Source organism: Petromyzon marinus, chromosome 62, assembly GCF_048934315.1.
Source record: "Petromyzon marinus isolate PM22_M1 ecotype Great Lakes invasive population chromosome 62, UKy_Petmar_22M1.pri1.0, whole genome shotgun sequence".
NCBI lineage: Eukaryota > Metazoa > Chordata > Hyperoartia > Petromyzontiformes > Petromyzontidae > Petromyzon > Petromyzon marinus.
Window position 1 is genome coordinate 9,043,213 of NC_133728.1, and position 133,823 is coordinate 9,177,035.

Genomic DNA, 133,823 nt, shown 5'->3' on the forward strand with positions numbered 1-133,823 from the left:
GAGTCTCTGGGTCTCTGTGTAAGGGTCTCTATGTGGGTCTCTGGGTCTCTGTGTAAGGGTCTCATGTGAATCTCTGGGTCTCTGTGTAAGGGTCTCTTTGTGAGTCTCTGGGTCTCTGTGTAAGGGTCTCTATGTGAGTCTCTGGGTCTCTGTGTAAGGGTCTATATGTGAGTCTCTGGGTCTCTGTGCAAGGGTCTCTGTGTGAGTCTCTGGGTCTCTGTGTATGGGTCTCTATGTGAGTCTCTGGGTTTCTGTGTAAGGGTCTCTATGTGAGTCTCTGGGTCTCTGTGTAAGGGTCTATATGTGAGTCTCTGGGTCTCTGTGTTAAGGGTCTCTATGTGAGTCTCTGGGTGTCTGTGTAAGGGTCTTTATGTGAGTCTCTGGGTCTCTGTGTAAGGGTCTCTTTGTGAGTGACTGGGTCTCTGTGTAAGGTTCTCTATGTGAGTGTCTGGGTCTCTGTGTAAGGGTCTCTATGTGAGTCTCTGGGTCTCTGTGTAAAGGTCTCTGTGTGAGTCTCTTGGTCTCTGTGTAAGGGTCTCTGTGTGAGTGTCTGGGTCTCTGTGTAAGGGTCTCTATGTGAGTCTCTGGGTCTCTGTGTAAGGGTCTCTATGGGAGTGTTTGGGTCTCTGTGTGAGGGTCTCTATGTGAGTCTCCGGGTTTCTGTGTAAGGGTTTCTACGTGAGTCTCTGGGTCTCTGTGTAAGGGTCTCTATGTGAGTCTCTTGGTCTCTGTGTGAGGGTCTCTATGTGAGTCTCTGAGTCTCTGTGTAAGGGTCTCTATGTGAGTCTCTGGGTCTCTGTGTAAGGGTCTCTATGTAAGTCTCTGGGTCTCTGTGTAATGGTCTCTATGTGAGTCTCGGGTCTCTGCGTACGGGTCTTTATGTTAGTCTCTGGGTCTCTGTGTATGGGTCTCTATGTGAGTCTCTGGGTCTCTGTGTAAGGGTCTCTATGTGAATCTCTGGGTCTCTGTGTAATGGTCTCTATGTGGGTCTCTGGATTTCTGTGTAAAGGTCTCTATGTGAGTCTCTCGGTCTCTGTGTAAGAGTCTCTATGTGAGTCTCTGAGTCTCTGTGTAAGGGTCTATATGTGAGTCTCTGGGTCTCTGTGTAATGGTCTCTATGTGAGTCTCGGGTCTCTGTGTAAGGGTCTCTATGTAAGTCTCTGGGTCTCTGTGTAAGGGTCTCTATGTGAGTCTCTGGTCTCTGTGTAATGGTCTCTATGTGAGTCTCTGGGTCTCTGTGTAAGGGTTTATATGTGAGTCTCTGGGTCTCTGTGTAAGGGTCTCTATGTGAATCTCTGGGTTTCTGTCTAAGGGTCTTTATGTGAGTCTCTCGGTGGTCTGTGTAAGGGTTTTTTATGTGAGTCTCTGGGTTTCTGTGTAAGGGTCTCTATGTGAGTCTCTGGGTCTCTGTGTAAGGGTCTATATGTGAGTCTCTGGGTCTCTGTGTAAGGGTCTCTATGTGGGTCTCTGAGTCTCTGTGTAAGGGTCTCATGTGAATCTCTGGGTCTCTGTGTAAGGGTCTCTATGTGAGTCTCTGGGTCTCTGTGTAAGGGTCTCTATGTGAGTCTCTGGGTCTCTGTGTAAGGGTCTATATGTGAGTCTCTGGGTCTCTGTGCAAGGGTCTCTGTGTGAGTCTCTGGGTCTCTGTGTATGAGTCTCTATGTGAGTCTCTGGGTTTCTGTGTAAGGGTCTCTATGTGAGTCTCTGGGTCTCTGTGTAAGGGTCTATATGTGAGTCTCTGGGTCTCTGTGTTAAGGGTCTCTATGTGAGTCTCTGGGTGTCTGTGTAAGGGTCTTTATGTGAGTCTCTGGGTCTCTGTGTAAGGGTCTCTTTGTGAGTGACTGGGTCTCTGTGTAAGGTTCTCTATGTGAGTGTCTGGGTCTCTGTGTAAGGGTCTCTATGTGAGTCTCTGGGTCTCTGTGTAAAGGTCTCTATGGGAGTGTTTGGGTCTCTGTGTGAGGGTCTCTATGTGAGTCTCCGGGTTTCTGTGTAAGGGTTTCTACGTGAGTCTCTGGGTCTCTGTGTAAGGGTCTCTATGTGAGTCTCTTGGTCTCTGTGTGAGGGTCTCTATGTGAGTCTCCGGGTTTCTGTGTAAGGGTTTCTACGTGAGTCTCTGGGTCTCTGTGTAAGGGTCTCTATGTGAGTCTCTTGGTCTCTGTGTGAGGGTCTCTATGTGAGTCTCTGAGTCTCTGTGTAAGGGTCTCTATGTGAGTCTCTGGGTCTCTGTGTAAGGGTCTCTATGTAAGTCTCTGGTTCTCTGTGTAATGGTCTCTATGTGAGTCTCGGGTCTCTGCGTACGGGTCTCTATGTTAGTCTCTGGGTCTCTGTGTATGGGTCTCTATGTGAGTCACTGGGTCTCTGTGTAAGGGTCTCTATGTGAATCTCTGGGTCTCTGTGTAATGGTCTCTATGTGGATCTCTGGATTTCTGTGTAAGGGTCTCTATGTGAGTCTCTCGGTCTCTGTGTAAGAGTCTCTATGTGAGTCTCTGAGTCTCTGTGTAAGGGTCTATATGTGAGTCTCTGGGTCTCTGTGTAAGGGTCTCTATGTTGATTATCTGGGTCTCTGTGTAAGGGTACATATGTGAGTCTCTGGCTCTCTGTGTAAGGGTCTCTATGTGGATCTCTGGGTCTCTGTCTAAGGGTCTCTATGTGAGTCTCTGAGTCTCTGTGTAAGGATCTCTATGTGAGTCTATGGGTCTCTGTGTAAGGGTCTCTATGTGAGTCTCTGGGTCTCTGTGTAAGGATCTCTATTGGAGTCTCTGGGTCTCTGTGTAAGGGCCTCTATGTAAGTCTCTGCGTCTCTGTGTAAGGGTCTCTTTGTGAGTGACTGGGTCTCTGTGTAAGGTTCTCTATGTGAGTGTCTGGGTCTCTGTGTAAGGGTCTCTATGTGAGTCTCTGGGTCTCTGTGTAAAGGTCTCTGTGTGAGTCTCTTGGTCTCTGTGTAAGGGTCTCTGTGTGAGTGTCTGGGTCTCTGTGTAAGGGTCTCTATGTGAGTCTCTGGGTCTCTGTGTAAGGTTCTCTATCGGAGTGTTTGGGTCTCTGTGTGAGGGTCTCTACGTGAGTTTCCGGGTTTCTGTGTAAGGGTTTCTACGTGAGTCTCTGGGTCTCTGTGTAAGGGTCTCTATGTGAGTCTCTGGGTCTCTGTGTGAGGGTCTCTATGTGAGTCTCTGTGTAAGGGTCTCTATGTGAGTCTCAGGGTCTCTGTGTAAGGGTCTATATGTAAGTCTCTGGATCTCTGTGTAATGGTCTCCATGTGAGTCTCGGGTCTCTGTGTAAGTGTCTCTATGTTAGTCTCTGGGTCTCTGTGTATGGGTCTCTATGTGAGTCTCTGGGTCTCTGTGTAAGGGTCTCTATGTGAATCTCTGGGTCTCTGTGTAAGGGTCTCTATGTGAGTCTCTGGGTGTCTGTGTAAGGGTCTCTATGTGAGTCTCTGGGTCTCTGTGTAAGGGTCTTTATATGAGTCTCTAGTTCTCTATGGAAGGGTCTCTATGTGAGTCTCTGGGTCTCTATGTAAGGGTCTATATGTGAGTCTCTGGGTCTCTGTGTAAGGGTCTCTATGTAAGTCTCTGGGTCTCTGTGTAAGGGTCTCTATGTGAGTCTCTGGTCTCTGTGTAATGGTCTCTATGTGAGTCTCTGGGTCTCTGTGTAAGGGTTTATATGTGAGTCTCTGGGTCTCTGTGTAAGGGTCTCTATGTGAATCTCTGGGTTTCTGTCTAAGGGTCTTTATGTGAGTCTCTCGGTGGTCTGTGTAAGGGTTTTTTTATGTGAGTCTCTGGGTTTCTGTGTAAGGGTCTCTATGTGAGTCTCTGGGTCTCTGTGTAAGGGTCTATATGTGAGTCTCTGGGTCTCTGTGTAAGGGTCTCTATGTGGGTCTCTGGGTCTCTGTGTAAGGGTCTCATGTGAATCTCTGGGTCTCTGTGTAAGGGTCTCTTTGTGAGTCTCTGGGTCTCTGTGTAAGGGTCTCTATGTGAGTCTCGGGTCTCTGTGTAAGGGTCTATATGTGAGTCTCTGGGTCTCTGTGCAAGGGTCTCTGTGTGAGTCTCTGGGTCTCTGTGTATGGGTCTCTATGTGAGTCTCTGGGTTTCTGTGTAAGGGTCTCTATGTGAGTCTCTGGGTCTCTGTGTAAGGGTCTATATGTGAGTCTCTGGGTCTCTGTGTTAAGGGTCTCTATGTGAGTCTCTGGGTGTCTGTGTAAGGGTCTTTATGTGAGTCTCTGGGTCTCTGTGTAAGGGTCTCTTTGTGAGTGACTGGGTCTCTGTGTAAGGTTCTCTATGTGAGTGTCTGGGTCTCTGTGTAAGGGTCTCTATGTGAGTCTCTGGGTCTCTGTGTAAAGGTCTCTGTGTGAGTCTCTTGGTCTCTGTGTAAGGGTCTCTGTGTGAGTGTCTGGGTCTCTGTGTAAGGGTCTCTATGTGAGTCTCTGGGTCTCTGTGTAAGGGTCTCTATGGGAGTGTTTGGGTCTCTGTGTGAGGGTCTCTATGTGAGTCTCCGGGTTTCTGTGTAAGGGTTTCTACGTGAGTCTCTGGGTCTCTGTGTAAGGGTCTCTATGTGAGTCTCTTGGTCTCTGTGTGAGGGTCTCTATGTGAGTCTCTGAGTCTCTGTGTAAGGGTCTCTATGTGAGTCTCTGGGTCTCTGTGTAAGGGTCTCTATGTAAGTCTCTGGGTCTCTGTGTAATGGTCTCTATGTGAGTCTCGGGTCTCTGCGTACGGGTCTTTATGTTAGTCTCTGGGTCTCTGTGTATGGGTCTCTATGTGAGTCTCTGGGTCTCTGTGTAAGGGTCTCTATGTGAATCTCTGGGTCTCTGTGTAATGGTCTCTATGTGGGTCTCTGGATTTCTGTGTAAAGGTCTCTATGTGAGTCTCTCGGTCTCTGTGTAAGAGTCTCTATGTGAGTCTCTGAGTCTCTGTGTAAGGGTCTATATGTGAGTCTCTGGGTCTCTGTGTAATGGTCTCTATGTGAGTCTCGGGTCTCTGTGTAAGGGTCTCTATGTAAGTCTCTGGGTCTCTGTGTAAGGGTCTCTATGTGAGTCTCTGGTCTCTGTGTAATGGTCTCTATGTGAGTCTCTGGGTCTCTGTGTAAGGGTTTATATGTGAGTCTCTGGGTCTCTGTGTAAGGGTCTCTATGTGAATCTCTGGGTTTCTGTCTAAGGGTCTTTATGTGAGTCTCTCGGTGGTCTGTGTAAGGGTTTTTTATGTGAGTCTCTGGGTTTCTGTGTAAGGGTCTCTATGTGAGTCTCTGGGTCTCTGTGTAAGGGTCTATATGTGAGTCTCTGGGTCTCTGTGTAAGGGTCTCTATGTGGGTCTCTGAGTCTCTGTGTAAGGGTCTCATGTGAATCTCTGGGTCTCTGTGTAAGGGTCTCTATGTGAGTCTCTGGGTCTCTGTGTAAGGGTCTCTATGTGAGTCTCTGGGTCTCTGTGTAAGGGTCTATATGTGAGTCTCTGGGTCTCTGTGCAAGGGTCTCTGTGTGAGTCTCTGGGTCTCTGTGTATGAGTCTCTATGTGAGTCTCTGGGTTTCTGTGTAAGGGTCTCTATGTGAGTCTCTGGGTCTCTGTGTAAGGGTCTATATGTGAGTCTCTGGGTCTCTGTGTTAAGGGTCTCTATGTGAGTCTCTGGGTGTCTGTGTAAGGGTCTTTATGTGAGTCTCTGGGTCTCTGTGTAAGGGTCTCTTTGTGAGTGACTGGGTCTCTGTGTAAGGTTCTCTATGTGAGTGTCTGGGTCTCTGTGTAAGGGTCTCTATGTGAGTCTCTGGGTCTCTGTGTAAAGGTCTCTGTGTGAGTCTCTTGGTCTCTGTGTAAGGGTCTCTGTGTGAGTGTCTGGGTCTCTGTGTAAGGGTCTCTATGTGAGTCTCTGGGTCTCTGTGTAAGGGTCTCTATGGGAGTGTTTGGGTCTCTGTGTGAGGGTCTCTATGTGAGTCTCCGGGTTTCTGTGTAAGGGTTTCTACGTGAGTCTCTGGGTCTCTGTGTAAGGGTCTCTATGTGAGTCTCTTGGTCTCTGTGTGAGGGTCTCTATGTGAGTCTCTGAGTCTCTGTGTAAGGGTCTCTATGTGAGTCTCTGGGTCTCTGTGTAAGGGTCTCTATGTAAGTCTCTGGTTCTCTGTGTAATGGTCTCTATGTGAGTCTCGGGTCTCTGCGTACGGGTCTCTATGTTAGTCTCTGGGTCTCTGTGTATGGGTCTCTATGTGAGTCACTGGGTCTCTGTGTAAGGGTCTCTATGTGAATCTCTGGGTCTATGTGTAATGGTCTCTATGTGGGTCTCTGGATTTCTGTGTAAGGGTCTCTATGTGAGTCTCTCGGTCTCTGTGTAAGAGTCTCTATGTGAGTCTCTGAGTCTCTGTGTAAGGGTCTATATGTGAGTCTCTGGGTCTCTGTGTAAGGGTCTCTATGTTGATTATCTGGGTCTCTGTGTAAGGGTACATATGTGAGTCTCTGGCTCTCTGTGTAAGGGTCTCTATGTGGATCTCTGGGTCTCTGTCTAAGGGTCTCTATGTGAGTCTCTGAGTCTCTGTGTAAGGATCTCTATGTGAGTCTATGGGTCTCTGTGTAAGGGTCTCTATGTGAGTCTCTGGGTCTCTGTGTAAGGATCTCTATTGGAGTCTCTGGGTTTCTGTGTAAGGGTCTCTATGTGAGTCTCTGGGTCTCTGTGTAAGGGTACATATGTGAGTCTCTGGGTCTCTGTGTAAGGGTCTCTATGTGGATCTCTAGGTCTCTGTCTAAGGGTCTCTATGTGAGTCTCTGAGTCTCTGTGTAAGGATCTCTATGTGAGTCTATTGGTCTCTGTGTAAGGGTCTCTATGTGAGTCTCTGGGTCTCTGTGTAACGATCTCTATTGGAGTCTCTGGGTTTCTGTGTAAGGGTCTCTATGTGAGTCTCTGGGTCTCTGTGTAAGGGTCTCTATGTGAGACCCTGGGTTTCTGTGTAAGGGTCTCTTATTAGAGTCTCAGGGTCTCTGTGTAAGGGTCTATATGTGAGTCTCTGGGTATCTGTGTAAGGGTCTCTATGTAAGTCTGTGGGTCTCTGTGTAATGGTCTCTATGTGAGTCTCTGGGTCTCTGTGTAAGGGTTTATATGTGAGTCTCTGGGTCTCTGTGTAAGGGTCTCTATGTGAATCTCTGGGTTTCTGTCTAAGGGTCTTTATGTGAGTCTCTCGGTGGTCTGTGTAAGGGTTTTTTTTGTGAGTCTCTGGGTTTCTGTGTAAGGGTCTCTATGTGAGTCTCTGGGTCTCTGTGTAAGGGTCTATATGTGAGTCTCTGGGTCTCTGTGTAAGGGTCTCTATGTGGGTCTCTGGGTCTCTGTGTAAGGGTCTCATGTGAGTCTCTGGGTCTCTGTGTTAAGGGTCTCTATGTGAGTCTCTGGGTGTCTGTGTAAGGGTCGTTATGTGAGTCTCTGGGTCTCTGTGTAAGGGTCTCTTTGTGAGTGACTGGGTCTCTGTGTAAGGTTCTCTATGTGAGTGTCTGGGTCTCTGTGTAAGGGTGTCTATGTGAGTCTCTGGGTCTCTGTGTAAAGGTCTCTGTGTGAGTCTCTTGGTCTCTGTGTAAGGGTCTCTGTGTGAGTGTCTGGGTCTCTGTGTAAGGGTCTCTATGTGAGTCTCTGGGTCTCTGTGTAAGGGTCTCTATGGGAGTGTTTGGGTCTCTGTGTGAGGGTCTCTATGTGAGTCTCCGGGTTTCTGTGTAAGGGTTTCTACGTGAGTCTCTGGGTCTCTGTGTAAGGGTCTCTATGTGAGTCTCTTGGTCTCTGTGTGAGTGTCTCTATGTGAGTCTCTGAGTCTCTGTGTAAGGGTCTCTATGTGAGTCTCTGGGTCTCTGTGTAAGGGTCTCTATGTAAGTCTCTGGGTCTCTGTGTAATGGTCTCTATGTGAGTCTCGGGTCTGTGCGTACGGGTCTCTATGTTAGTCTCTGGGTCTCTGTGTATGGGTCTCTATGTGAGTCTCTGGGTCTCTGTGTAAGGGTCTCTATGTGAATCTCTGGGTCTCTGTGTAAGGGTCTCTATGTGAGTCTCTGGGTCTCTGTGTAAGTGTCTCTATGTGAGTCTCTGGGTCTCTGTGTAAGGGTCTTTATGTGAGTCTCTAGTTCTCTATGGAAGGGTCTCTATGTGAGTCTCTGGGTCTCTGTGTAAGGGCCTCTATGTAAGTCTCTGCGTCTCTGTGTAAGGGTCTCTTTGTGAGTGACTGGGTCTCTGTGTAAAGTTCTCTATGTGAGTGTCTGGGTCTCTGTGTAAGGGTCTCTATGTGAGTCTCTGGGTCTCTGTGTAAAGGTCTCTGTGTGAGTCTCTTGGTCTCTGTGTAAGGGTCTCTGTGTGAGTGTCTGGGTCTCTGTGTAAGGGTCTCTATGTGAGTCTCTGGGTCTCTGTGTAAGGTTCTCTATCGGAGTGTTTGGGTCTCTGTGTGAGGGTCTCTACGTGAGTTTCCGGGTTTCTGTGTAAGGGTTTCTACGTGAGTCTCTGGGTCTCTGTGTAAGGGTCTCTATGTGAGTCTCTGGGTCTCTGTGTGAGGGTCTCTATGTGAGTCTCTGTGTAAGGGTCTCTATGTGAGTCTCTGGGTCTCTGTGTAAGGGTCTCTATGTAAGTCTCTGGATCTCTGTGTAATGGTCTCCATGTGAGTCTCGGGTCTCTGTGTAAGTGTCTCTATGTTAGTCTCTGGGTCTCTGTGTATGGGTCTCTATGTGAGTCTCTGGGTCTCTGTGTAAGGGTCTCTATGTGAATCTCTGGGTCTCTGTGTAAGGGTCTCTATGTGAGTCTCTGGGTGTCTGTGTAAGGGTCTCTATGTGAGTCTCTGGGTCTCTGTGTAAGGGTATTTATATGAGTCTCTAGTTCTCTATGGAAGGGTCTCTATGTGAGTCTCTGGGTCTCTATGTAAGGGTCTATATGTGAGTCTCTGGGTCTCTGTGTAAGGGTCTCTATGTAAGTCTCTGGGTCTCTGTGTAAGGGTCTCTATGTGAGTCTCTGGTCTCTGTGTAATGGTCTCTATGTGAGTCTCTGGGTCTCTGTGTAAGGGTTTATATGTGAGTCTCTGGGTCTCTGTGTAAGGGTCTCTATGTGAGTCTCTTGGTCTCTGTGTGAGGGTCTCTATGTGAGTCTCTGAGTCTCTGTGTAAGGATCTCTATGTGAGTCTATGGGTCTCTGTGTAAGGGTCTCTATGTGAGTCTCTGGGTCTCTGTGTAAGGATCTCTATTGGAGTCTCTGGGTCTCTGTGTAAGGGCCTCTATGTAAGTCTCTGCGTCTCTGTGTAAGGGTCTCTTTGTGAGTGACTGGGTCTCTGTGTAAGGTTCTCTATGTGAGTGTCTGGGTCTCTGTGTAAGGGTCTCTATGTGAGTCTCTGGGTCTCTGTGTAAAGGTCTCTGTGTGAGTCTCTTGGTCTCTGTGTAAGGGTCTCTGTGTGAGTGTCTGGGTCTCTGTGTAAGGGTCTCTATGTGAGTCTCTGGGTCTCTGTGTAAGGTTCTCTATCGGAGTGTTTGGGTCTCTGTGTGAGGGTCTCTACGTGAGTTTCCGGGTTTCTGTGTAAGGGTTTCTACGTGAGTCTCTGGGTCTCTGTGTAAGGGTCTCTATGTGAGTCTCTGGGTCTCTGTGTGAGGGTCTCTATGTGAGTCTCTGTGTAAGGGTCTCTATGTGAGTCTCTGGGTCTCTGTGTAAGGGTCTATATGTAAGTCTCTGGATCTCTGTGTAATGGTCTCCATGTGAGTCTCGGGTCTCTGTGTAAGTGTCTCTATGTTAGTCTCTGGGTCTCTGTGTATGGGTCTCTATGTGAGTCTCTGGGTCTCTGTGTAAGGGTCTCTATGTGAATCTCTGGGTCTCTGTGTAAGGGTCTCTATGTGAGTCTCTGGGTGTCTGTGTAAGGGTCTCTATGTGAGTCTCTGGGTCTCTGTGTAAGGGTCTTTATATGAGTCTCTAGTTCTCTATGGAAGGGTCTCTATGTGAGTCTCTGGGTCTCTATGTAAGGGTCTATATGTGAGTCTCTGGGTCTCTGTGTAAGGGTCTCTATGTAAGTCTCTGGGTCTCTGTGTAAGGGTCTCTATGTGAGTCTCTGGTCTCTGTGTAATGGTCTCTATGTGAGTCTCTGGGTCTCTGTGTAAGGGTTTATATGTGAGTCTCTGGGTCTCTGTGTAAGGGTCTCTATGTGAATCTCTGGGTTTCTGTCTAAGGGTCTTTATGTGAGTCTCTCGGTGGTCTGTGTAAGGGTTTTTTTATGTGAGTCTCTGGGTTTCTGTGTAAGGGTCTCTATGTGAGTCTCTGGGTCTCTGTGTAAGGGTCTATATGTGAGTCTCTGGGTCTCTGTGTAAGGGTCTCTATGTGGGTCTCTGGGTCTCTGTGTAAGGGTCTCATGTGAATCTCTGGGTCTCTGTGTAAGGGTCTCTTTGTGAGTCTCTGGGTCTCTGTGTAAGGGTCTCTATGTGAGTCTCTGGGTCTCTGTGTAAGGGTCTATATGTGAGTCTCTGGGTCTCTGTGCAAGGGTCTCTGTGTGAGTCTCTGGGTCTCTGTGTATGGGTCTCTATGTGAGTCTCTGGGTTTCTGTGTAAGGGTCTCTATGTGAGTCTCTGGGTCTCTGTGTAAGGGTCTATATGTGAGTCTCTGGGTCTCTGTGTTAAGGGTCTCTATGTGAGTCTCTGGGTGTCTGTGTAAGGGTCTTTATGTGAGTCTCTGGGTCTCTGTGTAAGGGTCTCTTTGTGAGTGACTGGGTCTCTGTGTAAGGTTCTCTATGTGAGTGTCTGGGTCTCTGTGTAAGGGTCTCTATGTGAGTCTCTGGGTCTCTGTGTAAAGGTCTCTGTGTGAGTCTCTTGGTCTCTGTGTAAGGGTCTCTGTGTGAGTGTCTGGGTCTCTGTGTAAGGGTCTCTATGTGAGTCTCTGGGTCTCTGTGTAAGGGTCTCTATGGGAGTGTTTGGGTCTCTGTGTGAGGGTCTCTATGTGAGTCTCCGGGTTTCTGTGTAAGGGTTTCTACGTGAGTCTCTGGGTCTCTGTGTAAGGGTCTCTATGTGAGTCTCTTGGTCTCTGTGTGAGGGTCTCTATGTGAGTCTCTGAGTCTCTGTGTAAGGGTCTCTATGTGAGTCTCTGGGTCTCTGTGTAAGGGTCTCTATGTAAGTCTCTGGGTCTCTGTGTAATGGTCTCTATGTGAGTCTCGGGTCTCTGCGTACGGGTCTTTATGTTAGTCTCTGGGTCTCTGTGTATGGGTCTCTATGTGAGTCTCTGGGTCTCTGTGTAAGGGTCTCTATGTGAATCTCTGGGTCTCTGTGTAATGGTCTCTATGTGGGTCTCTGGATTTCTGTGTAAAGGTCTCTATGTGAGTCTCTCGGTCTCTGTGTAAGAGTCTCTATGTGAGTCTCTGAGTCTCTGTGTAAGGGTCTATATGTGAGTCTCTGGGTCTCTGTGTAATGGTCTCTATGTGAGTCTCGGGTCTCTGTGTAAGGGTCTCTATGTAAGTCTCTGGGTCTCTGTGTAAGGGTCTCTATGTGAGTCTCTGGTCTCTGTGTAATGGTCTCTATGTGAGTCTCTGGGTCTCTGTGTAAGGGTTTATATGTGAGTCTCTGGGTCTCTGTGTAAGGGTCTCTATGTGAATCTCTGGGTTTCTGTCTAAGGGTCTTTATGTGAGTCTCTCGGTGGTCTGTGTAAGGGTTTTTTATGTGAGTCTCTGGGTTTCTGTGTAAGGGTCTCTATGTGAGTCTCTGGGTCTCTGTGTAAGGGTCTATATGTGAGTCTCTGGGTCTCTGTGTAAGGGTCTCTATGTGGGTCTCTGAGTCTCTGTGTAAGGGTCTCATGTGAATCTCTGGGTCTCTGTGTAAGGGTCTCTATGTGAGTCTCTGGGTCTCTGTGTAAGGGTCTCTATGTGAGTCTCTGGGTCTCTGTGTAAGGGTCTATATGTGAGTCTCTGGGTCTCTGTGCAAGGGTCTCTGTGTGAGTCTCTGGGTCTCTGTGTATGAGTCTCTATGTGAGTCTCTGGGTTTCTGTGTAAGGGTCTCTATGTGAGTCTCTGGGTCTCTGTGTAAGGGTCTATATGTGAGTCTCTGGGTCTCTGTGTTAAGGGTCTCTATGTGAGTCTCTGGGTGTCTGTGTAAGGGTCTTTATGTGAGTCTCTGGGTCTCTGTGTAAGGGTCTCTTTGTGAGTGACTGGGTCTCTGTGTAAGGTTCTCTATGTGAGTGTCTGGGTCTCTGTGTAAGGGTCTCTATGTGAGTCTCTGGGTCTCTGTGTAAAGGTCTCTGTGTGAGTCTCTTGGTCTCTGTGTAAGGGTCTCTGTGTGAGTGTCTGGGTCTCTGTGTAAGGGTCTCTATGTGAGTCTCTGGGTCTCTGTGTAAGGGTCTCTATGGGAGTGTTTGGGTCTCTGTGTGAGGGTCTCTATGTGAGTCTCCGGGTTTCTGTGTAAGGGTTTCTACGTGAGTCTCTGGGTCTCTGTGTAAGGGTCTCTATGTGAGTCTCTTGGTCTCTGTGTGAGGGTCTCTATGTGAGTCTCTGAGTCTCTGTGTAAGGGTCTCTATGTGAGTCTCTGGGTCTCTGTGTAAGGGTCTCTATGTAAGTCTCTGGTTCTCTGTGTAATGGTCTCTATGTGAGTCTCGGGTCTCTGCGTACGGGTCTCTATGTTAGTCTCTGGGTCTCTGTGTATGGGTCTCTATGTGAGTCACTGGGTCTCTGTGTAAGGGTCTCTATGTGAATCTCTGGGTCTATGTGTAATGGTCTCTATGTGGGTCTCTGGATTTCTGTGTAAGGGTCTCTATGTGAGTCTCTCGGTCTCTGTGTAAGAGTCTCTATGTGAGTCTCTGAGTCTCTGTGTAAGGGTCTATATGTGAGTCTCTGGGTCTCTGTGTAAGGGTCTCTATGTTGATTATCTGGGTCTCTGTGTAAGGGTACATATGTGAGTCTCTGGCTCTCTGTGTAAGGGTCTCTATGTGGATCTCTGGGTCTCTGTCTAAGGGTCTCTATGTGAGTCTCTGAGTCTCTGTGTAAGGATCTCTATGTGAGTCTATGGGTCTCTGTGTAAGGGTCTCTATGTGAGTCTCTGGGTCTCTGTGTAAGGATCTCTATTGGAGTCTCTGGGTTTCTGTGTAAGGGTCTCTATGTGAGTCTCTGGGTCTCTGTGTAAGGGTACATATGTGAGTCTCTGGGTCTCTGTGTAAGGGTCTCTATGTGGATCTCTAGGTCTCTGTCTAAGGGTCTCTATGTGAGTCTCTGAGTCTCTGTGTAAGGATCTCTATGTGAGTCTATGGGTCTCTGTGTAAGGGTCTCTATGTGAGTCTCTGGGTCTCTGTGTAACGATCTCTATTGGAGTCTCTGGGTTTCTGTGTAAGGGTCTCTATGTGAGTCTCTGGGTCTCTGTGTAAGGGTCTCTATGTGAGACCCTGGGTTTCTGTGTAAGGGTCTCTTATTAGAGTCTCAGGGTCTCTGTGTAAGGGTCTATATGTGAGTCTCTGGGTATCTGTGTAAGGGTCTCTATGTAAGTCTGTGGGTCTCTGTGTAATGGTCTCTATGTGAGTCTCTGGGTCTCTGTGTAAGGGTTTATATGTGAGTCTCTGGGTCTCTGTGTAAGGGTCTCTATGTGAATCTCTGGGTTTCTGTCTAAGGGTCTTTATGTGAGTCTCTCGGTGGTCTGTGTAAGGGTTTTTTTTGTGAGTCTCTGGGTTTCTGTGTAAGGGTCTCTATGTGAGTCTCTGGGTCTCTGTGTAAGGGTCTATATGTGAGTCTCTGGGTCTCTGTGTAAGGGTCTCTATGTGGGTCTCTGGGTCTCTGTGTAAGGGTCTCATGTGAGTCTCTGGGTCTCTGTGTTAAGGGTCTCTATGTGAGTCTCTGGGTGTCTGTGTAAGGGTCGTTATGTGAGTCTCTGGGTCTCTGTGTAAGGGTCTCTTTGTGAGTGACTGGGTCTCTGTGTAAGGTTCTCTATGTGAGTGTCTGGGTCTCTGTGTAAGGGTGTCTATGTGAGTCTCTGGGTCTCTGTGTAAAGGTCTCTGTGTGAGTCTCTTGGTCTCTGTGTAAGGGTCTCTGTGTGAGTGTCTGGGTCTCTGTGTAAGGGTCTCTATGTGAGTCTCTGGGTCTCTGTGTAAGGGTCTCTATGGGAGTGTTTGGGTCTCTGTGTGAGGGTCTCTATGTGAGTCTCCGGGTTTCTGTGTAAGGGTTTCTACGTGAGTCTCTGGGTCTCTGTGTAAGGGTCTCTATGTGAGTCTCTTGGTCTCTGTGTGAGAGTCTCTATGTGAGTCTCTGAGTCTCTGTGTAAGGGTCTCTATGTGAGTCTCTGGGTCTCTGTGTAAGGGTCTCTATGTAAGTCTCTGGGTCTCTGTGTAATGGTCTCTATGTGAGTCTCGGGTCTGTGCGTACGGGTCTCTATGTTAGTCTCTGGGTCTCTGTGTATGGGTCTCTATGTGAGTCTCTGGGTCTCTGTGTAAGGGTCTCTATGTGAATCTCTGGGTCTCTGTGTAAGGGTCTCTATGTGAGTCTCTGGGTCTCTGTGTAAGTGTCTCTATGTGAGTCTCTGGGTCTCTGTGTAAGGGTCTTTATGTGAGTCTCTAGTTCTCTATGGAAGGGTCTCTATGTGAGTCTCTGGGTCTCTGTGTAAGGGCCTCTATGTAAGTCTCTGCGTCTCTGTGTAAGGGTCTCTTTGTGAGTGACTGGGTCTCTGTGTAAGGTTCTCTATGTGAGTGTCTGGGTCTCTGTGTAAGGGTCTCTATGTGAGTCTCTGGGTCTCTGTGTAAAGGTCTCTGTGTGAGTCTCTTGGTCTCTGTGTAAGGGTCTCTGTGTGAGTGTCTGGGTCTCTGTGTAAGGGTCTCTATGTGAGTCTCTGGGTCTCTGTGTAAGGTTCTCTATCGGAGTGTTTGGGTCTCTGTGTGAGGGTCTCTACGTGAGTTTCCGGGTTTCTGTGTAAGGGTTTCTACGTGAGTCTCTGGGTCTCTGTGTAAGGGTCTCTATGTGAGTCTCTGGGTCTCTGTGTGAGGGTCTCTATGTGAGTCTCTGTGTAAGGGTCTCTATGTGAGTCTCTGGGTCTCTGTGTAAGGGTCTCTATGTAAGTCTCTGGATCTCTGTGTAATGGTCTCCATGTGAGTCTCGGGTCTCTGTGTAAGTGTCTCTATGTTAGTCTCTGGGTCTCTGTGTATGGGTCTCTATGTGAGTCTCTGGGTCTCTGTGTAAGGGTCTCTATGTGAATCTCTGGGTCTCTGTGTAAGGGTCTCTATGTGAGTCTCTGGGTGTCTGTGTAAGGGTCTCTATGTGAGTCTCTGGGTCTCTGTGTAAGGGTATTTATATGAGTCTCTAGTTCTCTATGGAAGGGTCTCTATGTGAGTCTCTGGGTCTCTATGTAAGGGTCTATATGTGAGTCTCTGGGTCTCTGTGTAAGGGTCTCTATGTAAGTCTCTGGGTCTCTGTGTAAGGGTCTCTATGTGAGTCTCTGGTCTCTGTGTAATGGTCTCTATGTGAGTCTCTGGGTCTCTGTGTAAGGGTTTATATGTGAGTCTCTGGGTCTCTGTGTAAGGGTCTCTATGTGAGTCTCTTGGTCTCTGTGTGAGGGTCTCTATGTGAGTCTCTGAGTCTCTGTGTAAGGATCTCTATGTGAGTCTATGGGTCTCTGTGTAAGGGTCTCTATGTGAGTCTCTGGGTCTCTGTGTAAGGATCTCTATTGGAGTCTCTGGGTCTCTGTGTAAGGGCCTCTATGTAAGTCTCTGCGTCTCTGTGTAAGGGTCTCTTTGTGAGTGACTGGGTCTCTGTGTAAGGTTCTCTATGTGAGTGTCTGGGTCTCTGTGTAAGGGTCTCTATGTGAGTCTCTGGGTCTCTGTGTAAAGGTCTCTGTGTGAGTCTCTTGGTCTCTGTGTAAGGGTCTCTGTGTGAGTGTCTGGGTCTCTGTGTAAGGGTCTCTATGTGAGTCTCTGGGTCTCTGTGTAAGGTTCTCTATCGGAGTGTTTGGGTCTCTGTGTGAGGGTCTCTACGTGAGTTTCCGGGTTTCTGTGTAAGGGTTTCTACGTGAGTCTCTGGGTCTCTGTGTAAGGGTCTCTATGTGAGTCTCTGGGTCTCTGTGTGAGGGTCTCTATGTGAGTCTCTGTGTAAGGGTCTCTATGTGAGTCTCTGGGTCTCTGTGTAAGGGTCTATATGTAAGTCTCTGGATCTCTGTGTAATGGTCTCCATGTGAGTCTCGGGTCTCTGTGTAAGTGTCTCTATGTTAGTCTCTGGGTCTCTGTGTATGGGTCTCTATGTGAGTCTCTGGGTCTCTGTGTAAGGGTCTCTATGTGAATCTCTGGGTCTCTGTGTAAGGGTCTCTATGTGAGTCTCTGGGTGTCTGTGTAAGGGTCTCTATGTGAGTCTCTGGGTCTCTGTGTAAGGGTCTTTATATGAGTCTCTAGTTCTCTATGGAAGGGTCTCTATGTGAGTCTCTGGGTCTCTATGTAAGGGTCTATATGTGAGTCTCTGGGTCTCTGTGTAAGGGTCTCTATGTAAGTCTCTGGGTCTCTGTGTAAGGGTCTCTATGTGAGTCTCTGGTCTCTGTGTAATGGTCTCTATGTGAGTCTCTGGGTCTCTGTGTAAGGGTTTATATGTGAGTCTCTGGGTCTCTGTGTAAGGGTCTCTATGTGAATCTCTGGGTTTCTGTCTAAGGGTCTTTATGTGAGTCTCTCGGTGGTCTGTGTAAGGGTTTTTTTATGTGAGTCTCTGGGTTTCTGTGTAAGGGTCTCTATGTGAGTCTCTGGGTCTCTGTGTAAGGGTCTATATGTGAGTCTCTGGGTCTCTGTGTAAGGGTCTCTATGTGGGTCTCTGGGTCTCTGTGTAAGGGTCTCATGTGAATCTCTGGGTCTCTGTGTAAGGGTCTCTTTGTGAGTCTCTGGGTCTCTGTGTAAGGGTCTCTATGTGAGTCTCTGGGTCTCTGTGTAAGGGTCTATATGTGAGTCTCTGGGTCTCTGTGCAAGGGTCTCTGTGTGAGTCTCTGGGTCTCTGTGTATGGGTCTCTATGTGAGTCTCTGGGTTTCTGTGTAAGGGTCTCTATGTGAGTCTCTGGGTCTCTGTGTAAGGGTCTATATGTGAGTCTCTGGGTCTCTGTGTTAAGGGTCTCTATGTGAGTCTCTGGGTGTCTGTGTAAGGGTCTTTATGTGAGTCTCTGGGTCTCTGTGTAAGGGTCTCTTTGTGAGTGACTGGGTCTCTGTGTAAGGTTCTCTATGTGAGTGTCTGGGTCTCTGTGTAAGGGTCTCTATGTGAGTCTCTGGGTCTCTGTGTAAAGGTCTCTGTGTGAGTCTCTTGGTCTCTGTGTAAGGGTCTCTGTGTGAGTGTCTGGGTCTCTGTGTAAGGGTCTCTATGTGAGTCTCTGGGTCTCTGTGTAAGGGTCTCTATGGGAGTGTTTGGGTCTCTGTGTGAGGGTCTCTATGTGAGTCTCCGGGTTTCTGTGTAAGGGTTTCTACGTGAGTCTCTGGGTCTCTGTGTAAGGGTCTCTATGTGAGTCTCTTGGTCTCTGTGTGAGGGTCTCTATGTGAGTCTCTGAGTCTCTGTGTAAGGGTCTCTATGTGAGTCTCTGGGTCTCTGTGTAAGGGTCTCTATGTAAGTCTCTGGGTCTCTGTGTAATGGTCTCTATGTGAGTCTCGGGTCTCTGCGTACGGGTCTTTATGTTAGTCTCTGGGTCTCTGTGTATGGGTCTCTATGTGAGTCTCTGGGTCTCTGTGTAAGGGTCTCTATGTGAATCTCTGGGTCTCTGTGTAATGGTCTCTATGTGGGTCTCTGGATTTCTGTGTAAAGGTCTCTATGTGAGTCTCTCGGTCTCTGTGTAAGAGTCTCTATGTGAGTCTCTGAGTCTCTGTGTAAGGGTCTATATGTGAGTCTCTGGGTCTCTGTGTAATGGTCTCTATGTGAGTCTCGGGTCTCTGTGTAAGGGTCTCTATGTAAGTCTCTGGGTCTCTGTGTAAGGGTCTCTATGTGAGTCTCTGGTCTCTGTGTAATGGTCTCTATGTGAGTCTCTGGGTCTCTGTGTAAGGGTTTATATGTGAGTCTCTGGGTCTCTGTGTAAGGGTCTCTATGTGAATCTCTGGGTTTCTGTCTAAGGGTCTTTATGTGAGTCTCTCGGTGGTCTGTGTAAGGGTTTTTTATGTGAGTCTCTGGGTTTCTGTGTAAGGGTCTCTATGTGAGTCTCTGGGTCTCTGTGTAAGGGTCTATATGTGAGTCTCTGGGTCTCTGTGTAAGGGTCTCTATGTGGGTCTCTGAGTCTCTGTGTAAGGGTCTCATGTGAATCTCTGGGTCTCTGTGTAAGGGTCTCTATGTGAGTCTCTGGGTCTCTGTGTAAGGGTCTCTATGTGAGTCTCTGGGTCTCTGTGTAAGGGTCTATATGTGAGTCTCTGGGTCTCTGTGCAAGGGTCTCTGTGTGAGTCTCTGGGTCTCTGTGTATGAGTCTCTATGTGAGTCTCTGGGTTTCTGTGTAAGGGTCTCTATGTGAGTCTCTGGGTCTCTGTGTAAGGGTCTATATGTGAGTCTCTGGGTCTCTGTGTTAAGGGTCTCTATGTGAGTCTCTGGGTGTCTGTGTAAGGGTCTTTATGTGAGTCTCTGGGTCTCTGTGTAAGGGTCTCTTTGTGAGTGACTGGGTCTCTGTGTAAGGTTCTCTATGTGAGTGTCTGGGTCTCTGTGTAAGGGTCTCTATGTGAGTCTCTGGGTCTCTGTGTAAAGGTCTCTGTGTGAGTCTCTTGGTCTCTGTGTAAGGGTCTCTGTGTGAGTGTCTGGGTCTCTGTGTAAGGGTCTCTATGTGAGTCTCTGGGTCTCTGTGTAAGGGTCTCTATGGGAGTGTTTGGGTCTCTGTGTGAGGGTCTCTATGTGAGTCTCCGGGTTTCTGTGTAAGGGTTTCTACGTGAGTCTCTGGGTCTCTGTGTAAGGGTCTCTATGTGAGTCTCTTGGTCTCTGTGTGAGGGTCTCTATGTGAGTCTCTGAGTCTCTGTGTAAGGGTCTCTATGTGAGTCTCTGGGTCTCTGTGTAAGGGTCTCTATGTAAGTCTCTGGTTCTCTGTGTAATGGTCTCTATGTGAGTCTCGGGTCTCTGCGTACGGGTCTCTATGTTAGTCTCTGGGTCTCTGTGTATGGGTCTCTATGTGAGTCACTGGGTCTCTGTGTAAGGGTCTCTATGTGAATCTCTGGGTCTATGTGTAATGGTCTCTATGTGGGTCTCTGGATTTCTGTGTAAGGGTCTCTATGTGAGTCTCTCGGTCTCTGTGTAAGAGTCTCTATGTGAGTCTCTGAGTCTCTGTGTAAGGGTCTATATGTGAGTCTCTGGGTCTCTGTGTAAGGGTCTCTATGTTGATTATCTGGGTCTCTGTGTAAGGGTACATATGTGAGTCTCTGGCTCTCTGTGTAAGGGTCTCTATGTGGATCTCTGGGTCTCTGTCTAAGGGTCTCTATGTGAGTCTCTGAGTCTCTGTGTAAGGATCTCTATGTGAGTCTATGGGTCTCTGTGTAAGGGTCTCTATGTGAGTCTCTGGGTCTCTGTGTAAGGATCTCTATTGGAGTCTCTGGGTTTCTGTGTAAGGGTCTCTATGTGAGTCTCTGGGTCTCTGTGTAAGGGTACATATGTGAGTCTCTGGGTCTCTGTGTAAGGGTCTCTATGTGGATCTCTAGGTCTCTGTCTAAGGGTCTCTATGTGAGTCTCTGAGTCTCTGTGTAAGGATCTCTATGTGAGTCTATGGGTCTCTGTGTAAGGGTCTCTATGTGAGTCTCTGGGTCTCTGTGTAACGATCTCTATTGGAGTCTCTGGGTTTCTGTGTAAGGGTCTCTATGTGAGTCTCTGGGTCTCTGTGTAAGGGTCTCTATGTGAGACCCTGGGTTTCTGTGTAAGGGTCTCTTATTAGAGTCTCAGGGTCTCTGTGTAAGGGTCTATATGTGAGTCTCTGGGTATCTGTGTAAGGGTCTCTATGTAAGTCTGTGGGTCTCTGTGTAATGGTCTCTATGTGAGTCTCTGGGTCTCTGTGTAAGGGTTTATATGTGAGTCTCTGGGTCTCTGTGTAAGGGTCTCTATGTGAATCTCTGGGTTTCTGTCTAAGGGTCTTTATGTGAGTCTCTCGGTGGTCTGTGTAAGGGTTTTTTTTGTGAGTCTCTGGGTTTCTGTGTAAGGGTCTCTATGTGAGTCTCTGGGTCTCTGTGTAAGGGTCTATATGTGAGTCTCTGGGTCTCTGTGTAAGGGTCTCTATGTGGGTCTCTGGGTCTCTGTGTAAGGGTCTCATGTGAGTCTCTGGGTCTCTGTGTTAAGGGTCTCTATGTGAGTCTCTGGGTGTCTGTGTAAGGGTCGTTATGTGAGTCTCTGGGTCTCTGTGTAAGGGTCTCTTTGTGAGTGACTGGGTCTCTGTGTAAGGTTCTCTATGTGAGTGTCTGGGTCTCTGTGTAAGGGTGTCTATGTGAGTCTCTGGGTCTCTGTGTAAAGGTCTCTGTGTGAGTCTCTTGGTCTCTGTGTAAGGGTCTCTGTGTGAGTGTCTGGGTCTCTGTGTAAGGGTCTCTATGTGAGTCTCTGGGTCTCTGTGTAAGGGTCTCTATGGGAGTGTTTGGGTCTCTGTGTGAGGGTCTCTATGTGAGTCTCCGGGTTTCTGTGTAAGGGTTTCTACGTGAGTCTCTGGGTCTCTGTGTAAGGGTCTCTATGTGAGTCTCTTGGTCTCTGTGTGAGTGTCTCTATGTGAGTCTCTGAGTCTCTGTGTAAGGGTCTCTATGTGAGTCTCTGGGTCTCTGTGTAAGGGTCTCTATGTAAGTCTCTGGGTCTCTGTGTAATGGTCTCTATGTGAGTCTCGGGTCTGTGCGTACGGGTCTCTATGTTAGTCTCTGGGTCTCTGTGTATGGGTCTCTATGTGAGTCTCTGGGTCTCTGTGTAAGGGTCTCTATGTGAATCTCTGGGTCTCTGTGTAAGGGTCTCTATGTGAGTCTCTGGGTCTCTGTGTAAGTGTCTCTATGTGAGTCTCTGGGTCTCTGTGTAAGGGTCTTTATGTGAGTCTCTAGTTCTCTATGGAAGGGTCTCTATGTGAGTCTCTGGGTCTCTGTGTAAGGGCCTCTATGTAAGTCTCTGCGTCTCTGTGTAAGGGTCTCTTTGTGAGTGACTGGGTCTCTGTGTAAGGTTCTCTATGTGAGTGTCTGGGTCTCTGTGTAAGGGTCTCTATGTGAGTCTCTGGGTCTCTGTGTAAAGGTCTCTGTGTGAGTCTCTTGGTCTCTGTGTAAGGGTCTCTGTGTGAGTGTCTGGGTCTCTGTGTAAGGGTCTCTATGTGAGTCTCTGGGTCTCTGTGTAAGGTTCTCTATCGGAGTGTTTGGGTCTCTGTGTGAGGGTCTCTACGTGAGTTTCCGGGTTTCTGTGTAAGGGTTTCTACGTGAGTCTCTGGGTCTCTGTGTAAGGGTCTCTATGTGAGTCTCTGGGTCTCTGTGTGAGGGTCTCTATGTGAGTCTCTGTGTAAGGGTCTCTACGTGAGTCTCTGGGTCTCTGTGTAAGGGTCTCTATGTAAGTCTCTGGGTCTCTGTGTAAGTGTCTCTATGTTAGTCTCTGGGTCTCTGTGTATGGGTCTCTATGTGAGTCTCTGGGTCTCTGTGTAAGGGTCTCTATGTGAATCTCTGGGTCTCTGTGTAAGGGTCTCTATGTGAGTCTCTGGGTGTCTGTGTAAGGGTCTCTATGTGAGTCTCTGGGTCTCTGTGTAAGGGTATTTATATGAGTCTCTAGTTCTCTATGGAAGGGTCTCTATGTGAGTCTCTGGGTCTCTATGTAAGGGTCTATATGTGAGTCTCTGGGTCTCTGTGTAAGGGTCTCTATGTAAGTCTCTGGGTCTCTGTGTAAGGGTCTCTATGTGAGTCTCTGGTCTCTGTGTAATGGTCTCTATGTGAGTCTCTGGGTCTCTGTGTAAGGGTTTATATGTGAGTCTCTGGGTCTCTGTGTAAGGGTCTCTATGTGAGTCTCTTGGTCTCTGTGTGAGGGTCTCTATGTGAGTCTCTGAGTCTCTGTGTAAGGGTCTCTATGTGAGTCTCTGGGTCTCTGTGTAAGGGTCTCTATGTAAGTCTCTGGTTCTCTGTGTAATGGTCTCTATGTGAGTCTCGGGTCTCTGCGTACGGGTCTCTACGTTAGTCTCTGGGTCTCTGTGTATGGGTCTCTATGTGAGTCTCTGGGTCTCTGTGTAAGGGTCTCTATGTGAATCTCTGGGTCTCTGTGTAATGGTCTCTATGTGGGTCTCTGGATTTCTGTGTAAGGGTCTCTATGTGAGTCTCTCGGTCTCTGTGTAAGAGTCTCTATGTGAGTCTCTGAGTCTCTGTGTAAGGGTCTATATGTGAGTCTCTGGGTCTCTGTGTAAGGGTCTCTATGTTGATTATCTGGGTGTCTGTGTAAGGGTCTTTATGTGAGTCTCTAGTTGTCTGTGTAAGGGTCTTTAATGTGAGTCTCTGGGTTTCTGTGTAGGGTCTCTATGTGAGTCTCTGGGTCTCTGTGTAAGGGTACATATGTGAGTCTCTGGCTCTCTGTGTAAGGGTCTCTATGTGGATCTCTGGGTCTCTGTCTAAGGGTCTCTATGTGAGTCTCTGAGTCTCTGTGTAAGGATCTCTATGTGAGTCTATGGGTCTCTGTGTAAGGGTCTCTATGTGAGTCTCTGGGTCTCTGTGTAATGATCTCTATTGGAGTCTCTGGGTTTCTGTGTAAGGGTCTCTATGTGAGTCTCTGGGTCTCTGTGTAAGGGTACATATGTGAGTCTCTGGGTCTCTGTGTAAGGGTCTCTATGTGGATCTCTAGGTCTCTGTCTAAGGGTCTCTATGTGAGTCTCTGAGTCTCTGTGTAAGGATCTCTATGTGAGTCTATGGGTCTCTGTGTAAGGGTCTCTATGTGAGTCTCTGGGTCTCTGTGTAAGGATCTCTATTGGAGTCTCTGGGTTTCTGTGTAAGGGTCTCTATGTGAGTCTCTGGGTCTCTGTGTAAGGGTCTCTATGTGAGACCCTGGGTTTCTGTGTAAGGGTCTCTTATTAGAGTCTCAGGGTCTCTGTGTAAGGGTCTATATGTGAGTCTCTGGGTATCTGTGTAAGGGTCTCTATGTAAGTCTGTGGGTCTCTGTGTAATGGTCTCTATGTGAGTCTCTGGGTCTCTGTGTAAGGGTTTATATGTGAGTCTCTGGGTCTCTGTGTAAGGGTCTCTATGTGAATCTCTGGGTTTCTGTCTAAGGGTCTTTATGTGAGTCTTTCGGTGGTCTGTGTAAGGGTTTTTTTTGTGAGTCTCTGGGTTTCTGTGTAAGGGTCTCTATGTGAGTCTCTGGGTCTCTGTGTAAGGGTCTATATGTGAGTCTCTGGGTCTCTGTGTAAGGGTCTCTATGTGGGTCTCTGGGTCTCTGTGTAAGGGTCTCATGTGAGTCTCTGGGTCTCTGTGTTAAGGGTCTCTATGTGAGTCTCTGGGTGTCTGTGTAAGGGTCGTTATGTGAGTCTCTGGATCTCTGTGTAAGGGTCTCTTTGTGAGTGACTGGGTCTCTGTGTAAGGTTCTCTATGTGAGTGTCTGGGTCTCTGTGTAAGGGTGTCTATGTGAGTCTCTGGGTCTCTGTGTAAAGGTCTCTGTGTGAGTCTCTTGGTCTCTGTGTAAGGGTCTCTGTGTGAGTGTCTGGGTCTCTGTGTAAGGGTCTCTATGTGAGTCTCTGGGTCTCTGTGTAAGGGTCTCTATGGGAGTGTTTGGGTCTCTGTGTGAGGGTCTCTACGTGAGTTTCCGGGTTTCTGTGTAAGGGTTTCTACGTGAGTCTCTGGGTCTCTGTGTAAGGGTCTCTATGTGAGTCTCTGGGTCTCTGTGTGAGGGTCTCTATGTGAGTCTCTGTGTAAGGGTCTCTATGTGAGTCTCTGGGTCTCTGTGTAAGGGTCTCTATGTAAGTCTCTGGATCTCTGTGTAATGGTCTCCATGTGAGTCTCGGGTCTCTGTGTAAGTGTCTCTATGTTAGTCTCTGGGTCTCTGTGTATGGGTCTCTATGTGAGTCTCTGGGTCTCTGTGTAAGGGTCTCTATGTGAATCTCTGGGTCTCTGTGTAAGGGTCTCTATGTGAGTCTCTGGGTGTCTGTGTAAGGGTCTCTATGTGAGTCTCTGGGTGTCTGTGTAAGGGTCTTTATATGAGTCTCTAGTTCTCTATGGAAGGGTCTCTATGTGAGTCTCTGGGTCTCTATGTAAGGGTCTATATGTGAGTCTCTGGGTCTCTGTGTAAGGGTCTCTATGTAAGTCTCTGGGTCTCTGTGTAAGGGTCTCTATGTGAGTCTCTGGGTCTCTGTGTAAGGGTTTATATGTGAGTCTCTGGGTCTCTGTGTAAGGGTCTCTATGTGAATCTCTGGGTTTCTGTCTAAGGGTCTTTATGTGAGTCTCTCGGTGGTCTGTGTAAGGGTTTTTTATGTGAGTCTCTGGGTTTCTGTGTAAGGGTCTCTATGTGAGTCTCTGGGTCTCTGTGTAAGGGTCTATATGTGAGTCTCTGGGTCTCTGTGTAAGGGTCTCTATGTGGGTCTCTGGGTCTCTGTGTAAGGGTCTCATGTGAATCTCTGGGTCTCTGTGTAAGGGTCTCTATGTGAGTCTCTGGGTCTCTGTGTAAGGGTCTCTATGTGAGTCTCTGGGTCTCTGTGTAAGGGTCTATATGTGAGTCTCTGGGTCTCTGTGCAAGGGTCTCTGTGTGAGTCTCTGGGTCTCTGTGTATGGGTCTCTATGTGAGTCTCTGGGTTTCTGTGTAAGGGTCTCTATGTGAGTCTCTGGGTCTCTGTGTAAGGGTCTATATGTGAGTCTCTGGGTCTCTGTGTTAAGGGTCTCTATGTGAGTCTCTGGGTGTCTGTGTAAGGGTCTTTATGTGAGTCTCTGGGTCTCTGTGTAAGGGTCTCTTTGTGAGTGACTGGGTCTCTGTGTAAGGTTCTCTATGTGAGTGTCTGGGTCTCTGTGTAAGGGTCTCTATGTGAGTCTCTGGGTCTCTGTGTAAAGGTCTCTGTGTGAGTCTCTTGGTCTCTGTGTAAGGGTCTCTGTGTGAGTGTCTGGGTCTCTGTGTAAGGGTCTCTATGTGAGTCTCTGGGTCTCTGTGTAAGGGTCTCTATGGGAGTGTTTGGGTCTCTGTGTGAGGGTTTCTATGTGAGTCTCCGGGTTTCTGTGTAAGGGTTTCTACGTGAGTCTCTGGGTCTCTGTGTAAGGGTCTCTATGTGAGTTTCTTGGTCTCTGTGTGAGGGTCTCTATGTGAGTCTCTGAGTCTCTGTGTAAGGGTCTCTATGTGAGTCTCTGGGTCTCTGTGTAAGGGTCTCTATGTAAGTCTCTGGGTCTCTGTGTAATGGTCTCTATGTGAGTCTCGGGTCTCTGCGTACGGGTCTTTATGTTAGTCTCTGGGTCTCTGTGTATGGGTCTCTATGTGAGTCTCTGGGTCTCTGTGTAAGGGTCTCTATGTGAATCTCTGGGTCTCTGTGTAATGGTCTCTATGTGGGTCTCTGGATTTCTGTGTAAGGGTCTCTATGTGAGTCTCTCGGTCTCTGTGTAAGAGTCTCTATGTGAGTCTCTGAGTCTCTGTGTAAGGGTCTATATGTGAGTCTCTGGGTCTCTGTGTAATGGTCTCTATGTGAGTCTCGGGTCTCTGTGTAAGGGTCTCTATGTAAGTCTCTGGGTCTCTGTGTAAGGGTCTCTATGTGAGTCTCTGGTCTCTGTGTAATGGTCTCTACGTGAGTCTCTGGGTCTCTGTGTAAGGGTTTATATGTGAGTCTCTGGGTCTCTGTGTAAGGGTCTCTATGTGAATCTCTGGGTTTCTGTCTAAGGGTCTTTATGTGAGTCTCTCGGTGGTCTGTGTAAGGGTTTTTTATGTGAGTCTCTGGGTTTCTGTGTAAGGGTCTCTATGTGAGTCTCTGGGTCTCTGTGTAAGGGTCTATATGTGAGTCTCTGGGTCTCTGTGTAAGGGTCTCTATGTGGGTCTCTGGGTCTCTGTGTAAGGGTCTCATGTGAATCTCTGGGTCTCTGTGTAAGGGTCTCTATGTGAGTCTCTGGGTCTCTGTGTAAGGGTCTCTATGTGAGTCTCTGGGTCTCTGTGTAAGGGTCTATATGTGAGTCTTTGGGTCTCTGTGCAAGGGTCTCTGTGTGAGTCTCTGGGTCTCTGTGTATGAGTCTCTATGTGAGTCTCTGGGTTTCTGTGTAAGGGTCTCTATGTGAGTCTCTGGGTCTCTGTGTAAGGGTCTATATGTGAGTCTCTGGGTCTCTGTGTTAAGGGTCTCTATGTGAGTCTCTAGTGTCTGTGTAAGGGTCTTTATGTGAGTCTCTGGGTCTCTGTGTAAGGGTCTCTTTGTGAGTGACTGGGTCTCTGTGTAAGGTTCTCTATGTGAGTGTCTGGGTCTCTGTGTAAGGGTCTCTATGTGAGTCTCTGGGTCTCTGTGTAAAGGTCTCTGTGTGAGTCTCTTGGTCTCTGTGTAAGGGTCTCTGTGTGAGTGTCTGGGTCTCTGTGTAAGGGTCTCTATGTGAGTCTCTGGGTCTCTGTGTAAGGGTCTCTATGGGAGTGTTTGGGTCTCTGTGTGAGGGTCTCTATGTGAGTCTCCGGGTTTCTGTGTAAGGGTTTCTACGTGAGTCTCTGGGTCTCTGTGTAAGGGTCTCTATGTGAGTCTCTTGGTCTCTGTGTGAGGGTCTCTATGTGAGTCTCTGAGTCTCTGTGTAAGGGTCTCTATGTGAGTCTCTGGGTCTCTGTGTAAGGGTCTCTATGTAAGTCTCTGGTTCTCTGTGTAATGGTCTCTATGTGAGTCTCGGGTCTCTGCGTACGGGTCTCTATGTTAGTCTCTGGGTCTCTGTGTATGGGTCTCTATGTGAGTCTCTGGGTCTCTGTGTAAGGGTCTCTATGTGAATCTCTGGGTCTCTGTGTAATGGTCTCTATGTGGGTCTCTGGATTTCTGTGTAAGGGTCTCTATGTAAGTCTCTCGGTCTCTGTGTAAGAGTCTCTATGTGAGTCTCTGAGTCTCTGTGTAAGGGTCTATATGTGAGTCTCTGGGTCTCTGTGTAAGGGTCTCTATGTTGATTATCTGGGTGTCTGTGTAAGGGTCTTTATGTGAGTCTCTAGTTGTCTGTGTAAGGGTCTTTAATGTGAGTCTCTGGGTTTCTGTGTAGGGTCTCTATGTGAGTCTGTGGGTCTCTGTGTAAGGGTACATATGTGAGTCTCTGGCTCTCTGTGTAAGGGTCTCTATGTGGATCTCTGGGTCTCTGTCTAAGGGTCTCTATGTGAGTCTCTGAGTCTCTGTGTAAGGATCTCTATGTGAGTCTATGGGTCTCTGTGTAAGGGTCTCTATGTGAGTCTCTGGGTCTCTGTGTAAGGATCTCTATTGGAGTCTCTGGGTTTCTGTGTAAGGGTCTCTATGTGAGTCTCTGGGTCTCTGTGTAAGGGTACATATGTGAGTCTCTGGGTCTCTGTGTAAGGGTCTCTATGTGGATCTCTAGGTCTCTGTCTAAGGGTCTCTATGTGAGTCTCTGAGTCTCTGTGTAAGGATCTCTATGTGAGTCTATGGGTCTCTGTGTAAGGGTCTCTATGTGAGTCTCTGGGTCTCTGTGTAAGGATCTCTATTGGAGTCTCTGGGTTTCTGTGTAAGGGTCTCTATGTGAGTCTCTGGGTCTCTGTGTAAGGGTCTCTATGTGAGACCCTGGGTTTCTGTGTAAGGGTCTCTTATTAGAGTCTCAGGGTCTCTGTGTAAGGGTCTATATGTGAGTCTCTGGGTATCTGTGTAAGGGTCTCTATGTAAGTCTGTGGGTCTCTGTGTAAGGGTCTCTATGTGAGTCTCTGGTCTCTGTGTAATGGTCTCTATGTGAGTCTCTGGGTCTCTGTGTAAGGGTTTATATGTGAGTCTCTGGGTCTCTGTGTAAGGGTCTCTATGTGAATCTCTGGGTTTCTGTCTAAGGGTCTTTATGTGAGTCTCTCGGTGGTCTGTGTAAGGGTTTTTTTTGTGAGTCTCTGGGTTTCTGTGTAAGGGTCTCTATGTGAGTCTCTGGGTCTCTGTGTAAGGGTCTATATGTGAGTCTCTGGGTCTCTGTGTAAGGGTCTCTATGTGGGTCTCTGGGTCTCTGTGTAAGGGTCTCATGTGAATCTCTGGGTCTGTGTAAGGGTCTCTATGTGAGTCTCTGGGTCTCTGTGTAAGGGTCTCTATGTGAGTCTCTGGGTCTCTGTGTAAGGGTCTATATGTGAGTCTCTGGGTCTCTGTGCAAGGGTCTCTGTGTGAGTCTCTGGGTCTCTGTGTATGGGTCTCTATGTGAGTCTCTGGGTTTCTGTGTAAGGGTCTCTATGTGAGTCTCTGGGTCTCTGTGTAAGGGTCTATATGTGAGTCTCTGGGTCTCTGTGTTAAGGGTCTCTATGTGAGTCTCTGGGTGTCTGTGTAAGGGTCTTTATGTGAGTCTCTGGGTCTCTGTGTAAGGGTCTCTTTGTGAGTGACTGGGTCTCTGTGTAAGGTTCTCTATGTGAGTGTCTGGGTCTCTGTGTAAGGGTCTCTATGTGAGTCTCTGGGTCTCTGTGTAAAGGTCTCTGTGTGAGTCTCTTGGTCTCTGTGTAAGGGTCTCTGTGTGAGTGTCTGGGTCTCTGTGTAAGGGTCTCTATGTGAGTCTCTGGGTCTCTGTGTAAGGGTCTCTATGGGAGTGTTTGGGTCTCTGTGTGAGAGTCTCTATGTGAGTCTCCGGGTTTCTGTGTAAGGGTTTCTACGTGAGTCTCTGGGTCTCTGTGTAAGGGTCTCTATGTGAGTCTCTTGGTCTCTGTGTGAGGGTCTCTATGTGAGTCTCTGAGTCTCTGTGTAAGGGTCTCTATGTGAGTCTCTGGGTCTCTGTGTAAGGGTCTCTATGTAAGTCTCTGGGTCTCTGTGTAATGGTCTCTATGTGAGTCTCGGTGTCTCTGCGTACGGGTCTCTATGTTAGTCTCTGGGTCTCTGTGTATGGGTCTCTATGTGAGTCTCTGGGTCTCTGTGTAAGGGTCTCTATGTGAATCTCTGGGTCTCTGTGTAAGGGTCTCTATGTGAGTCTCTGGGTCTCTGTGTAAGGGTCTTTATGTGAGTCTCTAGTTCTCTATGGAAGGGTCTCTATGTGAGTCTCTGGGTCTCTGTGTAAGGGCCTCTATGTAAGTCTCTGCGTCTCTGTGTAAGGGTCTCTTTGTGAGTGACTGGGTCTCTGTGTAAGGTTCTCTATGTGAGTGTTTGGGTCTCTGTGTAAGGGGTTCTATGTGAGTCTCTGGGTCTCTGTGTAAAGGTCTCTGTGTGAGTCTCTTGGTCTCTGTGTAAGGGTCTCTGTGTGAGTGTCTGGGTCTCTGTGTAAGGGTCTCTATGTGAGTCCCTGGGTCTCTGTGTAAGGTTCTCTATGGGAGTGTTTGGGTCTCTGTGTGAGGGTCTCTATGTGAGTTTCCGGGTTTCTGTGTAAGGGTTTCTACGTGAGTCTCTGGGTCTCTGTGTAAGGGTCTCTATGTGAGTCTCTGGGTCTCTGTGTGAGAGTCTCTATGTGAGTCTCTGTGTAAGAGTCTCTATGTGAGTCTCTGGGTCTCTGTGTAAGGGTCTCTATGTAAGTCTCTGGATCTCTGTGTAATGGTCTCTATGTGAGTCTCGGGTCTCTGTGTAAGTGTCTCTATGTTAGTCTCTGGGTCTCTGTGTATGGGTCTCTATGTGAGTCTCTGGGTCTCTGTGTAAGGATCTCTATGTGAATCTCTGGGTCTCTGTGTAAGGGTCTCTATGTGAGTCTCTGGGTCTCTGTGTAAGGGTCTCTATGTGAGTCTCTGGGTCTCTGTGTAAGGATCTCTATGTGAATCTCTGGGTCTCTGTGTAATGGTCTCTATGTGAGTCTCGGGTCTCTGCGTACGGGTCTCTATGTTAGTCTCTGGGTCTCTGTGTATGGGTCTCTATGTGAGTCTCTGGGTCTCTGTGTAAGGGTCTCTATGTGAATCTCTGGGTCTCTGTGTAATGGTCTCTATGTGGGTCTCTGGATTTCTGTGTAAGGGTCTCTATGTGAGTCTCTGGGGTCTCTGTGTAAGAGTCTCTATGTGAGTCTCTGAGTCTCTGTGTAAGGGTCTATATGTGAGTCTCTGGGTCTCTGTGTAAGGGTCTCTATGTTGATTATCTGGGTGTCTGTGTAAGGGTCTTTATGTGAGTCTCTAGTTGTCTGTGTAAGGGTCTTTAATGTGAGTCTCTGGGTTTCTGTGTAGGGTCTCTATGTGAGTCTCTGGGTCTCTGTGTAAGGGTACATATGTGAGTCTCTGGCTCTCTGTGTAAGGGTCTCTATGTGGATCTCTGGGTCTCTGTCTAAGGGTCTCTATGTGAGTCTCTGAGTCTCTGTGTAAGGATCTCTATGTGAGTCTATGGGTCTCTGTGTAAGGGTCTCTATGTGAGTCTCTGGGTCTCTGTGTAAGGATCTCTATTGGAGTCTCTGGGTTTCTGTGTAAGGGTCTCTATGTGAGTCTCTGGGTCTCTGTGTAAGGGTACATATGTGAGTCTCTGGGTCTCTGTGTAAGGGTCTCTATGTGGATCTCTGGGTCTCTGTCTAAGGGTCTCTATGTGAGTCTCTGAGTCTCTGTGTAAGGATCTCTATGTGAGTCTATGGGTCTCTGTGTAAGGGTCTCTATGTGAGTCTCTGGGTCTCTGTGTAAGGATCTCTATTGGAGTCTCTGGGTTTCTGTGTAAGGGTCTCTATGTGAGTCTCTGGGTCTCTGTGTAAGGGTCTCTATGTGAGTCCCTGGGTTTCTGTGTAAGGGTCTCTTATTTGAGTCTCTGGGTCTCTGTGTAAGGGTCTATATGTGAGTCTCTGGGTCTCTGTGTAAGGGTCTCTATGTAAGTCTCTGGGTCTCTGTGTAAGGGTCTCTATGTGAGTCTCTGGTCTCTGTGTAATGGTCTCTATGTGAGTCTCTGGGTCTCTGTGTAAGGGTTTATATGTGAGTCTCTGGGTCTCTGTGTAAGGGTCTCTATGTGAATCTCTGGGTCTGTGTAAGGGTCTCTATGTGAGTCTCTGGGTCTCTGTGTAAGGGTCTCTATGTGAGTCTCTGGGTCTCTGTGTAAGGGTCTATATGTGAGTCTCTGGGTTTCTGTGTAAGGGTCTCTATGTGAGTCTCTGGGTCTCTGTGTAAGGGTCTATATGTGAGTCTCTGGGTCTCTGTGTTAAGGGTCTCTATGTGAGTCTCTGGGTGTCTGTGTAAGGGTCTTTATGTGAGTCTCTGGGTCTCTGTGTAAGGGTCTCTTTGTGAGTGACTGGGTCTCTGTGTAAGGTTCTCTATGTGAGTGTCTGGGTCTCTGTGTAAGGGTCTCTATGTGAGTCTCTGGGTCTCTGTGTAAAGGTCTCTGTGTGAGTCTCTTGGTCTCTGTGTAAGGGTCTCTGTGTGAGTGTCTGGGTCTCTGTGTAAGGGTCTCTATGTGAGTCTCTGGGTCTCTGTGTAAGGGTCTCTATGGGAGTGTTTGGGTCTCTGTGTGAGGGTCTCTATGTGAGTCTCCGGGTTTCTGTGTAAGGGTTTCTACGTGAGTCTATGGGTCTCTGTGTAAGGGTCTCTATGTGAGTCTCTTGGTCTCTGTGTGAGGGTCTCTATGTGAGTCTCTGTGTAAGGGTCTCTATGTGAGTCTCTGGGTCTCTGTGTAAGGGTCTCTATGTAAGTCTCTGGGTCTCTGTGTAATGGTCTCTATGTGAGTCTCGGGTCTCTGCGTACGGGTCTCTATGTTAGTCTCTGGGTCTCTGTGTATGGGTCTCTATGTGAGTCTCTGGGTCTCTGTGTAAGGGTCTCTATGTGAATCTCTGGGTCTCTGTGTAAGGGTCTCTATGTGAGTCTCTGGGTCTCTGTGTAAGGGTCTTTATGTGAGTCTCTAGTTCTCTATGGAAGGGTCTCTATGTGAGTCTCTGGGTCTCTGTGTAAGGGCCTCTATGTAAGTCTCTGCGTCTCTGTGTAAGGGTCTCTTTGTGAGTGACTGGGTCTCTGTGTAAGGTTCTCTATGTGAGTGTTTGGGTCTCTGTGTAAGGGTCTCTATGTGAGTCTCTGGGTCTCTGTGTAAAGGTCTCTGTGTGAGTCTCTTGGTCTCTGTGTAAGGGTCTCTGTGTGAGTGTCTGGGTCTCTGTGTAAGGGTCTCTATGTGAGTCTCTGGGTCTCTGTGTAAGGTTCTCTATGGGAGTGTTTGGGTCTCTGTGTGAGGGTCTCTATGTGAGTTTCCGGGTTTCTGTGTAAGGGTTTCTACGTGAGTCTCTGGGTCTCTGTGTAAGGGTCTCTATGTGAGTCTCTGGGTCTCTGTGTGAGGGTCTCTATGTGAGTCTCTGTGTAAGAGTCTCTATGTGAGTCTCTGGGTCTCTGTGTAAGGGTCTCTATGTAAGTCTCTGGATCTCTGTGTAATGGTCTCTATGTGAGTCTCGGGTCTCTGTGTAAGTGTCTCTATGTTAGTCTCTGGGTCTCTGTGTATGGGTCTCTATGTGAGTCTCTGGGTCTCTGTGTAAGGATCTCTATGTGAATCTCTGGGTCTCTGTGTAAGGGTCTCTATGTGAGTCTCTGGGTCTCTGTGTAAGGGTCTCTATGTGAGTCTCTGGGTCTCTGTGTAAGGGTCTTTATGTGAGTCTCTAGTTCTCTATGGAAGGGTCTCTATATGAGTCTCTGGGTCTCTGTGTAAGGGCCTCTATGTAAGTCTCTGGGTCTCTGTGTAAGGGTCTCTATGTGAGTCTCTGGGTCTCTGTGTAAGGGTCTCTATGTGGGTCTCTGGGTCTCTGTGTAAGGGTCTCTATGGGAGTGTTTGGGTCTCTGTGTGAGGGTCTCTATGTGAGTTTCCGGGTTTCTGTGTAAGGGTTTCTACGTGAGTCTCTGGGTCTCTGTGTAAGGGTCTCTATGTGAGTCTCTGGGTCTCTGTGTGAGGGTCTCTATGTGAGTCTCTGTGTAAGGGTCTCTATGTGAGTCTCTGGGTCTCTGTGTAAGGGTCTCTATGTAAGTCTCTGGATCTTTGTGTAATGGTCTCTATGTCAATCTCTGGGTCTCTGTGTAAGGGTCTCTATGTGAGTCTCTGGGTCTCTGTGTAAGGGTCTCTATGTGAGTCTCTGGGTCTCTGTGTAAGGGTCTATATGTGAGTCTCTTGGTCTCTGTGCAAGGGTCTCTGTGTGAGTCTCTGGGTCTCTGTGTATGGGTCTCTATGTGAGTCTCTGGGTTTCTGTGTAAGGGTCTCTATGTGAGTCTCTGGGTCTCTGTGTAAGGCTCTATATGTGAGTCTCTGGGTCTCTGTGTTAAGGGTCTCTATGTGAGTCTCTGGGTGTCTGTGTAAGGGTCGTTATGTGAGTCTCTGGGTCTCTGTGTAAGGGTCTCTTTGTGAGTGACTGGGTCTCTGTGTAAGGTTCTCTATGTGAGTGTCTGGGTCTCTGTGTAAGGGTGTCTATGTGAGTCTCTGGGTCTCTGTGTAAGGTTCTCTATGGGAGTGTTTGGGTCTCTGTGTGAGGGTCTCTATGTGAGTTTCCGGGTTTCTGTGTAAGGGTTTCTACGTGAGTCTCTGGGTCTCTGTGTAAGGGTCTCTATGTGAGTCTCTGGGTCTCTGTGTGAGAGTCTCTATGTGAGTCTCTGTGTAAGAGTCTCTATGTGAGTCTCTGGGTCTCTGTGTAAGGGTCTCTATGTAAGTCTCTGGATCTCTGTGTAATGGTCTCTATGTGAGTCTCGGGTCTCTGTGTAAGTGTCTCTATGTTAGTCTCTGGGTCTCTGTGTATGGGTCTCTATGTGAGTCTCTGGGTCTCTGTGTAAGGATCTCTATGTGAATCTCTGGGTCTCTGTGTAAGGGTCTCTATGTGAGTCTCTGGGTCTCTGTGTAAGGGTCTCTATGTGAGTCTCTGGGTCTCTGTGTAAGGATCTCTATGTGAATCTCTGGGTCTCTGTGTAATGGTCTCTATGTGAGTCTCGGGTCTCTGCGTACGGGTCTCTATGTTAGTCTCTGGGTCTCTGTGTATGGGTCTCTATGTGAGTCTCTGGGTCTCTGTGTAAGGGTCTCTATGTGAATCTCTGGGTCTCTGTGTAATGGTCTCTATGTGGGTCTCTGGATTTCTGTGTAAGGGTCTCTATGTGAGTCTCTGGGGTCTCTGTGTAAGAGTCTCTATGTGAGTCTCTGAGTCTCTGTGTAAGGGTCTATATGTGAGTCTCTGGGTCTCTGTGTAAGGGTCTCTATGTTGATTATCTGGGTGTCTGTGTAAGGGTCTTTATGTGAGTCTCTAGTTGTCTGTGTAAGGGTCTTTAATGTGAGTCTCTGGGTTTCTGTGTAGGGTCTCTATGTGAGTCTCTGGGTCTCTGTGTAAGGGTACATATGTGAGTCTCTGGCTCTCTGTGTAAGGGTCTCTATGTGGATCTCTGGGTCTCTGTCTAAGGGTCTCTATGTGAGTCTCTGAGTCTCTGTGTAAGGATCTCTATGTGAGTCTATGGGTCTCTGTGTAAGGGTCTCTATGTGAGTCTCTGGGTCTCTGTGTAAGGATCTCTATTGGAGTCTCTGGGTTTCTGTGTAAGGGTCTCTATGTGAGTCTCTGGGTCTCTGTGTAAGGGTACATATGTGAGTCTCTGGGTCTCTGTGTAAGGGTCTCTATGTGGATCTCTGGGTCTCTGTCTAAGGGTCTCTATGTGAGTCTCTGAGTCTCTGTGTAAGGATCTCTATGTGAGTCTATGGGTCTCTGTGTAAGGGTCTCTATGTGAGTCTCTGGGTCTCTGTGTAAGGATCTCTATTGGAGTCTCTGGGTTTCTGTGTAAGGGTCTCTATGTGAGTCTCTGGGTCTCTGTGTAAGGGTCTCTATGTGAGTCCCTGGGTTTCTGTGTAAGGGTCTCTTATTTGAGTCTCTGGGTCTCTGTGTAAGGGTCTATATGTGAGTCTCTGGGTCTCTGTGTAAGGGTCTCTATGTAAGTCTCTGGGTCTCTGTGTAAGGGTCTCTATGTGAGTCTCTGGTCTCTGTGTAATGGTCTCTATGTGAGTCTCTGGGTCTCTGTGTAAGGGTTTATATGTGAGTCTCTGGGTCTCTGTGTAAGGGTCTCTATGTGAATCTCTGGGTCTGTGTAAGGGTCTCTATGTGAGTCTCTGGGTCTCTGTGTAAGGGTCTCTATGTGAGTCTCTGGGTCTCTGTGTAAGGGTCTATATGTGAGTCTCTGGGTTTCTGTGTAAGGGTCTCTATGTGAGTCTCTGGGTCTCTGTGTAAGGGTCTATATGTGAGTCTCTGGGTCTCTGTGTTAAGGGTCTCTATGTGAGTCTCTGGGTGTCTGTGTAAGGGTCTTTATGTGAGTCTCTGGGTCTCTGTGTAAGGGTCTCTTTGTGAGTGACTGGGTCTCTGTGTAAGGTTCTCTATGTGAGTGTCTGGGTCTCTGTGTAAGGGTCTCTATGTGAGTCTCTGGGTCTCTGTGTAAAGGTCTCTGTGTGAGTCTCTTGGTCTCTGTGTAAGGGTCTCTGTGTGAGTGTCTGGGTCTCTGTGTAAGGGTCTCTATGTGAGTCTCTGGGTCTCTGTGTAAGGGTCTCTATGGGAGTGTTTGGGTCTCTGTGTGAGGGTCTCTATGTGAGTCTCCGGGTTTCTGTGTAAGGGTTTCTACGTGAGTCTATGGGTCTCTGTGTAAGGGTCTCTATGTGAGTCTCTTGGTCTCTGTGTGAGGGTCTCTATGTGAGTCTCTGTGTAAGGGTCTCTATGTGAGTCTCTGGGTCTCTGTGTAAGGGTCTCTATGTAAGTCTCTGGGTCTCTGTGTAATGGTCTCTATGTGAGTCTCGGGTCTCTGCGTACGGGTCTCTATGTTAGTCTCTGGGTCTCTGTGTATGGGTCTCTATGTGAGTCTCTGGGTCTCTGTGTAAGGGTCTCTATGTGAATCTCTGGGTCTCTGTGTAAGGGTCTCTATGTGAGTCTCTGGGTCTCTGTGTAAGGGTCTTTATGTGAGTCTCTAGTTCTCTATGGAAGGGTCTCTATGTGAGTCTCTGGGTCTCTGTGTAAGGGCCTCTATGTAAGTCTCTGCGTCTCTGTGTAAGGGTCTCTTTGTGAGTGACTGGGTCTCTGTGTAAGGTTCTCTATGTGAGTGTTTGGGTCTCTGTGTAAGGGTCTCTATGTGAGTCTCTGGGTCTCTGTGTAAAGGTCTCTGTGTGAGTCTCTTGGTCTCTGTGTAAGGGTCTCTGTGTGAGTGTCTGGGTCTCTGTGTAAGGGTCTCTATGTGAGTCTCTGGGTCTCTGTGTAAGGTTCTCTATGGGAGTGTTTGGGTCTCTGTGTGAGGGTCTCTATGTGAGTTTCCGGGTTTCTGTGTAAGGGTTTCTACGTGAGTCTCTGGGTCTCTGTGTAAGGGTCTCTATGTGAGTCTCTGGGTCTCTGTGTGAGGGTCTCTATGTGAGTCTCTGTGTAAGAGTCTCTATGTGAGTCTCTGGGTCTCTGTGTAAGGGTCTCTATGTAAGTCTCTGGATCTCTGTGTAATGGTCTCTATGTGAGTCTCGGGTCTCTGTGTAAGTGTCTCTATGTTAGTCTCTGGGTCTCTGTGTATGGGTCTCTATGTGAGTCTCTGGGTCTCTGTGTAAGGATCTCTATGTGAATCTCTGGGTCTCTGTGTAAGGGTCTCTATGTGAGTCTCTGGGTCTCTGTGTAAGGGTCTCTATGTGAGTCTCTGGGTCTCTGTGTAAGGGTCTTTATGTGAGTCTCTAGTTCTCTATGGAAGGGTCTCTATATGAGTCTCTGGGTCTCTGTGTAAGGGCCTCTATGTAAGTCTCTGGGTCTCTGTGTAAGGGTCTCTATGTGAGTCTCTGGGTCTCTGTGTAAGGGTCTCTATGTGGGTCTCTGGGTCTCTGTGTAAGGGTCTCTATGGGAGTGTTTGGGTCTCTGTGTGAGGGTCTCTATGTGAGTTTCCGGGTTTCTGTGTAAGGGTTTCTACGTGAGTCTCTGGGTCTCTGTGTAAGGGTCTCTATGTGAGTCTCTGGGTCTCTGTGTGAGGGTCTCTATGTGAGTCTCTGTGTAAGGGTCTCTATGTGAGTCTCTGGGTCTCTGTGTAAGGGTCTCTATGTAAGTCTCTGGATCTTTGTGTAATGGTCTCTATGTCAATCTCTGGGTCTCTGTGTAAGGGTCTCTATGTGAGTCTCTGGGTCTCTGTGTAAGGGTCTCTATGTGAGTCTCTGGGTCTCTGTGTAAGGGTCTATATGTGAGTCTCTTGGTCTCTGTGCAAGGGTCTCTGTGTGAGTCTCTGGGTCTCTGTGTATGGGTCTCTATGTGAGTCTCTGGGTTTCTGTGTAAGGGTCTCTATGTGAGTCTCTGGGTCTCTGTGTAAGGCTCTATATGTGAGTCTCTGGGTCTCTGTGTTAAGGGTCTCTATGTGAGTCTCTGGGTGTCTGTGTAAGGGTCGTTATGTGAGTCTCTGGGTCTCTGTGTAAGGGTCTCTTTGTGAGTGACTGGGTCTCTGTGTAAGGTTCTCTATGTGAGTGTCTGGGTCTCTGTGTAAGGGTGTCTATGTGAGTCTCTGGGTCTCTGTGTAAAGGTCTCTGTGTGAGTCTCTTGGTCTCTGTGTAAGGGTCTCTGTGTGAGTGTCTGGGTCTCTGTGTAAGGGTCTCTATGTGAGTCTCTGGGTCTCTGTGTAAGGGTCTCTATGGGAGTGTTTGGGTCTCTGTGTGAGGGTCTCTATGTGAGTCTCCGGGTTTCTGTGTAAGGGTTTCTACGTGAGTCTCTGGGTCTCTGTGTAAGGGTCTCTATGTGAGTCTCTTGGTCTCTGTGTGAGTGTCTCTATGTGAGTCTCTGAGTCTCTGTGTAAGGGTCTCTATGTGAGTCTCTGGGTCTCTGTGTAAGGGTCTCTATGTAAGTCTCTGGGTCTCTGTGTAATGGTCTCTATGTGAGTCTCGGGTCTGTGCGTACGGGTCTCTATGTTAGTCTCTGGGTCTCTGTGTATGGGTCTCTATGTGAGTCTCTGGGTCTCTGTGTAAGGGTCTCTATGTGAATCTCTGGGTCTCTGTGTAAGGGTCTCTATGTGAGTCTCTGGGTCTCTGTGTAAGTGTCTCTATGTGAGTCTCTGGGTCTCTGTGTAAGGGTCTTTATGTGAGTCTCTAGTTCTCTATGGAAGGGTCTCTATGTGAGTCTCTGGGTCTCTGTGTAAGGGCCTCTATGTAAGTCTCTGCGTCTCTGTGTAAGGGTCTCTTTGTGAGTGACTGGGTCTCTGTGTAAGGTTCTCTATGTGAGTGTCTGGGTCTCTGTGTAAGGGTCTCTATGTGAGTCTCTGGGTCTCTGTGTAAAGGTCTCTGTGTGAGTCTCTTGGTCTCTGTGTAAGGGTCTCTGTGTGAGTGTCTGGGTCTCTGTGTAAGGGTCTCTATGTGAGTCTCTGGGTCTCTGTGTAAGGTTCTCTATCGGAGTGTTTGGGTCTCTGTGTGAGGGTCTCTACGTGAGTTTCCGGGTTTCTGTGTAAGGGTTTCTACGTGAGTCTCTGGGTCTCTGTGTAAGGGTCTCTATGTGAGTCTCTGGGTCTCTGTGTGAGGGTCTCTATGTGAGTCTCTGTGTAAGGGTCTCTATGTGAGTCTCTGGGTCTCTGTGTAAGGGTCTCTATGTAAGTCTCTGGATCTCTGTGTAATGGTCTCCATGTGAGTCTCGGGTCTCTGTGTAAGTGTCTCTATGTTAGTCTCTGGGTCTCTGTGTATGGGTCTCTATGTGAGTCTCTGGGTCTCTGTGTAAGGGTCTCTATGTGAATCTCTGGGTCTCTGTGTAAGGGTCTCTATGTGAGTCTCTGGGTGTCTGTGTAAGGGTCTCTATGTGAGTCTCTGGGTCTCTGTGTAAGGGTCTTTATATGAGTCTCTAGTTCTCTATGGAAGGGTCTCTATGTGAGTCTCTGGGTCTCTATGTAAGGGCCTTTATGTAAGTCTCTGGGTCTCTGTGTAAGGGTCTCTATGTGAGTCTCTGGGTCTCTGTGTAAGGGTCTCTATGTGGGTCTCTGGGTCTCTGTGTAAGGGTCTCTATCTGGGTCTCTGGGTCTCTGTGTAATTGTCTCTATGTGAGTCTCTGGGTCTCTGTGTAAGGGTATCTATGTGAATCTCTGGGTCTCTGTGTAAGGGTCTCTATGTGAGTCTCTGGGTCTCTGCGTAAAGGTCTCTATGGCAGTCTCTAGTCTGTGTGTAACGGTCTCTATGTGAGTGTCTGGGTCTCTGTTTAAGGGTCTCTATGTGAGTCTCTCGGTGGTCTGTGTAAGGGTTTTTTTTGTGAGTCTCTGGGTTTCCGTGTAAGGGTCTCTATGTGAGTCTCTGGGTCTCTGTGTAAGGGTCTATATGTGAGTCTCTGGGTCTCTGTGTAAGGGTCTCTATGTGGGTCTCTGGGTCTCTGTGTAAGGGTCTCATGTGAATCTCTGGGTCTGTGTAAGGGTCTCTATGTGAGTCTCTGGGTCTCTGTGTAAGGGTCTCTATGTGAGTCTCTGGGTCTCTGTGTAAGGGTCTATATGTGAGTCTCTGGGTTTCTGTGTAAGGGTCTCTATGTGAGTCTCTGGGTCTCTGTGTAAGGGTCTATATGTGAGTCTCTGGGTCTCTGTGTTAAGGGTCTCTATGTGAGTCTCTGGGTGTCTGTGTAAGGGTCTTTATGTGAGTCTCTGGGTCTCTGTGTAAGGGTCTCTTTGTGAGTGACTGGGTCTCTGTGTAAGGTTCTCTATGTGAGTGTCTGGGTCTCTGTGTAAGGGTCTCTATGTGAGTCTCTGGGTCTCTGTGTAAAGGTCTCTGTGTGAGTCTCTTGGTCTCTGTGTAAGGGTCTCTGTGTGAGTGTCTGGGTCTCTGTGTAAGGGTCTCTATGTGAGTCTCTGGGTCTCTGTGTAAGGGTCTCTATGTGAGTCTCTGGGTCTCTGTGTAAAGGTCTCTGTGTGAGTCTCTTGGTCTCTGTGTAAGGGTCTCTGTGTGAGTGTCTGGGTCTCTGTGTAAGGGTCTCTATGTGAGTCTCTGGGTCTCTGTGTAAGGGTCTCTATGGGAGTGTTTGGGTCTCTGTGTGAGGGTCTCTATGTGAGTCTCCGGGTTTCTGTGTAAGGGTTTCTACGTGAGTCTCTGGGTCTCTGTGTAAGGGTCTCTATGTGAGTCTCTTGGTCTCTGTGTGAGGGTCTCTATGTGAGTCTCTGAGTCTCTGTGTAAGGGTCTCTATGTGAGTCTCTGGGTCTCTGTGTAAGGGTCTCTATGTAAGTCTCTGGGTCTCTGTGTAATGGTCTCTATGTGAGTCTCGGGTCTCTGCGTACGGGTCTCTATGTTAGTCTCTGGGTCTCTGTGTATGGGTCTCTATGTGAGTCTCTGGGTCTCTGTGTAAGGGTCTATATGTGAGTCTCTGGGTCTCTGTGTAAGGGTCTCTATGTGGGTCTCTGGGTCTCTGTGTAAGGGTCTCATGTGAATCTCTGGGTCTGTGTAAGGGTCTCTATGTGAGTCTCTGGGTCTCTGTGTAAGGGTCTCTATGTGAGTCTCTGGGTCTCTGTGTTAGGGTCTATATGTGAGTCTCTGGGTTTCTGTGTAAGGGTCTCTATGTGAGTCTCTGGGTCTCTGTGTAAGGGTCTATATGTGAGTCTCTGGGTCTCTGTGTTAAGGGTCTCTATGTGAGTCTCTGGGTGTCTGTGTAAGGGTCTTTATGTGAGTCTCTGGGTCTCTGTGTAAGGGTCTCTTTGTGAGTGACTGGGTCTCTGTGTAAGGTTCTCTATGTGAGTGTCTGGGTCTCTGTGTAAGGGTCTCTATGTGAGTCTCTGGGTCTCTGTGTAAAGGTCTCTGTGTGAGTCTCTTGGTCTCTGTGTAAGGGTCTCTTTGTGAGTGTCTGGGTCTCTGTGTAAGGGTCTCTATGTGAGTCTCTGGGTCTCTGTGTAAGGGTCTCTATGTGAGTCTCTGGGTCTCTGTGTAAAGGTCTCTGTGTGAGTCTCTTGGTCTCTGTGTAAGGGTCTCTGTGTGAGTGTCTGGGTCTCTGTGTAAGGGTCTCTATGTGAGTCTCTGGGTCTCTGTGTAAGGGTCTCTATGGGAGTGTTTGGGTCTCTGTGTGAGGGTCTCTATGTGAGTCTCCGGGTTTCTGTGTAAGGGTTTCTACGTGAGTCTCTGGGTCTCTGTGTAAGGGTCTCTATGTGAGTCTCTTGGTCTCTGTGTGAGGGTCTCTATGTGAGTCTCTGAGTCTCTGTGTAAGGGTCTCTATGTGAGTCTCTGGGTCTCTGTGTAAGGGTCTCTATGTAAGTCTCTGGGTCTCTGTGTAATGGTCTCTATGTGAGTCTCGGGTCTCTGCGTACGGGTCTCTATGTTAGTCTCTGGGTCTCTGTGTATGGGTCTCTATGTGAGTCTCTGGGTCTCTGTGTAAGGGTCTCTATGTGAATCTCTGGGTCTCTGTGTAAGGGTCTCTATGTGAGTCTCTGGGTCTCTGTGTAAGGGTCTTTATGTGAGTCTCTAGTTCTCTATGGAAGGGTCTCTATGTGAGTCTCTGGGTCTCTGTGTAAGGGCCTCTATGTAAGTCTCTGCGTCTCTGTGTAAGGGTCTCTTTGTGAGTGACTGGGTCTCTGTGTAAGGGTCTCTATGTAAGTCTCTGGGTCTCTGTGTAATGGTCTCTATGTGAGTCTCGGGTCTCTGCGTACGGGTCTCTATGTTAGTCTCTGCGTCTCTGTGTAAGGGTCTCTTTGTGAGTGACTGGGTCTCTGTGTAAGGTTCTCTATGTGAGTGTTTGGGTCTCTGTGTAAGGGTCTCTATGTGAGTCTCTGGGTCTCTGTGTAAAGGTCTCTGTGTGAGTCTCTTGGTCTGTGTGTAAGGGTCTCTGTGTGAGTGTCTGGGTCTCTGTGTAAGGGTCTCTATGTGAGTCTCTGGGTCTCTGTGTAAGGTTCTCTATGGGAGTGTTTGGGTCTCTGTGTGAGGGTCTCTATGTGAGTTTCCGGGTTTCTGTGTAAGGGTTTCTACGTGAGTCTCTGGGTCTCTGTGTAAGGGTCTCTATGTGAGTCTCTGGGTCTCTGTGTGAGGGTCTCTATGTGAGTCTCTGTGTAAGAGTCTCTATGTGAGTCTCTGGGTCTCTGTGTAAGGGTCTCTATGTAAGTCTCTGGATCTCTGTGTAAGAGTCTCTATGTGAGTCTCTGGGTCTCTGTGTAAGGGTCTCTATGTAAGTCTCTGGATCTCTGTGTAATGGTCTCTATGTGAGTCTCGGGTCTCTGTGTATGGGTCTCTATGTGAGTCTCTGGGTCTCTGTGTAAGGATCTCTATGTGAATCTCTGGGTCTCTGTGTAAGGGTCTCTATGTGAGTCTCTGGGTCTCTGTGTAAGGGTCTCTATGTGAGTCTCTGGGTCTCTGTGTAAGGGTCTTTATGTGAGTCTCTAGTTCTCTATGGAAGGGTCTCTATATGAGTCTCTGGGTCTCTGTGTAAGGGCCTCTATGTAAGTCTCTGGGTCTCTGTGTAAGGGTCTCTATGTGAGTCTCTGGGTCTCTGTGTAAGGGTCTCTATGTGGGTCTCTGGGTCTCTGTGTAAGGGTCTCTATGGGAGTGTTTGGGTCTCTGTGTGAGGGTCTCTATGTGAATTTCCGGGTTTCTGTGTAAGGGTTTCTACGTGAGTCTCTGGGTCTCTGTGTAAGGGTCTCTATGTGAGTCTCTGGGTCTCTGTGTGAGGGTCTCTATGTGAGTCTCTGTGTAAGGGTCTCTATGTGAGTCTCTGGGTCTCTGTGTAAGGGTCTCTATGTAAGTCTCTGGATCTTTGTGTAATGGTCTCTATGTGAATCTCTGGGTCTCTGTGTAAGGGTCTCTATGTGAGTCTCTGGGTCTCTGTGTAAGGGTCTCTATGTGAGTCTCTGGGTCTCTGTGTAAGGGTCTATATGTGAGTCTCTTGGTCTCTGTGCAAGGGTCTCTGTGTGAGTCTCTGGGTCTCTGTGTATGGGTCTCTATGTGAGTCTCTGGGTTTCTGTGTAAGGGTCTCTATGTGAGTCTCTGGGTCTCTGTGTAAGGCTCTTTATGTGAGTCTCTGGGTCTCTGTGTTAAGGGTCTCTATGTGAGTCTCTGGGTGTCTGTGTAAGGGTCGTTATGTGAGTCTCTGGGTCTCTGTGTAAGGGTCTCTTTGTGAGTGACTGGGTCTCTGTGTAAGGTTCTCTATGTGAGTGTCTGGGTCTCTGTGTAAGGGTCTCTATGTGAGTCTCTGGGTCTCTGTGTAAAGGTCTCTGTGTGAGTCTCTTGGTCTCTGTGTAAGGGTCTCTGTGTGAGTGTCTGGGTCTCTGTGTAAGGGTCTCTATGTGAGTCTCTGGGTCTCTGTGTAAGGGTCTCTATGGGAGTGTTTGGGTCTCTGTGTGAGGGTCTCTATGTGAGTCTCCGGGTTTCTGTGTAAGGGTTTCTACGTGAGTCTCTGGGTCTCTGTGTAAGGGTCTCTATGTGAGTCTCTTGGTCTCTGTGTGAGTGTCTCTATGTGAGTCTCTGAGTCTCTGTGTAAGGGTCTCTATGTGAGTCTCTGGGTCTCTGTGTAAGGGTCTCTATGTAAGTTTCTGGGTCTCTGTGTAATGGTCTCTATGTGAGTCTCGGGTCTGTGCGTACGGGTCTCTATGTTAGTCTCTGGGTCTCTGTGTATGGGTCTCTATGTGAGTCTCTGGGTCTCTGTGTAAGGTTCTCTATGGGAGTGTCTGGGTCTCTGTGTAAGGGTCTCTATGTGAGTCTCTGGGTCTCTGTGTAAGGTTCTCTATGGGAGTGTTTGGGTCTCTGTGTGAGGGTCTCTGTGTGAGTCTCTGGGTCTCTGTGTAAAGGTCTCTGTGTGAGTCTCTTGGTCTGTGTGTAAGGGTCTCTGTGTGAGTGTCTGGGTCTCTGTGTAAGGGTCTCTATGTGAGTCTCTGGGTCTCTGTGTAAGGTTCTCTATGGGAGTGTTTGGGTCTCTGTGTGAGGGTCTCTATGTGAGTTTCCGGGTTTCTGTGTAAGGGTTTCTACGTGAGTCTCTGGGTCTCTGTGTAAGGGTCTCTATGTGAGTCTCTGGGTCTCTGTGTGAGGGTCTCTATGTGAGTCTCTGTGTAAGAGTCTCTATGTGAGTCTCTGGGTCTCTGTGTAAGGGTCTCTATGTAAGTCTCTGGATCTCTGTGTAATGGTCTCTATGTGAGTCTCGGGTCTCTGTGTAAGTGTCTCTATGTTAGTCTCTGGGTCTCTGTGTATGGGTCTCTATGTGAGTCTCTGGGTCTCTGTGTAAGGATCTCTATGTGAATCTCTGGGTCTCTGTGTAAGGGTCTCTATGTGAGTCTCTGGGTCTCTGTGTAAGGGTCTCTATGTGAGTCTCTGGGTCTCTGTGTAAGGGTCTTTATGTGAGTCTCTAGTTCTCTATGGAAGGGTCTCTATATGAGTCTCTGGGTCTCTGTGTAAGGGCCTCTATGTAAGTCTCTGGGTCTCTGTGTAAGGGTCTCTATGTGAGTCTCTGGGTCTCTGTGTAAGGGTCTCTATGTGGGTCTCTGGGTCTCTGTGTAAGGGTCTCTATGGGAGTGTTTGGGTCTCTGTGTGAGGGTCTCTATGTGAGTTTCCGGGTTTCTGTGTAAGGGTTTCTACGTGAGTCTCTGGGTCTCTGTGTAAGGGTCTCTATGTGAGTCTCTGGGTCTCTGTGTGAGGGTCTCTATGTGAGTCTCTGTGTAAGGGTCTCTATGTGAGTCTCTGGGTCTCTGTGTAAGGGTCTCTATGTAAGTCTCTGGATCTTTGTGTAATGGTCTCTATGTGAATCTCTGGGTCTCTGTGTAAGGGTCTCTATGTGAGTCTCTGGGTCTCTGTGTAAGGGTCTCTATGTGAGTCTCTGGGTCTCTGTGTAAGGGTCTATATGTGAGTCTCTTGGTCTCTGTGCAAGGGTCTCTGTGTGAGTCTCTGGGTCTCTGTGTATGGGTCTCTATGTGAGTCTCTGGGTTTCTGTGTAAGGGTCTCTATGTGAGTCTCTGGGTCTCTGTGTAAGGCTCTTTATGTGAGTCTCTGGGTCTCTGTGTTAAGGGTCTCTATGTGAGTCTCTGGGTGTCTGTGTAAGGGTCGTTATGTGAGTCTCTGGGTCTCTGTGTAAGGGTCTCTTTGTGAGTGACTGGGTCTCTGTGTAAGGTTCTCTATGTGAGTGTCTGGGTCTCTGTGTAAGGGTCTCTATGTGAGTCTCTGGGTCTCTGTGTAAAGGTCTCTGTGTGAGTCTCTTGGTCTCTGTGTAAGGGTCTCTGTGTGAGTGTCTGGGTCTCTGTGTAAGGGTCTCTATGTGAGTCTCTGGGTCTCTGTGTAAGGGTCTCTATGGGAGTGTTTGGGTCTCTGTGTGAGGGTCTCTATGTGAGTCTCCGGGTTTCTGTGTAAGGGTTTCTACGTGAGTCTCTGGGTCTCTGTGTAAGGGTCTCTATGTGAGTCTCTTGGTCTCTGTGTGAGTGTCTCTATGTGAGTCTCTGAGTCTCTGTGTAAGGGTCTCTATGTGAGTCTCTGGGTCTCTGTGTAAGGGTCTCTATGTAAGTTTCTGGGTCTCTGTGTAATGGTCTCTATGTGAGTCTCGGGTCTGTGCGTACGGGTCTCTATGTTAGTCTCTGGGTCTCTGTGTATGGGTCTCTATGTGAGTCTCTGGGTCTCTGTGTAAGGGTCTCTATGTGAATCTCTGGGTCTCTGTGTAAGGGTCTCTATGTGAGTCTCTGGGTCTCTGTGTAAGTGTCTCTATGTGAGTCTCTGGGTCTCTGTGTAAGGTTCTTTATGTGAGTCTCTAGTTCTCTATGGAAGGGTCTCTATGTGAGTCTCTGGGTCTCTGTGTAAGGGCCTCTATGTAAGTCTCTGCGTCTCTGTGTAAGGGTCTCTTTGTGAGTGACTGGGTCTCTGTGTAAGGTTCTCTATGTGAGTGTCTGGGTCTCTGTGTAAGGGTCTCTATGTGAGTCTCTGGGTCTCTGTGTAAAGGTCTCTGTGTGAGTCTCTTGGTCTCTGTGTAAGGGTCTCTGTGTGAGTGTCTGGGTCTCTGTGTAAGGGTCTCTATGTGACTCTCTGGGTCTCTGTGTAAGGTTCTCTATCGGAGTGTTTGGGTCTCTGTGTGAGCGTCTCTACGTGAGTTTCCGGGTTTCTGTGTAAGGGTTTCTACGTGAGTCTCTGGGTCTCTGTGTAAGGGTCTCTATGTGAGTCTCTGGGTCTCTGTGTGAGGGTCTCTATGTGAGTCTCTGTGTAAGGGTCTCTATGTGAGTCTCTGGGTCTCTGTATAAGGGTCTCTATGTAAGTCTCTGGATCTCTGTGTAATGGTCTCCATGTGAGTCTCGGGTCTCTGTGTAAGTGTCTCTATGTTAGTCTCTGGGTCTCTGTGTATGGGTCTCTATGTGAGTCTCTGGGTCTCTGTGTAAGGGTCTCTATGTGAATCTCTGGGTCTCTGTGTAAGGGTCTCTATGTGAGTCTCTGGGTGTCTGTGTAAGGGTCTCTATGTGAGTCTCTGGGTCTCTGTGTAAGGGTCTTTATATGAGTCTCTAGTTCTCTATGGAAGGGTCTCTATGTGAGTCTCTGGGTCTCTATGTAAGGGCCTTTATGTAAGTCTCTGGGTCTCTGTGTAAGGGTCTCTATGTGAGTCTCTGGGTCTCTGTGTAAGGGTCTCTATGTGGGTCTCTGGGTCTCTGTGTAAGGGTCTCTATCTGGGTCTCTGGGTCTCTGTGTAATTGTCTCTATGTGAGTCTCTGGGTCTCTGTGTAAGGGTATCTATGTGAATCTCTGGGTCTCTGTGTAAGGGTCTCTATGTGAGTCTCTGGGTCTCTGCGTAAAGGTCTCTATGGCAGTCTCTAGTCTGTGTGTAACGGTCTCTATGTGAGTGTCTGGGTCTCTGTTTAAGGGTCTCTATGTGAGTCTCTGGGTCTCTGTGTAAGGGTCTCTATGTGAGTCTCTGGGTCTTTGTGTAAGGGTCTCTATGTAAGTCTCTGGGTCTCTGTGTAAGGGTCTCTATGTGAGTCTCTGGTCTCTGTGTAATGGTCTCTATGTGAGTCTCTGGGTCTCTGTGTAAGGGTCTATATGTGAGTCTCTGGGTCTCTGTGTAAGGGTCTCTATGTGATTCTCAGGGTGTCTGTGTAAGGGTCTTTATGTGAGTCTCTGGGTGGTCTGTGTAAGGGTTTTTATGTGAGTCTCTGGGTTTCTGTGTAAGGGTCTCTATGTGAGTCTCTGGGTCTCTGTGTAAGGGTCTATATGTGAGTCTCTGGGTCTCTGTGTAAGGGTCTCTATGTGGGTCTCTGGGTCTCTGTGTAAGGGTCTCTATGTGAGTCTCTGGGTCTCTGTGTAAGGGTCTCTATGTGAGTCTCTGGGTCTCTGTGTAAGGGTCTCTATGTGATTCTCTGGGTCTCTGTGTAAGGGTCTCTATGTGAGTCTCTGGGTCTCTGTGTATGGGTCTCTATGTGAGTCTCTGGGTCTCTGTGTAAGGGTCTTTATGTGAGTCTCTGGTTCTCTATGGAAGGGTCTCTATGTGAGTCTCTGGGTCTCTGTGTAATGGTCTCTATGTAAGTCTCTGGGTCTCTGTGTAAGGGTCTCTATGTGAGTCTCTGGGTCTCTGCGTAAGGGTCTCTATGTGCATCTCTGGGTCTCTGTGTAAGGGTCTCTATGTGGGTCTCTGGGTCTCTGTGTAAGGGTCTCTATGTGAGTCTCTGGGTCTCTGTGTAAGGGTCTCTATGTGAGTCTCTGGGTCTCTGTGTAAGGGTCTCTATGTGAGTCTCTGGATCTCTGCGTAAAGGTCTCTATGGCAGTCTCTAGTCTCTGTGTAAGGGTCTCTATGTGAGTGTCTGGTTCTCTGTGTAAGGGTCTCTATGTGTGTCTCTGGGTCTCTGTGTAAGGGTCTCTATGTGGGTCTCTGGGTCTCTGTGTAAGGGTCTCTATGTGGGTCTCTGGGTCTCTGTGTAAGGGTCTCTATGTGAGTCTCTGGGTCTCTGTGTAAGGGTCTCTATGTGAGTCTCTGGGTCTCTGTGTAAGGGTCTCTATGTGAGTCTCTGGGTTCTGTGTAAGGGTCTCTATGTGAGTCTCTGGTCTCTGTGTAAGGGTCTCTATGTGAGTGTCTGTGTCTCTGTGTACTGGTCTCTATGTGATTCTCTGGATTTCTGTGTAAGGGTCTCTATGTGAGTCTCTGGGGTCTCTGTGTAAGGGTCTCTATGTGAGTCTCTGAGTCTCTGTGTAAGGGTATATATGTGAGTCTCTGGGTCTCTGTGTAAGGGTCTCTATGTGATTATCTGGTTGTCTGTGTAAGGGTCTTTATGTGAGTCTCTAGTTGTCTGTGTAAGGGTCTTTAATGTGAGTCTCTGGGTTTCTGTGTTAGGGTCTCTATGTGAGCCTCTGGGTCTCTGTGTAAGGGTACATATGTGAGTCTCTGGCTCTCTGTGTAAGGGTCTCTATGTGGATCTCTGGGTCTCTGTCTAAGGGTCTCTATGTGAGTCTCTGAGTCTCTGTGTAAGGATCTCTATGTGAGTCTATGGGTCTCTGTGTAAGGGTCTCTATGTGAGTCTCTGGGTCTCTGTGTAAGGGTCTATATGTGAGTCTCTGGGTCTCTGTGTAAGGGTCTCTATGTGAGTCTCTGGGTCTCTGTGTAAGGATCTCTATGTGAGTCTCTGGGTTTCTGTGTAAGGGTCTCTATGTGAGTCTCTGGGTCTCTGTGTAAGGGTCTCTATGTGAGTCTCTGGGTTTCTGTGTAAGGGTCTCTTATTTGAGTCTCTGGGTCTCTGTGTAAGGGTCTATATGTGAGTCTCTGGGTCTCTGTGTAAGGGTCTCTATGTAAGTCTCTGGGTCTCTGTGTAAGGGTCTCTATGTGAGTCTCTAGTCTCTGTGTAATGGTCTCTATGTGAGTTTCTGGGTGGTTTGTGTAAGGGTTTTTATGTGAGTCTCTGGGTTTCTGTGTAAGGGTCTCTATGTGAGTCTCTGGGTCTCTGTGTAAGGGTCAATATGTGAGTCTCTGGGTCTCTGTGTAAGGGTCTCTATGTGGGTCTCTGGGTCTCTGTGTAAGGGTCTCATGTGAATCTCTGGGTCTCTGTGTAAGGGTCTCTATGTGAGTCTCTGGGTCTCTGTGTAAGGGTCTCTATGTGAGTCTCTGGGTCTCTGTGTTAAGGTCTATATGTGAGTCTCTGGGTCTCTGTGCAAGGGTCTCTATGTGAGTCTCTGGGTCTCTGTGTATGGGTCTCTATGTGAGTCTCTGGGTTTCTGTGTAAGGGTCTCTATGTGAGTCTCTGGGTCTCTGTGTAAGGGTCTATATGTGAGTCTCTGGGTCTCTGTGTTAAGGGTCTCTATGTGAGTCTCTGGGTGTCTGTGTAAGGGTCTTTATGTGAGTCTCTGGGTCTCTGTGTAAGGGTCTCTTTGTGAGTGACTGGGTCTCTGTGTAAGGTTCTCTATGTGAGTGTCTGGGTCTCTGTGTAAGGGTCTCTATGTGAGTCTCTGGGTCTCTGTGTAAAGGTCTCTGTATGAGTCTCTTGGTCTCTGTGTAAGGGTCTCTATGTGAGTCTCTGTGTCTCTGTGTAAGGGTCTCTATGGGAGTGTTTGGGTCTCTGTGTGAGGGTCTCTATGTGAGTCTCCGGGTTTCTGTGTAAGGGTCTCTATGTGAGTCTCTGGGTCTCTGTGTAAGGTTCTCTATGTGAGTGTCTGGGTCTCTGTGTAAGGGTCTCTATGTGAGTCTCTGTGTCTCTGTGTAAGGGTCTCTATGGGAGTGTTTGGGTCTCTGTGTGAGGGTCTCTATGTGAGTCTCCGGGTTTCTGTGTAAGGGTTTCTACGTGAGTCTCTGGGTCTCTGTGTAAGGGTCTCTATGTGAATCTCTGGGTTTCTGTCTAAGGGTCTTTATGTGAGTCTCTCGGTGGTCTGTGTAAGGGTTTTTTTTGTGAGTCTCTGGGTTTCTGTGTAAGGGTCTCTATGTGAGTCTCTGGGTCTCTGTGTAAGGGTCTATATGTGAGTCTCTGGGTCTCTGTGTAAGGGTCTCTATGTGGGTCTCTGGGTCTCTGTGTAAGGGTCTCATTTGAATCTCTGGGTCTGTGTAAGGGTCTCTATGTGAGTCTCTGGGTCTCTGTGTAAGGGTCTCTATGTGAGTCTCTGGGACTCTGTGTAAGGGTCTATATGTGAGTCTCTGGGTCTCTGTGCAAGGGTCTCTGTGTGAGTCTCTGGGTCTCTGTGTATGGGTCTCTATGTGAGTCTCTGGGTTTCTGTGTAAGGGTCTCTATGTGAGTCTCTGGGTCTCTGTGTAAGGGTCTATATGTGAGTCTCTGGGTCTCTGTGTTAAGGGTCTCTATGTGAGTCTCTGGGTGTCTGTGTAAGGGTCTTTATGTGAGTCTCTGGGTCTCTGTGTAAGGGTCTCTTTGTGAGTGACTGGGTCTCTGTGTAAGGTTCTCTATGTGAGTGTCTGGGTCTCTGTGTAAGGGTCTCTATGTGAGTCTCTGGGTCTCTGTGTAAAGGTCTCTGTGTGAGTCTCTTGGTCTCTGTGTAAGGGTCTCTGTGTGAGTGTCTGGGTCTCTGTGTAAGGGTCTCTATGTGAGTCTCTGGGTCTCTGTGTAAGGGTCTCTATGGGAGTGTTTGGGTCTCTGTGTGAGGGTCTCTATGTGAGTCTCCGGGTTTCTGTGTAAGGGTTTCTACGTGAGTCTCTGGGTCTATGTGTAAGGGTCTCTATGTGAGTCTCTTGGTCTCTGTGTGAGGGTCTCTATGTGAGTCTCTGAGTCTCTGTGTAAGGGTCTCTATGTGAGTCTCTGGGTCTCTGTGTAAGGGTCTCTATGTAAGTCTCTGGGTCTCTGTGTAATGGTCTCTATGTGAGTCTCGGGTCTCTGCGTACGGGTCTCTATGTTAGTCTCTGGGTCTCTGTGTATGGGTCTCTATGTGAGTCTCTGGGTCTCTGTGTAAGGGTCTCTATGTGAATCTCTGGGTCTCTGTGTAAGGGTCTCTATGTGAGTCTCTGGGTCTCTGTGTAAGGGTCTTTATGTGAGTCTCTAGTTCTCTATGGAAGGGTCTCTATGTGAGTCTCTGGGTCTCTGTGTAAGGGCCTCTATGTAAGTCTCTGCGTCTCTGTGTAAGGGTCTCTTTGTGAGTGACTGGGTCTCTGTGTAAGGTTCTCTATGTGAGTGTTTGGGTCTCTGTGTAAGGGTCTCTATGTGAGTCTCTGGGTCTCTGTGTAAAGGTCTCTGTGTGAGTCTCTTGGTCTGTGTGTAAGGGTCTCTGTGTGAGTGTCTGGGTCTCTGTGTAAGGGTCTCTATGTGAGTCTCTGGGTCTCTGTGTAAGGTTCTCTATGGGAGTGTTTGGGTCTCTGTGTGAGGGTCTCTATGTGAGTTTCCGGGTTTCTGTGTAAGGGTTTCTACGTGAGTCTCTGGGTCTCTGTGTAAGGGTCTCTATGTGAGTCTCTGGGTCTCTGTGTGAGGGTCTCTATGTGAGTCTCTGTGTAAGAGTCTCTATGAGAGTCTCTGGGTCTCTGTGTAAGGGTCTCTATGTAAGTCTCTGGATCTCTGTGTAATGGTCTCTATGTGAGTCTCGGGTCTCTGTGTAAGTGTCTCTATGTTAGTCTCTGGGTCTCTGTGTATGGGTCTCTATGTGAGTCTCTGGGTCTCTGTGTGAGGGTCTCTATGTGAGTCTCTGTGTAAGGGTCTCTATGTGAGTCTCTGGGTCTCTGTGTAAGGGTCTCTATGTAAGTCTCTGGATCTTTGTGTAATGGTCTCTATGTGAATCTCTGGGTCTCTGTGTAAGGGTCTCTATGTGAGTCTCTGGGTCTCTGTGTAAGGGTCTCTATGTGAGTCTCTGGGTCTCTGTGTAAGGGTCTATATGTGAGTCTCTGGGTCTCTGTGCAAGGCTATCTGTGTGAGTCTCTGGGTCTCTGTGTATGGGTCTCTATGTGAGTCTCTGGGTTTCTGTGTAAGGGTCTCTATGTGAGTCTCTGGGTCTCTGTGTAAGGCTCTATATGTGAGTCTCTGGGTCTCTGTGTTAAGGGTCTCTATTTGAGTCTCTGGGTGTCTGTGTAAGGGTCTTTATGTGAGTCTCTGGGTCTCTGTGTAAGGGTCTCTTTGTGAGTGACTGGGTCTCTGTGTAAGGTTCTCTATGTGAGTGTCTGGGTCTCTGTGTAAGGGTCTCTATGTGAGTCTCTGGGTCTCTGTGTAAAGGTCTCTGTGTGAGTCTCTTGGTCTCTGTGTAAGGGTCTCTGTGTGAGTGTCTGGGTCTCTGTGTAAGGGTCTCTATGTGAGTCTCTGGGTCTCTGTGTAAGGGTCTCTATGGGAGTGTTTGGGTCTCTGTGTGAGGGTCTCTATGTGAGTCTCCGGGTTTCTGTGTAAGGGTTTCTACGTGAGTCTCTGGGTCTCTGTGTAAGGGTCTCTATGTGAGTCTCTTGGTCTCTGTGTGAGTGTCTCTATGTGAGTCTCTGAGTCTCTGTGTAAGGGTCTCTATGTGAGTCTCTGGGTCTCTGTGTAAGGGTCTCTATGTAAGTCTCTGGGTCTCTGTGTAATGGTCTCTATGTGAGTCTCGGGTCTCTGCGTACGGGTCTCTATGTTAGTCTCTGGGTCTCTGTGTATGGGTCTCTATGTGAGTCTCTGGGTCTCTGTGTAAGGGTCTCTATGTGAATCTCTGGGTCTCTGTGTAAGGGTCTCTATGTGAGTCTCTGGGTCTCTGTGTAAGTGTCTCTATGTGAGTCTCTGGGTCTCTGTGTAAGGTTCTTTATGTGAGTCTCTAGTTCTCTATGGAAGGGTCTCTATGTGAGTCTCTGGGTCTCTGTGTAAGGGCCTCTATGTAAGTCTCTGCGTCTCTGTGTAAGGGTCTCTTTGTGAGTGACTGGGTCTCTGTGTAAGGTTCTCTATGTGAGTGTCTGGGTCTCTGTGTAAGGGTCTCTATGTGAGTCTCTGGGTCTCTGTGTAAAGGTCTCTGTGTGAGTCTCTTGGTCTCTGTGTAAGGGTCTCTGTGTGAGTGTCTGGGTCTCTGTGTAAGGGTCTCTATGTGAGTCTCTGGGTCTCTGTGTAAGGTTCTCTATCGGAGTGTTTGGGTCTCTGTGTGAGCGTCTCTACGTGAGTTTCCGGGTTTCTGTGTAAGGGTTTCTACGTGAGTCTCTGGGTCTCTGTGTAAGGGTCTCTATGTGAGTCTCTGGGTCTCTGTGTGAGGGTCTCTATGTGAGTCTCTGTGTAAGGGTCTCTATGTGAGTCTCTGGGTCTCTGTGTAAGGGTCTCTATGTAAGTCTCTGGATCTCTGTGTAATGGTCTCCATGTGAGTCTCGGGTCTCTGTGTAAGTGTCTCTATGTTAGTCTCTGGGTCTCTGTGTATGGGTCTCTATGTGAGTCTCTGGGTCTCTGTGTAAGGGTCTCTATGTGAATCTCTGGGTCTCTGTGTAAGGGTCTCTATGTGAGTCTCTGGGTGTCTGTGTAAGGGTCTCTATGTGAGTCTCTGGGTCTCTGTGTAAGGGTCTTTATATGAGTCTCTAGTTCTCTATGGAAGGGTCTCTATGTGAGTCTCTGGGTCTCTATGTAAGGGCCTTTATGTAAGTCTCTGGGTCTCTGTGTAAGGGTCTCTATGTGAGTCTCTGGGTCTCTGTGAAAGGGTCTCTATGTGGGTCTCTGGGTCTCTGTGTAAGGGTCTCTATCTGGGTCTCTGGGTCTCTGTGTAATTGTCTCTATGTGAGTCTCTGGGTCTCTGTGTAAGGGTATCTATGTGAATCTCTGGGTCTCTGTGTAAGGGTCTCTATGTGAGTCTCTGGGTCTCTGCGTAAAGGTCTCTATGGCAGTCTCTAGTCTGTGTGTAACGGTCTCTATGTGAGTGTCTGGGTCTCTGTTTAAGGGTCTCTATGTGAGTCTCTGGGTCTTTGTGTAAGGGTCTCTATGTAAGTCTCTGGGTCTCTGTGTAAGGGTCTCTATGTGAGTCTCTGGTCTCTGTGTAATGGTCTCTATGTGAGTCTCTGGGTCTCTGTGTAAGGGTCTATATGTGAGTCTCTGGGTCTCTGTGTAAGGGTCTCTATGTGATTCTCAGGGTGTCTGTGTAAGGGTCTTTATGTGAGTCTCTGGGTGGTCTGTGTAAGGGTTTTTATGTGAGTCTCTGGGTTTCTGTGTAAGGGTCTCTATGTGAGTCTCTGGGTCTCTGTGTAAGGGTCTATATGTGAGTCTCTGGGTCTCTGTGTAAGGGTCTCTATGTGGGTCTCTGGGTCTCTGTGTAAGGGTCTCTATGTGAGTCTCTGGGTCTCTGTGTAAGGGTCTCTATGTGAGTCTCTGGGTCTCTGTGTAAGGGTCTCTATGTGATTCTCTGGGTCTCTGTGTAAGGGTCTCTATGTGAGTCTCTGGGTCTCTGTGTATGGGTCTCTATGTGAGTCTCTGGGTCTCTGTGTAAGGGTCTTTATGTGAGTCTCTGGTTCTCTATGGAACGGTCTCTATGTGAGTCTCTGGGTCTCTGTGTAATGGTCTCTATGTAAGTCTCTGGGTCTCTGTGTAAGGGTCTCTATGTGAGTCTCTGGGTCTCTGCGTAAGGGTCTCTATGTGCATCTCTGGGTCTCTGTGTAAGGGTCTCTATGTGGGTCTCTGGGTCTCTGTGTAAGGGTCTCTATGTGAGTCTCTGGGTCTCTGTGTAAGGGTCTCTATGTGAGTCTCTGGGTCTCTGTGTAAGGGTCTCTATGTGAGTCTCTGGATCTCTGCGTAAAGGTCTCTATGGCAGTCTCTAGTCTCTGTGTACTGGTCTCTATGTGAGTCTCTGGATTTCTGTGTAAGGGTCTCTATGTGAGTCTCTGGGGTCTCTGTGTAAGGGTCTCTATGTGAGTCTCTGAGTCTCTGTGTAAGGGTATATATGTGAGTCTCTGGGTCTCTGTGTAAGGGTCTCTATGTGATTATCTGGTTGTCTGTGTAAGGGTCTTTATGTGAGTCTCTAGTTGTCTGTGTAAGGGTCTTTAATGTGAGTCTCTGGGTTTCTGTGTTAGGGTCTCTATGTGAGCCTCTGGGTCTCTGTGTAAGGGTACATATGTGAGTCTCTGGCTCTCTGTGTAAGGGTCTCTATGTGGATCTCTGGGTCTCTGTCTAAGGGTCTCTATGTGAGTCTCTGAGTCTCTGTGTAAGGATCTCTATGTGAGTCTATGGGTCTCTGTGTAAGGGTCTCTATGTGAGTCTCTGGGTCTCTGTGTAAGGGTCTATATGTGAGTCTCTGGGTCTCTGTGTAAGGGTCTCTATGTGAGTCTCTGGGTCTCTGTGTAAGGATCTCTATGTGAGTCTCTGGGTTTCTGTGTAAGGGTCTCTATGTGAGTCTCTGGGTCTCTGTGTAAGGGTCTCTATGTGAGTCTCTGGGTTTCTGTGTAAGGGTCTCTTATTTGAGTCTCTGGGTCTCTGTGTAAGGGTCTATATGTGAGTCTCTGGGTCTCTGTGTAAGGGTCTCTATGTAAGTCTCTGGGTCTCTGTGTAAGGGTCTCTATGTGAGTCTCTAGTCTCTGTGTAATGGTCTCTATGTGAGTTTCTGGGTGGTTTGTGTAAGGGTTTTTATGTGAGTCTCTGGGTTTCTGTGTAAGGGTCTCTATGTGAGTCTCTGGGTCTCTGTGTAAGGGTCAATATGTGAGTCTCTGGGTCTCTGTGTAAGGGTCTCTATGTGAGTCTCTGGGTCTCTGTGTAAGGGTCTATATGTGAGTCTCTGGGTCTCTGTGTAAGGGTCTCTATGTGAGTCTCTGGGTCTCTGTGTAAGGATCTCTATGTGAGTCTCTGGGTTTCTGTGTAAGGGTCTCTATGTGAGTCTCTGGGTCTCTGTGTAAGGGTCTCTATGTGAGTCTCTGGGTTTCTGTGTAAGGGTCTCTTATTTGAGTCTCTGGGTCTCTGTGTAAGGGTCTATATGTGAGTCTCTGGGTCTCTGTGTAAGGGTCTCTATGTAAGTCTCTGGGTCTCTGTGTAAGGGTCTCTATGTGAGTCTCTAGTCTCTGTGTAATGGTCTCTTTGTGAGTTTCTGGGTGGTTTGTGTAAGGGTTTTTATGTGAGTCTCTGGGTTTCTGTGTAAGGGTCTCTATGTGAGTCTCTGGGTCTCTGTGTAAGGGTCAATATGTGAGTCTCTGGGTCTCTGTGTAAGGGTCTCTATGTGGGTCTCTGGGTCTCTGTGTAAGGGTCTCATGTGAATCTCTGGGTCTCTGTGTAAGGGTCTCTATGTGAGTCTCTGGGTCTCTGTGTAAGGGTCTCTATGTGAGTCTCTGGGTCTCTGTGTTAAGGTCTATATGTGAGTCTCTGGGTCTCTGTGCAAGGGTCTCTATGTGAGTCTCTGGGTCTCTGTGTATGGGTCTCTATGTGAGTCTCTGGGTTTCTGTGTAAGGGTCTCTATGTGAGTCTCTGGGTCTCTGTGTAAGGGTCTATATGTGAGTCTCTGGGTCTCTGTGTTAAGGGTCTCTATGTGAGTCTCTGGGTGTCTGTGTAAGGGTCTTTATGTGAGTCTCTGGGTCTCTGTGTAAGGGTCTCTTTGTGAGTGACTGGGTCTCTGTGTAAGGTTCTCTATGTGAGTGTCTGGGTCTCTGTGTAAGGGTCTCTATGTGAGTCTCTGGGTCTCTGTGTAAAGGTCTCTGTATGAGTCTCTTGGTCTCTGTGTAAGGGTCTCTATGTGAGTCTCTGTGTCTCTGTGTAAGGGTCTCTATGGGAGTGTTTGGGTCTCTGTGTGAGGGTCTCTATGTGAGTCTCCGGGTTTCTGTGTAAGGGTCTCTATGTGAGTCTCTGGGTCTCTGTGTAAGGTTCTCTATGTGAGTGTCTGGGTCTCTGTGTAAGGGTCTCTATGTGGGTCTCTGGGTCTCTGTGTAAGGGTCTCTATCTGGGTCTCTGGGTCTCTGTGTAATTGTCTCTATGTGAGTCTCTGGGTCTCTGTGTAAGGGTATCTATGTGAATCTCTGGGTCTCTGTGTAAGGGTCTCTATGTGAGTCTCTGGGTCTCTGCGTAAAGGTCTCTATGGCAGTCTCTAGTCTGTGTGTAACGGTCTCTATGTGAGTGTCTGGGTCTCTGTTTAAGGGTCTCTATGTGAGTCTCTGGGTCTCTGTGTAAGGGTCTCTATGTGAGTCTCTGGGTCTTTGTGTAAGGGTCTCTATGTAAGTCTCTGGGTCTCTGTGTAAGGGTCTCTATGTGAGTCTCTGGTCTCTGTGTAATGGTCTCTATGTGAGTCTCTGGGTCTCTGTGTAAGGGTCTATATGTGAGTCTCTGGGTCTCTGTGTAAGGGTCTCTATGTGATTCTCAGGGTGTCTGTGTAAGGGTCTTTATGTGAGTCTCTGGGTGGTCTGTGTAAGGGTTTTTATGTGAGTCTCTGGGTTTCTGTGTAAGGGTCTCTATGTGAGTCTCTGGGTCTCTGTGTAAGGGTCTATATGTGAGTCTCTGGGTCTCTGTGTAAGGGTCTCTATGTGGGTCTCTGGGTCTCTGTGTAAGGGTCTCTATGTGAGTCTCTGGGTCTCTGTGTAAGGGTCTCTATGTGAGTCTCTGGGTCTCTGTGTAAGGGTCTCTATGTGATTCTCTGGGTCTCTGTGTAAGGGTCTCTATGTGAGTCTCTGGGTCTCTGTGTATGGGTCTCTATGTGAGTCTCTGGGTCTCTGTGTAAGGGTCTTTATGTGAGTCTCTGGTTCTCTATGGAAGGGTCTCTATGTGAGTCTCTGGGTCTCTGTGTAATGGTCTCTATGTAAGTCTCTGGGTCTCTGTGTAAGGGTCTCTATGTGAGTCTCTGGGTCTCTGCGTAAGGGTCTCTATGTGCATCTCTGGGTCTCTGTGTAAGGGTCTCTATGTGGGTCTCTGGGTCTCTGTGTAAGGGTCTCTATGTGAGTCTCTGGGTCTCTGTGTAAGGGTCTCTATGTGAGTCTCTGGGTCTCTGTGTAAGGGTCTCTATGTGAGTCTCTGGATCTCTGCGTAAAGGTCTCTATGGCAGTCTCTAGTCTCTGTGTAAGGGTCTCTATGTGAGTGTCTGGTTCTCTGTGTAAGGGTCTCTATGTGTGTCTCTGGGTCTCTGTGTAAGGGTCTCTATGTGGGTCTCTGGGTCTCTGTGTAAGGGTCTCTATGTGGGTCTCTGGGTCTCTGTGTAAGGGTCTCTATGTGAGTCTCTGGGTCTCTGTGTAAGGGTCTCTATGTGAGTCTCTGGGTCTCTGTGTAAGGGTCTCTATGTGAGTCTCTGGGTTCTGTGTAAGGGTCTCTATGTGAGTGTCTGGTTCTCTGTGTAAGGGTCTCTATGTGAGTCTCTGGATTTCTGTGTAAGGGTCTCTATGTGAGTCTCTGGGGTCTCTGTGTAAGGGTCTCTATGTGAGTCTCTGAGTCTCTGTGTAAGGGTATATATGTGAGTCTCTGGGTCTCTGTGTAAGGGTCTCTATGTGATTATCTGGTTGTCTGTGTAAGGGTCTTTATGTGAGTCTCTAGTTGTCTGTGTAAGGGTCTTTAATGTGAGTCTCTGGGTTTCTGTGTTAGGGTCTCTATGTGAGCCTCTGGGTCTCTGTGTAAGGGTACATATGTGAGTCTCTGGCTCTCTGTGTAAGGGTCTCTATGTGGATCTCTGGGTCTCTGTCTAAGGGTCTCTATGTGAGTCTCTGAGTCTCTGTGTAAGGATCTCTATGTGAGTCTATGGGTCTCTGTGTAAGGGTCTCTATGTGAGTCTCTGGGTCTCTGTGTAAGGGTCTATATGTGAGTCTCTGGGTCTCTGTGTAAGGGTCTCTATGTGAGTCTCTGGGTCTCTGTGTAAGGATCTCTATGTGAGTCTCTGGGTTTCTGTGTAAGGGTCTCTATGTGAGTCTCTGGGTCTCTGTGTAAGGGTCTCTATGTGAGTCTCTGGGTTTCTGTGTAAGGGTCTCTTATTTGAGTCTCTGGGTCTCTGTGTAAGGGTCTATATGTGAGTCTCTGGGTCTCTGTGTAAGGGTCTCTATGTAAGTCTCTGGGTCTCTGTGTAAGGGTCTCTATGTGAGTCTCTAGTCTCTGTGTAATGGTCTCTATGTGAGTTTCTGGGTGGTTTGTGTAAGGGTTTTTATGTGAGTCTCTGGGTTTCTGTGTAAGGGTCTCTATGTGAGTCTCTGGGTCTCTGTGTAAGGGTCAATATGTGAGTCTCTGGGTCTCTGTGTAAGGGTCTCTATGTGGGTCTCTGGGTCTCTGTGTAAGGGTCTCATGTGAATCTCTGGGTCTCTGTGTAAGGGTCTCTATGTGAGTCTCTGGGTCTCTGTGTAAGGGTCTCTATGTGAGTCTCTGGGTCTCTGTGTTAAGGTCTATATGTGAGTCTCTGGGTCTCTGTGCAAGGGTCTCTATGTGAGTCTCTGGGTCTCTGTGTATGGGTCTCTATGTGAGTCTCTGGGTTTCTGTGTAAGGGTCTCTATGTGAGTCTCTGGGTCTCTGTGTAAGGGTCTATATGTGAGTCTCTGGGTCTCTGTGTTAAGGGTCTCTATGTGAGTCTCTGGGTGTCTGTGTAAGGGTCTTTATGTGAGTCTCTGGGTCTCTGTGTAAGGGTCTCTTTGTGAGTGACTGGGTCTCTGTGTAAGGTTCTCTATGTGAGTGTCTGGGTCTCTGTGTAAGGGTCTCTATGTGAGTCTCTGGGTCTCTGTGTAAAGGTCTCTGTATGAGTCTCTTGGTCTCTGTGTAAGGGTCTCTATGTGAGTCTCTGTGTCTCTGTGTAAGGGTCTCTATGGGAGTGTTTGGGTCTCTGTGTGAGGGTCTCTATGTGAGTCTCCGGGTTTCTGTGTAAGGGTCTCTATGTGAGTCTCTGGGTCTCTGTGTAAGGTTCTCTATGTGAGTGTCTGGGTCTCTGTGTAAGGGTCTCTATGTGAGTCTCTGTGTCTCTGTGTAAGGGTCTCTATGGGAGTGTTTGGGTCTCTGTGTGAGGGTCTCTATGTGAGTCTCCGGGTTTCTGTGTAAGGGTTTCTACGTGAGTCTCTGGGTCTCTGTGTAAGGGTCTCTATGTGAATCTCTGGGTTTCTGTCTAAGGGTCTTTATGTGAGTCTCTCGGTGGTCTGTGTAAGGGTTTTTTTTGTGAGTCTCTGGGTTTCTGTGTAAGGGTCTCTATGTGAGTCTCTGGGTCTCTGTGTAAGGGTCTATATGTGAGTCTCTGGGTCTCTGTGTAAGGGTCTCTATGTGGGTCTCTGGGTCTCTGTGTAAGGGTCTCATTTGAATCTCTGGGTCTGTGTAAGGGTCTCTATGTGAGTCTCTGGGTCTCTGTGTAAGGGTCTCTATGTGAGTCTCTGGGACTCTGTGTAAGGGTCTATATGTGAGTCTCTGGGTCTCTGTGCAAGGGTCTCTGTGTGAGTCTCTGGGTCTCTGTGTATGGGTCTCTATGTGAGTCTCTGGGTTTCTGTGTAAGGGTCTCTATGTGAGTCTCTGGGTCTCTGTGTAAGGGTCTATATGTGAGTCTCTGGGTCTCTGTGTTAAGGGTCTCTATGTGAGTCTCTGGGTGTCTGTGTAAGGGTCTTTATGTGAGTCTCTGGGTCTCTGTGTAAGGGTCTCTTTGTGAGTGACTGGGTCTCTGTGTAAGGTTCTCTATGTGAGTGTCTGGGTCTCTGTGTAAGGGTCTCTATGTGAGTCTCTGGGTCTCTGTGTAAAGGTCTCTGTGTGAGTCTCTTGGTCTCTGTGTAAGGGTCTCTGTGTGAGTGTCTGGGTCTCTGTGTAAGGGTCTCTATGTGAGTCTCTGGGTCTCTGTGTAAGGGTCTCTATGGGAGTGTTTGGGTCTCTGTGTGAGGGTCTCTATGTGAGTCTCCGGGTTTCTGTGTAAGGGTTTCTACGTGAGTCTCTGGGTCTATGTGTAAGGGTCTCTATGTGAGTCTCTTGGTCTCTGTGTGAGGGTCTCTATGTGAGTCTCTGAGTCTCTGTGTAAGGGTCTCTATGTGAGTCTCTGGGTCTCTGTGTAAGGGTCTCTATGTAAGTCTCTGGGTCTCTGTGTAATGGTCTCTATGTGAGTCTCGGGTCTCTGCGTACGGGTCTCTATGTTAGTCTCTGGGTCTCTGTGTATGGGTCTCTATGTGAGTCTCTGGGTCTCTGTGTAAGGGTCTCTATGTGAATCTCTGGGTCTCTGTGTAAGGGTCTCTATGTGAGTCTCTGGGTCTCTGTGTAAGGGTCTTTATGTGAGTCTCTAGTTCTCTATGGAAGGGTCTCTATGTGAGTCTCTGGGTCTCTGTGTAAGGGCCTCTATGTAAGTCTCTGCGTCTCTGTGTAAGGGTCTCTTTGTGAGTGACTGGGTCTCTGTATAAGGTTCTCTATGTGAGTGTTTGGGTCTCTGTGTAAGGGTCTCTATGTGAGTCTCTGGATCTCTGTGTAAAGCTCTCTGTGTGAGTCTCTTGGTCTCTGTGTAAGGGTCTCTGTGTGAGTGTCTGGGTCTCTGTGTAAGGGTCTCTATGTGAGTCTCTGGGTCTCTGTGTAAGGTTCTCTATGGGAGTGTTTGGGTCTCTGTGTGAGGGTCTCTATGTGAGTTTCCGGGTTTCTGTGTAAGGGTTTCTACGTGAGTCTCTGGGTCTCTGTGTAAGGGTCTCTATGTGAGTCTCTGGGTCTCTGTGTGAGGGTCTCTATGTGAGTCTCTGTGTAAGAGTCTCTATGTGAGTCTCTGGGTCTCTGTGTAAGGGTCTCTATGTAAGTCTCAGGATCTCTGTGTAATGGTCTCTATGTGAGTCTCGGGTCTCTGTGTAAGTGTCTCTATGTTAGTCTCTGGGTCTCTGTGTATGGGTCTCTATGTGAGTCTCTGGGTCTCTGTGTAAAGATCTCTATGTGAATCTCTGGGTCTCTGTGTAAGGGTCTCTATGTGAGTCTCTGGGTCTCTGTGTAAGGGTCTCTATGTGAGTCTCTGGGTCTCTGTGTAAGGGTCTTTATGTGAGTCTCTAGTTCTCTATGGAAGGGTCTCTATATGAGTCTCTGGGTCTCTGTGTAAGGGCCTCTATGTAAGTCTCTGGGTCTCTGTGTAAGGGTCTCTATGTGAGTCTCTGGGTCTCTGTGTAAGGGTCTCTATGTGGGTCTCTGGGTCTCTGTGTAAAGGTCTCTATGGGAGTGTTTGGGTCTCTGTGTGAGGGTCTCTATGTGAGTTTCCGGGTTTCTGTGTAAGGGTTTCTACGTGAGTCTCTAGGTCTCTGTGTAAGGGTCTCTATGTGAGTCTCTGGGTCTCTGTGTGAGGGTCTCTATGTGAGTCTCTGTGTAAGGGTCTCTATGTGAGTCTCTGGGTCTCTGTGTAAGGGTCTCTATGTAAGTCTCTGGATCTTTGTGTAATGGTCTCTATGTGAATCTCTGGGTCTCTGTGTAAGGGTCTCTATGTGAGTCTCTGGGTCTCTGTGTAAGGGTCTCTATGTGAGTCTCTGGGTCTCTGTGTAAGGGTCTATATGTGAGTCTCTGGGTCTCTGTGCAAGGCTATCTGTGTGAGTCTCTGGGTCTCTGTGTATGGGTCTCTATGTGAGTCTCTGGGTTTCTGTGTAAGGGTCTCTATGTGAGTCTCTGGGTCTCTGTGTAAGGCTCTATATGTGAGTCTCTGGGTCTCTGTGTTAAGGGTCTCTATGTGAGTCTCTGGGTGTCTGTGTAAGGGTCTTTATGTGAGTCTCTGGGTCTCTGTGTAAGGGTCTCTTTGTGAGTGACTGGGTCTCTGTGTAAGGTTCTGTATGTGAGTGTCTGGGTCTCTGTGTAAGGGTCTCTATGTGAGTCTCTGGGTCTCTGTGTAAAGGTCTCTGTGTGAGTCTCTTGGTCTCTGTGTAAGGGTCTCTGTGTGAGTGTCTGGGTCTCTGTGTAAGGGTCTCTATGTGAGTCTCTGGGTCTCTGTGTAAGGGTCTCTATGGGAGTGTTTGGGTCTCTGTGTGAGGGTCTCTATGTGAGTCTCCGGGTTTCTGTGTAAGGGTTTCTACGTGAGTCTCTGGGTCTCTGTGTAAGGGTCTCTATGTGAGTCTCTTGGTCTCTGTGTGAGTGTCTCTATGTGAGTCTCTGAGTCTCTGTGTAAGGGTCTCTATGTGAGTCTCTGGGTCTCTGTGTAAGGGTCTCTATGTAAGTCTCTGGGTCTCTGTGTAATGGTCTCTATGTGAGTCTCGGGTCTCTGCGTACGGGTCTCTATGTTAGTCTCTGGGTCTCTGTTTATGGGTCTCTATGTGAGTCTCTGGGTCTCTGTGTAAGGGTCTCTATGTGAATCTCTGGGTCTCTGTGTAAGGGTCTCTATGTGAGTCTCTGGGTCTCTGTGTAAGTGTCTCTATGTGAGTCTCTGGGTCTCTGTGTAAGGGTCTTTATGTGAGTCTCTAGTTCTCTATGGAAGGGTCTCTATGTGAGTCTCTGGGTCTCTGTGTAAGGGCCTCTATGTAAGTCTCTGCGTCTCTGTGTAAGGGTCTCTTTGTGAGTGACTGGGTCTCTGTGTAAGGTTCTCTATGTGAGTGTCTGGGTCTCTGTGTAAGGGTCTCTATGTGAGTCTCTGGGTCTCTGTGTAAAGGTCTCTGTGTGAGTCTCTTGGTCTCTGTGTAAGGGTCTCTGTGTGAGTGTCTGGGTCTCTGTGTAAGGGTCTCTATGTGAGTCTCTGGGTCTCTGTGTAAGGTTCTCTATCGGAGTGTTTGGGTCTCTGTGTGAGGGTCTCTATGTGAGTTTCCGGGTTTCTGTGTAAGGGTTTCTACGTGAGTCTCTGGGTCTCTGTGTAAGGGTCTCTATGTGAGTCTCTGGGTCTCTGTGTGAGGGTCTCTATGTGAGTCTCTGTGTAAGGGTCTCTATGTGAGTCTCTGGGTCTCTGTGTAAGGGTCTCTATGTAAGTCTCTGGATCTCTGTGTAATGGTCTCTATGTGAGTCTCGGGTCTCTGTGTAAGTGTCTCTATGTTAGTCTCTGGGTCTCTGTGTATGGGTCTCTATGTGAGTCTCTGGGTCTCTGTGTAAGGGTCTCTATGTGAATCTCTGGGTCTCTGTGTAAGGGTCTCTATGTGAGTCTCTGGGTGTCTGTGTAAGGGTCTCTATGTGAGTCTCTGGGTCTCTGTGTAAGGGTCTTTATATGAGTCTCTAGTTCTCTATGGAAGGGTCTCTATGTGAGTCTCTGGGTCTCTATGTAAGGGCCTTTATGTAAGTCTCTGGGTCTCTGTGTAAGGGTCTCTATGTGAGTCTCTGGGTCTCTGTGTAAGGGTCTCTATGTGGGTCTCTGGGTCTCTGTGTAAGGGTCTCTATCTGGGTCTCTGGGTCTCTGTGTAATTGTCTCTATGTGAGTCTCTGGGTCTCTGTGTAAGGGTATCTATGTGAATCTCTGGGTCTCTGTGTAAGGGTCTCTATGTGAGTCTCTGGGTCTCTGCGTAAAGGTCTCTATGGCAGTCTCTAGTCTGTGTGTAACGGTCTCTATGTGAGTGTCTGGGTCTCTGTTTAAGGTTCTCTATGTAAGTCTCTGGGTCTCTGTGTAAGGGTCTCTATGTGAGTCTCTGGGTCTTTGTGTAAGGGTCTCTATGTAAGTCTCTGGGTCTCTGTGTAAGGGTCTCTATGTGAGTCTCTGGTCTCTGTGTAATGGTCTCTATGTGAGTCTCTGGGTCTCTGTGTAAGGGTCTATATGTGAGTCTCTGGGTCTCTGTGTAAGGGTCTCTATGTGATTCTCAGGGTGTCTGTGTAAGGGTCTTTATGTGAGTCTCTGGGTGGTCTGTGTAAGGGTTTTTATGTGAGTCTCTGGGTTTCTGTGTAAGGGTCTCTATGTGAGTCTCTGCGTCTCTGTGTAAGGGTCTATATGTGAGTCTCTGGGTCTCTGTGTAAGGGTCTCTATGTGGGTCTCTGGGTCTCTGTGTAAGGGTCTCTATGTGAGTCTCCGGGTCTCTGTGTAAGGGTCTCTATGTGATTCTCTGGGTCTCTGTGTAAGGGTCTCTATGTGAGTCTCTGGGTCTCTGTGTATGGGTCTCTATGTGAGTCTCTGGGTCTCTATGTAAGGGTCTTTATGTGAGTCTCTGGTTCTCTATGGAAGGGTCTCTATGTGAGTCTCTGGGTCTCTGTGTAATGGTCTCTATGTAAGTCTCTGGGTCTCTGTGTAAGGGTCTCTATGTGAGTCTCTGGGTCTCTGCATAAGGGTCTCTATGTGCATCTCTGGGTCTCTGTGTAAGGGTCTCTATGTGGGTCTCTGGGTCTCTGTGTAAGGGTCTCTATGTGAGTCTCTGGGTCTCTGTGTAAGGGTCTCTATGTGAGTCTCTGGGTCTCTGTGTAAGGGTCTCTATGTGAGTCTCTGGATCTCTGCGTAAAGGTCTCTATGGCAGTCTCTAGTCTCTGTGTAAGGGTCTCTTTGTGAGTGTCTGGTTCTCTGTGTAAGGGTCTCTATGTGTGTCTCTGGGTCTCTGTGTAAGGGTCTCTATGTGGGTCTCTGGGTCTCTGTGTAAGGGTCTCTATGTGGGTCTCTGGGTCTCTGTTTAAGGGTCTCTATGTGAGTCTCTGGGTCTCTGTGTAAGGGTCTCTATGTGAGTCTCTGGGTCTCTGTGTAAGGGTCTCTATGTGAGTCTCTGGGTTCTGTGTAAGGGTCTCTATGTGAGTCTCTGGTCTCTGTGTAAGGGTCTCTATGTGAGTGTCTGTGTCTCTGTGTACTGGTCTCTATGTGAGTCTCTGGATTTCTGTGTAAGGGTCTCTATGTGAGTCTCTGGGGTCTCTGTGTAAGGGTCTCTATGTGAGTCTCTGAGTCTCTGTGTAAGGGTATATATGTGAGTCTCTGGGTCTCTGTGTAAGGGTCTCTATGTGATTATCTGGATGTCTGTGTAAGGGTCTTTATGTGAGTCTCTAGTTGTCTGTGTAAGGGTCTTTAATGTGAGTCTCTGGGTTTCTGTGTTAGGGTCTCTATGTGAGCCTCTGGGTCTCTGTGTAAGGGTCTCTTTGTGAGTGACTGGGTCTCTGTGTAAGGTTCTCTATGTGAGTGTTTGGGTCTCTGTGTAAGGGTCTCTATGTGAGTCTCTGGATCTCTGTGTAAAGCTCTCTGTGTGAGTCTCTTGGTCTCTGTGTAAGGGTCTCTATGTGAGTCTCTGGGTCTCTGTGTAAGGGTCTCTATGTGAATCTCTGGGTCTCTGTGTAAGGGTCTCTATGTGAGTCTCTGGGTGTCTGTGTAAGGGTCTCTATGTGAGTCTCTGGGTCTCTGTGTAAGGGTCTTTATATGAGTCTCTAGTTCTCTATGGAAGGGTCTCTATGTGAGTCTCTGGGTCTCTATGTAAGGGCCTTTATGTAAGTCTCTGGGTCTCTGTGTAAGGGTCTCTATGTGAGTCTCTGGGTCTCTGTGTAAGGGTCTCTATGTGGGTCTCTGGGTCTCTGTGTAAGGGTCTCTATCTGGGTCTCTGGGTCTCTGTGTAATTGTCTCTATGTGAGTCTCTGGGTCTCTGTGTAAGGGTATCTATGTGAATCTCTGGGTCTCTGTGTAAGGGTCTCTATGTGAGTCTCTGGGTCTCTGCGTAAAGGTCTCTATGGCAGTCTCTAGTCTGTGTGTAACGGTCTCTATGTGAGTGTCTGGGTCTCTGTTTAAGGGTCTCTATGTGAGTCTCTGGGTCTCTGTGTAAGGGTCTCTATGTGAGTCTCTGGGTCTTTGTGTAAGGGTCTCTATGTAAGTCTCTGGGTCTCTGTGTAAGGGTCTCTATGTGAGTCTCTGGTCTCTGTGTAATGGTCTCTATGTGAGTCTCTGGGTCTCTGTGTAAGGGTCTATATGTGAGTCTCTGGGTCTCTGTGTAAGGGTCTCTATGTGATTCTCAGGGTGTCTGTGTAAGGGTCTTTATGTGAGTCTCTGGGTGGTCTGTGTAAGGGTTTTTATGTGAGTCTCTGGGTTTCTGTGTAAGGGTCTCTATGTGAGTCTCTGCGTCTCTGTGTAAGGGTCTATATGTGAGTCTCTGGGTCTCTGTGTAAGGGTCTCTATGTGGGTCTCTGGATCTCTGTGTAAGGGTCTCTATGTGAGTCTCTGGGTCTCTGTGTAAGGGTCTCTATGTGATTCTCTGGGTCTCTGTGTAAGGGTCTCTATGTGAGTCTCTGGGTCTCTGTGTATGGGTCTCTATGTGAGTCTCTGGGTCTCTATGTAAGGGTCTTTATGTGAGTCTCTGGTTCTCTATGGAAGGGTCTCTATGTGAGTCTCTGGGTCTCTGTGTAATGGTCTCTATGTAAGTCTCTGGGTCTCTGTGTAAGGGTCTCTATGTGAGTCTCTGGGTCTCTGCGTAAGGGTCTCTATGTGCATCTCTGGGTCTCTGTGTAAGGGTCTCTATGTGGGTCTCTGGGTCTCTGTGTAAGGGTCTCTATGTGAGTCTCTGGGTCTCTGTGTAAGGGTCTCTATGTGAGTCTCTGGGTCTCTGTGTAAGGGTCTCTATGTGAGTCTCTGGATCTCTGCGTAAAGGTCTCTATGGCAGTCTCTAGTCTCTGTGTAAGGGTCTCTTTGTGAGTGTCTGGTTCTCTGTGTAAGGGTCTCTATGTGTGTCTCTGGGTCTCTGTGTAAGGGTCTCTATGTGGGTCTCTGGGTCTCTGTGTAAGGGTCTCTATGTGGGTCTCTGGGTCTCTGTTTAAGGGTCTCTATGTGAGTCTCTGGGTCTCTGTGTAAGGGTCTCTATGTGAGTCTCTGGGTCTCTGTGTAAGGGTCTCTATGTGAGTCTCTGGGTTCTGTGTAAGGGTCTCTATGTGAGTCTCTGGTCTCTGTGTAAGGGTCTCTATGTGAGTGTCTGTGTCTCTGTGTACTGGTCTCTATGTGAGTCTCTGGATTTCTGTGTAAGGGTCTCTATGTGAGTCTCTGGGGTCTCTGTGTAAGGGTCTCTATGTGAGTCTCTGAGTCTCTGTGTAAGGGTATATATGTGAGTCTCTGGGTCTCTGTGTAAGGGTCTCTATGTGATTATCTGGGTGTCTGTGTAAGGGTCTTTATGTGAGTCTCTAGTTGTCTGTGTAAGGGTCTTTAATGTGAGTCTCTGGGTTTCTGTGTTAGGGTCTCTATGTGAGCCTCTGGGTCTCTGTGTAAGGGTCTCTTTGTGAGTGACTGGGTCTCTGTGTAAGGTTCTCTATGTGAGTGTTTGGGTCTCTGTGTAAGGGTCTCTATGTGAGTCTCTGGATCTCTGTGTAAAGCTCTCTGTGTGAGTCTCTTGGTCTCTGTGTAAGGGTCTCTGTGTGAGTGTCTGGGTCTCTGTGTAAGGGTCTCTATGTGAGTCTCTGGGTCTCTGTGTAAGGTTCTCTATGGGAGTGTTTGGGTCTCTGTGTGAGGGTCTCTATGTGAGTTTCCGGGTTTCTGTGTAAGGGTTTCTACGTGAGTCTCTGGGTCTCTGTGTAAGGGTCTCTATGTGAGTCTCTGGGTCTCTGTGTGAGGGTCTCTATGTGAGTCTCTGTGTAAGAGTCTCTATGTGAGTCTCTGGGTCTCTGTGTAAGGGTCTCTATGTAAGTCTCAGGATCTCTGTGTAATGGTCTCTATGTGAGTCTCGGGTCTCTGTGTAAGTGTCTCTATGTTAGTCTCTGGGTCTCTGTGTATGGGTCTCTATGTGAATCTCTGGGTCTCTGTGTAAGGATCTCTATGTGAATCTCTGGGTCTCTGTGTAAGGGTCTCTATGTGAGTCTCTGGGTCTCTGTGTAAGGGTCTCTATGTGAGTCTCTGGGTCTCTGTGTAAGGGTCTTTATGTGAGTCTCTAGTTCTCTATGGAAGGGTCTCTATATGAGTCTCTGGGTCTCTGTGTAAGGGCCTCTATGTAAGTCTCTGGGTCTCTGTGTAAGGGTCTCTATGTGAGTCTCTGGGTCTCTGTGTAAGGGTCTCTATGTGGGTCTCTGGGTCTCTGTGTAAAGGTCTCTATGGGAGTGTTTGGGTCTCTGTGTGAGGGTCTCTATGTGAGTTTCCGGGTTTCTGTGTAAGGGTTTCTACGTGAGTCTCTGGGTCTCTGTGTAAGGGTCTCTATGTGAGTCTCTGGGTCTCTGTGTGAGGGTCTCTATGTGAGTCTCTGTGTAAGGGTCTCTATGTGAGTCTCTGGGTCTCTGTGTAAGGGTCTCTATGTAAGTCTCTGGATCTTTGTGTAATGGTCTCTATGTGAATCTCTGGGTCTCTGTGTAAGGGTCTCTATGTGAGTCTCTGGGTCTCTGTGTAAGGGTCTCTATGTGAGTCTCTGGGTCTCTGTGTAAGGGTCTATATGTGAGTCTCTGGGTCTCTGTGCAAGGCTATCTGTGTGAGTCTCTGGGTCTCTGTGTATGGGTCTCTATGTGAGTCTCTGGGTTTCTGTGTAAGGGTCTCTATGTGAGTCTCTGGGTCTCTGTGTAAGGCTCTATATGTGAGTCTCTGGGTCTCTGTGTTAAGGGTCTCTATGTGAGTCTCTGGGTGTCTGTGTAAGGGTCTTTATGTGAGTCTCTGGGTCTCTGTGTAAGGGTCTCTTTGTGAGTGACTGGGTCTCTGTGTAAGGTTCTCTATGTGAGTGTCTGGGTCTCTGTGTAAGGGTCTCTATGTGAGTCTCTGGGTCTCTGTGTAAAGGTCTCTGTGTGAGTCTCTTGGTCTCTGTGTAAGGGTCTCTGTGTGAGTGTCTGGGTCTCTGTGTAAGGGTCTCTATGTGAGTCTCTGGGTCTCTGTGTAAGGGTCTCTATGGGAGTGTTTGGGTCTCTGTGTGAGGGTCTCTATGTGAGTCTCCGGGTTTCTGTGTAAGGGTTTCTACGTGAGTCTCTGGGTCTCTGTGTAAGGGTCTCTATGTGAGTCTCTTGGTCTCTGTGTGAGTGTCTCTATGTGAGTCTCTGAGTCTCTGTGTAAGGGTCTCTATGTGAGTCTCTGGGTCTCTGTGTAAGGGTCTCTATGTAAGTCTCTGGGTCTCTGTGTAATGGTCTCTATGTGAGTCTCGGGTCTCTGCGTACGGGTCTCTATGTTAGTCTCTGGGTCTCTGTGTATGGGTCTCTATGTGAGTCTCTGGGTCTCTGTGTAAGGGTCTCTATGTGAATCTCTGGGTCTCTGTGTAAGGGTCTCTATGTGAGTCTCTGGGTCTCTGTGTAAGGGTCTTTATGTGAGTCTCTAGTTCTCTATGGAAGGGTCTCTATGTGAGTCTCTGGGTCTCTGTGTAAGGGCCTCTATGTAAGTCTCTGCGTCTCTGTGTAAGGGTCTCTTTGTGAGTGACTGGGTCTCTGTGTAAGGTTCTCTATGTGAGTGTCTGGGTCTCTGTGTAAGGGTCTCTATGTGAGTCTCTGGGTCTCTGTGTAAAGGTCTCTGTGTGAGTCTCTTGGTCTCTGTGTAAGGGTCTCTGCGTGAGTGTCTGGGTCTCTGTGTAAGGGTCTCTATGTGAGTCTCTGGGTCTCTGTGTAAGGTTCTCTATCGGAGTGTTTGGGTCTCTGTGTGAGGGTCTCTATGTGAGTTTCCGGGTTTCTGTGTAAGGGTTTCTACGTGAGTCTCTGGGTCTCTGTGTAAGGGTCTCTATGTGAGTCTCTGGGTCTCTGTGTGAGGGTCTCTATGTGAGTCTCTGTGTAAGGGTCTCTATGTGAGTCTCTGGGTCTCTGTGTAAGGGTCTCTATGTAAGTCTCTGGATCTCTGTGTAATGGTCTCTATGTGAGTCTCGGGTCTCTGTGTAAGTGTCTCTATGTTAGTCTCTGGGTCTCTGTGTATGGGTCTCTATGTGAGTCTCTGGGTCTCTGTGTAAGGGTCTCTATGTGAATCTCTGGGTCTCTGTGTAAGGGTCTCTATGTGAGTCTCTGGGTGTCTGTGTAAGGGTCTCTATGTGAGTCTCTGGGTCTCTGTGTAAGGGTCTTTATATGAGTCTCTAGTTCTCTATGGAAGGGTCTCTATGTGAGTCTCTGGGTCTCTATGTAAGGGCCTTTATGTAAGTCTCTGGGTCTCTGTGTAAGGGTCTCTATGTGAGTCTCTGGGTCTCTGTGTAAGGGTCTCTATGTGGGTCTCTGGGTCTCTGTGTAAGGGTCTCTATCTGGGTCTCTGGGTCTCTGTGTAATTGTCTCTATGTGAGTCTCTGGGTCTCTGTGTAAGGGTATCTATGTGAATCTCTGGGTCTCTGTGTAAGGGTCTCTATGTGAGTCTCTGGGTCTCTGCGTAAAGGTCTCTATGGCAGTCTCTAGTCTGTGTGTAACGGTCTCTATGTGAGTGTCTGGGTCTCTGTTTAAGGGTCTCTATGTGAGTCTCTGGGTCTCTGTGTAAGGGTCTCTATGTGAGTCTCTGGGTCTTTGTGTAAGGGTCTCTATGTAAGTCTCTGGGTCTCTGTGTAAGGGTCTCTATGTGAGTCTCTGGTCTCTGTGTAATGGTCTCTATGTGAGTCTCTGGGTCTCTGTGTAAGGGTCTATATGTGAGTCTCTGGGTCTCTGTGTAAGGGTCTCTATGTGATTCTCAGGGTGTCTGTGTAAGGGTCTTTATGTGAGTCTCTGGGTGGTCTGTGTAAGGTTTTTTATGTGAGTCTCTGGGTTTCTGTGTAAGGGTCTCTATGTGAGTCTCTGGGTCTCTGTGTAAGGGTCTATATGTGAGTCTCTGGGTCTCTGTGTAAGGGTCTTTATGTGAGTCTCTAGTTCTCTATGGAAGGGTCTCTATGTGAGTCTCTGGGTCTCTGTGTAAGGGCCTCTATGTAAGTCTCTGCGTCTCTGTGTAAGGGTCTCTTTGTGAGTGACTGGGTCTCTGTGTAAGGTTCTCTATGTGAGTGTCTGGGTCTCTGTGTAAGGGTCTCTATGTGAGTCTCTGGGTCTCTGTGTAAAGGTCTCTGTGTGAGTCTCTTGGTCTCTGTGTAAGGGTCTCTGCGTGAGTGTCTGGGTCTCTGTGTAAGGGTCTCTATGTGAGTCTCTGGGTCTCTGTGTAAGGTTCTCTATCGGAGTGTTTGGGTCTCTGTGTGAGGGTCTCTATGTGAGTTTCCGGGTTTCTGTGTAAGGGTTTCTACGTGAGTCTCTGGGTCTCTGTGTAAGGGTCTCTATGTGAGTCTCTGGGTCTCTGTGTGAGGGTCTCTATGTGAGTCTCTGTGTAAGGGTCTCTATGTGAGTCTCTGGGTCTCTGTGTAAGGGTCTCTATGTAAGTCTCTGGATCTCTGTGTAATGGTCTCTATGTGAGTCTCGGGTCTCTGTGTAAGTGTCTCTATGTTAGTCTCTGGGTCTCTGTGTATGGGTCTCTATGTGAGTCTCTGGGTCTCTGTGTAAGGGTCTCTATGTGAATCTCTGGGTCTCTGTGTAAGGGTCTCTATGTGAGTCTCTGGGTGTCTGTGTAAGGGTCTCTATGTGAGTCTCTGGGTCTCTGTGTAAGGGTCTTTATATGAGTCTCTAGTTCTCTATGGAAGGGTCTCTATGTGAGTCTCTGGGTCTCTATGTAAGGGCCTTTATGTAAGTCTCTGGGTCTCTGTGTAAGGGTCTCTATGTGAGTCTCTGGGTCTCTGTGTAAGGGTCTCTATGTGGGTCTCTGGGTCTCTGTGTAAGGGTCTCTATCTGGGTCTCTGGGTCTCTGTGTAATTGTCTCTATGTGAGTCTCTGGGTCTCTGTGTAAGGGTATCTATGTGAATCTCTGGGTCTCTGTGTAAGGGTCTCTATGTGAGTCTCTGGGTCTCTGCGTAAAGGTCTCTATGGCAGTCTCTAGTCTGTGTGTAACGGTCTCTATGTGAGTGTCTGGGTCTCTGTTTAAGGGTCTCTATGTGAGTCTCTGGGTCTCTGTGTAAGGGTCTCTATGTGAGTCTCTGGGTCTTTGTGTAAGGGTCTCTATGTAAGTCTCTGGGTCTCTGTGTAAGGGTCTCTATGTGAGTCTCTGGTCTCTGTGTAATGGTCTCTATGTGAGTCTCTGGGTCTCTGTGTAAGGGTCTATATGTGAGTCTCTGGGTCTCTGTGTAAGGGTCTCTATGTGATTCTCAGGGTGTCTGTGTAAGGGTCTTTATGTGAGTCTCTGGGTGGTCTGTGTAAGGTTTTTTATGTGAGTCTCTGGGTTTCTGTGTAAGGGTCTCTATGTGAGTCTCTGGGTCTCTGTGTAAGGGTCTATATGTGAGTCTCTGGGTCTCTGTGTAAGGGTCTCTATGTGGGTCTCTGGGTCTCTGTGTAAGGGTCTCTATGTGAGTCTCTGGGTCTCTGTGTAAGGGTCTCTATGTGATTCTCTGGGTCTCTGTGTAAGGGTCTCTATCTGAGTCTCTGGGTCTCTGTGTATGGGTCTCTATGTGAGTCTCTGGGTCTCTATGTAAGGGTCTTTATGTGAGTATCTGGTTCTCTATGGAAGGGTCTCTATGTGAGTCTCTGGGTCTCTGTGTAATGGTCTCTATGTAAGTCTCTGGGTCTCTGTGTAAGGGTCTCTATGTGAGTCTCTGGGTCTCTGCGTAAGGGTCTCTATGTGCATCTCTGGGTCTCTGTGTAAGGGTCTCTATGTGGGTCTCTGGGTCTCTGTGTAAGGGTCTCTATGTGAGTCTCTGGGTCTCTGTGTAAGGGTCTCTATGTGAGTCTCTGGGTCTCTGTGTAAGGGTCTCTATGTGAGTCTCTGGATCTCTGCGTAAAGGTCTCTATGGCAGTCTCTAGTCTCTGTGTAAGGGTCTCTTTGTGAGTGTCTGGTTCTCTGTGTAAGGGTCTCTATGTGTGTCTCTGGGTCTCTGTGTAAGGGTCTCTATGTGGGTCTCTGGGTCTCTGTGTAAGGGTCTCTATGTGGGTCTCTGGGTCTCTGTTTAAGGGTCTCTATGTGAGTCTCTGGGTCTCTGTGTAAGGGTCTCTATGTGAGTCTCTGGGTCTCTGTGTAAGGGTCTCTATGTGAGTCTCTGGGTTCTGTGTAAGGGTCTCTATGTGAGTCTCTGGTCTCTGTGTAAGGGTCTCTATGTGAGTGTCTGTGTCTCTGTGTACTGGTCTCTATGTGAGTCTCTGGATTTCTGTGTAAGGGTCTCTATGTGAGTCTCTGGGGTCTCTGTGTAAGGGTCTCTATGTGAGTCTCTGAGTCTCTGTGTAAGGGTATATATGTGAGTCTCTGGGTCTCTGTGTAAGGGTCTCTATGTGATTATCTGGGTGTCTGTGTAAGGGTCTTTATGTGAGTCTCTAGTTGTCTGTGTAAGGGTCTTTAATGTGAGTCTCTGGGTTTCTGTGTTAGGGTCTCTATGTGAGCCTCTGGGTCTCTGTGTAAGGGTACATATGTGAGTCTCTGGCTCTCTGTGTAAGGGTCTCTATGTGGATCTCTGGGTCTCTGTCTAAGGGTCTCTATGTGAGTCTCTGAGTCTCTGTGTAAGGATCTCTATGTGAGTCTATGGGTCTCTGTGTAAGGGTCTCTATGTGAGTCTCTGGGTCTCTGTGTAAGGGTCTATATGTGAGTCTCTGGGTCTCTGTGTAAGGGTCTCTATGTGAGTCTCTGGGTCTCTGTGTAAGGATCTCTATGTGAGTCTCTGGGTTTCTGTGTAAGGGTCTCTATGTGAGTCTCTGGGTCTCTGTGTAAGGGTCTCTATGTGAGTCTCTGGGTTTCTGTGTAAGGGTCTCTTATTTGAGTCTCTGGGTCTCTGTGTAAGGGTCTATATGTGAGTCTCTGGGTCTCTGTGTAAGGGTCTCTATGTAAGTCTCTGGGTCTCTGTGTAAGGGTCTCTATGTGAGTCTCTAGTCTCTGTGTAATGGTCTCTATGTGAGTTTCTGGGTGGTTTGTGTAAGGGTTTTTATGTGAGTCTCTGGGTTTCTCTGTAAGGGTCTCTATGTGAGTCTCTGGGTCTCTGTGTAAGGGTCAATATGTGAGTCTCTGGGTCTCTGTGTAAGGGTCTCTATGTGGGTCTCTGGGTCTCTGTGTAAGGGTCTCATGTGAATCTCTGGGTCTCTGTGTAAGGGTCTCTATGTGAGTCTCTGGGTCTCTGTGTAAGGGTCTCTATGTGAGTCTCTGGGTCTCTGTGTAAAGGTCTATATGTGAGTCTCTGGGTCTCTGTGCAAGGGTCTCTATGTGAGTCTCTGGGTCTCTGTGTATGGGTCTCTATGTGAGTCTCTGGGTTTCTGTGTAAGGGTCTCTATGTGAGTCTCTGGGTCTCTGTGTAAGGGTCTATATGTGAGTCTCTGGGTCTCTGTGTTAAGGGTCTCTATGTGAGTCTCTGGGTGTCTGTGTAAGGGTCTTTATGTGAGTCTCTGGGTCTCTGTGTAAGGGTCTCTATGTGAATCTCTGGGTCTCTGTGTAAGGGTCTCTATGTGAGTCTCTGGGTGTCTGTGTAAGGGTCTCTATGTGAGTCTCTGGGTCTCTGTGTAAGGGTCTTTATATGAGTCTCTAGTTCTCTATGGAAGGGTCTCTATGTGAGTCTCTGGGTCTCTATGTAAGGGCCTTTATGTAAGTCTCTGGGTCTCTGTGTAAGGGTCTCTATGTGAGTCTCTGGGTCTCTGTGTAAGGGTCTCTATGTGGGTCTCTGGGTCTCTGTGTAAGGGTCTCTATCTGGGTCTCTGGGTCTCTGTGTAATTGTCTCTATGTGAGTCTCTGGGTCTCTGAGTAAGGGTATCTATGTGAATCTCTGGGTCTCTGTGTAAGGGTCTCTATGTGAGTCTCTGGGTCTCTGCGTAAAGGTCTCTATGGCAGTCTCTAGTCTGTGTGTAACGGTCTCTATGTGAGTGTCTGGGTCTCTGTTTAAGGGTCTCTATGTGAGTCTCTGGGTCTCTGTGTAAGGGTCTCTATGTGAGTCTCTGGGTCTTTGTGTAAGGGTCTCTATGTAAGTCTCTGGGTCTCTGTGTAAGGGTCTCTATGTGAGTCTCTGGTCTCTGTGTAATGGTCTCTATGTGAGTCTCTGGGTCTCTGTGTAAGGGTCTATATGTGAGTCTCTGGGTCTCTGTGTAAGGGTCTCTATGTGATTCTCAGGGTGTCTGTGTAAGGGTCTTTATGTGAGTCTCTGGGTGGTCTGTGTAAGGTTTTTTATGTGAGTCTCTGGGTTTCTGTGTAAGGGTCTCTATGTGAGTCTCTGGGTCTCTGTGTAAGGGTCTATATGTGAGTCTCTGGGTCTCTGTGTAAGGGTCTCTATGTGGGTCTCTGGGTCTCTGTGTAAGGGTCTCTATGTGAGTCTCTGGGTCTCTGTGTAAGGGTCTCTATGTGATTCTCTGGGTCTCTGTGTAAGGGTCTCTATCTGAGTCTCTGGGTCTCTGTGTATGGGTCTCTATGTGAGTCTCTGGGTCTCTATGTAAGGGTCTTTATGTGAGTATCTGGTTCTCTATGGAAGGGTCTCTATGTGAGTCTCTGGGTCTCTGTGTAATGGTCTCTATGTAAGTCTCTGGGTCTCTGTGTAAGGGTCTCTATGTGAGTCTCTGGGTCTCTGCGTAAGGGTCTCTATGTGCATCTCTGGGTCTCTGTGTAAGGGTCTCTATGTGGGTCTCTGGGTCTCTGTGTAAGGGTCTCTATGTGAGTCTCTGGGTCTCTGTGTAAGGGTCTCTATGTGAGTCTCTGGGTCTCTGTGTAAGGGTCTCTATGTGAGTCTCTGGATCTCTGCGTAAAGGTCTCTATGGCAGTCTCTAGTCTCTGTGTAAGGGTCTCTTTGTGAGTGTCTGGTTCTCTGTGTAAGGGTCTCTATGTGTGTCTCTGGGTCTCTGTGTAAGGGTCTCTATGTGGGTCTCTGGGTCTCTGTGTAAGGGTCTCTATGTGGGTCTCTGGGTCTCTGTTTAAGGGTCTCTATGTGAGTCTCTGGGTCTCTGTGTAAGGGTCTCTATGTGAGTCTCTGGGTCTCTGTGTAAGGGTCTCTATGTGAGTCTCTGGGTTCTGTGTAAGGGTCTCTATGTGAGTCTCTGGTCTCTGTGTAAGGGTCTCTATGTGAGTGTCTGTGTCTCTGTGTACTGGTCTCTATGTGAGTCTCTGGATTTCTGTGTAAGGGTCTCTATGTGAGTCTCTGGGGTCTCTGTGTAAGGGTCTCTATGTGAGTCTCTGAGTCTCTGTGTAAGGGTATATATGTGAGTCTCTGGGTCTCTGTGTAAGGGTCTCTATGTGATTATCTGGGTGTCTGTGTAAGGGTCTTTATGTGAGTCTCTAGTTGTCTGTGTAAGGGTCTTTAATGTGAGTCTCTGGGTTTCTGTGTTAGGGTCTCTATGTGAGCCTCTGGGTCTCTGTGTAAGGGTACATATGTGAGTCTCTGGCTCTCTGTGTAAGGGTCTCTATGTGGATCTCTGGGTCTCTGTCTAAGGGTCTCTATGTGAGTCTCTGAGTCTCTGTGTAAGGATCTCTATGTGAGTCTATGGGTCTCTGTGTAAGGGTCTCTATGTGAGTCTCTGGGTCTCTGTGTAAGGGTCTATATGTGAGTCTCTGGGTCTCTGTGTAAGGGTCTCTATGTGAGTCTCTGGGTCTCTGTGTAAGGATCTCTATGTGAGTCTCTGGGTTTCTGTGTAAGGGTCTCTATGTGAGTCTCTGGGTCTCTGTGTAAGGGTCTCTATGTGAGTCTCTGGGTTTCTGTGTAAGGGTCTCTTATTTGAGTCTCTGGGTCTCTGTGTAAGGGTCTATATGTGAGTCTCTGGGTCTCTGTGTAAGGGTCTCTATGTAAGTCTCTGGGTCTCTGTGTAAGGGTCTCTATGTGAGTCTCTAGTCTCTGTGTAATGGTCTCTATGTGAGTTTCTGGGTGGTTTGTGTAAGGGTTTTTATGTGAGTCTCTGGGTTTCTCTGTAAGGGTCTCTATGTGAGTCTCTGGGTCTCTGTGTAAGGGTCAATATGTGAGTCTCTGGGTCTCTGTGTAAGGGTCTCTATGTGGGTCTCTGTGTAAGGGTCTCATGTGAATCTCTGGGTCTCTGTGTAAGGGTCTCTATGTGAGTCTCTGGGTCTCTGTGTAAGGGTCTCTATGTGAGTCTCTGGGTCTCTGTGTAAAGGTCTATATGTGAGTCTCTGGGTCTCTGTGCAAGGGTCTCTATGTGAGTCTCTGGGTCTCTGTGTATGGGTCTCTATGTGAGTCTCTGGGTTTCTGTGTAAGGGTCTCTATGTGAGTCTCTGGGTCTCTGTGTAAGGGTCTATATGTGAGTCTCTGGGTCTCTGTGTTAAGGGTCTCTATGTGAGTCTCTGGGTCTCTGTGTAAGGGTCAATATGTGAGTCTCTGGGTCTCTGTGTAAGGGTCTCTATGTGGGTCTCTGGGTCTCTGTGTAAGGGTCTCATGTGAATCTCTGGGTCTCTGTGTAAGGGTCTCTATGTGAGTCTCTGGGTCTCTGTGTAAGGGTCTCTATGTGAGTCTCTGGGTCTCTGTGTAAAGGTCTATATGTGAGTCTCTGGGTCTCTGTGCAAGGGTCTCTATGTGAGTCTCTGGGTCTCTGTGTATGGGTCTCTATGTGAGTCTCTGGGTTTCTGTGTAAGGGTCTCTATGTGAGTCTCTGGGTCTCTGTGTAAGGGTCTATATGTGAGTCTCTGGGTCTCTGTGTTAAGGGTCTCTATGTGAGTCTCTGGGTGTCTGTGTAAGGGTCTTTATGTGAGTCTCTGGGTCTCTGTGTAAGGGTCTCTATGTGAATCTCTGGGTCTCTGTGTAAGGGTCTCTATGTGAGTCTCTGGGTGTCTGTGTAAGGGTCTCTATGTGAGTCTCTGGGTCTCTGTGTAAGGGTCTTTATATGAGTCTCTAGTTCTCTATGGAAGGGTCTCTATGTGAGTCTCTGGGTCTCTATGTAAGGGCCTTTATGTAAGTCTCTGGGTCTCTGTGTAAGGGTCTCTATGTGAGTCTCTGGGTCTCTGTGTAAGGGTCTCTATGTGGGTCTCTGGGTCTCTGTGTAAGGGTCTCTATCTGGGTCTCTGGGTCTCTGTGTAATTGTCTCTATGTGAGTCTCTGGGTCTCTGTGTAAGGGTATCTATGTGAATCTCTGGGTCTCTGTGTAAGGGTCTCTATGTGAGTCTCTGGGTCTCTGCGTAAAGGTCTCTATGGCAGTCTCTAGTCTGTGTGTAACGGTCTCTATGTGAGTGTCTGGGTCTCTGTTTAAGGGTCTCTATGTGAGTCTCTGGGTCTCTGTGTAAGGGTCTCTATGTGAGTCTCTGGGTCTTTGTGTAAGGGTCTCTATGTAAGTCTCTGGGTCTCTGTGTAAGGGTCTCTATGTGAGTCTCTGGTCTCTGTGTAATGGTCTCTATGTGAGTCTCTGGGTCTCTGTGTAAGGGTCTATATGTGAGTCTCTGGGTCTCTGTGTAAGGGTCTCTATGTGATTCTCAGGGTGTCTGTGTAAGGGTCTTTATGTGAGTCTCTGGGTGGTCTGTGTAAGGTTTTTTATGTGAGTCTCTGGGTTTCTGTGTAAGGGTCTCTATGTGAGTCTCTGGGTCTCTGTGTAAGGGTCTATATGTGAGTCTCTGGGTCTCTGTGTAAGGGTCTCTATGTGGGTCTCTGGGTCTCTGTGTAAGGGTCTCTATGTGAGTCTCTGGGTCTCTGTGTAAGGGTCTCTATGTGATTCTCTGGGTCTCTGTGTAAGGGTCTCTATCTGAGTCTCTGGGTCTCTGTGTATGGGTCTCTATGTGAGTCTCTGGGTCTCTATGTAAGGGTCTTTATGTGAGTATCTGGTTCTCTATGGAAGGGTCTCTATGTGAGTCTCTGGGTCTCTGTGTAATGGTCTCTATGTAAGTCTCTGGGTCTCTGTGTAAGGGTCTCTATGTGAGTCTCTGGGTCTCTGCGTAAGGGTCTCTATGTGCATCTCTGGGTCTCTGTGTAAGGGTCTCTATGTGGGTCTCTGGGTCTCTGTGTAAGGGTCTCTATGTGAGTCTCTGGGTCTCTGTGTAAGGGTCTCTATGTGAGTCTCTGGGTCTCTGTGTAAGGGTCTCTATGTGAGTCTCTGGATCTCTGCGTAAAGGTCTCTATGGCAGTCTCTAGTCTCTGTGTAAGGGTCTCTTTGTGAGTGTCTGGTTCTCTGTGTAAGGGTCTCTATGTGTGTCTCTGGGTCTCTGTGTAAGGGTCTCTATGTGGGTCTCTGGGTCTCTGTGTAAGGGTCTCTATGTGGGTCTCTGGGTCTCTGTTTAAGGGTCTCTATGTGAGTCTCTGGGTCTCTGTGTAAGGGTCTCTATGTGAGTCTCTGGGTCTCTGTGTAAGGGTCTCTATGTGAGTCTCTGGGTTCTGTGTAAGGGTCTCTATGTGAGTCTCTGGTCTCTGTGTAAGGGTCTCTATGTGAGTGTCTGTGTCTCTGTGTACTGGTCTCTATGTGAGTCTCTGAGTCTCTGTGTAAGGGTATATATGTGAGTCTCTGGGTGTCTGTGTAAGGGTCTTTATGTGAGTCTCTAGTTGTCTGTGTAAGGGTCTTTAATGTGAGTCTCTGGGTTTCTGTGTTAGGGTCTCTATGTGAGCCTCTGGGTCTCTGTGTAAGGGTACATATGTGAGTCTCTGGCTCTCTGTGTAAGGGTCTCTATGTGGATCTCTGGGTCTCTGTCTAAGGGTCTCTATGTGAGTCTCTGAGTCTCTGTGTAAGGATCTCTATGTGAGTCTATGGGTCTCTGTGTAAGGGTCTCTATGTGAGTCTCTGGGTCTCTGTGTAAGGGTCTATATGTGAGTCTCTGGGTCTCTGTGTAAGGGTCTCTATGTGAGTCTCTGGGTCTCTGTGTAAGGATCTCTATGTGAGTCTCTGGGTTTCTGTGTAAGGGTCTCTATGTGAGTCTCTGGGTCTCTGTGTAAGGGTCTCTATGTGAGTCTCTGGGTTTCTGTGTAAGGGTCTCTTATTTGAGTCTCTGGGTCTCTGTGTAAGGGTCTATATGTGAGTCTCTGGGTCTCTGTGTAAGGGTCTCTATGTAAGTCTCTGGGTCTCTGTGTAAGGGTCTCTATGTGAGTCTCTAGTCTCTGTGTAATGGTCTCTATGTGAGTTTCTGGGTGGTTTGTGTAAGGGTTTTTATGTGAGTCTCTGGGTTTCTCTGTAAGGGTCTCTATGTGAGTCTCTGGGTCTCTGTGCAAGGGTCAATATGTGAGTCTCTGGGTCTCTGTGTAAGGGTCTCTATGTGGGTCTCTGGGTCTCTGTGTAAGGGTCTCATGTGAATCTCTGGGTCTCTGTGTAAGGGTCTCTATGTGAGTCTCTGGGTCTCTGTGTAAGGGTCTCTATGTGAGTCTCTGGGTCTCTGTGTAAAGGTCTATATGTGAGTCTCTGGGTCTCTGTGCAAGGGTCTCTATGTGAGTCTCTGGGTCTCTGTGTATGGGTCTCTATGTGAGTCTCTGGGTTTCTGTGTAAGGGTCTCTATGTGAGTCTCTGGGTCTCTGTGTAAGGGTCTATATGTGAGTCTCTGGGTCTCTGTGTTAAGGGTCTCTATGTGAGTCTCTGGGTGTCTGTGTAAGGGTCTTTATGTGAGTCTCTGGGTCTCTGTGTAAGGGTCTCTTTGTGAGTGACTGGGTCTCTGTGTAAGGTTCTCTATGTGAGTGTCTGGGTCTCTGTGTAAGGGTCTCTATGTGAGTCTCTGGGTCTCTGTGTAAAGGTCTCTGTATGAGTCTCTTGGTCTCTGTGTAAGGGTCTCTGTGTGAGTGTCTGGGTCTCTGTGTAAGGGTCTCTATGTGAGTCTCTGTGTCTCTGTGTAAGGGTCTCTATGGGAGTGTTTGGGTCTCTGTGTGAGGGTCTCTATGTGAGTCTCCGGGTTTCTGTGTAAGGGTTTCTACGTGAGTCTCTGGGTCTCTGTGTAAGGGTCTCTATGTGAGTCTCTGGGTCTCTGTGGGAGGGTCTCTATGTGAGTCTCTGAGTCTCTGTGTAAGGGTCTCTATGTGATTCTCTGGGTCTCTGTGTAAGGGTCTCTATGTAAGTCTCTGGGTCTCTGTGTAATGGTCTCTATGTGAGTCTCGGGTCTCTGCGTAAGGGTCTCTATGTTAGTCTCTGGGTCTCTGTGTATGGGTCTCTATGTGAGTCTCTGGGTCTCTGTGTAAGGGTCTCTATGTGAATCTCTGGGTCTCTGTGTAAGGGTCTCTATGTGAGTCTCTGGGTCTCTGTGTAAGGGTCTCTATGTGAGTCTCTGGGTCTCTGTGTAAGGGTCTTTATGTGAGTCTCTAGTTCTCTATGGAAGGGTCTCTATGTGAGTCTCTGGGTCTCTGTGTAAGGGCCTCTATGTAAGTCTCTGCGTCTCTGTGTAAGGGTCTCTTTGTGAGTGACTGGGTCTCTGTGTAAGGTTCTCTATGTGAGTGTCTGGGTCTCTGTTTAAGGGTCTCTATGTGAGTCTCTGGGTCTCTGTGTAAAGGTCTCTGTGTGAGTCTCTTGGTCTCTGTGTAAGGGTCTCTGTGTGAGTTTCTGGGTCTCTGTGTAAGGGTCTCTATGTGAGTCTCTGGGTCTCTGTGTAAGGGTCTCTATGGGAGTGTTTGGGTCTCTGTGTGAGGGTCTCTATGTGAGTTTCCGGGTTTCTGTGTAAGGGTTTCCACGTGAGTCGCTGGGTCTCTGTGTAAGGGTCTCTATGTGAGTCTCTGGGTCTCTGTGTGAGGGTCTCTATGTGAGTCTCTGAGTCTCTGTGTAAGGGTCTCTATGTGACTCTCTGGGTCTCTGTGTAAGGGTCTCTATGTAAGTCTCTGGGTCTCTGTGTAATGGTCTCTATGTGAGTCCCGGGTCTCTGTGTAAGGGTCTCTATGTTAGTCTCTGGGTCTCTGTGTATGGGTCTCTATGTGAGTCTCTGGGTCTCTGTGTAAGGGTCTCTATGTGAATCTCTGGGTCTCTGTGTAAGGGTCTCTATGTGAGTCTCTGGGTCTCTGTGTAAGGGTCTCTATGTGAGTCTCTGGGTCTCTGTGTAAGGGTCTTTATGTGAGTCTCTAGTTATCTATGGAAGGGTCTCTATGTGAGGCTCTGGGTCTCTGTGTAAGGGCCTCTATGTAAGTCTCTGGGTCTCTGTGTAAGGGTCTCTATGTGAGTCTCTGGGTCTCTGTGTAAGGGTCTGTATGTGGATCTCTGGGTCTCTGTGTACAGGTCTCTATTTGGGTCTCTGGGTCTCTGTGTAATTGTCTCTATGTGAGTCTCTGGGTCTCTGTGTAAAGGTCTCTATGTGAGTCTCTGGGTCTCTGCGTAAAGGTCTCTATGGCAGCCTCTAGTCTCTGTGTAACGGTCTCTATGTGAGTCTCTGAGTCTCTGTGTAAGGGTTTATATGTGAGTCTCTGGGTCTCTGTGTAAGGGTCTCTATGTGAGTCTCTGGGTCTCTGTGTAAGGGTCTATATGTGAGTCTCTGGGTCTCTGTTCAAGGGACTTTATGTGAGTCTCTGGGTCTCTGTGTATGGGTCTCTATGTGAGTCTCTGGGTTTCTGTGTAAGGGTCTCTATGTGAGTCTCTGGGTCTCTGTGTAAGGGTCTATATGTGAGTCTCTGGGTCTCTGTGTTAAGGGTCTCTATGTGAGTCTCTGGGTGTCTGTGTAAGGGTCTTTATGTGAGTCTCTGGGTCTCTGTGTAAGGGTCTCTTTGTGAGTGACTGGGTCTCTGTGTAAGGTTCTCTATGTGAGTGTCTGGGTCTCTGTGTAAGGGTCTCTATGTGAGTCTCTGGGTCTCTGTGTAAAGGTCTCTGTATGAGTCTCTTGGTCTCTGTGTAAGGGTCTCTGTGTGAGTGTCTGGGTCTCTGTGTAAGGGTCTCTATGTGAGTCTCTGTGTCTCTGTGTAAGGGTCTCTATGGGAGTGTTTGGGTCTCTGTGTGAGGGTCTCTATGTGAGTCTCCGGGTTTCTGTGTAAGGGTTTCTACGTGAGTCTCTGGGTCTCTGTGTAAGGGTCTCTATGTGAGTCTCTGGGTCTCTGTGTAATGGTCTCTATGTGAGTCTCGGGTCTCTGCGTAAGGGTCTCTATGTAAGTCTCTGGGTCTCTGTGTAATGGTCTCTATGTGATTCTCGGGTCTCTGCGTAAGGGTCTCTATGTTAGTCTCTGGGTCTCTGTGTAAAGGTCTCTGTGTGAGTCTCTTGGTCTCTGTGTAAGGGTCTCTGTGTGAGTTTCTGGGTCTCTGTGTAAGGGTCTCTATGTGAGTCTCTGGGTCTCTGTGTAAGGGTCTCTATGGGAGTGTTTGGGTCTCTGTGTGAGGGTCTCTATGTGAGTTTCCGGGTTTCTGTGTAAGGGTTTCCACGTGAGTCGCTGGGTCTCTGTGTAAGGGTCTCTATGTGAGTCTCTGGGTCTCTGTGTGAGGGTCTCTATGTGAGTCTCTGAGTCTCTGTGTAAGGGTCTCTATGTGACTCTCTGGGTCTCTGTGTAAGGGTCTCTATGTAAGTCTCTGGGTCTCTGTGTAATGGTCTCTATGTGAGTCCCGGGTCTCTGTGTAAGGGTCTCTATGTTAGTCTCTGGGTCTCTGTGTATGGGTCTCTATGTGAGTCTCTGGGTCTCTGTGTAAGGGTCTCTATGTGAATCTCTGGGTCTCTGTGTAAGGGTCTCTATGTGAGTCTCTGGGTCTCTGTGTAAGGGTCTCTATGTGAGTCTCTGGGTCTCTGTGTAAGGGTCTTTATGTGAGTCTCTAGTTATCTATGGAAGGGTCTCTATGTGAGTCTCTGGGTCTCTGTGTAAGGGCCTCTATGTAAGTCTCTGGGTCTCTGTGTAAGGGTCTCTATGTGAGTCTCTGGGTCTCTGTGTAAGGGTCTGTATGTGGATCTCTGGGTCTCTGTGTAAGGGTCTCTATCTGGGTCTCTGGGTCTCTGTGTAATTGTCTCTATGTGAGTCTCTGGGTCTCTGTGTAAGGGTATCTATGTGAATCTCTGGGTCTCTGTGTAAGGGTCTCTATGTGAGTCTCTGGGTCTCTGCGTAAAGGTCTCTATGGCAGCCTCTAGTCTCTGTGTAACGGTCTCTATGTGAGTGTCTGGGTCTCTGTTTAAGGGTCTCTATGTGAGTCTCTGGGTCTCTGTGTAAGGGTCTCTATGTGGGTCTCTGGGTCCCTGTGTAAGGGTCTCTATGTGGGTCTCTGTGTAAGGGTCTCTATGTGAGTCTCTGGGTCTCTGTGTAAGGGTCTCTACGAGAGTCTCTGCGTCTCTGTGTCAGGGTCTCTATGTGAGTCTCTGGGTTCTGTGTAATGGTCTCTATGTGAGTCTCTGGTCTCTGTGTAAGGGTCTCTATGTTAGTCTCTGGGTCTCTGTGTATGGGTCTCTATGTGAGTCTCTGGGTCTCTGTGTAAGGGTCTCTATGTGAATCTCTGGGTCTCTGTGTAAGGGTCTTTATGTGAGTCTCTAGTTCTCCATGGAAGGGTCTCTATGTGAGTCTCTGGGTCTCTGTGTAAGGGCCTCTATGTAAGTCTCTGGGTCTCTGTGTAAGGGTCTCTATGTGAGTCTCTGGGTCTCTGTGTAAGGGTCTCTATGTGGGTCTCTGGGTCTCTGTGTAAGGGTCTCTATCTGGGTCTCTGGGTCTCTGTGTAATTGTCTCTATGTGAGTCTCTGGGTCTCTGTGTAAGGGTATCTATGTGAATCTCTGGGTCTCTGTGTAAGGGTCTCTATGTGAGTCTCTGGGTCTCTGCGTAAAGTTCTCTATGGCAGTCTCTAGTCTCTGTGTAACGGTCTCTATGTGAGTGTCTGGGTCTCTGTTTAAGGGTCTCTATGTGAGTCTCTGGGTCTCTGTGTAAGGGTCTCTATGTGGGTCTCTGGGTCCCTGTGTAAGGGTCTCTATGTGGGTCTCTGTGTAAGAGTCTCTATGTGAGTCTCTGGGTCTCTGTGTAAGGGTCTCTACGAGAGTCTCTGCGTCTCTGTGTCAGGGTCTCTATTTGAGTCTCTGGGTTCTGTGTAATGGTCTCTATGTGAGTCTCTGGTCTCTGTGTATGGGTCTCTATGTGAATCTCTGGGTCTCTGTGTAAGGGTCTCTATGTGAGTCTCTGGGTCTCTGTGTAAGGGTCTCTATGTGAGTCTCTGGGTCTCTGTGTAAGGGTCTTTATGTGAGTCTCTAGTTCTCTATGGAAGGGTCTCTATGTGAGTCTCTGGGTCTCTGTGTAAGGGCCTCTATGTAAGTCTCTGGGTCTCTGTGTAAGGGTCTCTATGTGTGTCTCTGGGTCTCTGTGTAAGGGTCTCTATGTGGGTCTCTGGGTCTCTGTGTAAGGGTCTCTATCTGGGTCTCTGGGTCTCTGTGTAATTGTCTCTATGTGAGTCTCTGGGTCTCTGTGTAAGGGTATCTATGTGAATCTCTGGGTCTCTGTGTAAGGGTCTCTATGTGAGTCTCTGGGTCTCTGCGTAAAGGTCTCTATGGCAGTCTCTAGTCTCTGTGTAACGGTCTCTATGTGAGTGTCTGGGTCTCTGTTTAAGGGTCTCTATGTGAGTCTCTGGGTCTCTGTGTAAGGGTCTCTATGTGGGTCTCTGGGTCCCTGTGTAAGGGTCTCTATGTGGGTCTTTGGGTCTCTGTGTAAGGGTCTCTATGTGAGTCTCTGGGTCTCTGTGTAAGGGTCTCTACGTGAGTCTCTGCGTCTCTGTGTCAGGGTCTCTATGTGAGTCTCTGGGTTCTGTGTAAGGGTCTCTATGTGAGTCTCTGGTCTCTGTGTAAGGGTCTCTATGTGAGTGTCTGGGTCTCTGTGTAAGGGTCTCTAATGTGAGTCTCTGGGTTTCTGTTTAAGGGTCTTTATGTGAGTCTCTGGGGTCTCTGTGTAAAGGTCTCTATGTGAGTCTCTGCGTCTTTGTGATAGGGTCTCTATGTGAGTTTCTGGGTCTCTGTGTAAGGGTCTCTATGTAAGTCTCTGGGTCTCTGTGTAAGGGTCTCTATGTGAGTCTCTGGTCTCTGTGTAATGGTCTCTATGTGAGTCTCTGAGTCTCTGTATAAGGGTCTCTATGTGAGTCTCTGGGTCTCTGTGTAAGGGTCTCTATGTGGGTCTCTGGGTCCCTGTGTAAGGGTCTCTATGTGGGTCTCTGTGTAAGAGTCTCTATGTGAGTCTCTGGGTCTCTGTGTAAGGGTCTCTACGAGAGTCTCTGCGTCTCTGTGTCAGGGTCTCTATTTGAGTCTCTGGGTTCTGTGTAATGGTCTCTATGTGAGTCTCTGGTCTCTGTGTATGGGTCTCTATGTGAATCTCTGGGTCTCTGTGTAAGGGTCTCTATGTGAGTCTCTGGGTCTCTGTGTAAGGGTCTCTATGTGAGTCTCTGGGTCTCTGTGTAAGGGTCTTTATGTGAGTCTCTAGTTCTCTATGGAAGGGTCTCTATGTGAGTCTCTGGGTCTCTGTGTAAGGGCCTCTATGTAAGTCTCTGGGTCTCTGTGTAAGGGTCTCTATGTGTGTCTCTGGGTCTCTGTGTAAGGGTCTCTATGTGGGTCTCTGGGTCTCTGTGTAAGGGTCTCTATCTGGGTCTCTGGGTCTCTGTGTAATTGTCTCTATGTGAGTCTCTGGGTCTCTGTGTAAGGGTATCTATGTGAATCTCTGGGTCTCTGTGTAAGGGTCTCTATGTGAGTCTCTGGGTCTCTGCGTAAAGGTCTCTATGGCAGTCTCTAGTCTCTGTGTAACGGTCTCTATGTGAGTGTCTGGGTCTCTGTTTAAGGGTCTCTATGTGAGTCTCTGGGTCTCTGTGTAAGGGTCTCTATGTGGGTCTCTGGGTCCCTGTGTAAGGGTCTCTATGTGGGTCTTTGGGTCTCTGTGTAAGGGTCTCTATGTGAGTCTCTGGGTCTCTGTGTAAGGGTCTCTACGTGAGTCTCTGCGTCTCTGTGTCAGGGTCTCTATGTGAGTCTCTGGGTTCTGTGTAAGGGTCTCTATGTGAGTCTCTGGTCTCTGTGTAAGGGTCTCTATGTGAGTGTCTGGGTCTCTGTGTAAGGGTCTCTAATGTGAGTCTCTGGGTTTCTGTTTAAGGGTCTCTATGTGAGTCTCTGGGGTCTCTGTGTAAAGGTCTCTATGTGAGTCTCTGCGTCTTTGTGATAGGGTCTCTATGTGAGTTTCTGGGTCTCTGTGTAAGGGTCTCTATGTAAGTCTCTGGGTCTCTGTGTAAGGGTCTCTATGTGAGTCTCTGGTCTCTGTGTAATGGTCTCTATGTGAGTCTCTGAGTCTCTGTGTAAGGGTCTATATGTGAGTCTCTGGGTCTCTGTGTAAGGGTCTCTATGTGATTCTCTGGGTGTTTGTGTAAGGGTCTTTATGTGAGTCTCTGGGTGTCTGTGTAAGGGTCTTTAATGTGAGTCTCTGGGTTTCTGTGTAAGGGTCTCTATGTGAGTCTCTGGGTCTCTGTGTAAGGGTCTATATGTGAGTCTCTGGGTCTCTGTGTAAGGGTCTCTATGTGGGTCTCTGGGTCTCTGTGTAAGGGTCTCTATGTGAGTCTCTGGGTCTCTGTGTAAGGGTCTCTATGTGAGTCTCTGGGTCTCTGTGTAAGGGTCTATATGTGAGTCTCTAGGTCTCTGTGTAAGGGTCTCTATGTGAGTCTCTGGGTTTCTGTGTAAGGGCTCTATGTGAGTCTCTGGGTCTCTGTGTAAGGGTCTATATGTGAGTCTCTGGGTCTCTGTGTAAGGAACTCTATGTGAGTGTCTGGGTCTCTGTGTAAGGGTCTCTGTTTGAGTCTCTGGGTCTCTGTGTAAGGGTCTATATATGAGTCTCTGGGTATTTGTGTAAGGGTCTCTATGTGGGTCTCTGGGTCTCTGTGTAAGGGTCTCTATGTGAGTCTCTGGGTCTCTGTGTAAGGGTCTCTATGTGGGTCTCTGGGTCTCTGTGTAAGGGTCTCTGTGTGAGTCTCTGGGTCTCTGTGTAAGGGTCTTTATGTGAGTCTCTAGTTCTCCATGGAAGGGTCTCTATGTGAGTCTCTGGGTCTCTGTGTAAGGGACTCTATGTAAGTCTCTGGGTCTCTGTGTAAGGGTCTCTATGTGAGTCTCTGGGTCTCTGTGTAAGGGTCTCTATGTGGGTCTCTGGGTCTCTGTGTAAGGGTCTCTATGTGAGTCTCTGGGTCTCTGTGTAAGGGTCTCTATGTGAGTCTCTGGGTCTCTGCGTAAAGGTCTCTATGGCAGTCTCTAGTCTCTGTGTAACGGTCTCTATGTGAGTGTCTGGGTCTCTGTTTAAGGGTCTCTATGTGAGTCTCTGGGTCTCTGTGTAAGGGTCTCTATGTGGGTCTCTGGGTCCCTGTGTAAGGGACTCTATGTGGGTCTCTGTGTAAGAGTCTCTATGTGAGTCTCTGGGTCTCTGTGTAAGGGTCTCTACGAGAGTCTCTGCGTCTCTGTGTCAGGGTCTCTATGTGAGTCTCTGGGTTCTGTGTAATGGTCTCTATGTGAGTCTCTGGTCTCTGTGTAAGGGTCTCTATGTTAGTCTCTGGGTCTCTGTGTATGGGTCTCTATGTGAGTCTCTGGGTCTCTGTGTAAGGGTCTCTATGTGAATCTCTGGGTCTCTGTGTAAGGGTCTCTATGTGAGTCTCTGGGTCTCTGTGTAAGGGTCTCTATGTGAGTCTCTGGGTCTCTGTGTAAGAGTCTTTATGTGAGTCTCTAGTTCTCTATGGAAGGGTCTCTATGTGAGTCTCTGGGTCTCTGTGTAAGGGCCTCTATGTAAGTCTCTGGGTCTCTGTGTAAGGGTCTCTATGTGTGTCTCTCGGTCTCTGTGTAAGCGTCTCTATGTGGGTCTCTGTGTAAGGGTCTCTATCTGGGTCTCTGGGTCTCTGTGTAATTGTCTCTATGGGAGTCTCTGGGTCTCTGTGTAAGGGTATCTATGTGAATCTCTGGGTCTCTGTGTAAGGGTCTCTATGTGAGTCTCTGGGTCTCTGCGTAAAGGTCTCTATGTCAGTCTCTAGTCTCTGTGTAACGGTCTCTATGTGAGTGTCTGGGTCTCTGTTTAAGGGTCTCTATGTGAGTCTCTGGGTCTCTGTGTAAGGGTCTCTATGTGGGTCTCTGGGTCCCTGTGTAAGGGTCTCTATGTGGGTCTTTGGGTCTCTGTGTAAGGGTCTCTATGTGAGTCTCTGGGGTCTCTGTGTAAGGGTCTCTATGTGAGTCTCTGGGTTCTGTGTAAGGGTCTCTATGTGAGTCTCTGGTCTCTGTGTAAGGGTCTCTATGTGAGTGTCTGGGTCTCTGTGTATGGGTCTCTATGTGAGTCTCTGGGTCTCTGTGTAAGTGTCTCTATGTGAATCTCTGGGTCTCTGTGTAAGCGTCTCTATGTGGGTCTCTGTGTAAGGGTCTCTATCTGGGTCTCTGGGTCTCTGTGTAATTGTCTCTATGGGAGTCTCTGGGTCTCTGTGTAAGGGTATCTATGTGAATCTCTGGGTCTCTGTGTAAGGGTCTCTATGTGAGTCTCTGGGTCTCTGCGTAAAGGTCTCTATGTCAGTCTCTAGTCTCTGTGTAACGGTCTCTATGTGAGTGTCTGGGTCTCTGTTTAAGGGTCTCTATGTGAGTCTCTGGGTCTCTGTGTAAGGGTCTCTATGTGGGTCTCTGGGTCCCTGTGTAAGGGTCTCTATGTGGGTCTTTGGGTCTCTGTGTAAGGGTCTCTATGTGAGTCTCTGGGGTCTCTGTGTAAGGGTCTCTATGTGAGTCTCTGGGTTCTGTGTAAGGGTCTCTATGTGAGTCTCTGGTCTCTGTGTAAGGGTCTCTATGTGAGTGTCTGGGTCTCTGTGTATGGGTCTCTATGTGAGTCTCTGGGTCTCTGTGTAAGTGTCTCTATGTGAATCTCTGGGTCTCTGTGTAAGGGTCTCTATGTGAGTCTCTGGGTCTCTGTGTAAGGGTCTCTATGTGAGTCTCTGGGTCTCTGTGTAAGGGTCTTTATGTGAGTCTCTAGTTCTCTATGGAAGGGTCTCTATGTGAGTCTCTGGGTCTCTGTGTAAGTGTCTCTATGTGAATCTCTGGGTCTCTGTGTAAGGGTCTCTATGTGAGTCTCTGGGTCTCTGTGTAAGGGCCTCTATGTAAGTCTCTGGGTCTCTGTGTAAGGGTCTCTATGTGAGTCTCTGGGTCTCTGTGTAAGGGTCTCTATGTGGGTCTCTGGGTCTCTGTGTAAGGGTCTCTATCTGGGTCTCTGGGTCTCTGTGTAATTGTCTCTATGTGAGTCTCTGGGTCTCTGTGTAAGGGTATCTATGTGAATCTCTGGGTCTCTGTGTAAGGGTCTCTATGTGAGTCTCTGGGTCTCTGCGTAAAGTTCTCTATGGCAGTCTCTAGTCTCTGTGTAACGGTCTCTATGTGAGTGTCTGGGTCTCTGTTTAAGGGTCTCTATGTGAGTCTCTGGGTCTCTGTGTAAGGGTCTCTATGTGGGTCTCTGGGTCCCTGTGTAAGGGTCTCTATGTGGGTCTCTGTGTAAGAGTCTCTATGTGAGTCTCTGGGTCTCTGTGTAAGGGTCTCTACGAGAGTCTCTGCGTCTCTGTGTCAGGGTCTCTATTTGAGTCTCTGGGTTCTGTGTAATGGTCTCTATGTGAGTCTCTGGTCTCTGTGTATGGGTCTCTATGTGAATCTCTGGGTCTCTGTGTAAGGGTCTCTATGTGAGTCTCTGGGTCTCTGTGTAAGGGTCTCTATGTGAGTCTCTGGGTCTCTGTGTAAGGGTCTTTATGTGAGTCTCTAGTTCTCTATGGAAGGGTCTCTATGTGAGTCTCTGGGTCTCTGTGTAAGGGCCTCTATGTAAGTCTCTGGGTCTCTGTGTAAGGGTCTCTATGTGTGTCTCTGGGTCTCTGTGTAAGGGTCTCTATGTGGGTCTCTGGGTCTCTGTGTAAGGGTCTCTATCTGGGTCTCTGGGTCTCTGTGTAATTGTCTCTATGTGAGTCTCTGGGTCTCTGTGTAAGGGTATCTATGTGAATCTCTGGGTCTCTGTGTAAGGGTCTCTATGTGAGTCTCTGGGTCTCTGCGTAAAGGTCTCTATGGCAGTCTCTAGTCTCTGTGTAACGGTCTCTATGTGAGTGTCTGGGTCTCTGTTTAAGGGTCTCTATGTGAGTCTCTGGGTCTCTGTGTAAGGGTCTCTATGTGGGTCTCTGGGTCCCTGTGTAAGGGTCTCTATGTGGGTCTTTGGGTCTCTGTGTAAGGGTCTCTATGTGAGTCTCTGGGTCTCTGTGTAAGGGTCTCTACGTGAGTCTCTGCGTCTCTGTGTCAGGGTCTCTATGTGAGTCTCTGGGTTCTGTGTAAGGGTCTCTATGTGAGTCTCTGGTCTCTGTGTAAGGGTCTCTATGTGAGTGTCTGGGTCTCTGTGTAAGGGTCTCTAATGTGAGTCTCTGGGTTTCTGTTTAAGGGTCTCTATGTGAGTCTCTGGGGTCTCTGTGTAAAGGTCTCTATGTGAGTCTCTGCGTCTTTGTGATAGGGTCTCTATGTGAGTTTCTGGGTCTCTGTGTAAGGGTCTCTATGTAAGTCTCTGGGTCTCTGTGTAAGGGTCTCTATGTGAGTCTCTGGTCTCTGTGTAATGGTCTCTATGTGAGTCTCTGAGTCTCTGTGTAAGGGTCTATATGTGAGTCTCTGGGTCTCTGTGTAAGGGTCTCTATGTGATTCTCTGGGTGTTTGTGTAAGGGTCTTTATGTGAGTCTCTGGGTGTCTGTGTAAGGGTCTTTAATGTGAGTCTCTGGGTTTCTGTGTAAGGGTCTCTATGTGAGTCTCTGGGTCTCTGTGTAAGGGTCTATATGTGAGTCTCTGGGTCTCTGTGTAAGGGTCTCTATGTGGGTCTCTGGGTCTCTGTGTAAGGGTCTCTATGTGAGTCTCTGGGTCTCTGTGTAAGGGTCTCTATGTGAGTCTCTGGGTCTCTGTGTAAGGGTCTATATGTGAGTCTCTAGGTCTCTGTGTAAGGGTCTCTATGTGAGTCTCTGGGTTTCTGTGTAAGGGCTCTATGTGAGTCTCTGGGTCTCTGTGTAAGGGTCTATATGTGAGTCTCTGGGTCTCTGTGTAAGGAACTCTATGTGAGTGTCTGGGTCTCTGTGTAAGGGTCTCTGTTTGAGTCTCTGGGTCTCTGTGTAAGGGTCTATATATGAGTCTCTGGGTATTTGTGTAAGGGTCTCTATGTGGGTCTCTGGGTCTCTGTGTAAGGGTCTCTATGTGAGTCTCTGGGTCTCTGTGTAAGGGTCTCTATGTGGGTCTCTGGGTCTCTGTGTAAGGGTCTCTGTGTGAGTCTCTGGGTCTCTGTGTAAGGGTCTTTATGTGAGTCTCTAGTTCTCCATGGAAGGGTCTCTATGTGAGTCTCTGGGTCTCTGTGTAAGGGACTCTATGTAAGTCTCTGGGTCTCTGTGTAAGGGTCTCTATGTGAGTCTCTGGGTCTCTGTGTAAGGGTCTCTATGTGGGTCTCTGGGTCTCTGTGTAAGGGTCTCTATGTGAGTCTCTGGGTCTCTGTGTAAGGGTCTCTATGTGAGTCTCTGGGTCTCTGCGTAAAGGTCTCTATGGCAGTCTCTAGTCTCTGTGTAACGGTCTCTATGTGAGTGTCTGGGTCTCTGTTTAAGGGTCTCTATGTGAGTCTCTGGGTCTCTGTGTAAGGGTCTCTATGTGGGTCTCTGGGTCCCTGTGTAAGGGACTCTATGTGGGTCTCTGTGTAAGAGTCTCTATGTGAGTCTCTGGGTCTCTGTGTAAGGGTCTCTACGAGAGTCTCTGCGTCTCTGTGTCAGGGTCTCTATGTGAGTCTCTGGGTTCTGTGTAATGGTCTCTATGTGAGTCTCTGGTCTCTGTGTAAGGGTCTCTATGTTAGTCTCTGGGTCTCTGTGTATGGGTCTCTATGTGAGTCTCTGGGTCTCTGTGTAAGGGTCTCTATGTGAATCTCTGGGTCTCTGTGTAAGGGTCTCTATGTGAGTCTCTGGGTCTCTGTGTAAGGGTCTCTATGTGAGTCTCTGGGTCTCTGTGTAAGAGTCTTTATGTGAGTCTCTAGTTCTCTATGGAAGGGTCTCTATGTGAGTCTCTGGGTCTCTGTGTAAGGGCCTCTATGTAAGTCTCTGGGTCTCTGTGTAAGGGTCTCTATGTGTGTCTCTCGGTCTCTGTGTAAGCGTCTCTATGTGGGTCTCTGTGTAAGGGTCTCTATCTGGGTCTCTGGGTCTCTGTGTAATTGTCTCTATGGGAGTCTCTGGGTCTCTGTGTAAGGGTATCTATGTGAATCTCTGGGTCTCTGTGTAAGGGTCTCTATGTGAGTCTCTGGGTCTCTGCGTAAAGGTCTCTATGTCAGTCTCTAGTCTCTGTGTAACGGTCTCTATGTGAGTGTCTGGGTCTCTGTTTAAGGGTCTCTATGTGAGTCTCTGGGTCTCTGTGTAAGGGTCTCTATGTGGGTCTCTGGGTCCCTGTGTAAGGGTCTCTATGTGGGTCTTTGGGTCTCTGTGTAAGGGTCTCTATGTGAGTCTCTGGGGTCTCTGTGTAAGGGTCTCTATGTGAGTCTCTGGGTTCTGTGTAAGGGTCTCTATGTGAGTCTCTGGTCTCTGTGTAAGGGTCTCTATGTGAGTGTCTGGGTCTCTGTGTATGGGTCTCTATGTGAGTCTCTGGGTCTCTGTGTAAGTGTCTCTATGTGAATCTCTGGGTCTCTGTGTAAGGGTCTCTATGTGAGTCTCTGGGTCTCTGTGTAAGGGTCTCTATGTGAGTCTCTGGGTCTCTGTGTAAGGGTCTTTATGTGAGTCTCTAGTTCTCTATGGAAGGGTCTCTATGTGAGTCTCTGGGTCTCTGTGTAAGGGCCTCTATGTAAGTCTCTGGGTCTCTGTGTAAGGGTCTCTATGTGTGTCTCTGGGTCTCTGTGTAAGCGTCTCTATGTGGGTCTCTGGGTCTCTGTGTAAGGGTCTCTATCTGGTTCTCTGGGTCTCTGTGTAATTGTCTCTATGTAAGTCTCTGGGTCTCTGTGTAAGGGTATCTATGTGAATCTCTGGGTCTCTGTGTAAGGGTCTCTATGTGAGTCTCTGGGTCTCTGCGTAAAGGTCTCTATGGCAGTCTCTAGTCTCTGTGTAACGGTCTCTATGTGAGTGTCTGGGTCTCTGTTTAAGGGTCTCTATGTGAGTCTCTGGGTCTCTGTGTAAGGGTCTCTATGTGGGTCTCTGGGTCCCTGTGTAAGGGTCTCTATGTGGGTCTCTGTGTAAGAGTCTCTATGTGAGTCTCTGGGTCTCTGTGTAAGGGTCTCTACGAGAGTCTCTGCGTCTCTGTGTCAGGGTCTCTATGTGAGTCTCTGGGTTCTGTGTAATGGTCTCTATGTGAGTCTCTGGTCTCTGTGTATGGGTCTCTATGTGAGTCTCTGGGTCTCTGTGTAAGGGTCTCTATGTGAATCTCTGGGTCTCTGTGTAAGGGTCTCTATGTGAGTCTCTGGGTCTCTGTGTAAGGGTCTCTATGTGAGTCTCTGGGTCTCTGTGTAAGGGTCTTTATGTGAGTCTCTAGTTCTCTATGGAAGGGTCTCTATGTGAGTCTCTGGGTCTCTGTGTAAGGGCCTCTATGTAAGTCTCTGGGTCTCTGTGTAAGGGTCTCTATGTGTGTCTCTGGGTCTCTGTGTAAGGGTCTCTATGTGGGTCTCTGGGTCTCTGTGTAAGGGTCTCTATCTGGGTCTCTGGGTCTCTGTGTAATTGTCTCTATGTGAGTCTCTGGGTCTCTGTGTAAGGGTATCTATGTGAATCTCTGGGTCTCTGTGTAAGGGTCTCTATGTGAGTCTCTGGGTCTCTGCGTAAAGGTCTCTATGGCAGTCTCTAGTCTCTGTGTAACGGTCTCTATGTGAGTGTCTGGGTCTCTGTTTAAGGGTCTCTATGTGAGTCTCTGGGTCTCTGTGTAAGGGTCTCTATGTGGGTCTCTGGGTCCCTGTGTAAGGGTCTCTATGTGGGTCTTTGGGTCTCTGTGTAAGGGTCTCTATGTGAGTCTCTGGGTCTCTGTGTAAGGGTCTCTACGTGAGTCTCTGCGTCTCTGTGTCAGGGTCTCTATGTGAGTCTCTGGGTTCTGTGTAAGGGTCTCTATGTGAGTCTCTGGGTCTCTGTGTAAGGGTCTCTACGAGAGTCTCTGCGTCTCTGTGTCAGGGTCTCTATGTGAGTCTCTGGGTTCTGTGTAATGGTCTCTATGTGAGTCTCTGGTCTCTGTGTATGGGTCTCTATGTGAGTCTCTGGGTCTCTGTGTAAGGGTCTCTATGTGAATCTCTGGGTCTCTGTGTAAGGGTCTCTATGTGAGTCTCTGGGTCTCTGTGTAAGGGTCTTTATGTGAGTCTCTGGGTCTCTGTGTAAGGGTCTTTATGTGAGTCTCTAGTTCTCTATGGAAGGGTCTCTATGTGAGTCTCTGGGTCTCTGTGTAAGGGCCTCTATGTAAGTCTCTGGGTCTCTGTGTAAGGGTCTCTATGTGTGTCTCTGGGTCTCTGTGTAAGGGTCTCTATGTGGGTCTCTGGGTCTCTGTGTAAGGGTCTCTATCTGGGTCTCTGGGTCTCTGTGTAATTGTCTCTATGTGAGTCTCTGGGTCTCTGTGTAAGGGTCTCTATGTGGGTCTCTGCGTCTCTGTGTAATTGTCTCTATGTGAGTCTCTGGGTCTCTGTGTAAGGGTCTCTATGTGAATCTCTGGGTCTCTGTGTAAGGGTCTCTATGTGAGTCTCTGGGTCTCTGTGTAAAGGTCTCTATGACAGTCTCTGGTCTCTGTGTAACGGTCTCTATGTGAGTGTCTGGGTCTCTGTTTAAGGGTCTCTATGTGAGTCTCTGGGTCTCTGTGTAAGGGTCTCTATGTGGGTCTCTGGGTCCCTGTGTAAGGGTCTCTACGTGGGTCTTTGGGTCTCTGTGTAAGGGTCTCTATGTGAGTCTCTGGGTCTCTGTGTAAGGGTCTCTACGTGAGTCTCTGCGTCTCTGTGTCAGGGTCTCTATGTGAGTCTCTGGGTTCTGTGTAAGGGTCTCTATGTGAGTCTCTGGTCTCTGTGTAAGGGTCTCTATGTGAGTGTCTGGGTCTCTGTGTAAGGGTCTCTAATGTGAGTCTCTGGGTTTCTGTTTAAGGGTCTCTATGTGAGTCTCTGGGGTCTCTGTGTAAGGGTTTCTACGTGAGTCTCTGCGTCTCTGTGATAGGGTCTCTATGTGAGTTTCTGGGTCTCTGTGTAAGGGTCTCTATGTAAGTCTCTGGGTCTCTGTGTAAGGGTCTCTATGTGAGTCTCTGGTCTCTGTGTAATGGTCTCTATGTGAGTCTCTGAGTCTCTGTGTAAGGGTCTATATGTGAGTCTCTGGGTCTCTGTGTAAGGGTCTCTATGTGATTCTCTGGGTGTTTGTGTAAGGGTCTTTATGTGAGTCTCTGGGTGTCTGTGTAAGGGTCTTTAATGTGAGTCTCTGGGTTTCTGTGTAAGGGTCTCTATGTGAGTCTCTGGGTCTCTGTGTAAGGGTCTATATGTGAGTCTCTGGGTCTCTGTGTAAGGGTCTCTATGTGGGTCTCTGGGTCTCTGTGTAAGGGTCTCTATGTGAGTCTCTGGGTATCTGTGTAAGGGTCTCTATGTGAGTCTCTGGGTCTCTGTGTAAGGGTTTATATGTGAGTCTCTAGGTCTCTGTGTAAGGGTCTCTATGTGAGTCTCTGGGTTTCTGTGTAAGGGCTATATGTGAGTCTCTGGGTCTCTGTGTAAGGGTCTATATGTGAGTCTCTGGGTCTCTGTGTAAGGAACTCTATGTGAGTCTCTGGGTCTCTGTGTAAGGGTCTCTGTGTGAGTCTCTGGGTCTCTGTGTAAGGGTCTATATATGAGTCTCTGGGTATTTGTGTAAGGGTCTCTATGTGGGTCTCTGGGTCTCTGTGTAAGGGTCTCTATGTGAGTCTCTGGGTCTCTGTGTAAGGGTCTCTATGTGGGTCTCTGGGTCTCTGTGTAAGGGTCTCTGTGTGAGTCTCTGGGTCTCTGTGTAAGGGTCTTTATGTGAGTCTCTAGTTATCCATGGAAGGGTCTCTATGTGAGTCTCTGGGTCTCTGTGTAAGGGACTCTATGTAAGTCTCTGGGTCTCTGTGTAAGGGTCTCTATGTGAGTCTCTGGGTCTCTGTGTAAGGGTCTCTATGTGGGTCTCTGGGTCTCTGTGTAAGGGTCTCTATCTGGGTCTCTGTGTAATTGTCTCTATGTGAGTCTCTGGGTCTCTGCGTAAGGGTATCTATGTGAATCTCTGGGTCTCTGTGTAAGGGTCTCTATGTGAGTCTCTGGGTCTCTGCGTAAAGGTCTCTATGGCAGTCTCTAGTCTCTGTGTAACGGTCTCTATGTGAGTGTCTGGGTCTCTGTTTAAGGGTCTCTATGTGAGTCTCTGGGTCTCTGTGTAAGGGTCTCTATGTGGGTCTCTGGGTCCCTGTGTAAGGGTCTCTATGTGGGTCTCTGTGTAAGAGTCTCTATGTGAGTCTCTGGGTCTCTGTGTAAGGGTCTCTACGAGAGTCTCTGCGTCTCTGTGTCAGGGTCTCTATGTGAGTCTCTGGGTTCTGTGTAATGGTCTCTATGTGAGTCTCTGGTCTCTGTGTAAGGGTCTCTATGTTAGTCTCTGGGTCTCTGTGTATGGGTCTCTATGTGAGTCTCTGGGTCTCTGTGTAAGGGTCTCTATGTGAATCTCTGGGTCTCTGTGTAAGGGTCTCTATATGAGTCTCTGGGTCTCTGTGTAAGGGTCTCTATGTGAGTCTCTGGGTCTCTGTGTAAGGGTCTTTATGTGAGTCTCTAGTTCTCTATGGAAGGGTCTCTATGTGAGTCTCTGGGTCTCTGTGTAAGGGCCTCTATGTAAGTCTCTGGGTCTCTGTGTAAGGGTCTCTATGTGTGTCTCTGGGTCTCTGTGTAAGCGTCTCTATGTGGGTCTCTGGGTCTCTGTGTAAGGGTCTCTATCTGGGTCTCTGGGTCTCTGTGTAATTGTCTCTATGTGAGTCTCTGGGTCTCTGTGTAAGGGTATCTATGTGAATCTCTGGGTCTCTGTGTAAGGGTCTCTATGTGAGTCTCTGGGTCTCTGTGTAAAGGTCTCTATGGCAGTCTCTAGTCTCTGTGTAACGGTCTCTATGTGAGTGTCTGGGTCTCTGTTTAAGGGTCTCTATGTGAGTCTCTGGGTCTCTGTGTAAGGGTCTCTATGTGGGTCTCTGGGTCCCTGTGTAAGGGTCTCTATGTGGGTCTTTGGGTCTCTGTGTAAGGGTCTCTATGTGAGTCTCTGGGGTCTCTGTGTAAGGGTCTCTATGTGAGTCTCTGGGTTCTGTGTAAGGGTCTCTATGTGAGTCTCTGCTCTCTGTGTAAGGGTCTCTATGTGAGTGTCTGGGTCTCTGTGTAAGGGTCTCTAATGTGAGTCTCTGGGTTTATGTTTAAGGGTCTCTATGTGAGTCTCTGGGGTCTCTGTGTAAGGGTCTCTATGTGAGTCTCTGCGTCTCTGTGATAGGGTCTCTATGTGAGTTTCTGGGTCTCTGTGTAAGGGTCTCTATGTAAGTCTCTGGGTCTCTGTGTAAGGGTCTCTATGTGAGTCTCTGGTCTCCGTGTAATGGTCTCTATGTGAGTCTCTGAGTCTCTGTGTAAGGGTCTATATGTGAGTCTCTGGGTCTCTGTGTAAGGGTCTCTATGTGATTCTCTGGGTGTTTGTGTAAGGGTCTTTATGTGAGTCTCTGGGTGTCTGTGTAAGGGTCTTTAATGTGAGTCTCTGGGTTTCTGTGTAAGGGTCTCTATGTGAGTCTCTGGGTCTCTGTGTAAGGGTCTATATGTGAGTCTCTGGGTCTCTGTGTAAGGGTCTCTATGTGGGTCTCTGGGTCTCTGTGTAAGTGTCTCTATGTGAGTCTCTGGGTCTCTGTGTAAGGGTCTCTATGTGAGTCTCTGGGTCTCTGTGTACGGGTCTATATGTGAGTCTCTAGGTCTCTGTGTAAGGGTCTCTATGTGAGTCTCTGGGTCTCTGTGTAAGGGTCTCTATGTGAGTCTCTGGGTTTCTGTGTAAGGGCTCTATGTGAGTCTCTGGGTCTCTGTGTGAGGGTATATATGTGAGTCTCTGGGTCTCTGTGTAAGGAACTCTATGTGAGTCTCTGGGTCTCTGTGTAAGGGTCTCTGTGTGAGTCTCTGGGTCTCTGTGTAAGGGTCTATATATGAGTCTCTGGGTATTTGTGTAAGGGTCTCTATGTGGGTCTCTGGGTCTCTGTGTAAGGGTCTCTATGTGAGACTCTGGGTCTCTGTGTAAGGGTCTCTATGTGGGTCTCTGGGTCTCTGTGTAAGGGTCTCTGTGTGAGTCTCTGTGTAAGGGTCTATATGCGAGTCTCTGGGTCTCTGTGTAAGGGTCTCTCTGTGGGTCTCTGGGTCTCTGTGTAAGGGTCTCTATGTGAGTCTCTGGGTCTCTGTGTAAGGGTCTCTATGTGAGTCTCTGGGTCTCTGTGTAAGGGTATCTATGTGAGTCTCTGGGTCTCTGCGTAAGGGTCTCAGTGTGAGTCTCTGGGTCTCTGTGTAAGGGTCTATATGTGAGTCTCTGGGTCTCTGTGTAAGGGTCTCTATGTGGATCTCTGGGCCTCTGTGTAAGGGACTCTATGTGAGTCTCTGGGTCTCTGTGTAAGGGTCTCTATGTGAGTCTCTGGGTCTCTGTGTAAGGGTCTCTATGTGAGTCTCTGGGTCTCTGTGTAAGGGTCTATATGTGAGTCTCTGGGTCTCTGTGTTAGGGTCTCTATGTGAGTCTCTGGGTCTCTGTGTAAGGGTCTCTATGTGAGTCTCTGGGTTTCTGTGTAATGGTCTCTTATGTGAGTCTCTGGGTCTCTGTGTAAGAGTCTATATGTGAGTCTCTGGGTCTCTGTGTAAGGGTCTCTATGTAAGTCTCTGGGTCTCTGTGTAAAGGGTCTCTATGTGAGTCTCTGGTCTCTGTGTAATGGTCTCTATGTGAGTCTCTGGGTCTCTGTGTAAGGGTCTATATGTGAGTCTCTGGGTCTCTGTGTAAGGGTCTCTATGTGAGTCTCTGGGTCTCTGTGTAAGGGTCTCTATGTGAATCTCTGGGCCTCTGTGTAAGGGTCTTTATGTGAGTCTCTGGGTGTCTGTGTAAGGGTTTTTACGTGAGGCTCTGGGTTTCTGTGGAAGGGTCTCTATGTGAGTCTCTGGGTCTCTGTGTAAGGGTCTATATGTGAGTCTCTGGGTTTCTGTGTAAGGGTCTCTATGTGGGTCTCTGGGTCTCTGTGTAAGGGTCTCTATGTGAGTCTCTGGGTCTCTGTGTAAGGGTCTCTATGTGAGTCTCTGTGTCTCTGTGTAAGGGTCTCTATGTGAGTCTCTGGGTCTCTGTGTAAGGGTCTATATGTGAGTCTCTGGGTCTCTGTGTAAGGGTCTCTATGTGAGTCTCTGGGTCTCTGTGTAAGGGTCTCTATGTGAGTCTCTGGGTTTCTGTGTAAGGGTCTCTATGTGAGTCTCTGGGTCTCTGTGTAAGGGTCTATATGTGAGTCTCTGGGTGACTGTTTAAGGGTCTTTATGTGAGTCTCTGGGTCTCTGTGTAAGGGTCTCTTTGTGGGTGTCTGGGTCTCTGTGTAAGGGTCTCTATGTGAGTGTCTGGGTCTCTGTGTAAGGGTCTCTATGTGAGTCTCTGGGTCTCTGTGTAAAGGTCTCTGTGTGAGTCTCTTGGTCTCTGTGTAAGGGTCTCTGTGTGAGTGTCTGGGTCTCTGTGTAAGGGTCTCTATGTGAGTCTCTGGGTCTCTGTGTAAGGGTCTCTATGTGAGTGTCTGGGCCTCTGTGTAAGGATCTTTATGTGAGTCTCTGGGTTTCTGTTTAAGGGTCTCTATGTGAGTGTCTGGGTCTCTGTGTAAGGGTCTTTATGTGAGTCTCTGGGTCTCTGTGTAAGGGTCTCTATGTGAGTCTCTGGGTCTCTGTGTAAGGGTCTCTATGTGAGTCTCTGGGTCTCTGTGTAAGGGTCTCTATGTAAGTCTCTGGGTCTCTGTGTAATGGTCTCTATGTGAGTCTCGGGTCTCTGTGTAAGGGTCTCTATGTGAGTCTCTGGGTCTCTGTGTAAGGGTTTCTATGTGAGTCTCTGTGTCTCTGTGTAAGGGTCTCTATGTGAATCTCTGGGTCTCTGTGTAAGGGTCTCTATGTGAGTCTCTGGGTCTCTGTGTAAGGTTCTCTATGTGAGTGTCTGGGTCTCTGTGTAAGGGTCTCTATGTGAGTCTCTGGGTCTCTGTCTAAGGGTCTCTATGTGGGTCTCTGGGTCTCTGTGTAAGGGTCTCTATGTGGGTCTCTGGGTCTCTGTGTAAGGGTCTCTATGTGAGTCTCTGGGTCTCTGTGTAAGGGTTTCTATGTGAGTCTCTCGGTCTCTGTGTAAGGGTCTCAATGTGAGTCTCTGGGTTCTGTGTAATGGTCTCTATGGGAGTCTCTGGGTCTCTGTGTAAGGGTCTATATGTGAGTGTCTGGGTCTCTGTGTAAGGGTCTCTTTGTGAGTCTCTAGGTTTCTGTGTAAGGGTCTCTATGTGAGTCTCTGGGGTCTCTGTGTAAGGGTCTCTATGTGAGTCTCTGCGTCTCTGTGTAAGGGTCTCTATGTGAGTCTCTGGGTCTCTGTGTAAGGGTCTCTATGTAAGTCTCTGGGTTTCTGTGTAAGGGTCTCTATGTGAGTCTCTGGTCTCTGTGTAATGGTCTCTATGTGAGTCTCTGAGTCTCTGTGTAAGGTTTTTTATGTGAGTCTCTGGGTCTCTGTGTAAGGGTCTCTATGTGAGTCTCTGGGTTTCTGTGTAAGGGTCTCTTATTTGAGTCTCTGGGTCTCTGTGTAAGGGTCTATATGAGTTTCTCTGGGTCTCTGTGTAAGGGTCTCTATGTAAGTCTCTGGGTTTCTGTGTAAGGGTCTCTATGTGAGTCTCTGGGGTCTCTGTGTAAGGGTCTCTATGTGAGTCTCTGCGTCTCTGTGTAAGGGTCTCTATGTGAGTCTCTGTGTAAGGGTCTCTATGTGAGTCTCTGGGTTTCTGTGTAAGGGTCTCTTATTTGAGTCTCTGGGTCTCTGTGTAAGGGTCTATATGTGAGTCTCTGGGTCTCTGTGTAAGGGTCTCTATGTAAGTCTCTGGGTCTCTGTGTAAGGATCTCTATGTGAGTCTCTGGGTCTCTGTGTAAAGGGTCTCTGTGTGAGTCTCTTGGTCTCTGTGTAAGGGTCTCTGTGTGAGTGTCTGGGTCTCTGTGTAAGGGTCTCTATGTGAGTCTCTGGGTCTCTGTGTAAGGGTCTCTATGTGAGTGTCTGGGTCTCTGTGTAAGGGTCTTCATGTGAGGCTCTGGGTTTCTGTGTAAGGGTCTCTATGTGAGTCTCTGGGTCTCTGTGTAAGGGTCTATATGTGAGTCTCTGGGTTTCTGTGTAAGGGTCTCTATGTGGGTCTCTGTGTAAGGGTCTCTATGTGAGTCTCTGGGTCTCTGTGTAATGGTTTCTATGTGAGTCTCTGTGTCTCTGTGAAAGGGTCTCTATCTGAGTCTCTGGGTCTCTGTGTAAGGGTCTATATTTGAGTCTCTGGGTCTCTGTGTAAGGGTCTCTATGTGAGTCTCTGGGTCTCTGTGTAAGGGTCTCTATGTGAGTCTCTGGGTTTCCGTGTAAGGGTCTCTATGTGAGTCTCTGGGTCTCTGTGTAAGGGTCTATATGTGAGTCTCTGGGTCTCTGTGTAAGGGTCTCTATGTGAGTCTCTGTGTGACTGTGTAAGGGTCTTTATATGAGTCTCTGTGTAAGGGTCTCTTTGTGAGTGTCTGGGTCTCTGTGTAAGGGTCTCTATGTGAGTGTCTGGGTCTCTGTGTAAGGGTCTCTATGTGAGTCTCTGGGTCTCTGTGTAAAGGTCTCTGTGTGAGTCTCTTGGTCTCTGTGTAAGGGTCTCTGTGTGAGTGTCTGGGTCTCTGTGTAAGGGTCTCTATGTGAGTCTCTGGGTCTCCGTGTAAGGGTCTCTATGTGAGTGTCTGGGTCTCTGTGTAAGGGTCTTTATGTGAGTCTTTGGGTTTCTGTTTAAGGGTCTCTATGTGAGTCTCTGTGTCTCTGTGTAAGGGTCTCTATGTGAGTCTCTGGGTCTCTGTGTAAGGGTCTCTATGTGAGTCTCTGGGTCTCTGTGTAAGGGTCTATATGTGAGTCTCTGGGTGACTGTTTAAGGGTCTTTATGTGAGTCTCTGGGTCTCTGTGTAAGGGTCTCTTTGTGGGTGTCTGGGTCTCTGTGTAAGGGTCTCTATGTGAGTGTCTGGGTCTCTGTGTAAGGGTCTCTATGTGAGTCTCTGGGTCTCTGTGTAAAGGTCTCTGTGTGAGTCTCTTGGTCTCTGTGTAAGGGTCTCTGTGTGAGTGTCTGGGTCTCTGTGTAAGGGTCTCTATGTGAGTCTCTGGGTCTCTGTGTAAGGGTCTCTATGTGAGTGTCTGGGCCTCTGTGTAAGGATCTTTATGTGAGTCTCTGGGTTTCTGTTTAAGGGTCTCTATGTGAGTGTCTGGGTCTCTGTGTAAGGGTCTTTATGTGAGTCTCTGGGTCTCTGTGTAAGGGTCTCTATGTGAGTCTCTGGGTCTCTGTGTAAGGGTCTCTATGTGAGTCTCTGGGTCTCTGTGTAAGGGTCTCTATGTAAGTCTTTGGGTCTCTGTGTAATGGTCTCTATGTGAGTCTCGGGTCTCTGTGTAAGGGTCTCTATGTGAGTCTCTGGGTCTCTGTGTAAGGGTTTCTATGTGAGTCTCTGTGTCTCTGTGTAAGGGTCTCTATGTGAATCTCTGGGTCTCTGTGTAAGGGTCTCTATGTGAGTCTCTGGGTCTCTGTGTAAGGTTCTCTATGTGAGTGTCTGGGTCTCTGTGTAAGGGTCTCTATGTGAGTCTCTGGGTCTCTGTCTAAGGGTCTCTATGTGGGTCTCTGGGTCTCTGTGTAAGGGTCTCTATGTGGGTCTCTGGGTCTCTGTGTAAGGGTCTCTATGTGAGTCTCTGGGTCTCTGTGTAAGGGTTTCTATGTGAGTCTCTCGGTCTCTGTGTAAGGGTCTCAATGTGAGTCTCTGGGTTCTGTGTAATGGTCTCTATGGGAGTCTCTGGGTCTCTGTGTAAGGGTCTATATGTGAGTGTCTGGGTCTCTGTGTAAGGGTCTCTTTGTGAGTCTCTAGGTTTCTGTGTAAGGGTCTCTATGTGAGTCTCTGGGGTCTCTGTGTAAGGGTCTCTATGTGAGTCTCTGCGTCTCTGTGTAAGGGTCTCTATGTGAGTCTCTGGGTCTCTGTGTAAGGGTCTCTATGTAAGTCTCTGGGTTTCTGTGTAAGGGTCTCTATGTGAGTCTCTGGTCTCTGTGTAATGGTCTCTATGTGAGTCTCTGAGTCTCTGTGTAAGGTTTTTTATGTGAGTCTCTGGGTCTCTGTGTAAGGGTCTCTATGTGAGTCTCTGGGTTTCTGTGTAAGGGTCTCTTATTTGAGTCTCTGGGTCTCTGTGTAAGGGTCTATATGAGTTTCTCTGGGTCTCTGTGTAAGGGTCTCTATGTAAGTCTCTGGGTTTCTGTGTAAGGGTCTCTATGTGAGTCTCTGGGGTCTCTGTGTAAGGGTCTCTATGTGAGTCTCTGCGTCTCTGTGTAAGGGTCTCTATGTGAGTCTCTGTGTAAGGGTCTCTATGTGAGTCTCTGGGTTTCTGTGTAAGGGTCTCTTATTTGAGTCTCTGGGTCTCTGTGTAAGGGTCTATATGTGAGTCTCTGGGTCTCTGTGTAAGGGTCTCTATGTAAGTCTCTGGGTCTCTGTGTAAGGATCTCTATGTGAGTCTCTGGGTCTCTGTGTAAAGGGTCTCTGTGTGAGTCTCTTGGTCTCTGTGTAAGGGTCTCTGTGTGAGTGTCTGGGTCTCTGTGTAAGGGTCTCTATGTGAGTCTCTGGGTCTCTGTGTAAGGGTCTCTATGTGAGTGTCTGGGTCTCTGTGTAAGGGTCTTCATGTGAGGCTCTGGGTTTCTGTGTAAGGGTCTCTATGTGAGTCTCTGGGTCTCTGTGTAAGGGTCTATATGTGAGTCTCTGGATTTCTGTGTAAGGGTCTCTATGTGGGTCTCTGTGTAAGGGTCTCTATGTGAGTCTCTGGGTCTCTGTGTAATGGTTTCTATGTGAGTCTCTGTGTCTCTGTGAAAGGGTCTCTATCTGAGTGTCTGGGTCTCTGTGTAAGGGTCTATATGTGAGTCTCTGGGTCTCTGTGTAAGGGTCTCTATGTGAGTCTCTGGGTCTCTGTGTAAGGGTCTCTATGTGAGTCTCTGGGTTTCCGTGTAAGGGTCTCTATGTGAGTCTCTGGGTCTCTGTGTAAGGGTCTATATGTGAGTCTCTGGGTCTCTGTGTAAGGGTCTCTATGTGAGTCTCTGTGTGACTGTGTAAGGGTCTTTATATGAGTCTCTGTGTAAGGGTCTCTTTGTGAGTGTCTGGGTCTCTGTGTAAGGGTCTCTATGTGAGTGTCTGGGTCTCTGTGTAAGGGTCTCTATGTGAGTCTCTGGGTCTCTGTGTAAAGGTCTCTGTGTGAGTCTCTTGGTCTCTGTGTAAGGGTCTCTGTGTGAGTGTCTGGGTCTCTGTGTAAGGGTCTCTATGTGAGTCTCTGGGTCTCCGTGTAAGGGTCTCTATGTGAGTGTCTGGGTCTCTGTGTAAGGGTCTTTATGTGAGTCTTTGGGTTTCTGTTTAAGGGTCTCTATGTGAGTCTCTGTGTCTCTGTGTAAGGGTCTCTATGTGAGTCTCTGGGTCTCTGTGTAAGGGTCTCTATGTGAATGTCTGGGTCTCTGTGTAAGGGTCTCTATGTGAGTCTCTGGGTCTCTGTGTAAGGGTCTCTATGTGAGTCTCTGGGTCTCTGTGTAAGTGTCTCTATGTAAGTCTCTGGGTCTCTGTGTAAGGGTTTCTACGTGAGTCTCTGTGTCTCTGTGTAAGGGTCTCTATGTGAATCTCTGGGTCTCTGTGTAAGGGTCTCTATGTGAGTCTCTGGGTCTCTGTGTAAGGGTCTATATGTGAGTCTCTGGGTCTCTGTGTAAGGGTCTTCATGTGAGTCTCTGGTTCTCTATGGAAGGGTCTCTATGTGAGTCTCTGGGTCTCTGTGTAATGGTCTCTATGTAAGTCTCTGGGTCTCTGTGTAAGGGTCTCTATGTGAGTCTCTGGGTCTCTGTGTAAGGGTCTCTATGTGGGTCTCTGGGTCTCTGTATAAGGGTCTCTATGTGGGTCTCTGGGTCTCTGTGTAAGGGTCTCTATGTGAGTCTCTGGGTCTCTGTGTAAGGGTCTCTATGTGAGTCTCTGCGTCTCTGTGTAAGGGTCTCTATGTGAGTCTCTGGGTCTCTGTGTAAGGGTCTCTATGTAAGTCTCTGGGTTTCTGTGTATGGGTCTCTATGTGAGTCTCTGGTCTCTGTGTAATGGTCTCTATGTGAGTCTCTGAGTCTCTGTGTAAGGGTTTATATGTGAGTCTCTAGGTCTCTGTGTAAGGGTCTCTATGTGAGTCTCTGGGTTTCTGTGTAAGGGTCTCTTATTTGAGTCTCTGGGTCTCTGTTTAAGGGTCTATATGTGTGTCTCTGGGTCTCTGTGTAAGGGTCTCTATGTAAGTCTCTGGGTTTCTGTGTAAGGGTCTCTATGTGAGTCTCTGCGGTCTCTGTGTAAGGGTCTCTATGTGAGTCTCTGCGTCTCTGTGTAAGGTTCTCTATGTGAGTCTCTGTGTAAGGGTCTCTATGTAAGTCTCTGGGTTTCTGTGTAAGGGTCTCTATGTGAGTCTCTGCGGTCTCTGTGTAAGGGTTTCTATGTGAGTCTCTGCGTCTCTGTGTAAGGGTCTCTATGTGAGTCTCTGTGTAAGGGTCTCTATGTGAGTCTCTGGGTTTCTGTGTAAGGGTCTCTATATGAGTCTGGGTCTCTGTGTAAGGGTATCTATGTGAGTCTCTGGGTGTCTGTGTAAGGGTCTCTATGTGAGTCTCTGGGTGACTGTGTAAGGGTCTTTATGTGAGTCTCTGGGTCTCTGTGTAAGGGTCTCTTTGTGAGTGTCTGGGTCTCTGTGTAAGGGTCTCTATGTGAGTGTCTGAGTCTCTGTGTAAGGGTCTCTATGTGAGTCTCTGGTCTCTGTGTAATGGTCTCTATGTGAGTCTCTGAGTCTCTGTGTAAGGGTTTATATGTGAGTCTCTGGGTCTCTGTGTAAGGGTCTCTATGTGAGTCTCTGGGTTTCTGTGTAAGGGTCTCTTATTTGAGTCTCTGGGTCTCTGTGTAAGGGTTTATATGTGTGTCTCTGGGTCTCTGTGTAAGGGTCTCTATGTGAATCTCTGGGTCTCTGTGTAAGGGTCTCTATGTGAGTCTCTGGGTCTCTGTGTAATGGTCTATATGTGAGGCTCTGGGTCTCTGTGTAAGGGTCTTCATGTGAGCCTCTGGTTCTCTATGGAAGGGTCTCTATATGAGTCTCTGGGTCTCTGTGTAAGGGTCTCTATGTAAGTCTCTGGGTCTCTGTGTAAGGGTCTCTATGTGAGTCTCTGGGTCTCTGTGTAAGGGTCTCTATGTGGGTCTATGGGTCTCTGTATAAGGGTCTCTATGTGGGTCTCTGGGTCTCTGTGTAAGGGTATCTATGTGAGTCTCTGGGCCTCTGTGTAAGGGTCTCTATGTGAATCTCTGGGCCTCTGTGTAAGGGTATTTATGTGAGTATCTGGGTGTCTGTGTAAGGGTTTTTATGTGAGGCTCTGGGTTTCTGTGTAAGGGTCTCTATGTGAGTGTCTGGGTCTCTGTGTAAGGGTCTATATGTGAGTCTCTGGGTTTCTGTGTAAGGGTCTCAATGTGGGTCTCTGGGTCCCTGTGTAAGGGTCTCTATGTGAGTCTCTGGGTCTCTGTGTAAGGGTCTCTATGTGAGTCTCTGTGTCTCTGTGTAAGGGTCTCTATGTGAGTCTCTGGGTCTCTGTGTAAGGGTCTATATGTGAGTCTCTGGGTCTCTGTGTAAGGGTCTCTATGTGAGTCTCTGGGTCTCTGTGTAAGGGTCTCTATGTGAGTCTCTGGGTTTCTGTGTAAGGGTCTCTATGTGAGTATCTGGGTCTCTGTGTAAGGGTCTATATGTGAGTCTCTTGGTCTCTTTGTAAGGGTCTCTATGTGAGTCTCTGGGTGACTGTTTAAGGGTCTTTATGTGAGTCTCTGGGTCTCTGTGTAAGGGTCTCTTTGTGGGTGTCTGGGTCTCTGTGTAAGGGTCTCTATGTGAGTGTCTGGGTCTCTGTGTAAGGGTCTCTATGTGAGTTTCTGGGTCTCTGTGTAAGGGTCTCTATGTGAGTCTCTGGGTTTCTGTGTAAGGGTCTCTATGTGAGTCTCTGGGTGACTGTGTAAGGGTCTTTATGTGAGTCTCTGGGTCTCTGTGTAAGGGTCTCTTTGTGAGTGTCTGGGTCTCTGTGTAAGGGTCTCTATGTGAGTGTCTGAGTCTCTGTGTAAGGGTCTCTATGTGAGTCTCTGGTCTCTGTGTAATGGTCTCTATGTGAGTCTCTGAGTCTCTGTGTAAGGGTTTATATGTGAGTCTCTGGGTCTCTGTGTAAGGGTCTCTATGTGAGTCTCTGGGTTTCTGTGTAAGGGTCTCTTATTTGAGTCTCTGGGTCTCTGTGTAAGGGTTTATATGTGTGTCTCTGGGTCTCTGTGTAAGGGTCTCTATGTGAATCTCTGGGTCTCTGTGTAAGGGTCTCTATGTGAGTCTCTGGGTCTCTGTGTAATGGTCTATATGTGAGGCTCTGGGTCTCTGTGTAAGGGTCTTCATGTGAGCCTCTGGTTCTCTATGGAAGGGTCTCTATATGAGTCTCTGGGTCTCTGTGTAAGGGTCTCTATGTAAGTCTCTGGGTCTCTGTGTAAGGGTCTCTATGTGAGTCTCTGGGTCTCTGTGTAAGGGTCTCTATGTGGGTCTATGGGTCTCTGTATAAGGGTCTCTATGTGGGTCTCTGGGTCTCTGTGTAAGGGTATCTATGTGAGTCTCTGGGCCTCTGTGTAAGGGTCTCTATGTGAATCTCTGGGCCTCTGTGTAAGGGTATTTATGTGAGTATCTGGGTGTCTGTGTAAGGGTTTTTATGTGAGGCTCTGGGTTTCTGTGTAAGGGTCTCTATGTGAGTGTCTGGGTCTCTGTGTAAGGGTCTATATGTGAGTCTCTGGGTTTCTGTGTAAGGGTCTCAATGTGGGTCTCTGGGTCCCTGTGTAAGGGTCTCTATGTGAGTCTCTGGGTCTCTGTGTAAGGGTCTCTATGTGAGTCTCTGTGTCTCTGTGTAAGGGTCTCTATGTGAGTCTCTGGGTCTCTGTGTAAGGGTCTATATGTGAGTCTCTGGGTCTCTGTGTAAGGGTCTCTATGTGAGTCTCTGGGTCTCTGTGTAAGGGTCTCTATGTGAGTCTCTGGGTTTCTGTGTAAGGGTCTCTATGTGAGTATCTGGGTCTCTGTGTAAGGGTCTATATGTGAGTCTCTGGGTCTCTTTGTAAGGGTCTCTATGTGAGTCTCTGGGTGACTGTTTAAGGGTCTTTATGTGAGTCTCTGGGTCTCTGTGTAAGGGTCTCTTTGTGGGTGTCTGGGTCTCTGTGTAAGGGTCTCTATGTGAGTGTCTGGGTCTCTGTGTAAGGGTCTCTATGTGAGTTTCTGGGTCTCTGTGTAAGGGTCTCTATGTGAGTCTCTGGGTTTCTGTGTAAGGGTCTCTATGTGAGTCTCTGGGTGACTGTGTAAGGGTCTTTATGTGAGTCTCTGGGTCTCTGTGTAAGGGTCTCTTTGTGAGTGTCTGGGTCTCTGTGTAAGGGTCTCTATGTGAGTGTCTGAGTCTCTGTGTAAGGGTCTCTATGTGAGTCTCTGGTCTCTGTGTAATGGTCTCTATGTGAGTCTCTGAGTCTCTGTGTAAGGGTTTATATGTGAGTCTCTGGGTCTCTGTGTAAGGGTCTCTATGTGAGTCTCTGGGTTTCTGTGTAAGGGTCTCTTATTTGAGTCTCTGGGTCTCTGTGTAAGGGTTTATATGTGTGTCTCTGGGTCTCTGTGTAAGGGTCTCTATGTGAATCTCTGGGTCTCTGTGTAAGGGTCTCTATGTGAGTCTCTGGGTCTCTGTGTAATGGTCTATATGTGAGTCTCTGGGTCTCTGTGTAAAGGTCTTCATGTGAGCCTCTGGTTCTCTATGGAAGGGTCTCTATATGAGTCTCTGGGTCTCTGTGTAAGGGTCTCTATGTAAGTCTCTGGGTCTCTGTGTAAGGGTCTCTATGTGAGTCTCTGGGTCTCTGTGTAAGGGTCTCTATGTGGGTCTATGGGTCTCTGTATAAGGGTCTCTATGTGGGTCTCTGGGTCTCTGTGTAAGGGTCTCTTATGTGAGTCTCTGGGTCTCTGTGTAAGAGTCTATATGTGAGTCTCTGGGTCTCTGTGTAAGGGTATCTATGTAAGTCTCTGGGTCTCTGTGTAAAGGGTCTCTATGTGAGTCTCTGGTCTCTCTGTAATGGTCTCTATGTGAGTCTCTGGGTCTCTGTGTAAGGGTCTATATGTGAGTCTCTGGGTCTCTGTGTAAGGGTATCTATGTGAGTCTCTGGGTCTCTGTGTAAGGGTCTCTATGTGAATCTCTGGGCCTCTGTGTAAGGGTATTTATGTGAGTATCTGGGTGTCTGTGTAAGGGTTTTTATGTGAGGCTCTGGGTTTCTGTGTAAGGGTCTCTATGTGAGTGTCTGGGTCTCTGTGTAAGGGTCTATATGTGAGTCTCTGGGTTTCTGTGTAAGGGTCTCAATGTGGGTCTCTGGGTCCCTGTGTAAGGGTCTCTATGTGAGTCTCTGGGTCTCTGTGTAAGGGTCTCTATGTGAGTCTCTGTGTCTCTGTGTAAGGGTCTCTATGTGAGTCTCTGGGTCTCTGTGTAAGGGTCTATATGTGAGTCTCTGGGTCTCTGTGTAAGGGTCTCTATGTGAGTCTCTGGGTCTCTGTGTAAGGGTCTCTATGTGAGTCTCTGGGTTTCTGTGTAAGGGTCTCTATGTGAGTCTCTGGGTCTCTGTGTAAGGGTCTATATGTGAGTCTCTGGGTCTCTGTGTAAGGGTCTCTATGTGAGTCTCTGGGTGACTGTTTAAGGGTCTTTATGTGAGTCTCTGGGTCTCTGTGTAAGGGTCTCTTTGTGGGTGTCTGGGTCTCTGTGTAAGGGTCTCTATGTGAGTGTCTGGGTCTCTGTGTAAGGGTCTCTATGTGAGTCTCTGGTCTCTGTGTAATGGTCTCTATGTGAGTCTCTGAGTCTCTGTGTAAGGGTTTATATGTGAGTCTCTGGGTCTCTGTGTAAGGGTCTCTATGTGAGTCTCTGGGTTTCTGTGTAAGGGTCTCTTATTTGAGTCGCTGGGTCTCTGTGTAAGGGTTTATATGTGAGTCTCTGGGTCTCTGTGTAAGGGTCTCTATGTGAGTCTCTGGGTTTCTGTGTAAGGGTCTCTTATTTGAGTCTCTGGGTCTCTGTGTAAGGGTTTATATGTGTGTCTCTGGGTCTCTGTGTAAGGGTCTCTCTGTGAATCTCTGGGTCTCTGTGTAAGGGTCTCTATGTGAGTCTCTGGGTCTCTGTGTAATGGTCTATATGTGAGTCTCTGGGTCTCTGTGTAAGGGTCTTCATGTGAGCCTCTGGTTCTCTATGGAAGGGTCTCTATATGAGTCTCTGGGTCTCTGTGTAAGGGTCTCTATGTAAGTCTCTGGGTCTCTGTGTAAGGGTCTCTATGTGAGTCTCTGGGTCTCTGTGTAAGGGTCTCTATGTGGGTCTATGGGTCTCTGTATAAGGGTCTCTATGTGGGTCTCTGGGTCTCTGTGTAAGGGTCTCTTATGTGAGTCTCTGGTCTCTGTGTAATGGTCTCTATGTGAGTCTCTGGGTCTCTGTGTAAGGGTATTTATGTGAGTATCTGGGTGTCTGTGTAAGGGTTTTTATGTGAGGCTCTGGGTTTCTGTGTAAGGGTCTCTATGTGAGTCTCTGGGTCTCTGTGTAAGGGTCTATATATGAGTCTCTGGGTTTCTGTGTAAGGGTCTCAATGTGGGTCTCTGGGTCCCTGTGTAAGGGTCTCTATGTGAGACTCTGGGTCTCTGTGTAAGGTTCTCTATGTGAGTCTCTGTGTCTCTGTGTAAGGGTCTCTATGTGAGTCTCTGGGTCTCTGTGTAAGGGTCTATATGTGAGTCTCTGGGTCTCTGTGTAAGGGTCTCTATGTGAGTCTCTGGGTCTCTGTGTAAGGGTCTCTATGTGAGTCTCTGGGTTTCTGTGTAAGGGTCTCTATGTGAGTCTCTGGGTCTCTGTGTAAGGGTCTATATGTGAGTCTCTGGGTCTCTGTGTAAGGGTCTCTATGTGATTCTCTGGGTGACTGTTTAAGGGTCTTTATGTGAGTCTCTGGGTCTCTGTGTAAGGGTCTCTTTGTGGGTGTCTGGGTCTCTGTGTAAGGGTCTCTATGTGAGTGTCTGGGTTTCTGTGTAAGGGTCTCTATGTGAGTCTCTGGGTCTCTGTGTAAAGGTCTCTGTGTGAGTCTCTTGGTCTCTGTGTAAGGGTCTCTGTGTGAGTGTCTGGGTCTCTGTGTAAGGGTCTCTATGTGAGTCTCTGGGTCTCTGTGTAAGGGTCTCTATGTGAGTGTCTGGGTCTCTGTGTAAGGGTCTTTATGTGAGTCTCTGTGTCTCTGTGTAAGGGTCTCTATGTGAGTCTCTGGGTCTCTGTGTAAGGGTCTCTATGTGATTCTCTGGGTCTCTGTGTAAGGGTCTCTATGTAAGTCTCTGGGTCTCTGTGTAAGGGTTTCTATGTAAGTCTCTGGGTCTCTGTGTAAGGGTCTCTATGTGGGTCTATGGGTCTCTGTATAAGGGTCTCTATGTAAGTCTCTGGGTCTCTGTGTAAGGGTCTCTATGTGGGTCTATGGGTCTCTGTATAAGGGTCTCTATGTGGGTCTCTGGGTCTCTGTGTAAGGGTCTCTTATGTGAGTCTCTGGTCTCTGTGTAATGGTCTCTATGTGAGTCTCTGGGTCTCTGTGTAAGGGTCTATATGTGAGTCTCTGGGTCTCTGTGTAATGGTATCTATGTGAGTCTCTGGGTCTCTGTGTAAGGGTCTCTATGTGAATCTCTGGGCCTCTGTGTAAGGGTATTTATGTGAGTATCTGGGTGTCTGTGTAAGGGTTTTTACGTGAGGCTCTGGGTTTCTGTGTAAGGGTCTCTATGTGAGTCTCTGGGTCTCTGTGTAAGGGTCTATATATGAGTCTCTGGGTTTCTGTGTAAGGGTCTCAATGTGGGTCTCTGGGTCCCTGTGTAAGGGTCTCTATGTGAGACTCTGGGTCTCTGTGTAAAGTTCTCTATGTGAGTCTCTGTGTCTCTGTGTAAGGGTCTCTATGTGAGTCTCTGGGTCTCTGTGTAAGGGTCTATATGTGAGTCTCTGGGTCTCTGTGTAAGGGTCTCTATGTGAGTCTCTGGGTCTCTGTGTAAGGGTCTCTATGTGAGTCTCTGGGTTTCTGTGTAAGGGTCTCTATGTGAGTCTCTGGGTCTCTGTGTAAGGGTCTATATGTGAGTCTCTGGGTCTCTGTGTAAGGGTCTCTATGTGATTCTCTGGGTGACTGTTTAAGGGTCTTTATGTGAGTCTCTGGGTCTTTGTGTAAGGGTCTCTTTGTGGGTGTCTGGGTCTCTGTGTAAGGGTCTCTATGTGAGTGTCTGGGTCTCTGTGTAAGGGTCTCTATGTGAGTCTCTGGGTCTCTGTGTAAAGGTCTCTGTGTGAGTCTCTTGGTCTCTGTGTAAGGGTCTCTGTGTGAGTGTCTGGGTCTCTGTGTAAGGGTCTCTATGTGAGTCTCTGGGTCTCTGTGTAAGGGTCTCTATGTGAGTGTCTGGGTCTCTGTGTAAGGGTCTTTATGTGAGTCTCTGGGTTTCTGTTTAAGGGTCTCTATGTGAGTCTCTGTGTCTCTGTGTAAGGGTCTCTATGTGAGTCTCTGGGTCTCTGTGTAAGGGTCTCTATGTGAGTGTCTGGGTCTTTGTGTAAGTGTCTCTATGTGATTCTCTGGGTCTCTGTGTAAGGGTCTCTATGTAAGTCTCTGGGTCTCTGTGTAATGGTCTCTATGTGAGTCTCGGGTCTCTGTGTAAGGGTCTCTATGTGAGTCTCTGGGTCTCTGTGTAAGGGTTTCTACGTGAGTCTCTGTGTCTCTGTGTAAGGGTCTCTATGTGAATTACTGGGTCTCTGTGTAAGGGTCTCTATGTGAGTCTCTGGGTCTCTGTGTAAGGGTCTCTATGTGAGTGTCTGGGTCTCTGTGTAAGGGTCTCTATGTGAGTCTCTGGGTCTCTGTCTAAGGGTCTCTATGTGGGTCTCTGGGTCTCTGTGTAAGGGTCTCTATGTGGGTCTCTGGGTCTCTGTGTAAGGGTCTCTATGTGAGTCTCTGGGTCTCTGTGTAAGGGTCTCTATGTGAGTCTCTCGGTCTCTGTGTAAGGGTCTCAATGTGAGTCTCTGGGTTCTGTGTAATGGTCTCTATGTGAGTCTCTGGTCTCTGTGTAAGGGTCTATATGTGAGTGTCTGGGTCTCTGTGTAAGGGTCTCTATGTGAGTCTCTGGGTTTCTGTGTAAGGGTCTCTATGTGAGTCTCTGGGGTCTCTGTGTAAGGGTCTCTATGTGAGTCTCTGCGTCTCTGTGTAAGGGTCTCTATGTGAGTCTCTGGGTCTCTGTGTAAGGGTCTCTATGTAAGTCTCTGGGTTTCTGTGTAAGGGTCTCTATGTGAGTCTCTGGTCTCTGTGTAATGGTCTCTATGTGAGTCTCTGAGTCTCTGTGTAAGGGTTTATATGTGAGTCTCTGGGTCTCTGTGTAAGGGTCTCTATGTGAGTCTCTGGGTTTCTGTGTAAGGGTCTCTTATTTGAGTCTCTGGGTCTCTGTGTAAGGGTCTATATGTGTGTCTCTGGGTCTCTGTGTAAGGGTCTCTATGTAAGTCTCTGGGTTTCTGTGTAAGGGTCTCTATGTGAGTCTCTGGGGTCTCTGTGTAAGGGTCTCTATGTGAGTCTCTGCGTCTCTGTGTAAGGGTCTCTATGTGAGTCTCTGTGTAAGGGTCTCTTTGTGAGTCTCTGGGTCTCTGTGTAAGGTTCTCTATGTAAGTATCTGGGTCTCTGTGTAAGGGTCTCTATGTGAGTCTCTGGGTCTCTATGTAAAGGGTCTCTGTGTGAGTCTCTTGGTCTCTGTGTAAGGGTCTCTGTGTAAGTGTCTGGGTCTCTGTGTAAGGGTCTCTATGTGAATCTCTGGGTCTCTGTGTAAGGGTCTCTATGTGAGTGTCTGGGTCTCTGTGTAAGGGTCTTCATGTGAGGCTCTGGGTTTCTGTGTAAGGGTCTCTATGTGAGTCTCTGGGTCTCTGTGTAAGGGTCTATATGTGAGTCTCTGGGTTTCTGTGTAAGGGTCTCTATGTGGGTCTCTGGGTCTCTGTGTAAGGGTCTCTATGTGAGTCTCTGGGTATCTGTGTAAGGGTCTCTATGTGAGTCTCTGTGTCTCTGTGTAAGGGTCTCTATCTGAGTCTCTGGGTCTCTGTGTAAGGGTCTATATGTGAGTCTCTGGGTCTCTGTGTAAGGGTCTCTATGTGAGTCTCTGGGTCTCTGTGTAAGGGTCTCTATGTGAGTCTCTGGGTTTCTGTGTAAGGGTCTCTATGTGAGTCTCTGGGTCTCTGTGTAAGGGTCTATATGTGAGTCTCTGTTCTCTGTGTAATGGTCTCTATGTGAGTCTCTGTGTAAGGGTCTCTATGTGAGTCTCTGGGTCTCTGTGTAAGGGTCTTCATGTGAGGCTCTGGGTTTCTGTGTAAGGGTCTCTATGTGAGTCTCTGGGTCTCTGTGTAAGGGTCTATATGTGAGTCTCTGGGTTTCTGTGTAAGGGTCTCTATGTGGGTCTCTGGGTCTCTGTGTAAGGGTCTCTATGTGAGTCTCTGTTCTCTGTGTAAGGGTCTCTATGTGAGTCTCTGTGTCTCTGTGTAAGGTTCTCTATGTGAGTCTCTGGGTCTCTGTGTAAGGGTCTATATGTGAGTCTCTGGGTCTCTGTGTAAGGGTCTCTATGTGAGTCTCTGGGTCTCTGTGTAAGGGTCTCTATGTGAGTCTCTGGGTTTCTGTGTAAGGGTCTCTATGTGAGTCTCTGGGTCTCTGTGTAAGGGTCTATATGTGAGTCTCTGGGTCTCTGTGTAAGGGTCTCTATGTGAGTCTCTGGGTGACTGTGTAAGGGTTTTTATGTGAGTCTCTGGGTCTCTGTGTAAGGGTCTCTTTGTGAGTGTCTGGGTCTCTGTGTAAGGGTCTCTATGTGAGTGTCTGAGTCTCTGTGTAAGGGTCTCTATGTGAGTCTCTGGTCTCTGTGTAATGGTCTCTATGTGAGTCTCTGAGTCTCTGTGTAAGGGTTTATATGTGAGTCTCTGGGTCTCTGTGTAAGGGTCTCTATGTGAGTCTCTGGGTTTCTGTGTAAGGGTCTCTTATTTGAGTCTCTGGGTCTCTGTGTAAGGGTCTATATGTGTGTCTCTGGGTCTCTGTGTAAGGGTCTCTATGTGAATCTCTGGGTCTCTGTGTAAGGGTCTCTATTTGAGTCTCTGGGTCTCTGTTTAAGGGTCTATATGTGAGTCTCTGGGTCTCTGTGTAAGGGTCTTCATGTGAGTCTCTGGTTCTCTATGGAAGGGTCTCTATGTGAGTCTCTGGGTCTCTGTGTAAGGGTCTCTATGTAAGTCTCTGGGTCTCTGTGTAAGGGTCTCTATGTGAGTCTCTGGGTCTCTGTGTAAGGGTCTCTATGTGGGTCTCTGGGTCTCTGTATAAGGGTCTCTATGTGGGTCTCTGGGTCTCTGTGTAAGGGTCTCTATGTGAGTCTCTGGGTCTCTGTGTAAGGGTCTCTATGTGAGTCTCTGCGTCTCTGTGTAAGGGTCTCTATGTGAGTCTCTGGGTCTCTGTGTAAGGGTCTCTATGTGAGTCTCTGGGGTCTCTGTGTCAGGGTCTCTATGTGAGTCTCTGCGTCTCTGTGTAAGGGTCTCTATGTGAGTCTCTGTGTAAGGGTCTCTATGTGAGTCTCTGGGTTTCTGTGTAAGGGTCTCTTATTTGAGTCTCTGGGTCTCTGTGTAAGGGTCTATATGTGAGTCTCTGGGTCTCTGTGTAAGGGTCTCTATGTAAGTCTCTGGGTCTCTCTGTAAGGGTCTCTATGTGAGTCTCTGGGTCTCTGTGTAAAGGTCTCTGTGTGAGTCTCTTGGTCTCTGTGTAAGGGTCTCTGTGTGAGTGTCTGGGTCTCTGTGTAAGGGTCTCTATGTGAGTCTCTGGGGCTCTGTGTAAGGGTCTCTATGTGAGTGTCTGGCTCTCTGTGCAAGGGTCTTCATGTGAGGCTCTGGGTTTCTGTGTAAGGGTCTCTATGTGAGTCTCTGGGTCTCTGTGTAAGGGTCTATATGTGAGTCTCTGGGTTTCTGTGTAAGGGTCTCTATGTGGGTCTCTGGGTCTCTGTGTAAGGGTCTCTATGTGAGTCTCTGGGTCTCTGTGTAAGGGTCTCTATGTGAGTCTCTGTGTCTCTGTGTAAGGGTCTCTATGTGAGTCTCTGGGTCTCTGTGTTAGGGTCTATATGTGAGTCTCTGGGTCTCTGTGTAAGGTTTTCTATGTGAGTCTATGGGTCTCTGTGTAAGGGTCTCTATGTGAGTCTCTGGGTCTCTGTGTAAAGGTCTCTGTGTGAGTCTCTTGGTCTCTGTGTAAGGGTCTCTATGTGAGTGTCTGGCTCTCTGTGCAAAGGTCTTCATGTGAGGCTCTGGGTTTCTGTGTAAGGGTCTCTATGTGAGTCTCTGGGTCTCTGTGTAAGGGTCTATATGTGAGTCTCTGGGTTTCTGTGTAAGGGTCTCTATGTGGGTCTCTGGGTCTCTGTGTAAGGGTCTCTATGTGAGTCTCTGGGTCTCTGTGTAAGGGTCTCTATGTGAGTCTCTGTGTCTCTGTGTAAGGGTCTCTATGTGAGTCTCTGGGTCTCTGTGTTAGGGTCTATATGTGAGTCTCTGGGTCTCTGTGTAAGGTTTTCTATGTGAGTCTATGGGTCTCTGTGTAAGGGTCTCTATGTGAGTCTCTGGGTTTCTGTGTAAGGGTCTCTATGTGAGTCTCTGGGTCTCTGTGTAAGGGTCTATATGTGAGTCTCTGGGTCTCTGTTTAAGGGTCTCTATGTGAGTCTCTGGGTCTCTGTGTAAGTGTCTCTTTGTGAGTGTCTGGGTCTCTGTGTAAGGGTCTCTATGTGAGTGTCTGGGTCTCTGTGTAAGGGTCTCTATGTGAGTCTCTGGGTCTCTGTGTAAAGGTCTCTGTGTGCGTCTCTTGGTCTCTGTGTAAGGGTCTCTGTGTGAGTGTCTGGGTCTCTGTGTAAGGGTCTCTATGTGAGTCTCTGGGTGTCTGTGTAAGGGTCTCTATGTGAGTGTCTGGGGCTATGTGTAAGGGTCTTTATGTGAGTCTCTGGGTTTCTGTGTAAGGGTCTATATGTGAGTCTCTGGGTTTCTGTGTAAGGGTCTATATGTGAGTCTCTGGGTCTCTGTGTAAGGGTCTCTATGTGAGTCTCTGGGTGACTGTGTAAGGGTTTTTATGTGAGTCTCTGGGTCTCTGTGTAAGGGTCTCTTTGTGAGTGTCTGGGTCTCTGTGTAAGGGTCTCTATGTGAGTGTCTGAGTCTCTGTGTAAGGGTCTCTATGTGAGTCTCTGGTCTCTGTGTAATGGTCTCTATGTGAGTCTCTGAGTCTCTGTGTAAGGGTTTATATGTGAGTCTCTGGGTCTCTGTGTAAGGGTCTCTATGTGAGTCTCTGGGTTTCTGTGTAAGGGTCTCTTATTTGAGTCTCTGGGTCTCTGTGTAAGGGTCTATATGTGTGTCTCTGGGTCTCTGTGTAAGGGTCTCTATGTAAGTCTCTGGGTTTCTGTGTAAGGGTCTCTATGTGAGTCTCTGGGGTCTCTGTGTAAGGGTCTCTATGTGAGTCTCTGCGTCTCTGTGTAAGGGTCTCTATGTGAGTCTCTGTGTAAGGGTCTCTTTGTGAGTCTCTGGGTCTCTGTGTAAGGTTCTCTATGTAAGTATCTGGGTCTCTGTGTAAGGGTCTCTATGTGAGTCTCTGGGTCTCTATGTAAAGGGTCTCTGTGTGAGTCTCTTGGTCTCTGTGTAAGGGTCTCTGTGTAAGTGTCTGGGTCTCTGTGTAAGGGTCTCTATGTGAATCTCTGGGTCTCTGTGTAAGGGTCTCTATGTGAGTGTCTGGGTCTCTGTGTAAGGGTCTTCATGTGAGGCTCTGGGTTTCTGTGTAAGGGTCTCTATGTGAGTCTCTGGGTCTCTGTGTAAGGGTCTATATGTGAGTCTCTGGGTTTCTGTGTAAGGGTCTCTATGTGGGTCTCTGGGTCTCTGTGTAAGGGTCTCTATGTGAGTCTCTGGGTATCTGTGTAAGGGTCTCTATGTGAGTCTCTGTGTCTCTGTGTAAGGGTCTCTATCTGAGTCTCTGGGTCTCTGTGTAAGGGTCTATATGTGAGTCTCTGGGTCTCTGTGTAAGGGTCTCTATGTGAGTCTCTGGGTCTCTGTGTAAGGGTCTCTATGTGAGTCTCTGGGTTTCTGTGTAAGGGTCTCTATGTGAGTCTCTGGGTCTCTGTGTAAGGGTCTATATGTGAGTCTCTGTTCTCTGTGTAATGGTCTCTATGTGAGTCTCTGTGTAAGGGTCTCTATGTGAGTCTCTGGGTCTCTGTGTAAGGGTCTTCATGTGAGGCTCTGGGTTTCTGTGTAAGGGTCTCTATGTGAGTCTCTGGGTCTCTGTGTAAGGGTCTATATGTGAGTCTCTGGGTTTCTGTGTAAGGGTCTCTATGTGGGTCTCTGGGTCTCTGTGTAAGGGTCTCTATGTGAGTCTCTGTTCTCTGTGTAAGGGTCTCTATGTGAGTCTCTGTGTCTCTGTGTAAGGTTCTCTATGTGAGTCTCTGGGTCTCTGTGTAAGGGTCTATATGTGAGTCTCTGGGTCTCTGTGTAAGGGTCTCTATGTGAGTCTCTGGGTCTCTGTGTAAGGGTCTCTATGTGAGTCTCTGGGTTTCTGTGTAAGGGTCTCTATGTGAGTCTCTGGGTCTCTGTGTAAGGGTCTATATGTGAGTCTCTGGGTCTCTGTGTAAGGGTCTCTATGTGAGTCTCTGGGTGACTGTGTAAGGGTTTTTATGTGAGTCTCTGGGTCTCTGTGTAAGGGTCTCTTTGTGAGTGTCTGGGTCTCTGTCTAAGGGTCTCTATGTGAGTGTCTGAGTCTCTGTGTAAGGGTCTCTATGTGAGTCTCTGGTCTCTGTGTAATGGTCTCTATGTGAGTCTCTGAGTCTCTGTGTAAGGGTTTATATGTGAGTCTCTGGGTCTCTGTGTAAGGGTCTCTATGTGAGTCTCTGGGTTTCTGTGTAAGGGTCTCTTATTTGAGTCTCTGGGTCTCTGTGTAAGGGTCTATATGTGTGTCTCTGGGTCTCTGTGTAAGGGTCTCTATGTGAATCTCTGGGTCTCTGTGTAAGGGTCTCTATGTGAGTCTCTGGGTCTCTGTTTAAGGGTCTATATGTGAGTCTCTGGGTCTCTGTGTAAGGGTCTTCATGTGAGTCTCTGGTTCTCTATGGAAGGGTCTCTATGTGAGTCTCTGGGTCTCTGTGTAAGGGTCTCTATGTAAGTCTCTGGGTCTCTGTGTAAGGGTCTCTATGTGAGTCTCTGGGTCTCTGTGTAAGGGTCTCTATGTGGGTCTCTGGGTCTCTGTATAAGGGTCTCTATGTGGGTCTCTGGGTCTCTGTGTAAGGGTCTCTATGTGAGTCTCTGGGTCTCTGTGTAAGGGTCTCTATGTGAGTCTCTGCGTCTCTGTGTAAGGGTCTCTATGTGAGTCTCTGGGTCTCTGTGTAAGGGTCTCTATGTGAGTCTCTGGGGTCTCTGTGTCAGGGTCTCTATGTGAGTCTCTGCGTCTCTGTGTAAGGGTCTCTATGTGAGTCTCTGTGTAAGGGTCTCTATGTGAGTCTCTGGGTTTCTGTGTAAGGGTCTCTTATTTGAGTCTCTGGGTCTCTGTGTAAGGGTCTATATGTGAGTCTCTGGGTCTCTGTGTAAGGGTCTCTATGTAAGTCTCTGGGTCTCTCTGTAAGGGTCTCTATGTGAGTCTCTGGGTCTCTGTGTAAAGGTCTCTGTGTGAGTCTCTTGGTCTCTGTGTAAGGGTCTCTGTGTGAGTGTCTGGGTCTCTGTGTAAGGGTCTCTATGTGAGTCTCTGGGGCTCTGTGTAAGGGTCTCTATGTGAGTGTCTGGCTCTCTGTGCAAGGGTCTTCATGTGAGGCTCTGGGTTTCTGTGTAAGGGTCTCTATGTGAGTCTCTGGGTCTCTGTGTAAGGGTCTATATGTGAGTCTCTGGGTTTCTGTGTAAGGGTCTCTATGTGGGTCTCTGGGTCTCTGTGTAAGGGTCTCTATGTGAGTCTCTGGGTCTCTGTGTAAGGGTCTCTATGTGAGTCTCTGTGTCTCTGTGTAAGGGTCTCTATGTGAGTCTCTGGGTCTCTGTGTTAGGGTCTATATGTGAGTCTCTGGGTCTCTGTGTAAGGTTTTCTATGTGAGTCTATGGGTCTCTGTGTAAGGGTCTCTATGTGAGTCTCTGGGTCTCTGTGTAAAGGTCTCTGTGTGAGTCTCTTGGTCTCTGTGTAAGGGTCTCTATGTGAGTGTCTGGCTCTCTGTGCAAAGGTCTTCATGTGAGGCTCTGGGTTTCTGTGTAAGGGTCTCTATGTGAGTCTCTGGGTCTCTGTGTAAGGGTCTATATGTGAGTCTCTGGGTTTCTGTGTAAGGGTCTCTATGTGGGTCTCTGGGTCTCTGTGTAAGGGTCTCTATGTGAGTCTCTGGGTCTCTGTGTAAGGGTTTCTATGTGAGTCTCTGTGTCTCTGTGTAAGGGTCTCTATGTGAGTCTCTGGGTCTCTGTGTTAGGGTCTATATGTGAGTCTCTGGGTCTCTGTGTAAGGTTTTCTATGTGAGTCTATGGGTCTCTGTGTAAGGGTCTCTATGTGAGTCTCTGGGTTTCTGTGTAAGGGTCTCTATGTGAGTCTCTGGGTCTCTGTGTAAGGGTCTATATGTGAGTCTCTGGGTCTCTGTTTAAGGGTCTCTATGTGAGTCTCTGGGTCTCTGTGTAAGTGTCTCTTTGTGAGTGTCTGGGTCTCTGTGTAAGGGTCTCTATGTGAGTGTCTGGGTCTCTGTGTAAGGGTCTCTATGTGAGTCTCTGGGTCTCTGTGTAAAGGTCTCTGTGTGCGTCTCTTGGTCTCTGTGTAAGGGTCTCTGTGTGAGTGTCTGGGTCTCTGTGTAAGGGTCTCTATGTGAGTCTCTGGGTGTCTGTGTAAGGGTCTCTATGTGAGTGTCTGGGGCTATGTGTAAGGGTCTTTATGTGAGTCTCTGGGTTTCTGTGTAAGGGTCTATATGTGAGTCTCTGGGTTTCTGTGTAAGGGTCTATATGTGAGTCTCTGGGTCTCTGTGTAAGGGTCTCTATGTGAGTCTCTGGGTGACTGTGTAAGGGTTTTTATGTGAGTCTCTGGGTCTCTGTGTAAGGGTCTCTTTGTGAGTGTCTGGGTCTCTGTGTAAGGGTCTCTATGTGAGTGTCTGAGTCTCTGTGTAAGGGTCTCTATGTGAGTCTCTGGTCTCTGTGTAATGGTCTCTATGTGAGTCTCTGAGTCTCTGTGTAAGGGTTTATATGTGAGTCTCTGGGTCTCTGTGTAAGGGTCTCTATGTGAGTCTCTGGGTTTCTGTGTAAGGGTCTCTTATTTGAGTCTCTGGGTCTCTGTGTAAGGGTCTATATGTGTGTCTCTGGGTCTCTGTGTAAGGGTCTCTATGTGAATCTCTGGGTCTCTGTGTAAGGGTCTCTATGTGAGTCTCTGGGTCTCTGTTTAAGGGTCTATATGTGAGTCTCTGGGTCTCTGTGTAAGGGTCTTCATGTGAGTCTCTGGTTCTCTATGGAAGGGTCTCTATGTGAGTCTCTGGGTCTCTGTGTAAGGGTCTCTATGTAAGTCTCTGGGTCTCTGTGTAAGGGTCTCTATGTGAGTCTCTGGGTCTCTGTGTAAGGGTCTCTATGTGGGTCTCTGGGTCTCTGTATAAGGGTCTCTATGTGGGTCTCTGGGTCTCTGTGTAAGGGTCTCTATGTGAGTCTCTGGGTCTCTGTGTAAGGGTCTCTATGTGAGTCTCTGCGTCTCTGTGTAAGGGTCTCTATGTGAGTCTCTGGGTCTCTGTGTAAGGGTCTCTATGTGAGTCTCTGGGGTCTCTGTGTCAGGGTCTCTATGTGAGTCTCTGCGTCTCTGTGTAAGGGTCTCTATGTGAGTCTCTGTGTAAGGGTCTCTATGTGAGTCTCTGGGTTTCTGTGTAAGGGTCTCTTATTTGAGTCTCTGGGTCTCTGTGTAAGGGTCTATATGTGAGTCTCTGGGTCTCTGTGTAAGGGTCTCTATGTAAGTCTCTGGGTCTCTCTGTAAGGGTCTCTATGTGAGTCTCTGGGTCTCTGTGTAAAGGTCTCTGTGTGAGTCTCTTGGTCTCTGTGTAAGGGTCTCTGTGTGAGTGTCTGGGTCTCTGTGTAAGGGTCTCTATGTGAGTCTCTGGGGCTCTGTGTAAGGGTCTCTATGTGAGTGTCTGGCTCTCTGTGCAAGGGTCTTCATGTGAGGCTCTGGGTTTCTGTGTAAGGGTCTCTATGTGAGTCTCTGGGTCTCTGTGTAAGGGTCTATATGTGAGTCTCTGGGTTTCTGTGTAAGGGTCTCTATGTTGGTCTCTGGGTCTCTGTGTAAGGGTCTCTATGTGAGTCTCTGGGTCTCTGTGTAAGGGTCTCTATGTGAGTCTCTGTGTCTCTGTGTAAGGGTCTCTATGTGAGTCTCTGGGTCTCTGTGTTAGGGTCTATATGTGAGTCTCTGGGTCTCTGTGTAAGGTTTTCTATGTGAGTCTATGGGTCTCTGTGTAAGGGTCTCTATGTGAGTCTCTGGGTCTCTGTGTAAAGGTCTCTGTGTGAGTCTCTTGGTCTCTGTGTAAGGGTCTCTATGTGAGTGTCTGGCTCTCTGTGCAAAGGTCTTCATGTGAGGCTCTGGGTTTCTGTGTAAGGGTCTCTATGTGAGTCTCTGGGTCTCTGTGTAAGGGTCTATATGTGAGTCTCTGGGTTTCTGTGTAAGGGTCTCTATGTGGGTCTCTGGGTCTCTGTGTAAGGGTCTCTATGTGAGTCTTTGGGTCTCTGTGTAAGGGTCTCTATGTGAGTCTCTGTGTCTCTGTGTAAGGGTCTCTATGTGAGTCTCTGGGTCTCTGTGTTAGGGTCTATATGTGAGTCTCTGGGTCTCTGTGTAAGGTTTTCTATGTGAGTCTATGGGTCTCTGTGTAAGGGTCTCTATGTGAGTCTCTGGGTTTCTGTGTAAGGGTCTCTATGTGAGTCTCTGGGTCTCTGTGTAAGGGTCTATATGTGAGTCTCTGGGTCTCTGTTTAAGGGTCTCTATGTGAGTCTCTGGGTCTCTGTGTAAGTGTCTCTTTGTGAGTGTCTGGGTCTCTGTGTAAGGGTCTCTATGTGAGTGTCTGGGTCTCTGTGTAAGGGTCTCTATGTGAGTCTCTGGGTCTCTGTGTAAAGGTCTCTGTGTGCGTCTCTTGGTCTCTGTGTAAGGGTCTCTGTGTGAGTGTCTGGGTCTCTGTGTAAGGGTCTCTATGTGAGTCTCTGGGTGTCTGTGTAAGGGTCTCTATGTGAGTGTCTGGGGCTATGTGTAAGGGTCTTTATGTGAGTCTCTGGGTTTCTGTGTAAGGGTCTATATGTGAGTCTCTGGGTTTCTGTGTAAGGGTCTATATGTGAGTCTCTGGGTTTCTGTGTAAGGGTCTCTATGTGGGTCTCTGGGTCTCTGTGTAAGGGTCTCTATGTGAGTCTCTGGGTCTCTGTGTAAGGGTCTCTATGTGAGTCTCTGTGTCTCTGTGTAAGAGTCTCTATGTGAGTCTCTGGGTCTCTGTGTTAGGGTCTATATGTGAGTCTCTGGGTCTCTGTGTAAGGTTTTCTATGTGAGTCTATGGGTCTCTGTGTAAGGGTCTCTATGTGAGTCTCTGGGTCTCTGTGTAAAGGTCTCTGTGTGAGTCTCTTGGTCTCTGTGTAAGGGTCTCTATGTGAGTGTCTGGCTCTCTGTGCAAAGGTCTTCATGTGAGGCTCTGGGTTTCTGTGTAAGGGTCTCTATGTGAGTCTCTGGGTCTCTGTGTAAGGGTCTATATGTGAGTCTCTGGGTTTCTGTGTAAGGGTCTCTATGTGGGTCTCTGGGTCTCTGTGTAAGGGTCTCTATGTGAGTCTCTGGGTCTCTGTGTAAGGGTCTCTATGTGAGTCTCTGTGTCTCTGTGTAAGAGTCTCTATGTGAGTCTCTGGGTCTCTGTGTTAGGGTCTATATGTGAGTCTCTGGGTCTCTGTGTAAAGGTCTCTGTGTGAGTCTCTTGGTCTCTGTGTAAGGGTCTCTGTGTGAGTGTCTGGGTCTCTGTGTAAGGGTCTCTATGTGAGTCTCTGGGGCTCTGTGTAAGGGTCTCTATGTGAGTGTCTGGCTCTCTGTGCAAGGGTCTTCATGTGAGGCTCTGGGTTTCTGTGTAAGGGTCTCTATGTGAGTCTCTGGGTCTCTGTGTAAGGGTCTATATGTGAGTCTCTGGGTTTCTGTGTAAGGGTGTCTATGTGGGTCTCTGGGTCTCTGTGTAAGGGTCTCTATGTGAGTCTCTGGGTCTCTGTGTAAGGGTCTCTATGTGAGTCTCTGTGTCTCTGTGTAAGGGTCTCTATGTGAGTCTCTGGGTCTCTGTGTTAGGGTCTATATGTGAGTCTCTGGGTCTCTGTGTAAGGTTTTCTATGTGAGTCTATGGGTCTCTGTGTAAGGGTCTCTATGTGAGTCTCTGGGTCTCTGTGTAAAGGTCTCTGTGTGAGTCTCTTGGTCTCTGTGTAAGGGTCTCTATGTGAGTGTCTGGCTCTCTGTGCAAAGGTCTTCATGTGAGGCTCTGGGTTTCTGTGTAAGGGTCTCTATGTGAGTCTCTGGGTCTCTGTGTAAGGGTCTATATGTGAGTCTCTGGGTTTCTGTGTAAGGGTCTCTATGTGGGTCTCTGGGTCTCTGTGTAAGGGTCTCTATGTGAGTCTCTGGGTCTCTGTGTAAGGGTCTCTATGTGAGTCTCTGTGTCTCTGTGTAAGGGTCTCTATGTGAGTCTCTGGGTCTCTGTGTTAGGGTCTATATGTGAGTCTCTGGGTCTCTGTGTAAGGTTTTCTATGTGAGTCTATGGGTCTCTGTGTAAGGGTCTCTATGTGAGTCTCTGGGTTTCTGTGTAAGGGTCTCTATGTGAGTCTCTGGGTCTCTGTGTAAGGGTCTATATGTGAGTCTCTGGGTCTCTGTTTAAGGGTCTCTATGTGAGTCTCTGGGTCTCTGTGTAAGTGTCTCTTTGTGAGTGTCTGGGTCTCTGTGTAAGGGTCTCTATGTGAGTGTCTGGGTCTCTGTGTAAGGGTCTCTATGTGAGTCTCTGGGTCTCTGTGTAAAGGTCTCTGTGTGCGTCTCTTGGTCTCTGTGTAAGGGTCTCTGTGTGAGTGTCTGGGTCTCTGTGTAAGGGTCTCTATGTGAGTCTCTGGGTGTCTGTGTAAGGGTCTCTATGTGAGTGTCTGGGGCTATGTGTAAGGGTCTTTATGTGAGTCTCTGGGTTTCTGTGTAAGGGTCTATATGTGAGTCTCTGGGTTTCTGTGTAAGGGTCTATATGTGAGTCTCTGGGTTTCTGTGTAAGGGTCTCTATGTGGGTCTCTGGGTCTCTGTGTAAGGGTCTCTATGTGAGTCTCTGGGTCTCTGTGTAAGGGTCTCTATGTGAGTCTCTGTGTCTCTGTGTAAGAGTCTCTATGTGAGTCTCTGGGTCTCTGTGTTAGGGTCTATATGTGAGTCTCTGTGTAAGGTTTTCTATGTGAGTCTATGGGTCTCTGTGTAAGGGTCTCTATGTGAGTCTCTGGGTCTCTGTGTAAAGGTCTCTGTGTGAGTCTCTTGGTCTCTGTGTAAGGGTCTCTATGTGAGTGTCTGGCTCTCTGTGCAAAGGTCTTCATGTGAGGCTCTGGGTTTCTGTGTAAGGGTCTCTATGTGAGTCTCTGGGTCTCTGTGTAAGGGTCTATATGTGAGTCTCTGGGTTTCTGTGTAAGGGTCTCTATGTGGGTCTCTGGGTCTCTGTGTAAGGGTCTCTATGTGAGTCTCTGGGTCTCTGTGTAAGGGTCTCTATGTGAGTCTCTGTGTCTCTGTGTAAGGGTCTCTATGTGAGTCTCTGGGTCTCTGTGTTAGGGTCTATATGTGAGTCTCTGGGTCTCTGTGTAAGGTTTTCTATGTGAGTCTATGGGTCTCTGTGTAAGGGTCTCTATGTGAGTCTCTGGGTTTCTGTGTAAGGGTCTCTATGTGAGTCTCTGGGTCTCTGTGTAAGGGTCTATATGTGAGTCTCTGGGTCTCTGTTTAAGGGTCTCTATGTGAGTCTCTGGGTCTCTGTGTAAGTGTCTCTTTGTGAGTGTCTGGGTCTCTGTGTAAGGGTCTCTATGTGAGTGTCTGGCTCTCTGTGCAAGGGTCTTCATGTGAGGCTCTGGGTTTCTGTGTAAGGGTCTCTATGTGAGTCTCTGGGTCTCTGTGTAAGGGTCTATATGTGAGTCTCTGGGTTTCTGTGTAAGGGTCTCTATGTGGGTCTCTGGGTCTCTGTGTAAGGGTCTCTATGTGAGTCTCTGGGTCTCTGTGTAAGGGTCTCTATGTGAGTCTCTGTGTCTCTGTGTAAGGGTCTCTATGTGAGTCTCTGGGTCTCTGTGTTAGGGTCTATATGTGAGTCTCTGGGTCTCTGTGTAAGGTTTTCTATGTGAGTCTATGGGTCTCTGTGTAAGGGTCTCTATGTGAGTCTCTGGGTCTCTGTGTAAAGGTCTCTGTGTGAGTCTCTTGGTCTCTGTGTAAGGGTCTCTATGTGAGTGTCTGGCTCTCTGTGCAAAGGTCTTCATGTGAGGCTCTGGGTTTCTGTGTAAGGGTCTCTATGTGAGTCTCTGGGTCTCTGTGTAAGGGTCTATATGTGAGTCTCTGGGTTTCTGTGTAAGGGTCTCTATGTGGGTCTCTGGGTCTCTGTGTAAGGGTCTCTATGTGAGTCTCTGGGTCTCTGTGTAAGGGTCTCTATGTGAGTCTCTGTGTCTCTGTGTAAGGGTCTCTATGTGAGTCTCTGGGTCTCTGTGTTAGGGTCTATATGTGAGTCTCTGGGTCTCTGTGTAAGGTTTTCTACGTGAGTCTATGGGTCTCTGTGTAAGGGTCTCTATGTGAGTCTCTGGGTTTCTGTGTAAGGGTCTCTATGTGAGTCTCTGGGTCTCTGTGTAAGGGTCTATATGTGAGTCTCTGGGTCTCTGTTTAAGGGTCTCTATGTGAGTCTCTGGGTTTCTGTGTAAGGGTCTCTATGTGAGTCTCTGGGTCTCTGTGTAAGGGTCTATATGTGAGTCTCTGGGTCTCTGTTTAAGGGTCTCTATGTGAGTCTCTGGGTCTCTGTGTAAGTGTCTCTTTGTGAGTGTCTGGGTCTCTGTGTAAGGGTCTCTATGTGAGTGTCTGGGTCTCTGTGTAAGGGTCTCTATGTGAGTCTCTGGGTCTCTGTGTAAAGGTCTCTGTGTGCGTCTCTTGGTCTCTGTGTAAGGGTCTCTGTGTGAGTGTCTGGGTCTCTGTGTAAGGGTCTCTATGTGAGTCTCTGGGTCTCTGTGTAAGGGTCTCTATGTGAGTGTCTGGGGCTATGTGTAAGGGTCTTTATGTGAGTCTCTGGGTTTCTGTGTAAGGGTCTATATGTGAGTCTCTGGGTTTCTGTGTAAGGGTCTATATGTGAGTCTCTGGGTTTCTGTGTAAGGGTCTCTATGTGGGTCTCTGGGTCTCTGTGTAAGGGTCTCTATGTGAGTCTCTGGGTCTCTGTGTAAGGGTCTCTATGTGAGTCTCTGTGTCTCTGTGTAAGGGTCTCTATGTGAGTCTCTGGGTCTCTGTGTTAGGGTCTATATGTGAGTCTCTGGGTCTCTGTGTAAGGTTTTCTATGTGAGTCTATGGGTCTCTGTGTAAGGGTCTCTATGTGAGTCTCTGGGTCTCTGTGTAAAGGTCTCTGTGTGAGTGTCTGGGTCTCTGTGTAAGGGTCTCTATGTGAGTCTCTGGGTCTCTGTGTAAGGGTCTCTATGTGAGTGTCTGGGGCTATGTGTAAGGGTCTTTATGTGAGTCTCTGGGTTTCTGTGTAAGGGTCTATATGTGAGTCTCTGGGTTTCTGTGTAAGGGTCTATATGTGAGTCTCTGGGTTTCTGTGTAAGGGTCTCTATGTGGGTCTCTGGGTCTCTGTGTAAGGGTCTCTATGTGAGTCTCTGGGTCTCTGTGTAAGGGTCTCTATGTGAGTCTCTGTGTCTCTGTGTAAGGGTCTCTATGTGAGTCTCTGGGTCTCTGTGTTAGGGTCTATATGTGAGTCTCTGGGTCTCTGTGTAAGGTTTTCTATGTGAGTCTATGGGTCTCTGTGTAAGGGTCTCTATGTGAGTCTCTGGGTCTCTGTGTAAAGGTCTCTGTGTGAGTCTCTTGGTCTCTGTGTAAGGGTCTCTATGTGAGTGTCTGGCTCTCTGTGCAAAGGTCTTCATGTGAGGCTCTGGGTTTCTGTGTAAGGGTCTCTATGTGAGTCTCTGGGTCTCTGTGTAAGGGTCTATATGTGAGTCTCTGGGTTTCTGTGTAAGGGTCTCTATGTGGGTCTCTGGGTCTCTGTGTAAGGGTCTCTATGTGAGTCTCTGGGTCTCTGTGTAAGGGTCTCTATGTGAGTCTCTGTGTCTCTGTGTAAGGGTCTCTATGTGAGTCTCTGGGTCTCTGTGTTAGGGTCTATATGTGAGTCTCTGGGTCTCTGTGTAAGGTTTTCTATGTGAGTCTATGGGTCTCTGTGTAAGGGTCTCTATGTGAGTCTCTGGGTTTCTGTGTAAGGGTCTCTATGTGAGTCTCTGGGTCTCTGTGTAAGGGTCTATATGTGAGTCTCTGGGTCTCTGTTTAAGGGTCTCTATGTGAGTCTCTGGGTCTCTGTGTAAGTGTCTCTTTGTGAGTGTCTGGGTCTCTGTGTAAGGGTCTCTATGTGAGTGTCTGGCTCTCTGTGCAAGGGTCTTCATGTGAGGCTCTGGGTTTCTGTGTAAGGGTCTCTATGTGAGTCTCTGGGTCTCTGTGTAAGGGTCTATATGTGAGTCTCTGGGTTTCTGTGTAAGGGTCTCTATGTGGGTCTCTGGGTCTCTGTGTAAGGGTCTCTATGTGAGTCTCTGAGGTCTCTGTGTAAGGGTCTCTATGTGAGTCTCTGTGTCTCTGTGTAAGGGTCTCTATGTGAGTCTCTGGGTCTCTGTGTTAGGGTCTATATGTGAGTCTCTGGGTCTCTGTGTAAGGTTTTCTATGTGAGTCTATGGGTCTCTGTGTAAGGGTCTCTATGTGAGTCTCTGGGTCTCTGTGTAAAGGTCTCTGTGTGAGTCTCTTGGTCTCTGTGTAAGGGTCTCTATGTGAGTGTCTGGCTCTCTGTGCAAAGGTCTTCATGTGAGGCTCTGGGTTTCTGTGTAAGGGTCTCTATGTGAGTCTTGGGTCTCTGTGTAAGGGTCTATATGTGAGTCTCTGGGTTTCTGTGTAAGGGTCTCTATGTGGGTCTCTGGGTCTCTGTGTAAGGGTCTCTATGTGAGTCTCTGGGTCTCTGTGTAAGGGTCTCTATGTGAGTCTCTGTGTCTCTGTGTAAGGGTCTCTATGTGAGTCTCTGGGTCTCTGTGTTAGGGTCTATATGTGAGTCTCTGGGTCTCTGTGTAAGGTTTTCTATGTGAGTCTATGGGTCTCTGTGTAAGGGTCTCTATGTGAGTCTCTGGGTTTCTGTGTAAGGGTCTCTATGTGAGTCTCTGGGTCTCTGTGTAAGGGTCTATATGTGAGTCTCTGGGTCTCTGTTTAAGGGTCTCTATGTGAGTCTCTGGGTCTCTGTGTAAGTGTCTCTTTGTGAGTGTCTGGGTCTCTGTGTAAGGGTCTCTATGTGAGTGTCTGGGTCTCTGTGTAAGGGTCTCTATGTGAGTCTCTGGGTCTCTGTGTAAAGGTCTCTGTGTGCGTCTCTTGGTCTCTGTGTAAGGGTCTCTGTGTGAGTGTCTGGGTCTCTGTGTAAGGGTCTCTATGTGAGTCTCTGGGTCTCTGTGTAAGGGTCTCTATGTGAGTGTCTGGGGCTCTGTGTAAGGGTCTTTATGTGAGTCTCTGGGTTTCTGTGTAAGGGTCTATATGTGAGTCTCTGGGTTTCTGTGTAAGGGTCTATATGTGAGTCTCTGGGTTTCTGTGTAAGGGTCTCTATGTGGGTCTCTGGGTCTCTGTGTAAGGGTCTCTATGTGAGTCTCTGGGTCTCTGTGTAAGGGTCTCTATGTGAGTCTCTGTGTCTCTGTGTAAGGGTCTCTATGTGAGTCTCTGGGTCTCTGTGTTAGGGTCTATATGTGAGTCTCTGGGTCTCTGTGTAAGGTTTTCTATGTGAGTCTATGGGTCTCTGTGTAAGGGTCTCTATGTGAGTCTCTGGGTCTCTGTGTAAAGGTCTCTGTGTGAGTCTCTTGGTCTCTGTGTAAGGGTCTCTATGTGAGTGTCTGGCTCTCTGTGCAAAGGTCTTCATGTGAGGCTCTGGGTTTCTGTGTAAGGGTCTCTATGTGAGTCTCTGGGTCTCTGTGTAAGGGTCTATATGTGAGTCTCTGGGTTTCTGTGTAAGGGTCTCTATGTGGGTCTCTGGGTCTCTGTGTAAGGGTCTCTATGTGAGTCTCTGGGTCTCTGTGTAAGGGTCTCTATGTGAGTCTCTGTGTCTCTGTGTAAGGGTCTCTATGTGAGTCTCTGGGTCTCTGTGTTAGGGTCTATATGTGAGTCTCTGGGTCTCTGTGTAAGGTTTTCTATGTGAGTCTATGGGTCTCTGTGTAAGGGTCTCTATGTGAGTCTCTGGGTTTCTGTGTAAGGGTCTCTATGTGAGTCTCTGGGTCTCTGTGTAAGGGTCTATATGTGAGTCTCTGGGTCTCTGTTTAAGGGTCTCTATGTGAGTCTCTGGGTCTCTGTGTAAGTGTCTCTTTGTGAGTGTCTGGGTCTCTGTGTAAGGGTCTCTATGTGAGTGTCTGGGTCTCTGTGTAAGGGTCTCTATGTGAGTCTCTGGGTCTCTGTGTAAAGGTCTCTGTGTGCGTTTCTTGGTCTCTGTGTAAGGGTCTCTGTGTGAGTGTCTGGGTCTCTGTGTAAGGGTCTCTATGTGAGTCTCTGGGTCTCTGTGTAAGGGTCTCTATGTGAGTGTCTGGGGCTCTGTGTAAGGGTCTTTATGTGAGTCTCTGGGTTTCTGTTTAAGGGTCTCTATGTGAGTCTCTGTGTCTCTGTGTAAGGGTCTCTATGTGAGTCTCTGGGTCTCTGTGTCAGGGTCTCTATGTGAGTGTCTGGGTCTCTGTGTAAGGGTCTCTATGTCAGTCTCTGGGTTTCTGTGTAAGGGTCTTCATGTGAGGCTCTGGGTTTCTGTGTAATGGTCTCTATGTGAGTCTCGGGTCTCTGTGTAAGGGTCTATATGTGAGTCTCTGGGTTTCTGTGTAAGGGTTTATATGTGAGTCTCTGGGTCTCTGTGTAAGGGTCTCTATGTGAGTCTCTGGGTTTCTGTGTAAGGGTCTCTTATTTCAGTCTCTGGGTCTCTGTGTAAGGGTATATATGTGTGTCTCTGGGTCTCTGTGTAAGGGTCTCTATGTGAATCTCTGGGTCTCTGTGTAAGGGTCTCTATATGAGTCTCTGGGTCTCTGTGTAAGGGTCTATATGTGAGTCTCTGGGTCTCTGTGTAAGGGTCTTCATGTGAGTCTCTTGTTCTCTATGGAAGGGTCTCTATGTGAGTCTCTGTGTCTCTGTGTAAGGGTCTCTATGTGAGTCTCTGGGTCTCTGTGTTAGGGTCTATATGTGAGTCTCTGGGTCTCTGTGTAAGGTTTTCTATGTGAGTCTATGGGTCTCTGTGTAAGGGTCTCTATGTGAGTCTCTGGGTCTCTGTGTAAAGGTCTCTGTGTGAGTCTCTTGGTCTCTGTGTAAGGGTCTCTATGTGAGTGTCTGGCTCTCTGTGCAAAGGTCTTCATGTGAGGCTCTGGGTTTCTGTGTAAGGGTCTCTATGTGAGTCTCTGGGTCTCTGTGTAAGGGTCTATATGTGAGTCTCTGGGTTTCTGTATAAGGGTCTCTATGTGGGTCTCTGGGTCTCTGTGTAAGGGTCTCTATGTGAGTCTCTGGGTCTCTGTGTAAGGGTCTCTATGTGAGTCTCTGTGTCTCTGTGTAAGGGTCTCTATGTGAGTCTCTGGGTCTCTGTGTTAGGGTCTATATGTGAGTCTCTGGGTCTCTGTGTAAGGTTTTCTATGTGAGTCTATGGGTCTCTGTGTAAGGGTCTCTATGTGAGTCTCTGGGTTTCTGTGTAAGGGTCTATATGTGAGTCTCTGGGTCTCTGTTTAAGGGTCTCTATGTGAGTCTCTGGGTCTCTGTGTAAGTGTCTCTTTGTGAGTGTCTGGGTCTCTGTGTAAGGGTCTCTATGTGAGTGTCTGGGTCTCTGTGTAAGGGTCTCTATGTGAGTCTCTGGGTCTCTGTCTAAAGGTCTCTGTGTGCGTCTCTTGGTCTCTGTGTAAGGGTCTCTGTGTGAGTGTCTGGGTCTCTGTGTAAGGGTCTCTATGTGAGTCTCTGGGTCTCTGTGTAAGGGTCTCTATGTGAGTCTCTGGGTGACTGTGTAAGGGTTTTTATGTCAGTCTCTGGGTCTCTGTGTAAGGGTCTCTTTGTGAGTGTCTGGGTCTCTGTGTAAGGGTCTCTATGTTAGTGTCTGAGTCTCTGTGTAAGGGTTTATATGTGAGTCTCTGGGTCTCTGTGTAAGGGTCTCTATGTGAGTCTCTGGGTTTCTGTGTAAGGGTCTCTTATTTGAGTCTCTGGGTCTCTGTGTAAGGGTCTATATGTGTGTCTCTGGGTCTCTGTGTAAGGGTCTCTATGTGAATCTCTGGGTCTCTGTGTAAGGGTCTCTATGTGAGTCTCTGGGTCTCTGTTTAAGGGTCTATATGTGAGTCTCTGGGTTTCTGTGTAAGGGTTTATATGTGAGTCTCTGGGTCTCTGTGTAAGGGTCTCTATGTGAGTCTCTGGGTTTCTGTGTAAGGGTCTCTTATTTGAGTCTCTGGGTCTCTGTGTAAGGGTCTATATGTGTGTCTCTGGGTCTCTGTGTAAGGGTCTCTATGTGAATCTCTGGGTCTCTGTGTAAGGGTCTCTATGTGAGTCTCTGGGTCTCTGTGTAAGGGTCTATATGTGAGTCTCT